Here is a 144,179-nt window from a genome sequence, read left to right as displayed (position 1 = left end):
GGTAAACGTTAACATTATACAAAGTCATTGTCTGTTATACCTTCATTGTTATCACTCTTTAATTTAATATTGTTCTTTATCAGTATGCTGCTGCTGGAGTATATGAATTAATGAAGTATCTCTCTACGTAATACAAACACCACCAAAGAGAATGAAAGACTTTATCTTTTCTATCTGTTCACAGCAAACAGCTGCCTCAAGATGTTTCTCACACAACGCTTACATTGGAGGCGCCACAATCGGCTCTGAGCTGATCTCACGTCCAATTTCGCCCACCCTTCACGGTCACAGTGGCGTCTCAGAAGGTGCACCGCGCATCCTCTCCAAATCTGCCATCAGAAGAGCGCAAATAAAGCGGCAACCACTCTGCGGATGTCCTTTTTAATGCCAACAGCGAGAAATCCGCAGCAGAGACACGGACCGCAGTACACAACACCCCAGCTGGACAAACGACTAAAACACTCGCAACGCCGTCACAAGGACCGACCCGCAACAATCAACTTCAATGGGGACACGGTGCAAATCAAATTCAGGGCCAACACTGAGGGTGCCAGAGAGCAAATGAGAACGCCATTAAGAGAGACTTGGACTTGAACCCAGAATATGCAGCCTTAAAAAGAAGAACATCTAATATAGTAAAAAAAAAATAAAATAAAATAAAAGACTATGACCAACACCCTCTGAAGCACACCTTATAAATCCACCCGCTATATAGTGCCTTAGATTCCTGAAAGTCTAATCATTTTCCGCTGATGATGACAGATGACACCTGGCAGGTTGTTGAACGCTTAGGAATAAAAATTATTTTAGGAAACACGACTCATTTTCTCCCTTTGTGGATTACTAGCTGCACACACATTTATTTATTTATATGGCGGTAGGTAGAAAATATTTTGTTAGTTGTGGTAATTACAACTCAAAGACACCTGATATCCAATATGGTGATCCACAAGGCTCTATCCTGGTCCGCTGCTCTTCTCAATCTACATGCCTCCGTTAGGTCAGATTATCTCAGGTTACAACGTGAGCTACCACAGCTATGCTGATGACACACAGCTGTACTTATCAATAGCACCTGATGACCCCGACTCTCTTGATTCACTAACACAATGTCTGACTTGTATCTCAGATTGGATGAATAGTAACTTTCTCAAGTTAAATAAAGAGAAAACTGAAATCTTAGTGATTGGCAATAATGGATTCAATGAGGTTATCAGAAATAAACTGGATACATTAGGATTAAAAGTCAAGACGGAGGTAAAAAACTTAGGAGTAACTGTTGACTGTAATCTGAATTTTAAATCGCATATTAATCAGACCACTAGGACAGCATTTTTCACTTAAGAAACATAAGTAAAGTTAGACCGACCTCTTATATCACTGAAAGATGCTGAGAAATTAGTTTACGCGTTTGTTTTCAGTCAACTAGATTACTGTGACGCACTCCTCTCAGGACTACCCAAAAAAGATATAAATCGTTTGCAACGAGTGTAGAATGCAGCTGCTAGAATCCTAACTAGGAAAAGAAAATCCGAACACATTTCTCCAGTTTTGATGTCACTACACTGGTTACCTGTGTCATTCAGGATTGACTTTAAAATTCTGCTTATGGTTTATAAAGCCTTAAATAATCTGCCCCATCTTATATATCGGAATGTCTGACACCTTATATTCCAAATCGTAACCTTAGATCTTCAAATGAGTGTCTCCTTAGAATTCCAAGAACAAAACTTAAAAGAAGTGGTGAGGCGGCCTTCTGCTGTTATGCACCTAAAATCTGGAATAGCCTGCCAATAGGAATTCGCCAGGCTGATACAGTAGAGCACTTTAAAACACGGCTGAAAACACATTACTTTAACATGGCCTTTCTATAACTTCAATTTAACTTAATAATGATACTCTATGTTCAATTCTTCAAAACAACTATTCATGGTGGCTCTAAAATCGGTACTGACCCCAACTCTCTCTTCTGTTTCTTTTTTTGGATTCTTTGTGGTGGCGGCCTGCTCCACCACCACCTACTCAAAGCATCAGGATGCTCCAACATTGATGGACTGAAAGCCAGAAGTCTACGTGACCATCATCATCAGGTCCTTCCATGAAAACCATAAATACAAAGAGGACGGTTTGATTTATGTTAGGTACAGTGGTGTGAAAAACTATTTGCCCCCTTCCTGATTTCTTATTCTTTTGCATGTTTGTCACACAAAATGTTTCTGATCATCAAACACATTTAACCATTAGTCAAATATAACACAAGTAAACACAAAATGCAGTTTTAAAATGGTTTTATTATTTAGGGAGAAAAAAAATCCAAACCTACATGGCCCTGTGTGAAAAAGTAATTGCCCCCTTGTTCAAAAATCACCTAACTGTGGTGTATCACACCTGAGTTCAATTTCCGTAGCCCCCCCAGGCCTGATTACTGCCACACCTGTTTCAATCAAAAAATCCCTTCAATAGGAGCTGCCTGACACAGAGAAGTAGACCAAAAGCTAGACATCATGCCAAGATCCAAAGAAATTCAGGAACAAATGAGAACAGAAGTCATTGAGATCTATCAGTCTGGTAAAGGTTATAAAGCCATTTCTAAAGCTTTGGGACTCCAGTGAACCACAGTGAGAGCCATTATCCACAAATGGCAAAAACATGGAACAGTGGTGAACCTTCCCAGGAGTGGCCCGACCAAAATTACCCCAAGAGCGCAGAGACGACTCATCCGAGAGGTCACAAAAGACCCCAGGACAACGTCTAAAGAACTGCAGGCCTCACTTGCCTCAATTAAGGTCAGTGTTCACGACTCCACCATAAGAAAGAGACTTGGCAAAAACGGCCTGCATGGCAGATTTCCAAGACGCAAACCACTGTTAAGCAAAAAGAACATTAGGGCTCGTCTCAATTTTGCTAAGAAACATCTCAATGATTGCCAAGACTTTTGGGAAAATACCTTGTGGACTGATGAGACAAAAGTTGAACTTTTTGGAAGGCAAATGTCCCGTTACATCTGGCGTTATATTTGACTAATGGTGAAATGTGTTTGATGATCAGAAACATTCTGTGTGACAAACATGCAAAAGAATAAGAAATCAGGAAGGGGGCAAATAGTTTTTCACACCACTGTAGATTGCCCAGAGGGGACTGGGCGGTCTCGTGGTCTGGAATCCCTTCAGATTTTATTTTTTTTCTCCAGCCTTTGGAGTTTTTTTTTTTTTTCTGTCCACCCTGGCCATCAGACCTTAATAATTCTATGTTAATTAATATTGACTTATGTTTATTTTTTATTGTGTCTTCTATTTTTCTATTCTTCATTTTGTAAAGCACTTTGAGCTACATTTTTTTGTATGAAAATGTGCTATAGAAATAAATGTTGATTGATTGACAGATATATATATCATCCATCCATCCATCATCCAACCCGCTATATCCTAACTACAGGGTCATGGGGGTCTGCTAGGGCCAATCCCAGCCAACACAGCACGCAAGGCAGGAAACAAACCCCGGGCAGGGCACCAGCCCACTGCAGTGGGGAAAAAAAAAAATTATATATATATATATATATACATACACACACCCACAATACAAGACCCCCATATTAACCACAGCCCTCTAAGATGCAACACACAAAACGACCGTTTACGTCCGGCGGGTCTGCGCCAGCTGCAGCTCTGAAAGGCGCTATATAAGCACTGTGCAGGTTCCATTCTCTCGCCCACGGTGTTTCCCTAACGCCTGTAACGGCTTGCCCCCCTGCTTCTCCTCTTCTTCCCACCTTTTTTGTCTTCCACTGAAATTAGAGCCTGCCTGCTGCTGCCCCTTCCCCCCTCCTTTCCCCACCGGGTTCAAAGGGTGCCATCTTCAAACACGTGCTAATTACAGCTCTCTCCGCGCCTCCGGCACTCTACAGTGGCTGCTGGTGCAGGAGGTTTACAGTGGGCCGGACTGGTAGTGGGGGGTGGGGGGCAGGGGTGGGGATGGTGGGTTTACCTGACTCTGTCCCACAATAAAACACCCATGCAGCCGTAAAATGGACATCGAAGCCCCAGCCCTCACCTAAGAAGCGCTCACAGGTAAGGGTGGGCTTGCCCCACCCCCACATGTGATGTGGTTTTATATTCGTTTCCCAGCTGCTGTGCAGATGTGAGACCCCCCATACAACCCACCCCCCCAGTCACTCAATCTCTTTCAAGTTAGGATGAAACACAAAGAAAAAGAGCAAACCGAGAGGCTGAGGACGGCATGTTAAGAAATAAATCCATTAAACACAAACTTAAAACGACTTGCGGTTATTTTTTTGTTTTTTTGTTTTTTTGTCTTCAAGCCCCCCCCACGCCCAGCCCCCCATTACTTCTCTCCAATTTTGAACACATGAGCACGGTCAGATGAAGCTGGGGGTCTTACGTAGCAGCAGACCCCGTGACAAAGCCAGGGGCAGGCAGTCCAGCAGCACACTGTACCCCCATGGCACCTCGCTGCTCCTCCTCGCACTCCTCACTCTTCATCAGAGCTGGAGTCCTCCTCTGCGTCAGAGAGGTCGGCGATGGGGAAGCGGAGGATGGCAGCCACGCCGCTCAGTTGGTTTAATTCTGTGGAAGAGAGATGAGGAGACGGGCTTGAATCGTGCGACAAGGGGGGCACACCGGTGGGTCGGTCAGGTGGGCGGGCAGACAGTTACTTACGCTCTCCTGACACGTGCAGGCTGGAAAATATCCTGGAAAACAGAAAGGCCGGTGGTAAGGACACTAGAGAGTGTGTGTGTGTGGCAGGTCACAAAAGGACATTGGCACTTACCTGACAGTCCCCCCGTTATCACGGACGTTGTCCACAAGCTTGACGTAACGACTTCGGGTGGCCACATCCTGGTGCCTGGACCGACAGACCAACACAGGGCTTTAGTACCTGGGAGATGCTCAGGGGTGACAAACACTCTGCTCCCTCGCCAATCACTCGGCATTCACACACCAAACCAACTGAAAGGCTGCCTTGGCGACACTGGGCACAAGCCTGAAGCCAAACCTGGACGGTCACGCCAGTCTATCACAGGGCCAACTGGCTTACAGAGTCACCCATTAACCCTAATGTTGTATGAATCTGGAATGAGGGAACACAGCTGGCACAGACGGGGATGGGACATGCCACCTCCACAATGGCAAGCAGGCACTGGCTTTGCCCCTTAGGACATTTGTGAGGCACCGCTGTGTTGGCCTGCTTACATAAAGAACCTCCATCTTCACCAAAGAGCCCACCACCTCACTACGGACTGACCAGATCCCACCTATGCCTTCCTCACTAAGGTGGCACACAGGCCCCCACTAAACTTAACGGTCACATGGCTACTACAGGAGTCTGTCGCCTCTCACTTTATTGGGGTCTGTGTGTGTGTGTGTGGTGTACACGGCCCAGTCACAACTTTCCCTCCTGTTCCTTACCAAGCAACCAGTAACACAAAACCCGGAACTCTGCTGTTCCTCACTAGGGGGCGCTGCAGACTCATCACATCAACCATACTGTTTCCCACTGGATAACTGGGGAGGGGTTTGGGGCTTGTTATTAGTCACCTCTTCCTCACCAGAGTACCCTGCAGGCACTTGAACGCGCACCCCCTACCAACATAGGGGGTATCCCCACTCCAGACTCAACCCTCTTCTTAATCTTCAAGACGGGGCGTTTTTGGCAGAGTTCCTCAAATTCAGCACCAATATCCTCCGCCAAGTAGCACACCCCCGCATAACAACCCCCCCACCGCCCGTCTCTATTACATTTTACTAAACGCAGACCCTTCTCTCTAGAGGTCTAGATTAGAGTTGGATTGGTGCTAACATTTTGACTTTCCCCATCGATATCAACTCGCTTTCAGTTCCAGGCCGAAAAAACAGAACGGGACCAAAGCAAAGAGGTGACAACTCTACACTTCGTTCCACCAGCCCACAAACACACCCGCCGCCCCCCGCAGATCTTTAACAGGAGTGCGCTCTCCCCCTTGGGGCCTCCAGTGCATTTTTATGTTAATATTCTACGCTCAGAGACCAGGCAACCCCTTGGTGATTCAACCTAAATATAAATTAAATCGAAGAATCCCCATTGGAGATCTCATCGCACTAATAAACGATGGAGCACGTGGTGGACTACTACCATCTACTAGGTTCTGAAAGGAAACAAATCCTGGTGGCATACTATTTTAAAAGTCGGGTTGGTAAACCGTGCAGCCCCAGCCTACATCCCTTATGGGTCTCGCTCTCTTCTTTCTCATTGGAGGATTCTTACTATCGAGCTTTAAACCGGGCTGAACGTTCTTTCGAGAACTTGTCACAGCGCTCTGAGCCTGCACTATGCGTACCAAACTGGACTGAACCGACTTAAACCCACTCCTTCTTACACGAGTGTGGGCCCTGTGTGCTCCTCTGGCTTGGACCACTTCTCCCGTACAAGGAGGCCTGAACACTATCCCACCACACCCTGATTCTCCTCTTCCTCCCATAGTGGGGGCTCCTATATTCCTTACAGACTTCATTCTCCTCTTCCTCTCACTGGGAATGCAAAGCCAACGCATCACACTTGATGGCTGGGACCTCCACACTCTCTGGGCCTGATGAACGTCGTCCTTACAAGACTCTCTCCATCCCTAACCCCCATCCACACCTCACGTAGTGAATAACGAAATATTAATAATGTCAGGTCTGGTCTCACAAAATGGAGGAACAACAGAAGCTATATGTTCTGCAAGTCTGTGATGGTCACTGAGGTGTGCTGGGCCAATAACATCACCCACCAAATCAACTCGCCGATTAGAAAAGCAGGCTCTGTTATGGGATGCTTCCTGGACCTGCCGGAGGTATTACCGGACTAGAGAATGAAGACAAAACTGATGGGCGATAAGGACAATGCGGCACATTCTCCTTGTGACAAACAAGCACAGAGAATTTTTTTGAGCTAACAAATTATTCAGCAACAGTGTCTCAAGGAACGGCACTGGGGATCCTTCATACCGAAGACAGTACGCCTTTATACATCCTTAATGGGACGGCTCTCATTTAGCCAAATCACAGGCGTTCTGCTTTTTGTATTTCTTGTGAGTATTGTAGAAGGGTGGCTGTTGTTGTTAGTTATAAACCACCTTCATATTTAAAAACATAAATGTCGGTGCCTCTGTTGATATTGGTTTGCCATGTCTCTGTCATTCCAACATCTGGTGCACCACAAACATTTGTAGTAATGAGTAATGCGTTTATTTACTACAAATGTTTGTGATGCACCATCGGTTGGGATGACAAATGCAATTCGTTTTATTACTGCATGCATTATAAAACACTCCAATAGATGGCACACTGCAAACGTTAGCACCGAGCACTATGTTGATTACTTAGAGTTCAGCCCACATTAGACGGGTAGCTCAGCTAGTCTTCTATATAAATGTCTACGTGTGGAAGTGTGTGCATCTGTCCGGCCTGGAAGTAAAAGGTGGAGTCGGGGTAAGGGCTCCGCCTCCGAGGAAACAGGAAACTCACTTCGCCGCTAATAACACAAGCGAGGCCAGCAAAACGAAACCTCCGAAGAAAGACAAAGTCGCTTAGCCGCTAGCATCGGTAAAACGCTATCCCTTTTAAAAACACAAGCGAGGTGAGCGCGTCAGCAAATCGAATCCTCCTAGGACAGAGACCCCCAGAGTCAATTACCTGACATCTCTATATTTCAATTTTTTTTCCCCTGATGATTTCAATAGTTTCTAGGACCCTGGGCTTTTTACAGCTTATTTATATATTTCTCAAGTTTCCGTAAAAAGAAAAAATATCCCCCTTGGGATGAATAAAGTTATGATATAGTGCCTGTATCTGTCTACCTATTGTTACATTTACAGAGTAGGGTAAAATGTTTTACTTGCACACCTGACCCCACACCATTCATCACGCTTCTTGGTATAAGAAGAGCGCCATCTTATTTACAAGAAAACACAAACTGGCCCACCCGGGCGTCCTCCTTATTCCCACTTCTGCTCTCCCATGACCCGAAATGTCACTGCATCCTGCTGCGACGGTCCGTCAATTAACTTGGCAGGACAACACAAGACCCATAGTTGCACATTGGGTCATTACATGTACAGTGCAGTGAAATCCTTACTTGCCTAAACAACTCAACACCTCGCCACTCTACAGCAGACACGATTAGCGAGTGTATTTGTAAATACATTGAGATAAATGCAACATCACTTCACGTTATAAAAGAATTAACTGGTTAAGCCAAGCCACCACCATGCTGTGGTGAGATCACGTGAAAGTCAATTGCATTTTCAATGGCTACACTGTTGGTGTAAATCCCAGTTCTGAAGACGCTCCATATGGTCACTCCATCCCTAACCCTCTTCTTCCACTCAGGGTGGGCTTTCCAATTCCCAGCCCTTTTCTTCTCTGTGTGTTGATGGCGGCCACACTTTTCAGTTCTCCCTCCCTAATTCTTCATGTTTGGCCTTCCTCCTCTAGTCTTCTAAACGTTCTACCACTTTCTTCTTCCTCATAGGGTTGAAGCAACACAAGGCCTTCTCTTCTTGACGGAGTTCCATACTCCATCCAGTGTCATTTCCCTTCATCTTCATGGGTTTGAGGGTGCAGCAGGTCGGGGACTCACTAAACACAAACCTCGTTCTTTCTTATTGTAGATGTTAGCACTAAAGGCCTGAAACTCTTCTTCACGTCATGTAGGGGACACACTGCCTGAATCCTAACCTACACTCCCTCTCTCTCTCCATTTTCTGGGATGGATAGAGACCCACTGCCATTTTTCTTCTCCGTGTGGCTTGCACTTTGGTCAGCCCTGGGCTCATAGCATTTCTCTTGCACATTTCCCACCCTTATTGGGGTGGGTGGTCTATACTCCTTCCACAATTTACTGCACATCCCCATCCTTTCTATACCTCTTTCCAGTCCTCACACTTTTCTTCCCCACTGGGGTCCACTAACACCTCTCACTAAAGGCTAAAAATGTCCGCTTCGTCTCCATGGGGCGCACACACATGGAGATCACTTGCGCAGGTAGGCAATCAGGCTTGTCCTGCAGGCCAGTCTCCCTCACACTCATCAAAGCCCTCGTCCCAAATTCCCACCCTTAGAGGTGACAAACCTGAAAAGCTCATCACTGACGAGCAAGACGTCGATGGCCATAGCTTCATTCGCTTTTTCAACGTGAGCCACACTGCAAGAGAGAGAGGACAGAGAGTTTTAGAGACAGGCCAGACCGCCCTCCCTACGCACCCTGACTCCACCAGTGGTCTATAATGTCCGGGGCACCACTTACTCCCTTCTTCTCCAACCCCAACCCGGCACTCATCCCAACCAGCAAGCAGCCAGGCAGGCAAACAAAGAGGGAGTGGCAAGCGAGCAGTGTGACTGACTAATCCCCTCGGGCTGCGAGAGCGGGGCTTTCCCTGAATTATGAAGGATTAAGAGTCAAAAAATGAACGAGACAGTCTGCAAAAACAGAGGAGGGGGGAGGAAAAGGGGCAAGCCTGTTCCACCGTCTGTTTGCACCAATATATATTCTGTAGGTTTGGTAAGCAAAGGGGACACTATTCCCCTTGATGTCCCCTCTCACTAGGTGACAGAGGTTTGCTTGTGTTCTACTTGAGAAGGTGCAGTTTAACGTGCGGCTCGATCGTTCTGTCTGTACCCTCACTATCTGGCCCGCAGCTTGCTTGACCCGTTGCCATTTTGAACTCCCGATGTGGATACACCTCGGCCTGAATAGCTCACCACGGGGGGGCACTTCATCACCAGGTGAACCGTTCTCGTCTGCCAAGCACTGACTTGAGATCTCCAAGGGGCCAGTGACCCGCTAGCTTTTATGGAAAGGCGCCCCTGTGGTTCTGTCAAGTTCTTGCCTCTCCTGCGGCTGTAAACAGATTTACTGACGAGTGGCAACAAACGATGAATTATCTCTTCAAAAACATTCAGACTCCCAAAAGGAACTGACACCCGAGTCTCCCCGGCAAACACAGAGGGATTAAGCACATAGCCTGACAGAGATGCGGCTCAGGGTAGGCTGCCAAAGCTGTGCTCAACTGTGAAAGCAGACTTCATTACCCTGTCACCACTTCAAAACGAGCCACTTAACTGCGCTCAGGTGCAATTAGCGCCTCCGCCAGACTACTACAGTAGGGAGCGACCCACCTCGACATGAACGGGAGCCTGCGTCACAAACCTGCCCCTCTCACACCTGGACTCGTCCTGCTGCACACCCGGCAGACATACCGAGGGGGCAGGCGCCCGCCAGTCGTGTGTGCGAGTGGGGGTCACTTTGACCATGCGGTGACAGCGCCCTCCGCTCAGCAGGCTCATCTGCACATCTGGACACCGCAGGGTGGTGGGGATTCTGCTTTGTGGTCACTTCAGGTACGTTGAAAGGCACACAGATCTGAGACATGGGTGCATGTTGGAGCATGTGGCCTCTGCCGCTTATTCCCGGAGATTAAAAGGATAAATTCTGAAGCTATTTAATAACTCCCCCCCACTCCAAAACACTTCAGAGTGGGGGCAGATCAGGTTTCACAAGCCAGAGGGGAGAAACTGCTAAGATTGTCTTTTTTTTTTTTTGATTTTGGTGTGTGTCCCAGAATTTCTCCTGGCAATAATTCTGAGGAGGCCGAGAAGCTGTGGGAGGATGGCGAGTACAACAACTTCCCATAAGTAACCCATCGGTGAAAGCACAACCCACATTTTTAAAAATAGAGATGGGGGGCTTTGGGGAAAACCCCAAATACGGCACCATTTTAATTCAGGGCATACTCAAGTAGAAAAAGCAGGGAGCATGCTGGTCTGGGTAGAGGGTCACACAGATGTCACAGGTCAGAGCCGGCCGAAACACAGGCAGCATAATCGACGTCAGACTGTCCCGAGGGTTAGGAGTGGGCGCAGACACACGCCCTGAGTCACTCCTGTGAAGCAGATGGGCACATCTGGCTCACCGCCTTATAGCTCTCCTCCTGAAAAGGGCGAGCGACGAGACGATTCAAAGTAAAGTTGTGGTCGGAACTGCTGGCGCCCTTAGATTTTAGGCCTGTCATGTCCAGGACCTTCAAGAATAACTGGAAATTTACCAGCTTTTGATCAGAATATTGTAATAGGGCGTCCAAAGGTGTCTGTTCAACTGGAGTGTGGGAGTTGTTGTTTCCTCCAAAGAAAAGAAAAATAAGGCGACAACTTTATTAAGACCTCACTCCCTAGCATTTGATTGGTCATGACATCCACCAAATGTCTGTCAACATCTAGAAGCTGCTATTCACTTCTCCATCAGCTCTAACTCTTGAATGTTCCTTTTCCCTCCCAACAGCGGAGTTTTGACTCCACCCCCCCCCAACCTTAAACCGGACGAAAAGAAACCGATAATTGTGTTATTTTTTTTTTTTTTGACCCGGAGCTGCTCAGTATCAAACTGCCAATCATTTTTCCAGGAGATCCTATGCATGATATAGTGCTGTGAAAAAGTATTTGCCCCCCTTCCCAATTTCGTATTTTTTTTGTACGTTTGGCACACTTGAAAATGTTTCAGATCATCAATCATGCAGCAACTAATTGTCCGAAGCTCCCCAAGTGAACCAACAGAAAATGGCACATCTCCCTGTCTACAGAAAAGATGTAAAACGTGTGCCCACATTTATAACACAGGCCGTATAGTTATACCACACTGCCGACTTGAACATCACATAAAGGGGTCATTTTCCTGCAGATCATCCAATGTGGTCTACCTAATTCTCTGCATGAAATGTCTTGACACTGCACTCTATGTGGGAGAACCTGGACAAACACTCTGGCAGAGAATGAATTTAGACAGGTGCCACATGAAGCGGGCTGCTACAGGAACATCTGTGTTGCCACGTTTAAACAGCCATGGACACTGTGAGAGGGACTTTAAAGTCACAGGGCTTATGGACAACTTCAGAACACAGCAAGAGAGAAAAGAATGGAACGTGAAAATCATGTTAAAATTTAATACATTACAACCTGGTTTGAATAGAGACATGGGTCTTATGGCCAGATATGAGGATTGCTTGCATCTCTCAGACTGACACAGACAACCGGTCTACAGATCCACATTGTATTGAAAAACTCATCACAAACTTCAAAGGACTTTGTCGGACAGTTATCTTATCCAAAGATCTTGACTATACATTGTTCTTCTCTCTCTTGTTAAGTTAATCTTACACTGAAGAATGTATTAATTTTGTACATTTAAGATTTTTCATTTAAAGATTTACCAATGTTGTTTCTTGTCCTAGTGTGTGTATATATAAACACAGGGAACTCCAGTTTCTGTATTACATCTCACCTGAAGAAGGGACCCGAGTTGCCTCATAACTTTGCATATTGTAATCTTTTTTGTTAGCCAAAAGGTGTCAGTTTGCTTGGCTTTTCTCTCAGATCATCAAACAAATTTAAATATTAGACAAAAATAACCCCAGTAAAACACAAAATGCAGTTTTTAAAGAGATGATTTTATTTATTACGGGAAAAAAAAAAAAACCTATCCAAACCTACATGGCTCTATGTGAAAAAGGAATTGCCCCCTAAACCTAATAACTGGTGGTGCCACCCTTAGCAGCAACAACTGCAATCAAGCGTTTGCGATAACTGGCAAGGAGTCTTTCACATGGCTGTGGAGGAATTTTGGCCCACTCTTCTTTGCAGAAATTTTTCAATTCAGCCACATTGGCTGGATATTCACTCGCCTTCAGGATTACATGGTAGAGAGCAGAATTCATGGTTCCATCAATCACAGCAAGTCGTTCAGGTCGTGAAGCAGCAACGCAGCACCAGGACCATTACACTACCACCACCATGTTTGACTGTTGGTATGATGTTCTTTATCTGAAATGCTGGGTTACGTTTACGCCAGATGTTAACAGGACGCACACTTTCTGAAAAGTTCAACTTTTGTTTTGTCAATCCACAGAATATTCTCCCAAAAGTCTTGGGGATCATCAAGATGTTTTTTGTGAAAAAAGTGAGACAAGCCTTTATGTTCTTTTTGGTCAGCAGTGGTCTTCCACTTCTGCCATGCATGCCATTTTTGCCCAGTCATGAACACTGACCTTAACTGAGGCAAAGGAGGCCTGCAGTTCTTTAGATGTTCTTCTGGGTTCTTTTGAGACCTCTTGGACGAGTCGTTGCTGCACTCTTGGGGTAATTTTTGTAGGCCGGCCACTCTTGTGATGGTTCACCATTGTCCCACCTTTTCTCCATTTGTGGAGAATGGCTCTCATTGTGGTTTGGAGTCCCAAAGCTTTAGAAATGGCTTTGTAACCTTTACCAGACTGATGGATGTCAGTTACTTTGTTTCTTTAGATCGCGGCATGCCGTCTTCATTTTTGGGACCTTTTGGCTTACTTCACTTTGTCTGACAGGTTCTACTTATGGTCTGGCAGTAAATCAGGTCTGGGTGTGTGGCTGGTGAGATTGAACTCAGCTTTCCAAAATATGTGATCAACTACAGTTACTTCATGATTTAACAAAGGGGGCAATTACTTTTTCACATAGAGCCATGTAGGTTTGCATACTTTTTTTTCCCTTAATAAATAAAACCACGTAAAAACTGCATTTTGTGTTTACTTGGGTTCTTTTTGTCTAAAATTTAAATGTGTTTGATGACCTGAAACATTTTCAAGTGTGACAAACATGCAAAGAAAAATATGAACTCAGGAAGGGGGCAAATACTTTTTCACAGTACTGAATATCTAAAAATGCAAAGGCATTAATAACTTTGACCCCAGCTGTGGATGAGATGTGTATTCTGAGTTGGTTAACGTTTGTTCAAACCCATAATTATCCCAAGTGCTCAAGACCCCTACACAAACTAGACACATGGGGTGTTCCATACTGACCCGTAAAATGCTCGATCAGGCTCCTGCTGCAGCATCTTATAAAAATCCTCCAGGACCTTCACCTCACCGGCAGCCTGAAGCAAGGACAGACAGAAGGAATCAGCCAGGAGCTCACTTAACTCTAAATGGCCACTTTATGTCAGCCCCCCCCCATCATTCTGCTGATACCAGCATAGGTGAGACATCCCCACCCACAATTACAGCAGCCCATGTGAACAGAGAGCTGAGGAGACTTCATGCCAGCAAAGCAGCGGGTCCACATGGAGTATCACCACGACTGCTGAAGGCCTGTGCGCTGGATCTGGGGAGTCATCTACAGCGCATCTTCAACCTGAGCCTGGAACAGGGGAGAGTCCTGGGGCTTTGGAAAACATCTTGTATCACCCCAGTTCCAAAGGTACCATGTCCTGGTGAACTGAATGACTTCCGGCCTGTCACCCTGATGTCACATGTGATGAAGACCATGGAGCGGCTGCTGCTTCACCACTAAAGGCCACAGGTCCGCCACACCCTCGACCCTCTGCAGTTCGCATACCAGGAGAAGGTGGGAGCGGAGGATGCCATCATCTACATGCTATACCGATCCCTCTCCCACTTGGACAGAGACAGTGGTGCTGTAAGAATTATATTTCTGGACTTCTCTAGCGCCTTCAACACCAGCCAACCTCTGCTCCTTAGGGACAAGCTGACTGAGATAGAAGTAGATTCATACCTGGTGCCATTGATCGTGGACTATCTTACAGAAAGACCTCAGTACGTGCGTCTCGGGAACTGCAGGTCTGTCATTGTGGTCAGCAGCACAGGACCACCACAGGGGAATGGACTTTCTCTGGTCCTGTTCAGCCAACATACATTGGACCTCCAATACAACTTGGAGTCCTGCCACGTGCAAAAGTTCGCTGATGACACTGCTATCGTGGGCTGCATCAGGAGTGGGCAGGAGGAGGAGTACAGGAACCTAATCAAGGACTTTGTTAAATGGTGCGACTCCAACCACCTACAACTGAACACCAGCAAAACCAAGGAGCTGGTGGTGGATTTTAGGAGGACCAGGCCCCTCATGGACCCCGTGGTAATCAGAGGTGATATCCCTATAAATACCTGGGAGTGCAGCTGGATGATAAACTGGACTGGACTGCCAATACTGATTCTCTGTGCAAGAGAGGACAGAGACGACTATACTTCATTAGAAGGCTGGTGTCCTTCAACATCTGTAATAAGATGCTGCAGATGTTCTATCAGACGGTTGTGGCGAGCGCCCTCTTCTACACAGTGGTGTGCTGGGGAGGCAGCATAAAGAAGAGGGACGACTCACACCTGGACAAACTGGTGAGGAAGGCAGGCTCTATTGTAGGCACACAGCTGGACAGTTTGACATCTGTGGCAGAGCGACGGGCACTGAGCAGACTCCTGTCAATCATGGAGAATCCACTGAACAGGATCATCTCCAGACAGAGGAGCAGCTTCATCAACAGGCTGCTGTCACCATCCTGCTCCACTGACAGACTGAGGAGACCCCACACTATGCGACTCTTCAATTCCACCCCCCTAAACATTAACATTATACAAAGTCATTGTCTGTTTTACCTGCATTGGTATCACTCTTTAATTTAATATTGTTATTATTAGTATGCTGCTGCTGGAGTGTGTGAATTTCCCCTTGGGATTAATAAAGTATCTATCTATCTATTAGGACCACCTGGCAGTGAAAAAGTGGCTGCAACTCAGACTTGGTCAAGAGGTTTACTGTGTTTGGTCAGACTTTGAATGGGCAAGATGTGTCATCTAAGCCAGTTTGAATGTGGGGTGATGCTTGCTGGTTTTGCGGACCCGACCCGGTGGTTTTCATGCACTTCCATCTCTGGAGTTTACAGAGAAGTCAACACAAACATTGAGTGAGGTCAGAGGTGTCAGACCACAAACCCTCAAATTACAACAGTGAGGTGCAGGAGGGCACCTACAAATTCACCCTCCACCAGATTGGCTACAGCAACACAAATATGGGCCTATAATGGTTTTTACTTTTATTAACAGTACTGGGGGCACATGAGCAGCAAAACTGACCAGTGAAGATTGGGGGGTCGGGGGGAATAATGAACCTCAATTTATGTTGTAACATGCGAATGGCTGGGTCATAATTTGGTGTAAACGGCATGAATCCATGGACTCATTCGGCCTTGCGCCAATGGTGTAAGGATGGTGGTGATTGGCTGATGCCGTGGAGAATGTTTAGATTGGGCACACATTAGGCCTCTTAATACCAACTGAGCATCATGTGAATTGCTGTGGACAATCCACATGCCTTGATGGCCACACTCTTCCATCTTTCATATGGAGAACACAATATGTCACAAAGAAAACATCTCCTCAAGCTGGTTCCACAAACATGTCGGTGCCTACAGTTTAACCCAATGTCCTACATACCCCCCAAAGATCGTAAAATCTAACAGAGCACCATTGAGAGGAGATGTCATTAGAAGTCCACGGCTGAAGAATCCACAAGAACTGTGAGGCTATCAAGTCAGCATGGACCACACAATGTTTGTGACAATGTGTTGAAATAACGACTCAAAGCTGCTTTGGGAGTAAAACAGAGTCCTACCTGGCACTAGATAGACAGACCCTTTATAAAGTGGCCATTGTGGTCTTTCTAGGGGCTTGGTGCTAAACGCCACATTCAAAGAATTTGATTTTATATGGCACCCTACAGAGTAAGCCAATTTAGAGCATAAAGCAGATTATCTTAAGGGTGGCAGCATCTTACATCTCACCTTAGTGTCTGCAAGCCGACTGGTCACCGTGGGGTCTGACAGGACTTCTGTGGAGAGATGAGAAGAGCTTTTAACCGTCGCATGAAAAATGCACTCTTGAAAAAGGAAAAAAAAAAAAGTGATGCTGCCCCCCTACTGACAGCCTGATGCCCACCTTTCAGGGAGTACTTGTGGCCCGAGGAGGAGTGCACCTGCACAAACTTGGAGCGGTTCTCCAGCAGAATCTTGTTGTCGGTCTTTACCGCTTGCCCAAACAGGTAGGTGCAAAACTGGTCCTTGACGAAGCCTGGGCTGGCGACCAGAACACACTTGACAACTTAAAAAAAAAAAAAAAAAGAAAAATAAGGAGTGAGAGGGGAGGTTCTGCGCGGAGAGCTGCCCTCTTGTGGCTCTGAAGTACACTGCAACTCACTATCGAAACTGATGTGCCGGAGGATGCCCTGCATCACTGCCTCAAAGAAGCGCTCGAGAGCCTAAAACAGAAAAGAGCAGGGAGACGTGTGGGCACACAAGTTAGCGATTTTCTGTTTCCAGCCCTTGTTAGTCAGGCCGTTATCAATCCGACATAATCAGAAAGTCTCTGGTTTGCTACAGGGCCCACGCCTCCCACTCCATAACCAGTAAGGTAGGCCCCACCTCTCACATTCAGTCAGTTGCCTGTACCTTGTCATGTTGTGTGCAGTTCCCTCGGCGCTTCCTGGGGATGGTCACTTCTACTTTGGCCCTCAGTAAGGTCATAGCCGGGGTCACCAGCACAATGTTGGCCAAGCCTTCCTGCATGATGACAGCTGCCAGATCTGCTTGTTGGGCGGGGTCACAGGCCTGTTCTGTGCAAGGTGGGAAAGGCACGTGACTTAGAGGGATGAAAGGGAATAAGACTCGCAGCGGGCACTGAAACGCGACATTGAAGTACAGTGTGCAGGACGGGCACTGGAGTGATACGAGCAAACAAACCAAGGGAGGACCTGCCAGTGTCCACCATAAATACCAAAGGCACATTTAGCTCATGTGGTGGGCTGGCGCCCTGCCCGGGGTTTGTTTCCTGCCCTGCGCCCTGTGTTGGCTTGGTTTGACTCCAGCAGGACCCCGTGACCCTGCAGTTAGGATATAGCGAGTTGGATAATGGATGGATGGATCACAGTAGCAACATGTCCACAGGTAGAAGTTTGACAGTGCCGATTTATTGGACACAAATAAGACAGACGTGCTAGTAAACAGTATAATACAACAGGTTGTAGGTTGCCATTTTAGACTGACGTCATGATCAGAAGTTAAAACAAAGTGGGCTCGACACGCCAGCCACAAGTTTCAAAGTTGGAAATCTGACTTAAAGGGGGCACTCCAGTTGGCTCCAGCAGACCCCCGTGACCTTGTAGTTTGGATAATGGATGGATGGATGGAAGTTTAGCTCTGCCAAGGGAACGCCCACAACCAACTGCATGATTGTCGTTCAGGGGTACCGAATGCTGTACAGTATGCATCCTGTCCCTTGTATCCTGGTTCAGAGCTAGGGTTTGTGTCACTCTTTTTTTTACCAACCCTTTCTTTAAAGTGCTGAAGTTTTGGAAGCGTTCGGAAACTCAGCAAATTCCAAAAAAATAAAATAAATAAAAAATGAACTGATTATCGATCAGTGGCCCTTACATCAGTTATAAGAAAATGGCTGGTTCTTGTTCACCTTACACAGGTCAGCTCCTCTTAGGATCCCTTGCAGTTTGCATACCGGCAGATCTGCTCAATCGAGGACGAGATCACGACTGTTCTTCATACACTTTTGGAGAAACCACATGCCTTTAACTCTTTTAGGGCGGATGTCGACAGGAGAGGTTGAGGGCGCATATTGACAAAAGTCGACATCCGGGGTAGAGGGCAATAGTCAGCCGTTAATGGCGACAAAACTCACTGTTACATTCAAAGGTAGGCCCTCTTTGCATGGAGGAAAGCGAGGCTCGGTGACTCGCCATCTAATCCCAGCGTTTGTACGAGTTATGCAACGTAAACTAAGGCAAGATGGCATCGACATCTCTCGAGGGAGCGAAGCGAGTGCAGAAAGCAAAATACTCCGCAGACGATGCCTTGGGCATTAATCGCCAAGTCGGACTCCGATTTTGTTGAGAGTGATTAGGAGATCGAACACGAGAGAGTGTGGAACTGGAATTAGCTGACCGGACCCCAGGAGATCGGCTGCCAGCTGAGCACATTCATGCATCTGCCGTAGTTACGGCAAGGTTCACCTGTGAGGTCTACCCAGACATCGATCTGCGCTGTGTGTTCTTTTATAAAAAATAAAAACACGAGTTTTTGGAAAAATATTCAGCCCTGGGAGAAAAGAAACAAACAAAACAAAACAAAACAAAACAAAAAAAGGCTGTAAAAGTGTTAAGACTGTTTATTGACTTCACTTCAACCTTTAACTGCTGCAGGACATTACAGGCGGACCCCCATCTCACCCTATGGATTATTGAATTTCTCCTTAAGAAGGAGCGGGTTGTTAAAGTCATATTGCTGCATTTCTACAGTAGTTCATTATATAATCGATGGGCACAGTGATTTGCCCCGATACGCCTCACCATCCCTAACAACATCCAACCCGCTATATCCTCACTACAGGGACACGGGGGTCTACTGGAGCCACTCCCAGCCAACACAGGGCGCAACGCAGGAAACAAACCCCGGGCAGGGTGCCAGCCCACCGCAGTCCATAACAACAGCTTAACTCTTTGAGGGCTGAATATTTTTCCCCAAAAAACAGTTTCTGAAAAGCAATGGTCTCACACAGAAATCAACATAAAACAACGTCTGTTGCTGCATGCAGTGGCTGCCAGGTTTGCCAAGAATGGGTGGCAGGCTTGCTGCCAGGCTGTATTTGCATGGCTGGAGCAGCAGCAGTCACGGTTGCAGTGCATTGCCATCTGGTTTCTATGTCTTATCATTGTTAAGTGGCAGTCCTCCTGGCGAACATTGCCATAGGCGTGTCAGCTCCACGATTAGCTGGGCACCAGTCAGCTGAAGCTGGAACCTCGCATTCGTTTTCGATCGCTTGTATCAAAATTGGAGTCCAGCGAGTCACAGTCCAGTTCAGAGATAATAGGCAAAACTTCATCCACGGAGTATTTTGCTTTACGCATTCGTTTTGATCTTTCGCCAATATGTCAGTGCCATTTTTGCTCGTTTGTGCCTTACTACTCACACGAGCACAGGAGATCTCGGTCAAATCAACGAAGCTAACTAACTTTCTAGCAAGAGTCGTCCAACTAAATCATAACGGTTGGTTTTGTCACACTTTACAGTCGACTACCATCGTCGACTCCTCCTTTTGAGGAAAGTCGACATCAGCCCGGTAAGAGTTAAGAGAAATCCGACAGCAACTGTTTAGCTGCCACGTTTGCAGAGGATACAGCGCCAACCAACACCTCCGACAAGGTGGCGCATTTTGAGAAAGAGGACACTCGAGGATGCAGGACCTCCAGTTAAATGCGAGGAAGACGAGAGAGCTGCTCATTGATTTTTTAGGACTAACCACTGGTTCTCAACGGCGGACACGATGGGACACTTAGTAGCTTTAAGTACCTGGGGACCGTACTGGATAACGGCATGAACGTAAATGAAAACATCGACAAAAATGCCAACACTTGCAGCCACTGTGATCGCAAGGCTAGGGAGAACGAAGATTTCAACTGGTATCCTATGGACCGCATATTGAGAGGGCAGCGACATTTCCACTTCCGGCCTGGTTTGGGGGTACTGTCTGTGTCTAATACAAAATAATCCATTTAGGGACAACGGAAATTAGGACTGGCGTAACAGAAGAGCGAAAAAGCAGAGCAGACGCGCTGCTTAAATAACGGTCTCCAAATTTTACCTTCTGGGAGGAGATACTTCCTGCTAAAATAGAAACAGAAGATGGACGGTAATTAAACTTTTAAACGGGCCAAATACAATTTTGTTGAAATAACTATTCTAAAAACCTGTTATGTATATAAATGTTACTGATTTGTAGTTTTTTTTTTTCATGCCTTATATGTTGCAATGGATCAAAGCAGACCATAAAAGCAAACTCCGCTCAAGTCAACTCTGGCACAAATCACGAACGTCCGCCCCGTGCAGACTTTGACTTTCTTGCCAGATACGACTCACGGCTGTCTCTCACCTTAAGCTTTCTCTTTTTTTTTTTTTTTATGTGGTTACTGCCAAGGGCTGAATGAATTCATTCCATCCCATGATGCAACACTACTGACAAAACGCAGCTGTCTTGCCAGTAATTTTGAAATTGTCGTGACTGATCAGATGCAAAAGTAACCCTCGGCAAAAAACCCCCTTTACATTTTAATCCAAAAAAAAAAAAAAAAGAAGCTAAGAGGCTCGTCTCCAGTTTCACTTTTAACTTCATTTTATGTGATCACATGACTTATTAACAAAAAAATTAAAAAAAAAAAAAAAAAGCAAAAGGAGGGAATTTTTCATTGTTACACATTGATAATGATAAGCGTAACCACTCTCGGCTCACCAATGCGCTCCAGGACCACGCTGTCCCAGACCTTCTTGGCCAGTGTGAACTTTCTGTTCAGCTCCAGCTCGATGGTGTGGTAGGCTCCCATCTGCAAGAGACCAGAGGGTAAGATGAGCTCGGGGTGAACAAACCTGATCAGAACACCCACAGACTCCACTTTCATTCTGTGCCGGGGTTCGCTGCCACACTGGACAGTTGGACTGAGCGGCACCCTGTGCGTTTTTCCGGCTCCTCCTGGCGAGTTCCCATTTGCTCAAATTCAGGTGTGTGAGGCATCAAGAGGCTTTGAACTTAGTGCCGTGTAAAGGGTCGAATAATTGTGTTAATGTGATACTTCGGTTTTTTCATTTTAAATACATTTGCAAAGAAATCCTGTTTTAAAATGAACTGAAATCATTTTACCACAAGGCTACAACATAAAAATTGTGAGCCCAGGACCCCACAAGAATCGCCATTGACTACTCCGTAGTCGAGAACCAAGGATTTGGACTTGACATGTGCTGCTGCGGGGAGCCAATGTGTTGGCGCGAAGAGAGCAATGACACGTGCTCGTCTCTGCCGGTTGAACTCTGGCAACGCGTGCAGGACGTCCTGCCAACAGAGAGTCGCAGCAGGCCAAAGACTTGCAGGCTGCTCTTACACACAGAGTGGATCTACAAGATCGAGAGACTGCTGCAATGTGGACAGTGGAGGGCCGCTGGTCATCGATCACCACTCCAAGGTGGTACACTGCCTTGGCAGGTGTTAGCGACAATAAACCAAGCTGAACAGAGACGGGCTGCTGAAACGACAGAAGTGGCTGGGATACCCCAAGGAGGTTCGTCTTTGCCAGGGGCACAGCTGGAGATGGTGTTCCTTCATCCAGGTCGAGATATCAGAGAGACAACCCGAGGTCCTAGCTGATGACCATGCAGTCCCCTAGAGGGAACGACAGGTCCAGCTGTGTGTCCTTGGAATATCACCGACATGAGAAATCTGGGGACAAGGGAGGAGTTTTGAGAGGAGAGGACAGGACTCATCACTGATGCTTGGGGCACCTGCAAGGTCCCCCCCCACGATGCACCCTTGATATCCCTCCACACCAGGACACATAGCAGGATCTCAAACTACCGGACGCCCATCCCCATGATGCTAGGGGGTCAGAGAGAGAGAGAGAGTGGTAACCCCACCAACACTGCCGTGCCTACCTTCACATATTCGTTCTCCTGGATATTGGTGCCTTTTACCCGCAGCTGGCACGCCTGTGTGTCAAAGTCAATGGCCTCCACGGAGATGGTGAGGGTGGTTCTCACTCGATTGCTCCCAACACTACCAGTAGACGACTCCGTCAGAACTTTCCTACGATACAAATTACACACATTAGCGCGAGAAAGAACACAAATGACATTACGACCGACACGAGAACATATCCCACCTACCTGAAGGTGGATGCCCGGAGGCTGTCGCCCACCTGCAGAAGATTGTAAGTGTGCCACATGTCTTCAGGCTCTTCGGGCATCAGGGTCACCTGACTGAGGAAACAAAAAAGAAAAAGAATTAGCATAAGCGCCCATAATTCAGGGTGTTCATTAAGAAATTAAACAACTTACTTCACGAGGTAAAAGTACATAATAAGCAAAAACAGCTGAACCAGATATCTGAAAGATTAAAATGTGTGCTTCAATTTGAACATTTAAAGTCTAGAAATATTTTGGATTGTAACTGAAATTCATCATTTAAAGCCTCCGACAGAGGTTGAGGGAGGGCTAGACCCCTAATAAAGGATCAAACAGATACCATAATCACTGACCTTGAACTAAATAGTCTAAAATGACACCTCCACGTGCCTGTGTTTGAAACTAACCTTCTGAGAGAGGCTCTTAGGGGGCTGGGACCACCAGTTAGGAATCAAATATCAAGAATATGATCATATTTGTCATCAGCAACCTTGAAATAGCAAAAACAATATGACACCCCACATGCCAAGATCACCAAACCCCATTTTTTTTGAAATTCTGTGAAAAGGAGTAACTTTGACCCCTCGTAACCCATTATGGGGGGTCTACTGATGTGGCCTGCGCAACGTCAAGTCCTCCTATTGGTTTACTCTTTGCCAAGAAGGTTTAATTTCCGGCACAAAATATGGTCCGCCCACAAATGAGGGTTTTTTGGGACAAGAAAACAGAAATATGAGAGAGCCCACAAAGCCTGACATTTTAACATTACTGGACATCGAGACGAGTCGAACGGGTTTCCTCATAGCGTCGAGTCAGGAGTAGTGCGGCATTAGAACTTAACATTCTGACTTGGGTTTCAGTGCCAGCTTTTTGGACATCAGTACTGGCACCAATTGCAAATACCGTAACACCAAAACCCCTTACCCCTCTTATTCCAGCCTCCCCGGTGTGCTGCAGGCCTTCCCCCCAACCGATGCCCAGACCGCGTTGAAGCTTTGGTTCCCCGATTGTGTCAAAGCCAGTCCCACGTTTTGTGAGAGATGGATGCTTGTCAAGGGAAGGAAGGGGAGTTTGAGAGGAAAGCTAATGTTTACTTCCATTACTGAAAATCCCAAAATGCTACAACATGCCAATGTAAAATGTGGATTTCCAAGTACCTTTCTAATACCCGTATGCCATTCATCTCTATTCGCGTTGGACTGGCACTAAAACGTTGGCACCCGCTTTCAGACCTCAGCAGCGAGACTAAACCAGCTCACATGCAAATGAATTACAGAGAATTCCAAAACTCCCTGTCTTTCTCCAGCCTCACCAAGGACGGGGGGCTGCCAGCGGCAGGTCCCCCGTGAACTGGCCAATCGTGTTGAAGCGGGTGCTTTGGTTTTAATGAAACAGATTCTCAAAACTGCAAAAGCGAGTGTCCGGGTTAAGAGGGGACTGACAGAAAAGTGAACGTTTATTTCCCGTACCCAAAGCTACCGGAATACTTGAACCATCCCGTTTTAAAAATGTGGGCTTTTCTGAGATGGTATACCACACAACCCTAGTCGGGTTTGGGGGGTAAAACTAACGAAAGTAATTCTTATGAACGTAAAAATACACAAGACACACTGGGGGTTTGAATGGCATGCACTGCTAGGGTGTAAAGCAGTGCCAGAGGCCACAATCACCTTGTCACTGCCACAGTAGTGGCTACACCTCTCCCGGCCGGGGGGGGTAAGGGCTGGGGGTTTGGCTTCTCTCCTGTTGCAGGTTTGGGTCCAGTGACGGCCTGACACCCACTCCAGGGTTTGTGCCGATTCCCTAACACTGATGGAACTCAGCGGGTTCGATTGCGTGTTGGACGGCTTTAACGAAGAGTGAGATCAGCTCTCAGCCCTTCGGTCGTACCGTTTAATGGTGTTGGATTTTCCGGCCGGTCTGTGGCTGAACTGCGAGGCTTCACTCTAACGACTTGCACTGGCGCCCTCACCTCGTCTCCAGTATCACAGTCGGCTTTCCTGCCGTTCATCACGTCACACCGGCTTCCCCTTCGTTGTTCATTTTACGTTTAGAATTCCGTTTTTACGCCCGTTTCAACAACAGATGGTATTCTTACAGCAGCCCCCCTCCTCACGCCAATGATTCGCCCCGTGTCTCTCATTATCGCGACAACTACACGTCACCGGACTTTTATTTAGTCATTCGGGCTCTCGTATTCCTTTTACCCCTGGCCTCGTGTGAGGCTGTGACACAATTCGCCGGCTTTCGGAACTAGAGAGCCCGGTAGTTTAGTCATTGCTCGTTTGTATGAGAATTCAGACACCGGCACTTACCCGCCATTGTCCTTCTCAATGGCTTTGCTGAGTAACTTCATCTTGGAAAGAAATGGTTTTCTACCGGAATATCATTGATTACTACTTAAACCATATCTGAATTACACAGTAAAGTCAAATGCCTTATCGATATCCACGGAAGCGAGCCACAGCAGCATTCCGCCGGCAGCCCACCATGCAACGAGAAGGAAATGCCGCTGACGTCACAGGAAATGCCTTACATCTTAAAGATTGGGCTCGCGCTCTGTGGGCGCCATCTTTGTTAGGGGCAGAGCGTTGTGGGCTTGTGAACTCATTTTAATGTTTATCCTTATCGTCTAGTGCAAATTATTATGTGTAATGATAACGATCAGTTAAACCTTCTTTAATGTGTTAAATAAAATAGGAATTATGATGGTGGGAAGGAGGTGGCTTTGTATGTTACCAGTTTGTGTGGGGTGTTTGGTGAGTGCCAAGACGTTTATTAAGATTGAAAAGCCAGGGAGCGCCACAAAAACACAAATAAAAAAGTAAAATGAAACATCATTTTATTGTCCCACCAGAAAGCGAAATGCAATTGTAAACTAATAGGGAAATAAAATGGAAAAGGACTTGCAAAATTAATAATATTTATAATCAGGGGTGTCCAACTCCAGTCCTAGTAAGGTTTTCATTCTAACCATCTACTTAATTAGTGAGCCGCTTTTGCTGCTGATTAACGGGTTTTGCCTTTGTTTTAATTGACGGGACTCAGAGTCCTTAATTGTTTCTTTTTCCTTAATGAGCAGCCAAACAATAACGAGACACAAAAGGAGCAGATCTCCCAAAAAATAAAGAAAGGTGAGGGTGTCAGTCAGGTAGGTGTGCTCAGGTCACCAAAACATCTTGACGGTGGTCTAAGTAAAGAACAGAAAATCAACAGAATGAGAGCAGCAACAAGTCCTGATATTCAATAACGGCTTTAATTAAAGAAACTGGTTGGAGTGAAACTGGCTGAAGTTTGATGTTCCAGTTTAGCTGGTCATCTGTTGGCTCGTCTCACATCTCATTTCTGTTTGGCTGCCATTTAATGAAGAAAAGAATAAATTCAGAGGACTGAATCCTTAAAAACGAGGCTATTTAAATGAAGGGAAAAGGAGTGAAAGCTGATTAGGAAAAAGGTGAGAATGAAAACCTGCAGCCGCTGCGACCCACCAGGACTGGAGTTGGACACCCCTGGTTTATATAAGGTGTTCCAGATCAAATTATGCAATTTTCATTACGCTATAACTTATTAAGTTTATTACATAGAAAATCACCCGGAAAATCCCGGACCATCGAGAAGTGTGTGAACTGACAACATGAAGAATTGTCTTCACGCCGAACTGGAATCGTCTCCACATAAATCAAAGTCATCCAGACGATCTGGATCTGCATAATTAGATCTGGACCACCCTGTATAGCGCTTTCCTATACTCAAAGTGCTTAGACAAGCGGGGAGACCACCTCAGCCACCCTAATGTGGATCGCCCACCTGGGTGATGTGATGGCAGCCATTAGTGCGCCAGTACACTCACCACACATGGGCTGTTAGGTGGTGAAGGGATGAGTGAGAGAGATAGCCAGTTAGAGACAGGGGGTGATTAAGGGGCCAGAATGACCAGGCCATGATGGGCAATTTAGTCAGGACATTGGGATGCCCACTACTCCTTAAAAAGAATGCCCACAAAGATTCAGGACCTTGGCTTTAAGGACGGCACCATTTTTAGGGCACACACAGACCACAGGGTAAGCGCCCCCTGCTGGCCTCACCATAACCTCTTCCAGCAGCAACCCAAGTACTGGCTGGGCGCACACATGCTTAGCTTCAGGTGGGTGACCTCTTCTGAAGCACAGGTGGCATGACTGCTGAACTAGAGGGACCCCGCGCTGATCCAAATGTTATTAGGTCTGACATCGTGGGAGATGAGATGAGCTGAGCTAAGCTTTGGGATTTTGTGACCCGATTGCATCTTGTTAATCTCCTTCAAAAATGAGCAGATCGCTCCATGCTAAGTGCTTCATTGTGACGTGACCTTAATCATGCCTGACCTGACCAGACCAGAACCCACTGATCGAAATAGGCCATTAAAAGTTACAAATCATAAAATGTCCTCTGTCGGCTTAAGTCCGTGAGTTCATTAAAAAAATAGCCTGGCACCTAACCCACTTGCTGTTTCATCTCCTGGTCTTCGTTCCTCACTGGCTCAACTCATCCCACTGCTGCCACCATTTATGATTGTCCGGGTCGGCTCCATGCTTCCTGTTCTATTCGGGAGACTCTTGAATCTGAACCATCGATAGTCCTGAACTGAGATGAGCCGGGCAAATGAGGACACACACTTCTTTATTTAAAATCTGCTCTATGCCCACAGACCACCTATTACACATGGGCACTGATGTGCCCGTTTTGATTATATTCAGATTTGGAACGATTAGACTTTGTAATGTGCAAAGAATAAAAAGGATTAATGGTTATTTCCATGCTGAAAGGGAAAGAAGGTTAAAGACACAACACTTCAGCTGTACAGCCTTCATCGGGTGTGCAAGTGAAAAGAAGAAATCAGTTAACAAATAGTAGAGAAGGAGAAGGGAACAAAGCCTGGGCAGGTGAAAGGTGAGAGGAAGAGGAGGAGGAGAAGAAGAAGATGAAAGGAGTGATTAACAAGTCAGTCGTCCATTAAGACCTGGAGAGACATGAGATCCCAGGCTCTTTGAAAAGTGTCTTTGAAGCCCTGAGAAAGAACACAAGCAGAGAGCTCAGCGTGGCGATGGCCACTTAGACATCAGTTATTCTACAGAAGGCTTTGTTAAGGTCTTTGGTTTTAACGGCTCAGACACGTCCCCTGAAACTGACCCCCTGTGTCACACTTCCTACTAGAAAAACGGTAAATGAAATTTTTAGACTGGCCTCTGATGTTTAAGATTGGATTTCCCAGAGGGACCAGAGACAAGAGGATTGTTGGTGACAGTGCCTGGAGGGGAATGTGGCTCTCCTGTGCAATGTGACCTTTCAACTTCTTTTAGCCGTAAACATGTCCCTCTACACCTGATCACATAGACGCTTGTGGTCCCAACTCTGTGGTTTGATTTGCAAAAGACACCAGCATCACACCCTGAATCACTGCAAGGACTGAAATGAGAAGAGGTGCCAGGGCAACACTCTGTCAGAACCACAAGGCTGGTCATAGACTTGAGGAAGCAGAAGGCCGCCCACAGTCCATTACTATGAAGAGAGTGAGAAGTGACCATCCCTGATGGCATGAAGTGGGCACAACCAGCCATTGACAGGTAAGGAAAGCCTGAATGTCTCCATCTTTACTGCCCGAGTTCTATAGGCGCCCTTGACTGAAGAATGTCCTGGTATGGCACCTGCTCAGTCCAGGGTTGTGTGGCACGTTAGACATTGGTATAGATTGGTGAGGTCCTGGACTGACCTTTTTGTGTAGCTTATGGCCTGTTCTCCTTTTTGCCATTGTGATTTGTTCTGCTCACAATACCTATGTCTTCACTATATATTGATTTATTTAAACTTTATCTTCACACAAAGAGCCCCAGACACATGGAATACGTTATTAAGTAATGTGGCTCTGAGGCTAGCGATCTGCACTGGCAATTGGAAGGTTGTAGGTTTGAATCCCGTAAATGCCAAAAAGGGACTCTGCTCTGTTGGGCACTTGAGTAAGGCCTTAACCTACAATTGCTGAGCACTTTGAGTAGTGAGAAATGCACTATATAAATGCAAAGAATTATTATTATAACGTGGTGGAGAGCAGAGGTGGAATGTGTGGCGCCGGCCAGTCAGAGTGTCCATGCTAACACTTGTCCACAGTTGAAAGAGCCTATAAATGGGCACCCATGTGTTGGCACTGCACTTTGGATCAATGGAAGAAGGCCGCTTGGTCCAATGAATCCTGTTTTCTGTTGCATGATGAGGATGGCCAGGTATGTAAGATGGCACCAAGATGCACTGTGGGAAGAAGGCAAGCCAGTGGAGGGAATGTGACGCTTTGGGCAATGCTGTGCTAGGAAAACTTGGTGAGGACATTAATGTGTACATTAGTCTGATGTGTGGCATCGACCTAAATGTCATTCCAGATCAGGCACAACCCTTCAGGGTAACATCATCCCCTGATGGATTGCATGATGCCACACTGCACAAATTGTTCAGGAATTGATTTGGGGAACTTAATGATGATTTTAGGGTGCTTCCTGGCCTCCAATTTCGTAGTCCAGCTAAGCATCCATGGGATGTGATGGATTGACAAGTCTGAACCACGACAGCTCCACTGCACAGCTTACAGGAGTCAGGGGATCTGCTGCTAATGACCTGGTGCCAAATACCACCGGAAACCTTCAGACGTATCATGGAGTCCACACCTCGGCAGCTCGGAGACGTTTTAGGGGAAAGAGGAGGCGCACCAGCATATTAGTCAGGCGGCCTTAAGGCTTCGTCTCTTCAGCTTAAAACGTGAGGGGAGTCCATGAGCTGGTTAAGACTCTCTGCTGCCATCTTCTGGCCACGTGGAATAATACCTGTGTATTGATATTTAACAGTGGCATTCATAATCTATCTATCTATCTATCTATTATATAGTGCCTTTCACATCTATCTATCTATTTATCCTAATCCTGCCTACTATACCAAATACTATCTATCTATCTATCTATTGTATATATGTGTGTGTATACATACGCTGTTTATGTATATAATATACAAATGAGCAAGCCCAACACCAAAAGAGCCCACATATAGCCAGACCCACCCATCCAATAGGAGACGCATTTCAGGTCATTGATGGAAATATTCCAGAAAAGGACAGACAGAAGGAAGGGAGCTCCCTGCATAACAGAGGATAGCCTCACATGGGTTGGGGTTGCCAGCCTCAAAACCCTGAAAAACAAATTGACATTTTACTCGAGACTTGCTGTGGACTTCTGTGCTTCAGACGTCACCTTCTCTACCTACTCCAGGCTCACCTGGTTGGGGGATCTTTACCCAAGGGCAGCCTGAGACCACTTCACTTCACTTCACATCCAACCAACAAGACGTTCTGGGTCGGTTGTCCTTATGTTCATGTCTACTTAGCCGCCCAAGTACCCGTTCCTCGAGCCAGAGCCTCCTTGAGGTTCCCTAGTGGTCCAGAAGATCACTGACTGGCCTCTTGACCCCCTCTGCATTGTCCAAATATCAGAGAGTCCCTTTTATTTACACTTTGTGGGTTTTTTGAGATTTTTTGCCCCTTCCAAGTGGCCTACATGGCTTCAGCTCTTCTTTTTTTAGGAGGTTTGCGGTTCCACCTTAATTTGCTATTGTAAAATTTTTGAAAGATTTTCTTGGATGCCTAGTATCAGTTCTTCCCGGTGATCCATCCATCCATTATCCAACCTGCTATATCCTAACTACAGAGTCACGGGGATATGCTGGAGCCAATCCCAGCCAACACAGGGCGCTAGCCAGGAAACAAACCCCGGGCAGGGTGCCAGCCCACCACAGGGCACACACACCCACACACCAAGCACACACTCGGGATAATTTAGGATCGCCAGTGCACCTCACCTGCATGTCTTTGGACTGTGGGACACGGGGAGACCATGCAAACTCCATGCAGGAAGGACCTGGGAAGTGAACCTGGGTCTCCTTACTGCGAGGCAGCATCGCTACTCACTGCGCCACCGTGCCGCCCTTCCCAGTTATATTAACAGCTGTTTTCCTTCTTAAACTGTTGATTTGTTTGTTTAATAATTCATTGCCTAAAGAAGCACAAGTTTTGGTTTTTTCCCTTTTTTTAATGGTATAATCATAACAAAGTTGGACTTCAGGGAGATTTTCCAGCACCTGCTCCTTGTGGCCTCACTCAGGACTGACCAGATGACCAGACTGCAGGCATGTTCTGGACAAACTGCGGTCCACAAAATAAACCAGTTCAGATCTGTTATGCTCTCCCCCTCTCCCATTCATGCCGCCTGCCATCCCACACCCTCATCTCCATAATGTTTACCATCCTCCCTTCTGATGCCAGTACAGAGGAGCACACAGAAGGCCATTGTGTTCAGATGCCAGTCACTGAGCTCCTCGGCTCGCTCACAGAAGTCCCTGTCAGGGCAGCTGCTGGACACCCCACGCTGTGCGAGTCCCCTGAAAGAAGCTGGGCACGACAGCCAGACGGCAGATGGCTTCTCCGTGCGAATGTTGAAGTCCGACACGTTTTACTGTGCCAACTGAAGTGCCAGCACAAACCCAAACTCGAAACGGTGGACGGGCTTTTCCCTTCAACGGGATTCTTGCTGCCTGTGGTGCAGATTCATCTGGAAGGAGCAGCAGCAGCCTGGGCAACAATAGCTTAATGTGGTGAGCATCTCCATTACCGCCGGCTTCGCGGACATTGCAGCTTGTTGTGTGTGACATCGGTGACACGAGGCTGTGGTCAGGTAGGGCAGGGAAAGGAAATATCTGTTCATCTCTTTAATTTGTAAAGCCGTGAATCCAGTATGTCAACCCATTGATCCACTTTGGTGTCACAGAAGGCTGGAGTTTAGCATCGAGCTATTTAGGAAACGTTATGAGCCTTTGATACCAGCAGCCTGTGCATTCATCAAAGTATCAGTCCGTCGAATTATTGAGTTTGTGCTCTTGTTTATTCGGCAATGACACTTATGATACTGATGTACTTGGGATATACCAGTTACTATTGGGTCTAGAAATCATGCCATCCAATTTAAAAGAAATGTGTAAATCAAACAGTGAAGTTCACTTTCATGGAAGATTATTCCAAACAGAATAGATAGATAGATAGAATTTGGTATAGTAGGCAGGATTAGATAGATAGATAGATAGATAGATAGATAGATGGATAGATAGATAGATAGATAGATAGATAGATAGATAGATAGATAGATAGATAAATAGATAGATAGATAGATAGATAGATAGATAGATAGATGTTGGTATAATCGGCAGGATTAGGATGGATAGATAGATAGATAGATAGATAGATAGATAGATAGATAGATAGATAGATAGATAGATAGATAGATAGATAGATAGATGTGAAAGGCATTATATGATAGATAGATAGATAGATAGATAGATAGATAGATAGATAGATAGATAGATAGATAGATGTTGGTATAATCGGCAGGATTAGGATGGATAGATAGATAGATAGATAGATAGATAGATAGATAGATAGATAGATAGATAGATAGATGCCACACACCACGTAGAATTAAGCATGTGGACACAGTGGAGCAGAACTTTCAGGTGCCATCTCAGAGTTTTTTGCCCACTATCTGGACCTTCGGCTAACACGCTGCTTTGCTTTCCCCTTTCAGAGGTCCTCACGGCTCCATCCTCCTCTGACATTTGACCCCCTGGGATCTTCAGTTCAGCCAGCAGCGCCACAGCAGACAATCTCTCGACGAGGTGGCTGAGGTCTGCCATCACTCCCAGGACTGCCAGGTGTTGTGTGCTGACTACCTGAACTCCTTTTGGACTCCTGAATTCTGCGAGGCGGGTTGTCAGTCGGCTCTCAGACCCCCCAGACTGGCTCATCCATGGACTTCCCTCTTGGGGCTCCTCAGGTTCACCCCGATATCCTTCTACAACCCTTTATGTCTGTCAGCCTCGTTCCTTCAGCTGAGTGGGATATCCCGTATTGATGGTGTTTTTAAACGTCGTACTTCATTCTTTCTTTCACCTCATTTAACTCTTTAACATCCACAGTACATTAGTCATTTTACGTTATCAACCCTGCAGCAAAAACTGAAAAGAAGGCACAAAGAAAGAAACAGCAACGTTTTGGTTGAAGACTTTAAAGAGGCGGAGGGAATTTGTAGAGAAATCCATGGGAATCACATCCTTGAAATCCCTGGGAAAAAACAATTAACTAAATCAAATAAGTGCATGCCTCCGTGTCAATCTTATCATCCTTAGTAGTTAACATTTATATATAAAATACGCAGTACGTGTGTTAGAAAAGACAAAATGACAAAAACGGTTCTGTTATTTTAAGCAAGTGAAGCTTTCTGATTTTTATTTCCTCGGAAAGGCAATTCATGGTTTTAAAGATACCATCAGTGAAATAGAATAAATAAATTAATTCTTTCTTTCTTATTATTAATTATTACAGAAAAAAGCAAATATATTCATATTGTATATTTATTATATTTATTTTAGGGAAACGTCAAATACCCTTAACATGTTTTATAATACAAAATCATATTATTATGCATAACACCATATGCTGTTTTAATTAAAACTTTTATTATATTAAAAAACTACGAGGGACACAAATAATAACAGCCTTTAATTTCTAGTGCTATTTACAAACCAGAAATAATTATTAAGTAAGAACACTTAGAGAGAAGGGGAAGGTAACTGCTTCAGTTTTGCTTCAATTTTACCTGAGGCTGAAGTTTCTGTTATGTTATATTCTAATATTAAGATTCGTTCATTTTTAACCTTAACCTTAATATTCCATTATTTATAATCCGTGTCTGCAGTAAAAGCCCCAAACGCACGCCCCGGCTGTCAATCTCCTCCCTGCTCACTGCTCTCTTTCACCTGATTGGCTGTTTGAACTGCCACTCTCAGCATGGCGGCCACTGGGCTGCAGCTCCTGGGTCTGTTCCTGTGCATCACAGGCTGGCTGGGCGGGGCCATCACTTGCGCCCTGCCCATGTGGCGAGTCACCGCCTTCATTGGCAACAACATTGTGGTAGCGCAGACCACCTGGGAGGGTCTGTGGATGAGCTGCATCGTGCAGAGCACCGGCGAGTTCCAGTGTAAGATGTACGACTCCATGCTGGCCCTGAGCCAGGGGGTGCAGGCGGCCCGGGCACTCACCGTCATCTCCGTCCTGCTCTCTATCCTGGCCCTTATGCTGGGCGTGGTGGGGGCCAAGTGCACCAACTGCATGAGAGAGGGCATCATGAAAACGCGCATCATCATGGCAGCCGGGACCCTGTATGGCATCGCCGGCTTTCTATACCTCATCCCCGTCTGCTGGACGGCGAACACGATAATCAAGGACTTCTACAATCCCGCCGTGCCCGCGGTCAAGAAGAGGGAGCTGGGGCCTGCGCTGTACTTCGGCTGGGCGGCGTCCGCGCTGCTTCTGCTTGGGGCGGTCCTGCTGTGCAGTGGCTCCACGGGGCCGTCGCCCAACTACAGCAGCCAGCACAGCAGCCCCGACACGGAGCCACGCTGCCAGCTGAGCAGGTCAAGGGCTACGTGTAGGTGACCGGCCGGTCCTCGGGGCTAGCCGAACCACCTCAGGGTCAGGGAGGATCAAATACCAATCAGGCTGGGCAGCCAACTGCCAATGGATACTGGGGTGACCAGCTCGGTCACACCACACTGGGGGCATTTTTTTCCTTTTGTTTGCAGCTGATTATGATAACGAAATATGAAACATGCTGGTGGGAGAGTCTGACCTGCTGGACACTGGGGAGTAGGCCAGGCAGACACGAGAAGAACTTCCAGCAAGGCAGGACTTCTCTCTCGGTGTCCATTTCCTTTGGGCACAATTTGAACTGACCTATGGGGGCAGCCCCCCTCCGTTGGGATTCTTACTGAACTTGCAACTAAATGAAATTCCTGAAATTAACTAACCGCTTCTAATCCATTATTATGGGGGTGGGGGTCTGATGAGACCCTGCACTGCTGGTCTGTCTGTACTCAACCTTCAATAAACACCTGAAACCTTTAAAGAACCTGAGTGCCTTCTTACTGGACTTAAAGGGTGGGGAAAAGGGGGCAAAAATTGACAATATAAAGTGATAAAGAACAACGCTAAGAGTAAAAAATAAAGACATTTAGATTACAGCAAACACACAAAAGGAAAAGTCGAGAGTCAGATAGCAAAAGAAAACGAAAAGGGAAGAAGTGAGAAAAGTAAAAAGAGACAGATGGATATGTAGGTATGAAAGGCGCTATATAAGATGTGAAGGTACATCAAGTATGAAGAAAGGTATCAAAATCAATAGAGATGGATGGAATAGACAAACAGGTGACAGATCATGGCATCTACTAACCCACTGGGGTCACACAGGGCGTTGGGGTCTATCCCAGCTCACAGAGGACTCAAAGCAGGAACAATCGCTCAACACACACACAATATGAACACACACATTAGGGCCAATTGAGCATTGCCAGTTCATATAACATGCATGTATTTGTACAGTGAGAGGAAAGCGGAGCACACGGGAGAAACTCGTACACATGGGAAGGACATGTAAACACCATGCAAGGAAAGACCCCTGGACACAATCCCAGGTCTCCACTGTACCACCATGTCTCACCCTACACAGATTACATACAACAGAAAATAACTATCTGGCAGTCCAATCCTGCCAACTATACCAAATAATATCAAGTAATTTACACTAAGATAGATAGATAGATAGATAGATAGATAGATAGATAGATAGATAGTATTTGGTATAGTAGGCAGGATTAGGATGGATAGATAGATAGATAGATAGATAGATAGATAGATAGATAGATAGATAGATAGATAGATAGATAGATAGATAGATAGATAGATAGATAGATAGATAGAGAAAGGCACTATAAAGGCTCCATTAACAGACAGCTCTTCTCGTTCTTCCCGCTAGCCAGCTTTCTTCTACAGATGCTTTTCCCTGCCTTTGTCACTGAAGCCCACGGGATTCCAGGGTGTAGAACTGAGGGGGCCTTTCACGTCCCACATGGACACCCAATGATATCATGGATGCAGAAATGCGAACCATCCGGCCCCATTAGTGAAGAACGCAATTCATTTGGCTAATGAAGCGCTAATACAGCGCCCGGCCGCCCCCTTGCACACACCAGTACCAGAGCTCACTAGTCGTCTTTCTTTCGCTTCATCCTCTGCCTGCCTTTGGCCCCCGTCCTTGTTTTCCATCGCTAAACAATATTCCGTTTATCCGAGGCTCGCCACTCCGTCACTCATCTCCTCACAAAGGCGCTCTTTCTCTGCTCTTTCAATATTTCGCTTTCATTTCTGTTGCGCTCGTTGCCTGTGCCTATCTCCCACCCTGCTCTTTATGGGGGTGATATTACACTGACTACTTTAAAGTGCCAGCTGATCTCTGCCCATATTCATGCCATACTGCAGATATAGCACTGCAGCCCCAGTTTCCAGAGTGTTGGGTTCAAATCCCGGCCTGGTCCGTGTCCGTGTGGAGTTTGCTCATTTGGTTCCTCTTCACTTACGGGTTTTCTTTGGGTGCCCTGGTACCATCCTAATGGCTTGCTTTGACCAGGTTGATTCTGGATGTGTGCGTAAATGTAGGGCCATCTTAACGCATGGGTAAGCTGGGCAGTTGCCTGGGGTCCCGAGGAGTATAGGGACCCTATGCTAATCTATCTATGTATGTTGTGACTTGCTGAGTGGTTGTGTAGGTAGGGGGCACAGTCCTCTCCTTTGCCTGGGGGCCTGTAATGCTGTTAAGGCGGCCCTGTGTAAGTGAGACCTCCATGCTTTGTGCCCGATACTTCAGAGATGCTCTGTGCCCGATGACCCTGTGGTTTTTTTAGTGGACGGGTAGGATTTCTTAGCGTGAGCACAACTGACAGCGTGGATCACAGCTTCTCCTAAAATAATAAAACAATGATTTGTGCCTCCATCCTGCAGATGCCATGCCAGGATGCTAACCATTTGGAGTTTGCACATTCTCCCCATGTGTCTGCGTGCCAATTGGCGATCCCAAGCAGTACCTTATTAAAATGTGAGTGTGTATGCGAGTACCCAGTGTTGGGTGATGCCAGTCCCTGAATTGTGCCCGGTGCTGCCGAGATTGTTTTTCACCCTATCCCTTTCCCCATGAGCCACAATTAGATTAAACAGCTCTGAAAATGTTATGCTGTGGTGTCACAATGCCAGTCCTCAGCGTGGATGCCGCATCTTCGGGGTGTACACGTTCTCTCCATATTCTTCTCAGAATCCAGTGTTCCCCTTATTCCATTTAGATTACTCTTCAACTTTGCTCCTAAAATGTGCTTTGCGCACTTAAAACCGTGTTGCTGATGCTGCAATGTCCTACGTACGTTTAAAAAAGCATCATTTGCAGTTAGGATGCGCTACGCGTGTTTGTAAACCGTATCAGTTAGCTCAAAACGTCGTACCCGCGCTTTTTCAAACGTACCGTTTACGCGCACTAAAAAAAAAAAACGTAGCCGTCGCACTCAAAATGCCCTGCGTGTCTTTTCAAAAAGTATCGCGAGCTCTCAAAACGTGGAACGCGCTTGAAAAGAACAGGTCGCTCACGCTCAGAATGTAGCGCGCGTTCACGTGGTGCTCGCCCACGGCATTCTAACAGCGCACCTTTTAAACCCTGTTAATAGAGCTGATAAACAGGTTTCGTTCGCGGTGCTGGACAGCATATCTGCATAGAAAAAGCCCCCAATTCAGAAATAAAATGATAATATTTGGCAAAGAAGGCGAAGTCAGAGCCTTTAACTCCAAACACCGACATTTAAAATGTTGAATGTTCAAACCCAATGAACCCAATTTAGAAATAAAGGGGGCCTTTTTGATAGCAGAGGCTGCAAGCTAGGAATCGCCTCCGTCCATTGGCAGGTTTGATAACACGCACGAACTGACACTCAGCAATGGCCAATTAACCTAAACGTTTGGATGTGGAAGAAAAAGAAAAACAAAGTAACCACACTACAGAGACCCCTCAGACTCCACACGCCACCTTGCTGCCCACGAGGTGCCGCGTACGAAGGAGGGAATTCCAAGTGACTCACTGCCCTCTGCCGGTGATCCTTTGTAACTGCACCGTAGCGCTCGTTGTCGTCTTAGCGCAGAGGTTCCCAAATTCTGTCCTCGGAGGCCCCAGTGGCTGCAGTTGTTTGTTCCAGCCAATTTCCATTTTTCATTGGACTCCTGGCCTAATTCACCGAGCCGTCATTTCCCAGCTTCTGTGTTTCGGAGTCAATGTTTTGGTACATTTTTATTATATTGGACTTAGCAGTCATATAGGGAATCTGTGGTTAGTTGTATATATTTTTAAGTTAAAGGTATCAGTCAGTCAGTCATTTTGAACTAAATAAAAGAACAAAATAAAACTGCTCCATATCATTCTCTCCCAATGTGCAATATAGACCTTAAGTCAATAAGTGAGATTTGTATATTTGTGAAGTACTTTTATTAATATTCGGTTTGTTATTGTTTTCTCTCTTCTTGTCTTTTTAACTCTTATACCTCACACCTTCAATTTCGTTGTTCCTTTGTAAAAGTGACAATGACAATAAAGATCTATCTATCTATCTATTATCCATCCCGCTATATCCTAACTACAGGGTCACGGGGGTCTGCTGGAACCAATCCCAGCCCACACAAGGCTCAAGGCAGAAAGGGCAGGGCGCCAGCCCATCGCAGGGCACACACACACACACCAAACACACACTAGGGACAATTTCAGATCGCCAATCCACCTAACCTGCATGTCTTTGGACTGTGGGAGGAAACCCACACAGACACGGGGAGAACAGCAAACTCCACTCAGGGTGGACCCGTGAAGCGAACCCGGGTCTCCTTACTGTGCCACCGTGCCGCCCTTGTTAACAGTATTTTCATCCTAATTTTCAATCTGTTTTTTCTAGCTGTGCTGGTTATTTAATTATTTACTAATTAGTGAGCCTGACTTTGAAGTAGTTGCAGCTGTCATCATCCCGGGCGTCTGCGCTGCTTGTTGTCGTCACTATTAGGGCTGAATAACGGGAGCAAACTACACAGGAAAAAGGGATAATAATAAGAAACCAACAGAAGAGAGTCACGCATTTGTAGCTTTAGAAAAAAAAAAAGAAATATTTCTAAAAGTCTTATAAATGTAAAAAAAAAAAACAACACATACTGCAGTGCTTTACTGAATGCGGAACAAGAGAAGAGAAATAAAGACCAGTTGTCGCATATCTCATGGGGTCAGAGCGCAGGGTGTGCTGTCATTATTGTCACCTGTACAACGGACATTGAAAGTCTTACTTGTCTCTGACTTGAATTCCTCAATTCCACAGCTCTTTGGTTTTAACTCCTGAATGATTAGCCGGGTAAGTTAAGTTGGTTGCTTGCCATGGTGGTTTGTGGCTTCTGGTAAGCACAGCAAAAAGACTCGACCTTGCTGGGTATGAATCACAAAGTGAAGTGAATCGGGAGACCAGCTTCCCCCAACCGAATTCAGGCTGCACTTTAAATCGCCCCTCGGAGAGATTTGTCACTTCAATTGACCTTTTGGACAAAGGCACAGGTGCTAAACGCCAATTCACTTGAGCCGCACACCCCCGTTATCCCATTTACACGCCACGCTGGATTTTCGTGAATTAAATCGATTGCTGCTAAGGAATTCACACGCACGTCCTAAACGGATAGATAGATAGATAGATAGATAGATAGATAGATAGATAGATAGATAGATAGATAGATAGATAGATAGATAGATCGATAGATAATAAAAGGCACTATATGATAGATAGATAGATAGATAGATAGAAAGGCACTATATAATAGATAGATAGATAGATAGATAGATAGATAGATAGATAGATAGATAGATAGATAGATAGATAGATAGATAGATAGATAGATAGAAAGGCACTATATAATAGATAGATAGATAGATAGATAGATAGATAGATAGATAGATAGATAGATAGATAGAAAGGCACTATATAATAGATAGATAGATAGATAGATAGATAGATAGATAGATACTTTATTAATTAGCGCACAACATAACAGAAAGCGGAAGGCGTTTTGTTTTAGATTTGCCATTTTTGCAGGATAATAACAAGGTGGCCCCGATGGCGGTGTGTCAGAAAACAGCAATGGGACCCTTAGAGCTGCTGGGCCCCGGTGTTCCACGTCTTTAAAGGGGAGCACTAGACCCTCCAGTCACTTTCGGATTTCAAAAGCCCCCTAGCCACGGCCATCAACAACGTCTAGTGCTAGTTTTCAATACAATGAAGTGCACGACAGGTGGTCCCATTAAGAACACAGCACGACATGTTTACAGGAAGAGACCCCTTGACATGATGAGACCTCAGAATGCCTCTACAAACTTATTTTAAAATATTTATATTATAAACATATTTTGAGACCCTTTAAAACGTGAGCTTACTTCAAGACTGACATGTTTCCATATATCTTAAATTAACTTCGAGACGTCTCTTAATTCGGCTTTGTCCTACGAGTCCATAAATTCATAGCAGGGGGGCTCAGGCGCGGAGCCCCACAGAGTCATGCCAAAGGTCGGCCGGTGGTGGCGCTCCTCGCCGGTATGATGGGCCGCGTCGGGGCTGCCACTCCTTTAACGCTTCCGTAAAGTGAAAAAGCGGAGCGCACGACGCTACCGCAACTTCTCAACTGAAAAGATAATAAAAATTCAAGAAGCATCTGCAATGCTCAACAGAGAGAGTTGACTTCTGCCGAGGCTCCACAGTCAAGTGCGCTCGAAACCTGGGGGGTGGAAACGGGGTATTGGGGGTCTGGTGTATCAGCGTGCAGCTCGTGCTTGGACCACTGGGGCTGGGACTGGGACTGCTCTTTAATCTTTACCAAAGTTAGAAGGTTTTCTTTTTTTAGGTGTATTGTGGCGAGGTGGTGGTAATTTTTTTTTTTTTTTCTATGCGGGAAAATGTTAAAGTTCGATCTAGTGATAGCGCCTTTCCGTATCTATCTATCTATCTATCAGTTATATAGTGCCTTTCATATCTATATATCTATCTATCTATCGTGTATTTCAATACGTATCTATCTTTTATATAGTGCCTTTCCTATATAGTGCCTTTCACTGTCTACCTGCATATCTATTGCATATAGTGCATTTCAATATCTATTCAGTTTTCAGTGTATCTATTTCATCAGTATCTATTCAACAGTTATATATTTAAATCCAATTCATGATCGGCACCACTACCCACTGCGCCACAGTGCTACCCAAACATGAATGCATACAAAATAAGAAAAAAATAAACAATGAATCTTGAATGATAAACAAAAAATAATAAAATAAGTAATAAAGAACCTCAATATAGTATTAATAATAACAAACAACAAATCCTGAATAGTAAAATAAATTATAGCGGTCACAGATGAAAAGGTCACTAACATGGACTGTGCATGTACAACGTCGCAAAGCCGGCGATAAAAGACATCGAGAGTGTCCATCCATTTCCCAACCTGCAGAATCCAAACACAGGGTCACGGGGATCTGCTGGAGTCAATCCCAGCCAACACAGGAACCAATCCTGGGCAGGATGCCAACCCACTACATGACACACACAAACACAGCAGGGCAGGGGTCCTCAATCCCAGTCCTGGAGAGCCGCAGTGGCTGCAGGTTTTTCTTCTGACCTGGTTGCTTAATTAGAAAGCAATTCTTGCCAATAAAGCACTAACAAGCTATGAAATTAAATTAACTCTGCTATGTCAGGTCATTCTCATATCCTAGATTTTCTTTCCCTTTCTATCATGCAAATGATTTGAAGGCTAAAATGGACGAGTAATTCTCAGTCCTTCACTTTTTTCTCTTCATTTTTCTTCCAAGTATTTCATTAAACCCAGTAGTGCAGATAAATACACACAAGTGTAAATGTAAAGAAGCTAAATGGAGAAATGCTGCTCTCCCTTGTCATTTGCATGTTATTGATAACAAGGAGCAATTCAAATAGCTGTTTAAGACAAAATTAAGCAATAAGGGCTCAAAATCACTAAAGTGAAGCACAAGTGTTACTTTAGCAATAAGTGCTCTTTATTAAGCAACTGGGTTGGAGCAAAAACCTGCAGCCACTGCGGCTCTCCAGGACCGTGATTGAGGAGCCCTGCACCAGGGCCAATTTAGAATCGCCAATCCACCTAACCTGCATGTCTTTGAACTGTGGGAGGAAACCCACGCAGACACGGGGAGAAGATGCAAACTCCACGCAGGGAGGACCCGGGAAGCGAACCTAACTGCGAGGCAGCAGCGCTACGACTGCGCCACCGTGCCGCCCATCGAGAGTGTCACTTTGTCAATTCAGGAAAACGAAATACCGCCATCTAGTGGAGAACGAGCTGTAGCGGGCTATTTGAAATACTAGGCTGACCGGCCTTTTAAGGCGAGCGACTTTTAAGTTGACCACTTCTTAAGGCAATTCAATATGTAGATCAATTTGATATTTTATACAAACTCATTACTTTGGTCATATTGCATTTGAGCGCTATTACTTTAATACTCGTAGTTTCTGTTATTTTTGTGATGAAATTTAAACTTTTTTTCTAAATTGAGGTCGCCCTTTTGAACCCCTGATATTTACTACGCGGTGAGGCATTTGAACTCCATCAACATGAATTATTTCCAGAGACATAATTTTGTCTATTTTTCCAGCGCATCGCGCACAAAAGCAAGGGAACGATGGGAGCACCAGAACTCTGCTCACATCATGTCGCTTCGTACCGCAAGCTGCAAGTAGTAAGTCTGTGATAAGCGGAATACCGCTACGCTTTCCACTCACGGGACGGAAGGACAATCCCGACCGCTTTTATATAGTAAGAAAGAAGAAGAAGATATCGCACAGTATGGAGTAGAAAATCATCTTTTCTACCTGGAAAAACGAAACTACAAATCCCATCGTGCATTGCAAAATGGACGGGGTGTGTGTGAAATTCCGCGCCTGCGTAGCACTCACGGGACGGAAGGACAATCCCGACCGCTTTTATATAGAAGGATTGGGATCTGGCGTCCTGGGATCTGAAACAAACTGCAGAGACATACTATTGACTTGTGACTGATAACATTTTAATTATTTGGATACGAAGTCGACTATCAATCTAGTAATCTTGGTAGGGATTTTCTTGTTTGTCATGATTTATGGATGCTGCACCCGGGGACAGATGTCCCCCCTTGCACCCCACCCTTAGCTACGCCACTGCCTGAACCCAAGCAGAACAACAGAAGAATCTCCAAATCAGGTGTGCAAAGCTTGTTGTGCCAGACCCCAAGAAGACTCGCTGTTGGAATGGCTGACAACGGGGCTTCAATATACTGTATACTCATACCTGTGTCAATGGCTATTTCAGGTTTTCATTTTTAATAAGTCTACAAAAAAAAATAAAAAATCTAATTTCGTTTTGTCATTCCGGAGTATTGAGTGTTGCATGATGAGGGTACAAGAAAAAAAAACGGAAATGATTTGAGCACAAGGCTTTAAGAAAGCAAAATGTGAAAAAGACTTTCTGAAGGAGCTTTATTAGTCGAGTCACGTTTTGGGGGGTGCGGGTTTCACTTCTTCCACGAGGACAGGGCGACATTTGCGGAGATGCTAAGCACGCTGGTCAAACTCAGTTCCTTTGGGTAACGAGGGGTCGACAGAGCGCCCTGGTGAGGTACGCGACAGGTGACATTTTTTTTTTCGCCCATCGTCTCATCTTGGGCTTTCTTTGCCCCCCGTCCTTATCTGACGTTCAGTCCGTCGTCACTCCTCTCCACACAAAGACCCCTATTCTCTGCTCCTCTGGTCCTCCCCCTCTCTTTTACATGGAGATTTATCTACATTTCATCAGGTTGGGGGGCTGCGGGTCTTATCGCGCGACTCTTTGCATGAAGTTCATTTGCAGTTTTGCACGAACAAACACAAAAAGGATGACGTCATAAATTAGGGCCGCTCCAGGCTTATTGCATTTTTCCGGCCCAGAATTCCTGCGTTTGCTCGTTTAAATGCCGATCCAGACGGACTGTGTGCGCGGGGATCACTTAAAATTGCGAGCTCACTGAGAAGTCCGCAATAAAGCGCCTTGCATGACATTTAATTCCGCCTGAGAGAGACGGACATCATTCATCTGGTTCTCCCAGTTTAATTGAACACCTTAGCTTACACCATCATACATTTTCTAAATCCGCTTATCAGGACCGCGCTGGGAAGCTGGAGCCCCTCGGAGGAAGTATCGGGTGCGAGGCAGGAACAATACCTGAACGGGACGACTAAAATACGAGCTAAATTCACGGACTTTGGGGTCGGGCGTTCATTTTAGCACAGTGGGGGCGCGAAGTAGCAAAAAAGGGGGGCGCGAAGATGTGAAGAAAAGAAAACACGAATGAAAAATATGAAAAATCCATCTATTGAAACCAAAACAAATTAACTTAAACTACATTCTGATACTAGAAAAATAAATATAGAGTTAGATAAATGTCGATAAAAGTTAAGTAGGTACAATAAAATATGCATCTATGATATATCATTAATTAAGAAAGAACAAATTGGTAGTGGGGTCCTGTAAAAAAAAAACGTTTTGCGCAATTAAAACTGTTATGAAAACTCGGGTCGCAGATACTTAAAAGTTGAGAAACGATGTTTTAGCAGTAATTGGAAATCTGGGCAGTTTCACTTGCAGACAAGCCCGAAAACTTTCGAAAAATGTAGCGGGGTGGGACAATGGCATCGTCGGTGCAGGGGGCGCTCTGATCCTCGAGATGACAGCCCCCTTACCTCATACCATTGAACCTTCTAACATGCTTGGAGGACTGGCAAGAAACTCCAAGGGGGGGGCGGGGGGCACCGACCCCAATGTATGACCACCGGCATTAACGGGGGGTTTGGGTGGGCATGCCAAGTACTAAAACGCTAAAATCCCCGTGAGATAAAATAATGCATGTTACTAATATAACATAACATCTAAGTGTGTTTTGGAGGTTTGGGGGTGTTAGCATTCAGGCTCTGATTTTCGAGAACATGTTGCCCACCCCGCCCCTGTTCTCCGAGATGGCAGCCCCCGCAGGCGCCAACTTTCCAATCTGCAAGACCGACTGCTGCGAAATTCGAAAGGGGACGCTCAGGCGCACTTTATTAATCTTTACTGGTGTCGTATGGCCCTTCAGAGCCACTGCGTGACAGCAGTGGGACGGGATCTTGGTCCTCTGAGAAAAGTGGAACTTGTAGAAAACTGAACTTTGATTGTAGGCAGCTTAGCCGGACACAAACAAATTAAGAAAATGCGGACCTGCCTGAGGGGTCACCCGCTGCACGACTGCACTCGGATCTCAGTCCAATGATTTGTCGTGGGGTGGGCGCAGGGACGCGCTGTAATCCATGCAAGCTGACAACATACGTAGTGAGAGTCCTTTAAAAAAAAAAAAAAAGACCCAGGAGACATCAGGGTTTCTGAAGTGTATTCTACTGAATTTATGAAGCCTGTTACAGTTCTAAATCAACTTGCATTCTGCAACTTTCACATCGCGTCCTTCTGAGAGCCAAAAAAATGGTTTCAAAGGCAGGCGCTTTGGGTTAAGATTGGTGGATAAAACCCCATTCTTTCATTGCGGAAAAGATTTGTAACTAAAACTGGGTTTAGAAGGAACTACACAGGCAGGTAAAGTGCAATTACTGAAACAGTCATTAAGTATGCGACACGCAATTAGACAGAAAAAAAAAACACACTCCATAAAAACGACTCAAGTAACTAATCTGCATTAAATTCTAATTTATTTGCACTTTATGTTGTTACACTGAGGACCCTGAGCTTCGCAATTTCGTCTTAATATATATACTTGTAATGGTCGAAATGACAATGTTCGCTTTGACATAGATATATATATATATATATATATAGACGCCGCATGACCAGCAGCATAGTACGTCAACGTTGCCGCCATATTGCGAGTGGCACTGCTGTGGAGTGAAGTAATGGATAAGATGCCTCACATGTGTGCTGCTTGGGATTGTACGAACCGCTGGACGCTCTAAACCAGATCCCGGGGGATTACATTTCATAGGTAAGGCTGAACAATTGTTTCGGTTATATTTGGCCATTAGAAAATCCCGTTTTATAATCTTAGCATTCAAGGTCACCATATAATAAAATGAAACATCAGTAAAACGAGAGAATGATAAATCAAAAAGCAATAATTAGCAAACAAAGATAACTGGCAGTAACAGTGCAAAATTCACAATCGGTATGCCAGTTTGAAAAGATAAGTTTTGAGGGCAGTTTTAAAATGTGTTATTGAATCAAGCTGACGGATATGAGAGGGAAGAGAATCCCAGCGCTGAGGAGCACCAGGAGAGACGTTTGAGCTCCCATAGCGCGGAGTCTGATGTGCGGCACAGAAAGCCGAGCTGCAGAGGAGGATCCGAGTGAGTGAGAGGAGTGCCAGTCTGGAGGAGATCAGTGAGGTTGTGGAGAGCTTTACATGTTCAGAGCGGGACTGTGTATTGTATTGGGAGCCAGTGAAGTTGAGAGAGAATTGGTGTAATATGTGCAGTGGATTTAGAACAGCAGGTTATTATACTGGGAGCAGAATTTTGAAGAAGTTGTAAGCGATGGATTCATTTCGTGGGATGCCAAATAGAACAGCATTACAGTAATCTATATGTGAAGTTACTCGGGCATTTCTTTTTATTATTAATTTTATTGCACTCCATACAAAGCAATCAAGTTTTTACAAAAAGAAAAATGGAGTCAAGAACAGATCGATCCCCCCACCCTCGAGAGAGAGAGAGACTAAGAAAAACGGCATAAACATTTCACAGCTTGTAAACATACCTAAATTAATAAATTCTCTGTGCTTCATGAACTTATTTTAAAATATTACTGATTAGATCCTGCCATGTTTTCAAAAAGGTCTGTACGGATCCTCTGAGTATTTGATTTTTTCCAATTTTAAATAGTATAACACATCGGTTTCCCACTGACTTAAAAGAGGAGAGTTTGGGTTCTTCCAGTTTATCAGAATAAGTCTGCGTGCCAAGAGTGTTGTGAATGCCATAACAGTTTGTCTTACTCCACTTTAAGCCCCTCTGGAAGAACCCCAAACACAGCTGTTAATGGGTTAGGAGGGATTGTGAGTCCAAGGCTGTCTGAGAGGTAATTAAAAATTTTGTCCAGAATAATGTTAATTTGGTGCACGCGGCCCAGAACATGTGACCCAGTGAGGCTGGGGCTTGGTTGCAACGGTCGCAGGTTGGCTCTCGCCCTGGAAACATTTGAGAGTTGTAGTCGAGACAGATGTGCTCGATATATAATTGTGTTGTATAATTGTATGCTTTGCGCATATGGAGCTCGAGTGATGTTAGAGTTAATCTTTTATATTAAGTGTTCCCCGTCCCAGTTTTTAATCTCTATGTGCTTCTTAAACAGACTTCCTTTTGCACTGAGAGGCGCAGACAGTGATCGCCGCACATTAACTTCATGATATTCCTGCTCTAAGAACATTCAGAATACAAAGATAAATACTTGATATCTTTTTCACGATTAAATGCATTAAAGAATGTATTAAACATGGGTGGCGGGGCCCGAAAATGTTTAATTAAGCCATCCATTCAAGCTTTGCGTGCGAGGCAGGAGTAAATCCTGAACTGGGTGCCAGCACATCGCAGGGTGAAAACGAGCAACACAGACAGTAGCAGGGTCAATAATACATAATAAAGCCCCACATCCTACAGGACTTTGAAAGAAAACTGAAACACGCCGAGTAGACCCACCAGAAAAACATGCAAATTCAAGGCAGAAAACACCCGGGACCCCATTGCTGCGAGCAAGCACTGCAACCACCACACCCCCACATGCTTTAATACATTTAAAGTTCTGAAAACTGAGGTCTAAGTTTGTTTTAATTTCATAAAGACGTTTATCGTGTGGTGATTGGTTGTAGAGAAAGGATAGGAGCTGGAAATTTTTCAGAGAAGATACGCATGCAATAAAGCCCGCTCAGAAGAAAATCCATTAAATTCTGTCTCCGATCGCGACACCATTTACATATTTCAGTTAAACCAGTGCGATACCCATTCCTATATCCAGTTTTTTGGAGCCTCGTCACACCTGCCATAAAATTTCTCTACACTGAACGTACACCCCTTAATGCAAGGGAGCAGCACTACAGCCACGCCATCGTGCCCCATGTTTAATGCATTTCATCGTGAAAAAGTTCTTCGTATTCCGAGTGTTCAGAGCAGGAATATCATGAAGTTAATGTGCGGTGATCGCTGCCGGCGCCTGCAGTGCAAGAGGAAATCTGATCAAGAAGCGCGTAGAGATTAACTGGGGCGGGGAATACTTGATATAAAACATTTAATGTGCTACATTAAACTTGACGATTTGAGATTCTAGTAAATTAAAACTCATTTTAAGATGTTTAGTTTGCGACACTCACGAAATACGGGGAAATGTCGACATTTAATATCCAACCCCGCTTATGTACCAAGCACTTCTAGGAATAAATTTCTCTTTAACAGTATTTTCATCTCGATTCTTTACTTTAAAAGGTTCTAATTGTTTAATCCATTCTAATTAGTGGGTCGGACTCTAATAGTTGCAGCCTAGTTATTTGCCTGGGTGTCTGATCTGCTCGTTTTCAATGCAAATCTGGACGGAGAAGGCGACGTTCTAACTGCACAGAGAAAGTATGAAAACCGTTAAGCATTTCTCTAGCAAAAGTAGAAAATAAATGTAAAAACCCTGCCGCTAAGCTGTGTCCCCAAAAAAAGCTTCTTAAATGAGCTCAGTGTTATCAGGCGTTGCCACCGATTAGGAATGTGGTTGGAACAAAAACCTGCAGTCACAGGGCCCCCCCAGGACCGAGTTTGGGAAACACTGGTTTAGCGATTGAAGGTCTCCAACTACCAAATCTTCCGTCTCATCGGTTAAACACCCGAACCATCGCTTCTTTAGAACATCAAAAGCCTCCGCTTAAAAGCATTTTAACCGTTTCGCTTGCAATTTACAAGAAGCGACCACTGCAGTACTGCACCCCCGTGTAACAAACCCAGCTGATCAGGTAAACCAATTGCAATACAAACCTTACTCCGAGAGTTGCATCGCCATTTAAAAATAAACCACCGTTACACTTAAATATCAGAAAAAGAAAACAAATTTTATTAACAGTATAAAAATACAATCCCAAATTCTGGGTAAAGAATTTAAAATGTCCAGCAGCGCCGCGCCTTCGCGCCCAGCAGTTAAAACGACGCCTCTCAGTCCCAAGTTTCAGACCTCAGACGTAGTTCTTGTTCGGGTATTCCGAACGCGGATGGGAAGCTGCTGCGGTGTACCGGGCGGAGTATTGCTCCCGTTTGGCAGGGCAGGAACAGCAGAGCAGACCCCCACCGAGTACCAGCAGAGCCGCAGCAGCCCAGCCGATGTAGAGTGCCGCCCCCAGCTCGCGTTTCTGTGCTTCGGTCACCAGTGGGTTGTAAAAGTCACGGATGATGGTGTTGGCCGACCAGCAGACTGGAATGAGGAAGAGGATACCAGCAATGATGAAGATCACGCCCGACACCAGGCTGATGCGCGCCTTGACGGTTTCGTCCTCCACGCAGTTGGTGCACTTGCCCCCCACGATGCCGGCGAAGATGGCGAGGATGGTGACCAGAACAGAGATGACCGTGAGCGCCCGAGCTGCCTGCAGATCCTGACTCAAGGCCAGCATGGAGTCGTAGACCTTGCATTGCATCTGCCCGGTGCTCTGGACGATGCAGTTCATCCACAAGCCCTCCCAGATGGTCTGCGCTGTAACGATGTTACTGCCGATGAACGCGGTGACCCGCCACATTGGGAGGGCGCAGGAGATGATGGCCGCGATCCAGCCCACTATGGCCAGAGCCATTCCCATTAGCTGAATGCCAGTCGAAGGCATCTTCTGGAACTCTAAAGAGGAAAAGTGGAAATTAGGTTATTGGGGGGGCTTAAATTGCGCTCTCATTTAACAAGGAAAAAAAAAAACCACTGGAGTGGGGTGCTGAGGACTATGCAACCCCCATTTTATAAAACCTGGTACTTTCAATGAAAATAAGCAACCACCCTCCCTCGCCTTTACGGCGTTTAAATGGATCTCGGAGACAATAAGCACAGCCGGAGGCCATCAAAAACAATCACTTCAGAGGAACAAGTGCATCGAGCACTCCTGCGGCGACAGTTCGCTCAATGGGGGGGCGCTTTAAAAAAAAAATCCGACCACCAAGTACTCCCAGAGGGGTCAAAGACAGTTATTGATTTGCGCCAAACAAGGTTAATGGTTAACCCGCAGCTTCAAGTTTTTCAGAGAGATCGACCAGAAAGTTGCGCCGGGGTCAGACCTGGGCGCCAAAAAACAAATACTGTATAGGCCATTAAAAAATAAAAAAAGGAAAAGCCTCATGCAAGGGGGTCGGACACCCTGTGTCCGCAGGTAGGCGATCAGTGAAGCACGCAAGTAACCCAAAAAATGATAGCGGACCACAAACAAAAGTTAACACTCACCAACAGAGAGGAGCCTTTAGATAACAAAATTCCAGGAAAGCGAGGGAGTCCTCTGGGGGGCTTCTGCAGCGGTGACTGCTCCTCCGAACAAAAAAAACACAAAAGCTGGCCGTGACACCCTGAAACTAACAAGGCGGGCTGGTGTATATATATCATTGTGAGAGTCCCGCCCATTGCTTCTACCAGCCAATCCGAAGTGCACTGCCGAACCGGTAACTCCACCCCTGTAATCAGAATGAAGGCCGCTGCAGGTGAGACGCATTGTTTACCTGAACAATGGGGGCACAGACCCCACCTCAGCCTTCAACCCCCCCCCCACCCCACCCCACCCCATATAGCAGACGAACTGGAATGAGCCAGATTTCCTAAACCCTTCAATCCAGACCCCCTTTTTCGCTTGTAAAGCATTTCAAAGGGTGGCCGGCAGAAACTCCGACCGAAACCGACTGCCTTCCGTCCGATTGGGGGAGTTTGGGGGTGGGAGGAGAGAAGATTTGGATATTAACCTTACTGCAGCTATCGCCTATGATACCCATTGTAGTTTATTTTTATTTTATATTGCATTGACGGAATCAGCGCGGAGATTTTTTTTTTTTTCAGATTTAAACATAACCAAACAGAGAAAGGCGCTTTAAATACAAGCGAACGACTGAATTAGAAGCAGCACTTCAGCCACAGCGGCAGGGTTATCGCAGAGAGATTTTTAATTTATTTCGAGTAATTAAAATACACTGGCGTGCTGTAATGGCGCGTATTAAATTCAAATCCCGGATGCCTGCGCGCAGAGCAGTCAGAGGGTCCGCACCTGTAGATATGGGCCCCCTCTGCGTGCTATAAACTCTCACTCCGGACTATTTTGATGTAATAATAGTTATATATTTTACTTATATATTCTGGCTGACGAAACGAGCAGCGCAGCCCTTTTGGAAGCTCGGACTCATACGGTGGACAAGCGTTTGAAGAGCCTCCTGTTTGAATTTCCAAGCGATAGCTCTTTAGTTTTCTATTTACTGTACGTATTTGGCTGACTCCTTTATCCAAGATGACTTACAACACACTTGGTTACATTTCATGTGTTTTTCCAATCAGGGCACAGGCAGGTCAAGTGCCACCTTCATGGTCACACAGTGTCCGTAGCGGATTTGAACCTCAGGGTTTGAAGTCCAGAGCCTCAACCACTTTGCCACACTGTGAATCTGAGACTTGCTTATATTTTGTTTTGAGCTTTGCACGTATGGCGACCAATTTTGTCCCCTTGTCCTGTCACACTTGTTTCCCAAACAGCCTCCCATGCAGGCTGATGTTACTCGATTATGTAGATTTCTTTTGTAAGTCGCTTTGGATAAGAGCGTCTGTTATAAGCAAATAAATGGAAATGTCGGATATTTTGTCGTTGGAATGTATGCCAGAAGGGTCCGACGCAGGGGGCACAAACAGTTTCGTGGGACGAGGAAAAAAAACAAAAAAACGACAAAGGACAGATGACGCATTCCCCATTCTAAATAAAGGTGCGATGTCATAATGAGCCATTTACATGGAGATGACGGAAATCACTTTTCTTTATTGAGATGCAGATCCGCAAATGACCAGGACCAGATGATGACACGTTTGTGAACTTCCAGTGGACTCTCAACTGTATGAAGCCACCCAGGCGGAGTTCAGGTTTTCAGGATCACTCAGCATCCAAGAGTTCTGTGCTGTCCGCACGCTTTTTAATGGTCTACACAGGGTGCCCTAAGCAGAAATTTACCTTTGTGCCCCCTCCCCAAATATTACGGAAGTAAAAATAAAATAATAAAAAAAAACACCTACTATAGGGGCCAAAATAGAACTTTATTCAAATAAAAGTAAATACATGAGGGCGCGCGCGTCATCACGTGTGCTTAGCCTACTCTGCGTTCACCGTAAAATGCAATATATACGTTTATATTTTTGTTTATTTGTACATGTATATTATTAACATTAATTTATTATTATAATATATAAAAACGATTTTTTTGAGCAGCTGGGATGGTGCCCCCCGGGAGTTGGTGCCCCACACAGACTGCGTACTCTGCGTATAGGGAGCGGCGGTACTGGTCTACTCTCCCTTATCTTCGACCCTTTAAGTCTCTTTGCAATTCCTTTATTTTGTGTTGTACAGCTTTGGTGATTTTGCTGTTCTTAACGCTTATGACACCCCGTACTCCGTTTTTTAAAGTCAGTTCCTCACTGTTATCATCCATCCATGTTCTTAAACCCGCTTATTCGACTCCCGCCGTCCGCAGGCACAAAGGCAGGAAAGACAGCCGGACCGGGCGGTGGTCCATCACACATGGGCAAATCTAGCCATGCCGGTCCTCTTGGACTGTGGGAGACGATGAGCACAAGGATGGAGCAGCACACGGGACGTCAACCCCGACCTCCTTTACTGCCAGTGCCACCATGCTTCTCCATGTGAATTTCACCTTAGGGATTAATAAAGTGTATATCTATCTATCTATCATTGTCATCATTTCCACCATTGTTCGTTTTTTTGTGCTTCTACCTCTTGATACAACTTTTCCACACCCACGTTTGACACCATTGTGGATAACAAAATGCTGCCTTGAGGATTTCATCCTGGATCAGATCACATAAGAACATACGCGAGACCACCACTCAGTCCATCAGGCTCGTTTGTTTAGCTCAGACTGTAGCTAAGCTGCCCGAACATCTCATCCAAATCCTTCTTAAATGTTGTGTGAACTTTAAACACTTTTAAAATTCCCAAACCCAAATTTGTTTTCAGGGAGTTTCGCTATTGCAAAATCGCACGTGAACCATGATGACGTATTCGAAAGGAAGCTCCACAGTTTTCTCCCTACTATATTGTGACGTTATGTTTGACGTCATCTGCGAATCACCTGCTCCACCCAGTTTGCTGAAGTCGAATTTGACTGACAGTCATCCAGCCTTTAGCTCCACCCATGTCGTCTCCGGTCTCGCTCCACACAGCACTTGGAACAACGAGGGGACAGCCCAGTAGGCCGTGCTGACAACCAGCGATAAGCAAGTGACGCCTCACCTGAACTCGAGCACTGCAACTTTCTGCTTTTTGTTGAGTTTTGTTTTGCTATTTATGGTACCATGGAAAGAGCTCCTCACTCGGGTCCTGCTCTTCATTTGACTGCGATCATCTCCAGTTAGCAAAAGTAAACAGTGATACTGAAGGCAGTTAAAGATAAAAGATGTTAACATCCCGAAATCGTAAGGACTTGCCAGCTGTGTATTGCTTCTCAGCATTATCAATGAATGGCGCAGTCCCTGACGAACAAAACGTGACAGTCAATCGAGCATTACTTAAAAATCACAGACAGACCTACACAAGCTTAATAATTACAGACCCACTTCAAATTTAACTTCTTCTTTCTCTCTCTCTCTCTCTCTAAAATACTAAAAAGTCGTCGCTACGCAGCTTCAGACTCACCTTACGCATCACAATTTATTAGAGAAGTTCCAGGCTGACTTCCACATCAGCGACAGGACAGAAACGGCACTAACCTGTGCTGTAAGTGACATTCTAGTATCCTCTAATGAAAGGAATGTCACAGTAATTATGCTGTTAGATTTACTGTATATACTCGTGGATAAGTCGGGACTCGACTCTACCGTTTAGTGTCCGGTATTTTATAACGTTAAGACGGGAAACTCACACTATTGGTCCAAGAGGTGTATTAACGTAAGCACGAAGCCTTTAGTTCTATGTATTGTGCCTAAATAACCACACGGTAATATCCAAACTATTCCAACGCAACGTTTGCACGGTTTTCTGTGCCTCGCACACCTTTATCTTAAGACCTCATCTACGGTGGAGCATTATATCAGAAGAAAACATGAAGCTGGTTTTAAATTAAACGTCACTGAAATAGCGAAAAAAATTGGTAACTGCGCGGCTGCAACAAAATTCGATGTGTCTGAGAAACTGGTGCGCGATTGGAGGAGGCAAGAAGATGGGGGAAAAAAAAATTTAAGTGTCGAATTTTTGAACGGGGGCAGCACGGTGGCGCAGTGGTAGCGCTGCTGCCTCGCAGTTAGGGGACCCGGGTTCACTTCCCGGGTCCTCCCTGTGTGGAGTTTGCATGTTCTCCCCGTGTCTACGTGGGTTTCCTCCGGGTGCTCCGGTTTCCTCCCACAGTCCAAAATGACACGCAGGTTAGGTGTATTGGCGATTCTAAATTGTCCCCAGTGTGTGTGTGCACCTTGCCCTGGGTTTGTTTCCTGCCTTGCGCCCTGGGATTGTCTCAGACCCCCGTGACCCTGTAGTTAGGATATAGCGGGTTGGACAATGGATGGATTTTTGAATGGTCGTATAAGTCGGGGTCTGATTTTATGATCGATTTGTACGTGAGTATATACGGTAAGTGCAGCATTTTGATACCATTGACCATTCTATTTTACTACATGGGCTGGAAAATGACGTTGGGCTCTCGGGCACTGCGCTTGTCCAATTTAGCTCTTATTTATCAAATCAATTCCAATGCGTACAGAAATATGCTGACAGGGCTGTTAATATATTCAGAAGTTAAATATGGTGTCCTGCAGGGCTTAGCGCCGAGTGTTATGACCGTGCTTCCAAAAATCCCATCAAAAACCCCAGCTAGAAACAAAAAGGGCCTCGTAGAGTCTTTATACAATAAAAACGTAATTTCACAAAAAAAAAAAAAAAATGCTGCTCAGTAACAAAGAAGCTCTGTAGAACACAAAGGATTTGCCAGTTAGCCAAAGTCAAAAAAAAAAAAAAAAAATCCAGACAATCAAACCAAGCACATAGTTAGAAACACAAAGCTAAGAACACACACATCAAGTCCCTAGTGCATTCAGATGAGCCGCCAGGAACCGTGGTAAGCACTGTGGTCAGACCTCTTAGGGAATCGGATCATGAAAAGGCAGGCATAGCAAGTACGGCATATTAACTGCTATTGCCTACAGTCTGTGAATTGTGGCCAATCTGCAGAACGCTGCTACTAAACCGGGAAGCGATTGGCTCTTCTGTCAATTGTTGTCTATTATTGTTGTATTATTTTCTATTCTTAATTGATTACTCCACTCAAAGCCCCATGGAGGACTGTTGCTATTCAATTTAACGTTAATCAATCGAGCCGTGCAACACTCCACTAAGAACACCCCAGGTTCTTGAACTAAAAATGGGCCTGTCCATAAGTTTAAAAAAACAAAAAAACACTAAATTAAATGATCTTCACCGTAAAATTATAAAAAAAAACAAGCAAGGAAAACAAAAAGGTTTAGATATGAATGAAGTACCCGCAGGTGTGACTAATTTCATACTACGGAGGTGACCACAGATGACATAGTGACAGCGGCAGTCCCAGTTTCAGGCTATGAGTCCCGATAAACAAATAAAAGATTTCATGGGGCCGTACTTGAATTTTCCACAGTATACGTATTGTATGCCCAGACACATTTTTGGAGAGTATGGGAGGGTTGCCTTCATTTCAGCCTCCGCCAGGCACTTCTGGCAGTACAGATGGGTACTTGAAATTGCCAGGGAAAGTCAAGCTGACAATGAAGGTCAATCATTACAGTACAAAATAATTAGGACAACAAAATGAACTTTCTCAAAAGATGCTTCACGTTTATTTTGGAAAGAGACCAAAAGAAAGGAAAAAAAAAACAAAAATAAAAAAAAAAACAAAACAAAAAAACAGAAAAAAACCCTAACATGACAAAAAGAAAAAAAAAAACCAAAAACAGTCTGTTTGAAACCATTCGAAGGAACAGCAGAATTAGACTTGCAGGTGGAGCAAGAGGGCGACGAACCAACAGGGGGAAGTAATAAAAAGAAATGACATACAAGTAATGCAAAGTCGGCATCAGAATGCAAATTGTACATCTGTAACGAAGGAACAGCATGAGGCCCCAATAATTAAAAAAACAAAAAAAAAAATGAGAAGAGACCCCCAGCATGTCCTCCTCTTAGCCACAACAAAAAAAGAGCGACATTCACACGCTGTTCCCCACCTGCCCAACACCCCAGCCCTGTCCCCGCCCGTGATCTTAGTTGTTGGTCAGTTCCTCTGTCCCTTTACAGATCTGACATATTGTCTCATTTTGCGCCTTGGAGAAAGTCAGCTTTGGCGCACTGACTGCCCATTACCTGGAAATCTCATCACATGCCAGCCGGGCTCACTAAACAGTCAGATAATTCTAACACCAAATTTGATTCACATTCTCTCTCTCTCAAACTTCCCACCCCATAACCTTTGTTAAAGTTGTTACATCTCTGTGATGTAAGGTGAGGACAAAACAAAAAAGAAAAAAGAAAGCAACATGCTTATGACCCGATATTTTTATGTGAGGGACCAAACCCACACAGAGGGCACAATTTGGGAGAATCCAGAAAATTAGATGCACCCACCCCCAGCCCCTGTGCTCCCCCACCAAAAAAAAAACCAACCTGCAATAAATTAACCTGCCTTGAAACCCGACAAATTGCAGTGTTCATTATACAGCGTATGCCAAGTAAAGATGGCCTGGCTTTGGCAAATTATTATTTTCCTATATGATCTTGATTGCCAGCTCCTTGACAATTTTTTGCCAGTTCATAATAGAATTAAAGGAAAAAAAGTTCACATTTTTATCAAAAACACAAGAATTCCCATAAAATAAGTTTAACTGTTCTGTTTTCAATCTGTCCATCAGTGTGCCTGGCAGATTCACAGCAGTCTTTTTTTTTTTTGTTTTTTCTTCTCTGGCAGAGCTGGCGACCATCGAGGGAGGTGTGGGTAAGTGGGCGGGGCTTACGAAAATCTGAGAAGATGGACACTTTGAGGTCAGACTTCTTTAGGGAGACCTGCAGAAAAAGCAAATAGGGGGAAAAAAAAAAATTAAATACAACATCAATTGGTCTTCATCTTCTCCCACAACTTCATACATTCTGGAGTAAAGCTGCATGCATAACTAGATACATTATTAGAACCTAACCTGCAACGATGGGAAAGCAAAACAAAATGATGCACATCACTTACATATAAAGGTGAAGTCTAAACTTATTAGGGCTAAGAAAGATAAAAGTGGGGCCACATAGCCTTTAAAATCCAAACCTGGTCATTTAGCAGTAGTAACCTCAATCAGCAAGAATACAGAACCTTTACAATGAGGGACTTGCAATATACAAGTCATTCCAAATGAAACAAAAAAAAAGAAACCAGCTGCATAAATTCAGGTTTTTTTGGTACAATGGTGAAGTGAGTTTCTGAATCCTGTTCAAATCCCGTTGCTCTTTAATTGGCAGAATTTGACCACCATAAAACTCATTCAACTCCTGTGCGACACTAAAGACATACATTTTTTCCTACCACTTGTCGAAATTTAAAAAATATGGAGACGACAACACAGTAGACAATTTGCTCATCCTTTTGTATAAAGGCATCACAAAAATGGAAATGTCAAACACGTGTTTTATAAGAGGAGGAAGGAAAAAAAAAGGAGAATAGAAATACCCTTGAACAAGAAAAAAAAAAAAAAAAAATGAAGACCACAACGAAGAAAGCGTCCCTATTAAAAGTACAGAGCAACAGGAATAGTTTGATGAAGCTGAACGAGACAACAGCAAACATACCAGGAGGCGGTGTAGATGGGAGAGAGACAAGGTGTGTTTCTTATGTCCAGTGTGCGTCCATTTATTTATACTGCTGGGTCTGGCTATAGTCTCAATGAAATGTGTGTGCATCAGAATAAATCTGAACTTGACTGTTAACTGGCAGGAGGCAGGGGAGTGGGCAACCTCTTCTCATAGTGAAGCTCTCCAAGTAGGGGCATGTGCAGGGCTAGTTATAGTCTACTGCTCTTTAAGCATGGACTCTACAGTAAATGACTGCTGCAACAAATCCTACAGTACATTACTCATAAAAAATACAATATCTTACTTGTCAGCGTCAATACAAAAAGAAAAACATCCATCCACTTTCCAACCCGCTAAATCCGAACACAGGGTCATGGGGGTCTGCTGGAGCCAATCCTAGCCATGTCTTTGGACTGTGGGAGGAAACCGGAGCGCCCGGAGGAAACCCACACAGACACGGGGAGAACATGCAAACTCCACGCAGGGAGGACCCGGGAAACGAACCTGGGTCTCCTAACTGCGAGGCGGCAGCGCTACCACTGCGCCACCAAAGAAAAACAATATTTGACTATTTAGTTATTCACATGTGACAGATACAAACACTGCAAAAGATCAACAGATTCATGCATGAGGTGTACAACATGGATGTAGAGATGCATGGAGGGAATTCCCGTATATACTCGCGGGTAAGTTCTCCCGTGGATAAGTCGGGACTTGATTTTATAATGTTGGTCGTACAAGTTGAATACAGAAAACTCATGCTATTGGTCCAAGAGATTATGATATGCTAACGTCCACCTAAGAGAGTAACCACGGAGCACACTGCCTTTTCTTTCTATGTGGGTGCGGCAATGTGCTGTATCATCGTGTGCTCCTAACACCCCCCCCCATTGTGCATACGTGACCACATGGTAATACCCAAACTATTCCAAAGCAACGTTTGCACCGATTTCTGTTTTTTCTATCGTAAGAGCATCCCTTATCTATGATGGAGCATTCGATCAGAAGAAAATATAAAGCTGGTTTTAAACTTGAACGTTGTTGAAATAGCGAAAGAAATTGGTAACTGCGCTGCTGCAACAAAGTTCGATGTGTCTGAGAAACTGATGTGAGATTGGAGGCGGCAAGAAGTTGGAAAAAAAAAAACTAAGTGTTGGCGTATAAGTCGGGGTCTGATTTTATGATTGATTTTTCGGGTTTCAAGACCTGACTTATACGCGAGTATATATGGTAGTGGACACAATTAAATGAATATTTCCAGCAAACAAGTAGGTGGACTCCAGATTATGAACAGGACCGGAGTAGAAACTGTTTTTCAAAAAGAGAGAGATGATTAGATGAAAACAACTGATACACAAGGAGAATTCTGATATGTAGACATGAAGCAGTGAACTGGACTAAGTTTCCATGAATTGGTAACACAGTAAAGGAGCAAGGTCACAACTAATTTCTGTACCTTTGCCTCCTGTCCATATGCCTGCGTTCTGAGGAGTCTCTCCGCCTCTTCCTGCTGGGAGAGTGGCTTGGTGACCTCAGATCTCTGCAGAAAAAAACACATTACAAAAAAGGTAGGCTTTTAAAATTGCTCTTCAGTGACCCTCTCCATTAAGCCACTGTTCTACAAGAATAAGATTTTTACAAAAGCCATTCAGTATAAGGTATGTATTTCCACACTTATATGGGCCATGGATATTATTCCAAGCACCATTAAGAGTACCACCTGAAACCTACAGCATTTAACTTTTGCTCAGGGACACTACAGGTATGAACAAATACAGATTTAATGGTTTACGGCTGGCAGTCTTATATTTGGTGATCATGGTCATCCACCACTGAAGAGAAAAATGAAGCGTTTCTTACCTGACCGGTGCTGTAACAGGTATAGGCCGTTTTCGATGCGAAGGTGGAGAGTAGCTAAGAGACCGTGAATCTCGTAAAGAATCTGCAGGTTTCCTTGGGCTTCTAAAAGATTCAAGGGACAAAATTAGCATGACTGCTGCAGAAGGAAACTTTGTTTCTAATGTGTTCGCTGGATTTTCATACTTTTTTCGGCTTTCATTAGCCGGAGGCACGGTGGGTTCTTCACTCTCAGAAGATGAGGAAGAGGACGAGGAGGAGGAGGAAGAGGAGGACGAGGAGGAAGAATCTGAAGATGATGATGAGGATGAGCTCTTTCTTCCCTCTTCCTTCTGTTGGGTGGCTGCCACTGTAGTCTGTGGACTGAAATGAAGTAAAGTTTGTGAAACATACATGTCATCTAATCAGAAGGTGTTCTAGGATGTCAAACACCAAGGGATAAGCAGTGATAATCCTCACAGTTCTGCTCTTGGAAAAGGCATTGATAAAAGTCCCAACCGGTCACACATAATAGTTCAATTTCAACACTTAAAAATGGAGAAGTCAGTATATTCTCTCAGATGCACACTCCCCTGCCCGTACTTCTCATATTCAACTTCATTCAAGGCAAGGAAACTAAAACTTAATGGGTCAAAGACGCACAGCTAATTATTAACCAAACACTGAAAGTCCAATACCTGTTCTTGCTGGTGCTGGAATCAGAACTTGAGGAGGAGGAGGAAGAGGATGACGACGAAGATGACGACTCGCTGCGTTTCCTCTGGGTCTTGGTTAGCTGGTTGTCATCTTTGTGTGTGCCAACTTTTGACTCGAGCTCCTTTTCATGCACAACGTTCCTGGAACGTGATGCTGATCGAGAGCGGGTCTGTGGTGGAGTTTTTCCACTGCTAGGTGACAAGCAGGGACTTGGACTAATTTTGGAACCACGCTGTTTGCTGCTTTCACTCCTCTCAGGAGATTTAGAATGGCTAAAGTCTCTAGGAGATCTAGATCCCAAGTTCTGGTTCTGAGAGGGCGGTCTACAACTTGTCTCACTTTTAGAGGCTTTTTTAGGGGATGTGAAATGCAACTGAGCCTGGTCTCCTCTTTCTAAGCCCCGCTGAACTTGGCCTGATCGTGGAGTGACTGATCTGGAGCTGGAAGCTCTCTTATCAGGTGATCGTGAGTGGCTATGTGGTACCATTTGTGAAACACTGGGGGTCTTTGATGTAGAACGAGAAGAACTGCTGTGAGCTGGAGAGGAGGGTACTGCAGTCTGCCCTCTAAATCTGGTGGGAGTTCTTGAATGTGATCTAGAGGGTGAGGGAGAAAGGGGCGGACTGCTCCTCTTTTGCCTGGTGCTCCTAGGACTTCGAGAATCCAGCTGTTTTGCCTCTGGCAAGTTTGACATAGCAGTCTGTTTGGCTGTGCCTTTGTGAGTCTTGGATGTTGACTGCACCTCCCTTGGCATACTTCTGGATCTGGAACGAGATCTGTTGTCGCCTCTCTTGGCTGCAGAACGTGTCGGAGAACAGGAGGTTTGTACCTTTCTGCTCTCTGCTTGTGAAGGTGTAGATCTGGACCTGCTTCTTTGGGTAACCTTTGGTTTGGGAGACCCGCTTTCAACAGCTATGCGTTTTGGAGAAGGGGAACCTGCAGATGATGATGATGAACTACTAGAAGATGATGAAGAGGAGGAGGAAGAGGAGGAGGAAGAGGATGAAGAGGACGATGATGAAGATCGTGACTTCCGCGCCAAGGGTCGTCCAACTCTTGCTGCCTGTACAGGAGAGGTGGTTAACTTTTCCGCAGGCTTCTTCGGTGATGCCGCTCGCTCTCTGCTCCTGTTCCGCCTCCAAGATGGTGCATCTTTCTCAACAGCTCTCTCGGGGGATCTTCTGCTCTGGTCTTGTGTAGGTCTGGTCTGGTTCCTAGACTGTGAGTGGCTTCTCTTTGAAGCTGAGCTTCTTGAAGAGGAGGTGGTCCTTTGATGGCTGGAAAACAGGAGGACAAATCTTTAAACAGGCCAATGCTTAAAATGGGTGCATCCCTTTGAAGAATAGTTAACTACACTCTCAGCATTCTTTTTGAAACAAAGAATTTTTTGATGCTCACCCAATTTGTTACGCATAATGTTTATGGTTGCCTATATATATTATTGTTTATATATAATATTTACATATACATATAAAAAGACAAGAAGCACATTGCCGCACCCACATAGAAAGAGCAGAAGATTAAACAAGACTGACCATTTCCACAGATTTATAGTGTCTCATAATGTGGACAGCGACCAAAGAGAAACTATGGTTTTACTCTGTTAGGCAGATGGCCTGAATGGATTACTCCAAGTGAAAAACATTACCCCCCACACTAATGGCCACCACTTTGAGCATACCTGTTGGCTGGGCTTCTGCCTCTAGGTGACATAGGTTGCCTTCTTGAAGCAATTGGAGATTGAGATCTAGACCTCGAAAGTGAAGGACTCCTCCTGCGTGCAACTCTAGGTGGAGGTGAATCACGCCTCCTTTCTCGATCACCTCTCCGAGTATACGAGGAAGGGGAGTAGTTCCGATTGCCACCGCTTCTGTCCCTCCGTATTATAGGGGACTCTGCCTGCCTCCTGGAGTAGACTGGAGAAGCAGGAGACCGGCTCCTCTTGCGCAGCCTCTGTGGAGAAGGCTGTCTGGCTCTTCTGGAGGGTGAGGACTCATACTGTTTCCGCCTAGATGGTGACAACTTGGATGGTACTGAATCCCTCCTTGAGGAGGAAGATGAATAATAGCTATGAGTCCTAGGTGAGGCACGATTCCTTTCCCTAACAGGGGACTGAGAGAAAGACCGTGACCTCCTGCTTCTTTTAAATGGTGAAGGCTCCCTACGTCTTCCACTTGCTGGAGGGGAACATTCCCTCCTGATTGCAGAAGAGTTGCTGGGTTTGTACTGGATTGGAGGAGACCTAGTCCTCTCTCTATCTGGTGATGGAGACGAAGTAGCACGCCTTCTGGAAAAGGATTCAGACACTCCCGGGAGTGGTGATCGTTCCCTTCGAATTGCAGTACTGTAGCTTCTGGGTGGGTCAGGGTATGCCTCATCAGAGTGGCATGGCGGTTTCCTGCTCTGCCCTTTCACAGGTGACTTGTCCCTGTATGTTGCAGGAGACAGTGTTGATCTGGTTCTCCTTGGTGATGAGGAACGATCCTCCGGTCTCCTAGAATGAGAAACTTCATACTTTCGAAGAGGCGATCTCTCCCTTCTTCCATCCAGGTCATTATCTGCAGATTTCCATCGACCTTCACCTCGAGCAGGAGAAGATGGGTGAAAAGAATCTCTTCCCGTTGCTACTGGAGAGTACCGACTACTGGTTCTACGAGAGCTAGGAGAGTCAACTGGGGACCTCCTGATGGGCTGTAATTTGGAAGTTGGAGGCGTTAGACTTTTCCCACGTTCTGGTGACGGTGAGGGAGAGTCAGCATTCCTGGCATCAGCCAAGTAACGGCCTTTTGACTTGGTATGTACATTCAAGGGTGACTTTCTATTCCTCAATGCTCCAGAAGAGTTCTTTGTCATCTCTCTAGCAGGAGAAGGAGAGGAGGAAGAGGAGCTACTACACTCAGACGCGGGAGAGTATCGCTGGGTTTCCTTAGTTCTCGGTGGGGTATCCTCTCTGCGGATGGCAGGCTGCTTCTGGGGTGATTTGCTCCTTCCTCTGGTTGCTGTGCTTAAAGTGGAGACTCTCACAGGAGAGGAATCATGATGTCTTGATGAACGAGAAGTTCGAGTTGCAGATGAGACTCTCTTTTCTTCATTGCCATGCAAACTGGTAGTTTTATGCCAGTCTCGAACTGGTGAAGCAGAAGAATCACTATCCCTCATGGTTGGTGAATACCTCTCACTTGGTCTAAAACCTGTTTTAGGAGACTCCCTTCCTCGGGGATTTGCTGTGCTTCTGTCTTGGCTGTCTGAAGAGTGATGGCCCTTCTCTCTCACAGGAGACCGTGAAACAGCTCTTTGCTTAGTTGGAGAGCGCCTTTCATTAGTTTTGCGAATGCCTTTAGGGGACGGTCTTCTTCTGGTAGTTGCAGAACCTCTGCTATAGCTTTCTGGGGATGAATGCCTTCTTTCTGGAGTAGGGGACGAATCACTGTCTCTTCTAGTTGGAGAGTACTTTTCACTTTGCCTTATTATGTTCTTTGTGGTATGCTTTCCTTGGGACCCTGCACTACTCCTGTCATACTTCTCCACTGGGAGACTGCCTTTATCTCTAATAGGAGAAGGTGAGGAATCACTGTCCCTTGCAGTTGGAGAGTATTTTTCACTAGGTCTTGAGGCTGCTTTTTGGGGCTGCCTTCCATGATCACTTGGCATGAACCTTTCCCATTTGCCTGAAGATGGCTGATTCCTCTCTCTGGGAGGAGAGACAGAGGGAGAAGCAGCAGCCTTTCTCTTTTGAGCGGGGGAGTGCCTTTCAGTTGATCTTGGATAGGATTTTGGAGACTGCCTTCCTCGAATATTCACTGTGCTCCTGTCTGAAGATGTGCGACTTCTTTCTCCAGCTGGGGACCGAGATGAAGCGGACCGATGTCTATTTGGCGACTGCCTTTCGCTTGGTCTTAGGTATGATGTAGGGGACTGTCTACCTTTGGTGCTAATTGTACTTCGGTCTGAGGATGTATGGCTTCGCTCCCTTACAGGTGACCGGCAGAAGGAAGTACTCGCCTCCCTACTTGGGGAATACTGCTCATTTGGCCTCATGGCTACCTTTGGGGACTGGTTTGCTCGAGCACTCAATGTGCTCCTGTCTGAAGATGGATGGCTCCTCTCTCTAACAGGAGACCGAGAGGAAGACGTGCCAGTTGGCTTAGCTGGGGAGTACCTCTCACTTACTCTGGGCACCGACTTTGGAGACTGCCTTCCACGGCCCAAAGGAGGCTGGCCTCGCTCTCTCAAAGGAGAATGGGTGGTAATGCTTTGCTTAGCTGGTGAGAACCTGTCACTTGCCCTTGGAATCTGCTTTGGAGACTGCCTTCCTTGTGTTCCAGCATTGCTCCAGTTATGTTTTGCTGCTGATATCTGGCTTCTCTCTCTCACTGGTGAGGGTGAAGAATCACTGTCTTCCCTCATTGTTGGAGAGTACTTTTCATTGGATCTTGGAACCGTTTTAGGGGACTGTTTCCCCCTGCTACTAAGGGAGCTTCTGCTATGGTTGTCTGAAGGAACCAGGCTCCTTTCCCTCAAGGGAGATGGAAAGGAGGAGGAGGAGGAGGAAGAGGTGGTACTGTGCTGAGTGGGGGAGTATCGTTCACCAGATCTGGAAGCAGATGTAGCCTTTTGAATACTAGCTGAACTATCCCATCTTGTATCAAGCACATTTCTATCTTTTGTGAGAGACTCACTCCTGTCTGCAGCTGGAGGAGATGATGAGGAATCTGATCTTGAAGGAGAATATCTTGTGCTCGGTCTAGAAGCACCCTCTCTTTGTCCACCAGCAATGCTCTCCAATGGTAGGCAGTTGGTTTCTTCATCAGAGGAGTATGCTGAACTCCTGGGAGAAGGAGCTTTTTGCTTTGGGGATACAGAATTAGACACATTTGGTAATGTCTTCTCAAGCTCTGTAGGTAAGGTCTTACTCATTCTCTCTGGATCTAATGGGGAACTCTTACTCACTAAACACTGATCTTTATCAGTTCTTACTGACTGTGAAACAGTCTGAACATGAGAAGTACCAATGGCCACACCATCATCTTTGCTCCGTGTTGGGTCAACTGCAGCAGGTAGAGACACCTCACATTTTTGTGCCAAGACACTGGTAGAATCAACAAGAGTCTCATCTGATGCTTTAACATCCTGTTCTACATTGGGATGCACTACCTTGCTCTGCTCCTCATCTTTTGTTTGTACTGTTTTGTATGCATCTGCTTGGTCCGTAGACGTAAGCAGTAAACCTTTTTTGTCACCAGCTGAATCACTACTGTTTTTTTTCTTTGCTACCTTCTTTTTCTTCTCTGTAGCAGAGGATGAAGAGGAGGAGGAGGAGGAAGATGAGGATGAGGAGTCACCTTCAGAATCGGACGAAGAGGAGGAGTCATCATCAGAGGACGAGTTTGATGAGGAACTACTGCTCCCACTAGAAGAATCAGAGGAAGAGGAGGAACTGCCACTGGAACTTGAGGAGCTCCCACTGGAGCTGGAGGATAAGCTGCCACTTTTCTTCTTGGTGCGGTTCACCTCCACTTTAGCAGCTTTTTCTGAATCTCTATCCTGCATGTGTGCCAGGCTGCCATTTTCAACCATTACATCTGCAGCATGTTTAGCTGCCATTTCAGTTGCTGCGTTCACAGTGCTTTGGGCCTCTGGGCTCTTGGAATTACTCCATTTGGAAACACTGCTGAAGGTGTCACCATTTTCTTTACCATCTGCTGTTGACTGACAAGCATTCTCCTGGTTTTCTTGCTTGTGGCCATCCAGGTCTGGAGTAGCACCAAGAGGCTTTCCAAGTCCAGCTGTAGTGCTTGTTGGCTCTTCTTGCTCCATCTCTTCATCTGCCCCAATCTCTCCCTCTTCTAATGGTTCAGAGTTTCTGGAAGCAGTACTTGAAATTTCTGGAAGTGAATAGGAACTAATTTCTTCAGAAGGGGTGTTATTCTCTGCCACTTGTTCATCTTTCTCTTTAACAAGAACTGAACTTGCAATATCTACAATTGGTGATCTGTCACTTGTTTTAGGTGATTGAGATGAAGGAGAAGAAACAGAAGACCGTCTTTTCTCTTGATCCAAACATTTGTCTGATAAGTGAGGAGAGCCATCATATCTACTACACTTTCTGTCAGTCCTCTCCAAAGAGGATTTCTTCACATCTCTATCAGGCATGCCCAGTCTCTCTTTCACCCCTGATTTCCCTGGCGAAACCCTATCGCCTCTCTCCCGTTCAGTTGAGCTCCTCTTTTCACTTCTTGTTGCTCTGTTGGACCTGTCTAGAGAGCTGATCCGGTCAGATCTTCCAGGTGAGTCTTGTCTGTTTGCTCTGCGAGTTTTTTCTGGAGAACTTTTTCTATCACTGTCATGTGAACCACTTCGATCTCTTCTATATGTTCTCTCCTGCGAGCTCCTCCTTTCACCCCGGGTGGACCTTTCTGGGGAGCCCCGCCTGTCGCCGCGGGGTGAGCTCCTCCTGTTTCCCCGAGTGGACCTCTCCGGGGAACCTCTCCTATCGCCCCGAGTGGACCTCTCCGGGGAGCCTCTCCTATCGCCCCGGGTGGACCTCTCCGGAGCCTCTCCGGGCGCGTGGACCTCTCCGGGGAGCCTCTCCTGTCGCCCCGGGTGGACCTCTCCGGGGAGCCTCTCCTGTCGCCCCGGGTGGACCTCTCCGGGGATGCCCTTCTTGCAGACCTCTCTGGGGACCCTCTCCTATCTCCTCGAGTAGACCTTTCTGCTGAGCGACGACTGGACCTTACTGGAGAGCCCCTTCTGTTACGAGGGGATCTTTCTCTTTTCTCGGTAGAATTTCCTCTCCTGTATCTTGGTGAGCTGCCTCTATCATGTCTCAGTGAACTCTTTTCAGAATAACCACCTCGGGATGCTCTTGAATCTCGCTCTGGGGTGCCTCTCCTGTGATTTGGAGACCCAGCTCTTTGGTCTCCTCTTTCATTTCTGCCACTTCTTATTGAGGGAGACCCAGTTTTATGTTTTGCATTATCCTTGGTGCCTCTGCGATCTCTCCTGTCTGGAGAAGCCTAGTGAGAGAGGAATCTGAAATTACTACACAGTGGAACCTCGGTTCGCGAACGTCCCGGTACATGTACAACTCGGTTTATGACCACAAAGTTCGCCAAACTTTTGCCTCGGTTCACGACCACACACTCGGTATACGAACAAGCCAGTTTCCCTTTCGGTTTGTACATGTTCAGTCTCTCCCCATGCATTTCCTGTGCAGCGAGCGAGAGAGAGAGACAGCAAGAGTGAGAGCGCGAGAGAGCGCAACACACACACAGGCAGCGCGAGAGGCGCGTGCGCACACACAGGCAGCGCGAGAGAGGCCCGAAAACACACAGGCAGCGCAGAGAAGTGCGCACACACACGCACACACACACACACACACACACACAGGTGCACACACACAGAGGCAGCACCAGAGAGAGATGGAGAGAGATTGCGAGACACACACACACACACAGAGAGGCAGCCCGAGATGCAGGCACACAGGCAGCACGAGAGAGAGCTGAACGCATTAAGGTAGGAAGGCAGTTAAAGAATGCACTGGGCTTGATTTTGTTTTCACTTCTGTTTCCAGCGATCTGTTCGTAGCGTGCATTGTTGCAATGTTATTTTTCTTGGTGGTTTATTAAATTATGGATTTTTTCAAATGTTAATTTTTTTCCCTGTGCTTAAAACTCATTTAAAAAGTGCTTTTAGCCGGCGGTTGGTAGTAGTATAGCGCAAACTATTGCAGTGTGAGTTTTCTCTGTTGTTCAAGGTTTTCTCAGTGTTATTCAATGTTTTTACATTTAGTTTACTATTATACTGTGCATTCTATGGTTTAATTAACTATATATTTGTGCTTAGAAACTTAAAAAATATATATATTTGCATATAGTTCGTATGGTCTGGAACGGATTAATTGTATTTACATACAGTCCTATGGGGGAAGTTGCTTCGGGTCACAACCAAATCGGGTTTACGACCAGAGTTTTGGAACGAATTATGGTCGTGAACCGAGGTCCTACTTTAGAAAACTGGCTAGCAAAGTATTTATGTAATATTTGCTACATGTACTCAACACTATTTTTGTCAAAAGAAAAAACTAATTTAAAAACTTTACACTTGTGTCTTTTTTTTTTTAAACCTTAAGCAACCATGCATCCTTATTTTGTTGCAATGAATCATATCATCATAGCTCAAGTAGATGTAATCTTCATCTACCCTTCCCTTACCTCCCTGCTGTCTGAAGCAGCAGGACTTCCATTCTCTTGGTTCCTCGCCTTTCTGCCTCGCTGGGGTGAAACTGATTGCCGGCTTCTCTTTTCTTCTAACCTTGCCGGAGACTTGCTGCAATACATAGGGGATATCGTTTCAGTCTTTCCACAAGAAAATGTAGGGCACAACATTAACTTTAGCTCTTTTCCCTTACCACAGGTGTATTTTATCATTTTTAAGTAACTTTACCCAAGAGATCAAGAAAAGGTATTTAATAATTTTAAAATGACTACTGGTCATAAAAATAAAGCCATTGTTAACTTGCATATCCTATTTAATAACACAAAACACCTGTGCTTAGAAGCCAAATTCACACATTGTCATATGTAGTTGTACTATGTGATTAACATAAACTCAAAAAGAAAACACTCATGCCCTGACACCACAATCATTAAAAACAACAAATGTAAGCAATTAAAAAAAAAAAAAACAAACAAAAAAAAAAAAGTGTTTACCAATAAGAACTTAATTGGAAAAATGTATTATGTAACTTTTTGAACTTCCTTTATTAAAATTACTGCACAGATTCTACTATGATCTGCCAAGAGCATCACCCTATTTCAGTGCTCATCTATCAAAAAGGGCTGTGTGCTTCACTAAAACAAGTGTCTTGTTTTAAAAAGCTCGATGTCCATTTTAATCTGCACCTTATTTTACCATTACACTGCACATATAAGGTGACAAAATTAAAATAACTTAAAGCCACAAGATTTGGAAAATAGGAAAGGATATGTATATGATAATGCCAGGAAGGAAAATACTGTACAGGGATCATGGCCATTTACACCTTTGTACTGCATTTCAAATCACATTGTGCTTTTTGCACTTGGGGCAAATGACAGCAGGCCATCATTGTGAAAAAATAGTTAAAACTGTCTTGTAAGAAACCTATACTACTTATATCAACATAGCCAGCCATAACAAGTAACAAGGACTCATTAGCAGCCAATACATTATATTTTATATACTACAACTGTAAATAATGCTTGGATTCTTACTACATTTTTTGATAAATCAAACCCCCGCAAGAGGTAAAACTAAATATGCTTTTAGATGTACACTTTAAACTTATTCCTAGACAAAAAGAAATGGGAAGTTAAACTGATGCTAAAACTGAACACATTACAACATGGTTAAAATAGAGACAACAGTTTAATGACCAGATGTGAGAATTATACACATCTCTCTGACTGATCCACATTGTACGGATAACTCATTCAAAACTTCAAAAGATTCTGCTGGACAGTTTACTTATCAAAAGATCTCAACTATACATAGGTCTCCTCTCCTGCTAAATAAATTTTAGAATGGAGAGGTCTGTTAGTGTTTTACATTGGAAATGATCCACTTAAAGGTTTTCCAATGTCTATATAAAGACAGGGAATTCCACTTTCTGTATTACTTCTAGCCTGAAGAAGGGGCCTTAGCTGCCCTGAAAGCTTGCACATTGTAATCTGTTCAGTTAGCCAATAAAAGGCATTGTTTTGCTTGGCTTCTCATTGCATCCATAATGGCTAGCACAGTAAAGCACCCTACTTTCTGCTACAAAATACAAGCTTAGTGCAGTTTCTTAAAGTGTTGAGCTTTTTGCCCATTTAGTAGAAAGGATATGCACAGCACTACATTGCCCCGGCTTCCCTTATTCATGTGGCTGCATAAATATACTGTGCCTACTCGAGTAGATGAAGGCCTCCAACAAGTGCTTTATAAAACAACTAATCATGCATTTCAAACAGATACTGTAGGTGAGAGATACAGGATCTGAAGAGAGAGTACATTTTGGGCAAATTCTTAATGAATGCAACACATTTCTTCCTGGAATAGTTATTCCATTTGAAAAGTAAGAAAAAAAAAAAAAAAAAGATAAATACAGCCCTTAATTAAAAACACTACATTTGTGAATCATTTCTTAGGGTTCTCTGAGAAGTTCCAGGTGCAGATCTAGTGGCTGGGCATCACAACTGCTCATAACTACACAAGAATAGCACAGCACACTGTCCACATCACAGATGGACCTGATGTATAAAGTCGAGGCTACAACATTAGAAAAGAAAAGCTTGTGTGGTTGAGCCCCTTGTTGCAATTAAGCTTAGACTTCCGAGATGAATGTACTGCCTGCCCTGAAACAAATCTTCTATTGTAGTTATTTTGTTTGACTCCATGCTAATAATGTTTCTGGTGCAGGACATAACTTCATTGGCTTATAGAGATTTTCACCGATTTCCCATAATTAGTAACAATCTTATATTTATGCAGTATTTTTATCAATAATACTTTTTTGTTTTAAATTTGTTGATATTAGTTTATTCCAATGGCATGTGAAAGCCATTTGTAAATCAACTGAAAAAGAATCAAAAACCATTTGGAAAATTGTTTGATAATGCTTACTTAAAACAGAGCCCTAGTGCACTCAATACAAGTAGCATTTATCAAGTTATGCTCCTGCAAAATATTGCTATTTCTTCATTCTTTAGACATACTCAAATCCACCAATAGGACAATAGAAAATTACAACCCATAAGTTGTAATTTACACACACAACTGTGTTTCAAGGCTTACCTGTGATGGGAAGAAGACGACGAGGAAGAAGAAGAAGAGGAGGATGAGGAGGAGGAAGAGGAACTACTTGAGGAGGAGCTGCTCCTCCTCTTCCTCCTTCTGTGTTGCTTGGATGATGCTGGTGACTCACTACGTCCTCTATAAAAGAAGGACGAGGCAAAAGGGAAAAAAAAAATATTAACGGGAGGAAAAAAGGCTAAGTAATCTGAAAAACCTCTTCCTGAAAAACTTGACTCACCTCTTTCTTTTCTCTTTCTCATCTTTTGATCGTTTCTTGGTACTCTGGCTGCGAGACCTTTTCCGACAGATAAAAGGATTTTTAAATATGATAAAAAAGGAGAAAAAAAAAACCCAACATCATCTGACAGCACCACCTCTTACAGACAACAGTCTTCAGTCAGCTGTCATGTGGCAGTATGGCCAAAATGCATTCTTAAACAGTGACAAAAAGTATCACAGCAGTTTCAACTAAATGGATCTAAGCCCAACAGTCCCGGTCACTTCTAGCATTTCAATTCTTTTTACACAGATAATCACAATTCCACAAATATACAGGCTACCTGTACTCTGCCAAAACGCCATGTTATACAGCCTCTCTTAATCTCAGCTCCTAGAAACATACTAATAGGCATGACTGGCATAATAAAACTTTATCCACATGCTCCTTACCTTTGTACAAAGTTTAACATCTGGGGTTTTGGGCTTGGATATATGCCTATAAGAAAATGTCCCCTCTAACCACCATGTACAGGGCAGCTTGTATACATGCTACATTAAAATGCTCCAATCACACACACTGCTGATCCGAATACCGAACTGGGCAAAGCAAATCAAAGCTGTTTTCACACACAGAGCCTGGCAGAATTCCAGGAGTAACCATCCCAGGAACTAATTGGAAGTTACCTGATCAAAATTAGTCTTAAACATACCTGGAATTTGTATTCTGGCTAAGGGGCATTGTAAATTGTGCAAAATGTATGTAGCATTTAATGTCACAGCACTAAAGGTAGAGATTTACTTAGCTTGGATGGTGCATGGTTCTTATTATTTCAAAATGTATTTAATTTTCTGACAGTTTTCATTAAACAACCTTTAATTAAGCTTTTTTTTTTTTAAATAAAAGTATGCAAACAGATGTAGTACATAATCAGCTTGCTTTTGTTACTTAGCCTGCAACATGCCGTCACTCTCCTGTGCCACGATAACGTATTCAAATACATATTTTCATTGTAATTACTGTAGTACTAGGGTGTTGTACCAGGTTTGCCATGGATGTAATGAGAAGTCAAAACAAAATGACCCCTTTTATTGGCTAACTAAAAAGATTACAATATGCAAGCTTTCGAGACAACTCATGGAGGTCTGAGGCGACGTAAGAACATGCTGTTGCATGCTTGCATCCCGACTTAGATTTTTCCCATTCACTACTAAAGTGCAAATGTATTCAAAACATTTAGGATTTTACAATTAAAGAGTGCGATTCTTTGGATATCAAACTGTCCATAATGTATGATAACAATTCATTTTAACTTTAAATACGGATACTTTCACAGAATTACAAACTCACTCATTTTTATCACTTTCAGTGTCAGTAAGTCATATAAACTCAACATTAAAAAGATTGATTAGCCCCGCATTACTTTTAAACAATACACTATAATACCTAAACTGTTTGAAAGAATGACTAATAGTTTACAGCTACATAAAAACCACAGATAGTACTTTATTTTTAAATGTGCAAATATTATTATTCTACTTATTTAAGGCCACTCTAAGTTCTACAACACTCATGCAGTGCTGAAATGTCAAGTTTCTTCTTTTCTTTTTTTTATTATCCAAAGAAGCAGTGTGCTGTGTTTGCAAAGATATCAATAAACTGAATCTGCATCCTGCTAGGACTTGTGAAGTGATGAAGCTTTGATCAGGTAGCTTGCTTGTAATTATGGGCTGATTGAAGCCATACTTTTACTTGTTATTTATTTGACATGTTATTGTCCCACACTACTCAGTTAGGTGAATGGTGTCATATTTTAATAAATGAGTAAATAAACTTAAAGAAATCCTTACTATTTACCCTGTGCAAAATGTAAGCAAAGAGCAGAATACTTGCCTTGCATATAAAATAAAGGCAGGCAGCTTAAGGGAATTCCAGGGTTCAAACCTCTTAGATTTCCTGAAAACTGTCCACGCGAGGTGGCCAGTCCAATCCCATTTTGAAAGCAATGAGATCAAATAGATTAACTCAATTTGAGTTACTACACGGGTGGCACGGCGGCGCAGTGGTAGCGCAGCTGCCTCGCAGTTAGGAGACGCGGGTTTGCTTCGAGGGTCCTCCCTGTGTGGAGTTTGCATGTTCTCCCCGTGTCTGCGTGGGTTTTCTCCGGGTGCTCCGGTTTCCTCCCACAGTCCAAAGACATGCAGGTTAGGTGGATTGGCGATTCTAAATTGGCCCTAGTGTGTGGGTGTGTTTGTGTGTGTCCTGCGGTGGATTGGTTCCTGCCTTGTGCCCTGTGTTGGCTGGGATTGGCTCCAGCAGACCCCCGTGACCCTGTGTTCGGATTCAGCGGGTTGGAAAATGGATGGATGGAGTTACTATATAATACTGCAAACTGGTAACGACCGTAAAAAGATACAAATGTGCGTTTTTTAAATAACAAAAATGTAACACAAAATGAATAACATCTGTTTCTGCAAGCAGGACTATCGACAGTAATGGTTACTCCATTGACCTTTTCAGTATACAGGAACACAGTGCGCAGTGACGTTAGCTATCCTTACTCTTTATGATATCATGGTCAATGTGACAAAATAAAACCCGAGTACAAGTTAATTTGAAAGTAAAGACCACAAAGAAATGATATTCTTTTTCACTAGAAATGTAGAAGCAAAAAAACATAACTTTAAATATACCAGTTAAAATCTGATAATCTTCAAGCCCATATAAATTTTTACGAATAAAAGGATGAAAAGGAATAAACTGTTAATGAATTAATTTAGGAATACTATGCAAATGACAGAAATGTCATATTTACAGAATATGGATGACTCCTAGGACAGCAGGAACTTAAAATTATGGACATACATCTTTGTATAAACTGCTTGATTTTTCTCTGCTTACAAATCAAAATAATGTTCCATTTATATGCTCTATTTTAATGCTATATTTGAAATTATTCAATAATGCACTAAGCACATAAGCGGAATTGTATTTATTACAAATAAACTAAACCAAATACAAGAACTGGAGAGTCCAATTATTCCAATCCCATCCAGCTTACCTGTGCTTCTTGTGCTTGTGCTCAGAACTTGATCTGCAACAGACAAAACTTGATTAATCTTTTTTTTCTTTTTAATATAAAGGTAACACCTTTATCTCTTTCTAGCAACATGCATAAGACAGGATACCTTTGTTTCTTTTTTTTCCTGGATGTCTTTTTTGACTTCCTGGGGGACGGAGAGCGGCTCTCGGAGCTGTAGAAATCACAAGATATTCTATTCAGTTACAGACTTTCCCCAGCACCATCCCAAAAAATACGGGGACCTGATCAAGTAATACACATTTCAGCATCATCTGCACACACCTGTCTTTGCCCTTCCTCTCGCCAGACCCCTTCTTTTTCTTGGAGCGTTCAGGTGACGGAGAACTCTCCGACTCTTCTGGGATAATGCTATAGAGAATACAGACTGAGAATTTATTCCAGGTCTCTAATCCACTCATCATCCTCATGTCATGCACACCACTTTACTTCCTCCTGTGGTATTCTGTGGTCAGTCCTTCACACTCACCTATACTGCTTGCTCTTCTCCTCTTCCCTCTTCTCTCGTTCCCGTGCGCGGCGAGCAGGATCAAATGAGCTCCCATCCACATAGTCCTGCCCAATTCCGAAGGCCTCTCGCAGACGGTCATTCTTCACTTGGTTGGCTGCTGCCATCTGATGGGTTTCAGTTGCCCTAAAATACAGAAAAGGCAAATGTTCAGAAGCTGTCATTAGCATACTCAGTTGGTGTGTCTGTTTTCGGGACAGTGATTCATGTCTCTCAATGAATATAGTGGCATGTGAAAGTTCTCTCATCTTTGCTCGTTTCTCACATTATGCTGCCAAGAAACTCTACGTTTAAAAACGTCCTGATCGGCAAAACATGCTTTAGCTTTCAACATGACGAAAAAGTGCAAACCTTTCAAAACATTTAAGAATATAAAAGCAACAAGTCATCATTGCTCAAGTCTTCATACCCTTTAGCCCCTTTCACACTAGTAACCAATCAATTTGGGTATCTACCAATCACTTTCAACCTAGCGGTTTTCGGCGTAATTTAAACAATGAGAACACAATGCAAACACTTTAAAAGAAGCACAAGCCAAAGAATGTGTGTATTAAATAGGGCATATCGGAGTTAAAAAGAAGAACTCACCGAAAGCTGTCAATGCAATGTCAGTAGGTTTTTGATCCATATGCCGTCAGTAATTTTTGTTTCATCCCCTGCAAACTAAATCACGCGATAAACTGTAAACAAAAATTTGGTTGGCTGAGGATGCTAATCACTAGTGTTCTCTGCAGTTTTGTGTACCACATGAGCTTCTTTGTATGTACCCATAGTCTGCTGCATGCCAGCACCTCCGATTATCACACAACCTGGGTTGCATTTCTTCCAATCCTGGAAGGTAACCTCAGGTACAAAAAAAAAAAAAAAAAAACAGTACGTTACTAATGAGTCTGACTGCTAATGTGAAAGGGGCTTTTGTCAGAGCAAACTCACATGACCTCAAGGAGGGCCAACTGTCTTAATTTGGAACATAATGACTTAAAAAGCTCCCACCTGTGTCCATTTCATCAGTTCCATTGTTTCCCATACTTCAGGACGAAGAATCAAGGTGTTTCTGTTGTATGAAGTGAATATGAAGCAAAGGTCAAAACACTGCTGGAGAAGAAGATGCAGAAAGTACTCTGGGATAAAGTTAAAGGTACAGACTGGAGTTAGGAAGCCAGCTAGAAGGCCTTTCTGTTGTCTGAATCTCTGTAAGCTATGCAAATAAGTGGAAATAGTTTGTCACTGTCCTCATCTGGCCCTTACTCCACATGTAGTAACCATGGGTTACAGTCACTTTGAGGTGAAATGTTAACCGTAAACTCTCGAAAGACTCGGGGATTATACTGGAAGAAACTATGAACTGGGGGAGCGGTGGGCAGAAATGAAGCTACTGTGGAGAGATGGTTGGGGAGAAGAGAAAAGAAAAAGCCATGAAGTGTGGTGCTATCAGGGCCCAGCATGCATACTGGGCAAAGACTGCGATCACATGCAAGATTTATTTATTATATCCCCCCCACCCCCACCTCAAGGCAAAGTGATCCATTCCTAAACTAAAGTGGCATTGTAGTTTGGGGCTACTTAAATGCGTCAGGAAGGCTCATGAAAATCAAGGATAAAGGATGTCAAGTACAGGCAGCTCCTAAAGAAAATTGTTGTCCGTCTGCCAAGTACTTGTGACAAGAAAAATGATTCAAATTTCAGAAGGGCAATAGTCATAAACAAGAGACACTGTCCTCAAGTGGTCAAATCAAAACACAACCCATAATCTAAGAGCAAAAGCAAGACCAAGACCACCATACAGTCAAAAAGACAGGGTGCTTGAGCTGCTATTACAAGGATAGCAAGTGCAAAAGAGTGCCACCACACTGGACAAAGTTAGAATGATGGCATTAACTTGGATTTTAACAGTACTAACTCAAAGGCTATGAAGACTTATGCAAATATTTGTTTTAAAACAGAAGATTTATTTAAATTTAAAAAACTATTGACTCATTATGGACCCAAACCCAATCTGATGAATTCCACGATGCAACTGTGGGCAGCAGAATGTGAAAAACGCACAAAGTGATGAAGACTTTCATAAAGCACTGGATGGTGGCAGAACACAACTACCTGTGTTCGTAACATGACAAAGGATGCATGCAAGTGATCAGAAGTACACTTACGTTGGTCTCTCTCCGGGTGCTGGCTCTTCCACCAGTGGTTCCTCCTTTTCCTGAAGCATGAGGCGGAAGGTGGCAACCTTCTCTTCAATCTCTTCAGGCGAGTACCTGACACAGAGGGTAAACAGCTGTTCATAACCAAGATTAATAAGCTACACACCTCTTGCACATCAGTAAAGTAGTGCCCTACCCCTGCTCCTCCATCATGTCCTGAAGTTCTGCACATTTCAATTCCACCTTCCTCTTCCGCTCATGCTCCAGAATGTCCCGGTTGGGAGCACGGATGAGCAGCGATTCCAGCTTCTCCAGGTCCTCGCTGGCACGTGTGTCCTGGCGGCTACGTTTAGGCCGCAGAGATGACAAGTTGCGCTGGACATAGCCATTTGTCCCGCTACCACGCGGGGTGGCCAGTCCAATCCCATTGTACATCGTCCTGATAAAAAAGACAGAGCAAAAGAGGTCAAATGAGCCTGGAAAGGCAGTTCACACGTAGTAAAACTCCTGCTTGGGACTGCCAATGTATAGGAAAACACCAGCAAGGTAAACAAAACTACTTGTAAAATAAAACAGATAATTCAGCTTAAACGTTAACTTCACGGGCTGGCTTTAAACACTGCCGAGAATCCAACCATTTTCATAAAACCACCTCATCTCAGTCAGGGTGAACCAGAGGCATGGCTATATGAACTAATCCACATACGATCAACTCATCCCGTTTAGTGCTGCAGAGTGCAGGTTCCTATCAAGGCAGCACTGGGCACAAGGGAGGAAACAACACTTGATAGTGTGCCACACCATTACAAGCACTGGGGTGACTTAGAGCTTTTTCTGCTATTTCTAGTTTTCCTCCCATACATGTTAGACATTGTGAATAATGTGAAATGTTCTTCAAATAATACTGGATCATACATGTGACACACTTTTACCAATGCGAAAAAAAAAGAAAAGAAAATGATAAATAAATCATATGTTCATGGTAAATGCTGAGCCAACCATGTTTGGGGTGCATTTAGTTTTTCAATTTATGATGACCTATCACCAATAGCCTTGCAACTTTTGACACTGACATGTGGACACAGTTCGTAATTACTCGTAGTTTGGTTCCACAACCAGAATGCCCCTAGTCTGAATTCTTTCATTTTAAACTTCCAAAGACCCCAAAAACTGATTTGTGCTCTTGTTCTTGACAGGAGAAAGGATCTGCAAAGACTGTTAATGGACTCCAAGGTTATACATTTATAAAATGCAAACTGCATTCGATTCACATGAAATCTCTAAGGTCAGTCTGGACAAAACAGGATACAGATCTTGTAATTATAGCCACCCAATAATAATGAATACAAGGAAATGTGTATGTTTAGGAAATAAAAATCAGCATCTCTAGTCTAAGCTTAGCACCAGACGGAGATGCGTTTAACTTGCAGAGCCTGAAGTGTCGTTTTACTGAGTATGCGCCCAGTTTAGGAAGGTTGTCTTTGACACAATGTATTCTTTACACTGACCAAACCCTTCAAAGCCCATTTTATTTCCAGCTGAGAAACAAAGAAATTGGGTCTGTCCCTTATAACACAGTAACGGAGGGATACAATGAATAGTCAACACGGCTGCCTCTCCAGCTCGGTGGGTCTCAATGTTCCACTGGGTTGTGTGAACCAAGTCTCCACGTTCTCACCATCCTCAAATACAAGTGTTAGGTTAGGTGGTGAGCTTAAGTACATTCCCTTAAAGCTCAGATTTCCCTTACGGTTCTCTCAATACAGAATTTTCAACTTTTTCGACGTGTAGAGCATTCTATAATCTCTGGCTCAAGTCATACAAGGAGGCACAGTTGCAAATTTCAAAACCAATTCCACTCTTTATTAAAGCATCTAGGAATTCTGTGATATGTAACATGCATATAAGTGCGCCCTAAGACATACATCCTAAAGAAGGGTGTAAGCAAGTAGTGGTCATTTTGAAACCACTACTCACGTTTGAAGGGATTATAAGTGATTACACTAAACAACACTCCCAAAGGGCCAAGGACTACGAGGGAGTTGTACCTCAAATAATTCATACACGAAGACGATAATCCTGTGGCTAGCAAAGCCAAGGATCAAAACTACAAGGAGGTCAAACCTACAAATAGGTAACATGATCAACAATACATGGTCCCTGGAGGCTTGTGTAGAGCGGAGCATCAGAATTAGTTTTTCACTGCACAAGATGTGTATTTAAAAAAAAAAAAAAAATAATGGTGTCCCCTCGACTTTCTCATATCCTCAGATAGGAGATGGATATTTGAGGAGTAACCGCAAGACGATGACTTCCGGTTAATGGAAATAGCCCAAAAGTTGACAGCGATCTACGTTTTGTACCTAATAGTTGTATGCAAAATTTGGTTGACCTAAGTGAAAGCGCACTCAAGGTGTCGTGTTCACATACACACACAATTCCAAAAATGGTATTTTCTGACTCAGAGGTCTAAAACATCGAGATTCATCAAAATCTCAACATTGAATCTCAGGACGAGTACAATACTCTCTCTATACTTTGTATACGAGAAAGTAAAAATTCTCCAGTGCCTGTCAAAGCACACAAAATAAATAAAATTAGGGAACAACTCTGAACAAAACGACATCTCCTGAGCGGACAAGACTTTTTTTTTTTTTTTTTACTTTTAGAATATAAATACTTTATTCTATGACAGTGGTTCCCAACCTCTGGTACGTACGCAGCAGACCGGTTAGGGGTAAATAAAAATAACGGTGGAAAACACCAAAAAAAAAAAAAAGGGACAAATGACAAAATGGAGTCTATGATCAGAAAATTTAATTTTTGGGAATCGTGTATCAAAAAAGACCCATGTGAAGTTTTTGAAACACTTCAGTTTCTTATCTCAGAACGAGCTGAAATTGTCAAAAGTAGTAAAAAGTAGTATAATAGCTCACTTAAAAGGACTTAGAGTCGTTCAGACAGTATTTTCTCAAGCGAAACAGTGAAGATAACTGGATTTTAAATCCATTAAAACGCATTTTTTTCCTCCCCAACAAGCCGAAAAAACTATCAGTTTCTGAAAAAGAAAAATTGATTGAACTTTCGACTGATTCTTCTTTACAGTCTGATTTCAAAAAAGAAATGTCATTGGCTTCTGTGCAGCAGTGAAAGAAGAGTACCAAGAACTCGGTGATAAAGCAATGAAATACTAATTACCTTTCATGAACACAGAGCTTGTTGAAAGAGCATTCTCGTCTTAAATATCGTAATAAGCTTGACGCAGCTCCTGATTTGAGTTTCTCTCGGTCTTCATTTGAACCCGATTTTAAAAAACTCGGATGCAAGAAACAAGCTCAAGGATTGCATTAAAATTAAGAGCCACGTTGAAAGATGTGAGAGAATTGTTATGTACTTTCATCATAAGTTAATGGGGGTAAAAATGATTTAAATGCTGTTTTTATTTGATCTTATGTTAGGCTGCTATTATAAAAAGTTGAAATAAACTGTAAAATCAAAAATAAAAGCCTATAAATGTCACTAGGTTAATTTGAGTCATTTGATTATTTAAGTATCTTAAGAAAATTAAAACAAAAAACAAACTTTTTGAGGGATGGGTGGGCGTAATGGAGAGGGGGTACTCATAAATGAAAAGTCTAATCAAAGGGTGCGGGAGAGAAAAAACGATTGGGACCCGCTGTTCTATGACATTACCAATTAAGAGAAATTTAAACAAAAGTGCTGAATGAAGCAAACAAACTCCAACTTTTTATTGTGAAACGGGCTTGCTTGGCGCACACATGGCACAGCAGGCTCCTTCACTGTTCTCACTCTACCTGAACATACATTTTATCTACGTGAAGATGTATACAAAGAGAGAATACACCTTCATCGATTTTCTGCACTGGCCTAACTCCATTTAAGATTTGTGAAAAGCAAGAGTCTATACAAGTAATATTAAGACATAAAGTAGCACCAACAGCTGCTGTGTCAATATGCATGTTATTTTACAAAGCGTGGCATTTTTAACAGATCAATTTTCTTAGAGTAAGGTAAAAGAACACACAAAGTGGCGTCCGTGTGTGCCACAAACTACACAGGGTTCAAGCAGTTATGGTAACAGTTAACTATAAAGGTACAAAAGTAACCGAGACGCTTCTTTGAGATCTTTACTCACTAATATTCAGCTCAATTCAGTTCTGTTTAGTTTGGAGTGCAGGTTCAGAATGGTAATATCAATGCCAGTTGAAACACTGGGCCCACTGCTGGGTGAACTCGCCCGAAACCTTCACAGTCACAGCAAGGCAGATCCATCACAGGTGATATTCAAGGTCAGAATTTAAAGGGAGCAGAGCACCTGCGGCAAACACAGCTCTGGCTGCACATAATAACCCTTTACATTGCACTGGCAATTCACAGTGTATTGGGAGCAGGCAGGGGGGGAAAACTCAAAGATTGGCTGGAGGGCACTCCCTTTGAGTGTTCTGAAGAGGCATGTGACAAATACAGGTGATTACATACAGGTACAGTGTTGTCATGTTAGTAGTACTGTAGAATAATTGTGTTCTTGCTTGTGTGTGTTAATCAACATTCGCCATATCAGCTCTCTCCAGTGTCATGATAAGTAAGCGTATTAAAATACAGGAACTTCACTGTAATTAGCAGAGAACACAAACCAGCACACCTAATTAAACCTTACTCCAGTTTCTGTGCTCCTATTACCTGAAACCTTGTGGGAAAACCCCAGCTCTTTTTATATACCTGCTAGTAGAAATACCAAGTAGAAAAGATCACCAGGGCAACACTGGCAGAATGGACCAAAATGTTAAAGCAGGAGGAAAGCAGACGAGAGAAGTCGGGTAAGAAGCATTTTCCATTCAACCTCAGACTACTCAAAACCAAGGAGGTTTATGACGTGAACTGCTAAACAGATAGCGGGTTAGGACTGGCTGGAACAACATGCTAGAGAATTGTTTATTTCAACTGAGAGATGAATGAGATATCAGAATCAGAAATCTAGGCAATTATCTTCACTAAAGTTAAAAAAAAAACAAAACAAAATAGCTTAAATTAAAACAAACAAACCAACCCATCAAGCTCAAAAAGCAATACTGAGGAGACAAGCCACAGTTTCAAACCAGTATTTTAATTGCACTTCAGTACCACATAAAGCGCCTTGACAAGTTTTTCAGGTCAGAGATATGGAATTTTTAACTGCATTATATTCAGACACCAATACTACACTTGTGGGAGACTTTTTAAAACTTTTTGATGTATTGATGGAAGTTTAATTTCAAGCCTGTACCAGGGAAGGTGAAGCTTTAGAGTTTGTGTGACACTCATTTCCTCTCCGAGTTTCACACCAGCAGCAGAAAAGGTGAGTGGACGTATCGGCAGAAATCTTTTTTCCATTTCTGTTTTTCCGATTGTGCATGCTGTTTAGTGATAAACACTATGCTTGCAAAGTGTAAGTTTAGTATTTCCCAACATCTGGTTACATTTCAACTTCGTATTATCAGAGTAAACACTTCCTGAAGAGCACTTTGGCATAAAAGCCACCATTATGACTTCACAATTTGTCAATACTGTGAACTTAAACCATATGATGGTTTGCCTTCTGTATCTTACCTTTTCCTTCATAATTCATTTATATTTCTTTTAGCAATTTACATGCGCAGCACTTTAGGGTATAATCTTGCTTAACTGGCCATGCCACACTTTTTACACTAAAGATGCATACCGCTGCTGTTGTATCTGTGGGTACATCAGATTACATTTAAACTCAATGGCAGCAGCAAAAACAAAATGAATTGTGAACATGGGAAGGCAAGGATACACTGCAGGAAAGAGCAATGCAAATTAAATAAATAAATAAAAAAGCAATACTTGCTACCAGCAAATCTTTATTTTACACTGCACCTGACACAGAAAGTTCAATCTAATGGCTCTCTTTCAAAGGATATTTTTCACTGTGCTAAAGTCAACCTCTGGGCAAATACACATCATTATTGCACAGACACACAACACACCATTACTGTACAATTTACGTAGCGTGTACCTTGCAGCGGAGATGCGAGTCCCACAGACGGCTGTATATCACCAATGCTTCTCAGTGATAAGGAACGTATGGTCATGGAGACTTTGGAGAAGTGTGTGATGTTTGTGGGCTCATTCTCTTTTTCTAGTAAGCCAAGGTGAATGCATTCTTAAACCTTGCAGTTTTCTTGCTCTGACTTGAGCTCTATATATTGTATAAAAATATATAAACAAACAAATACAGTATTGTCCCCAGGATCCGAGCACCCCAGAACTCAATTGAAAAATTCAAGCAAATTTTGCCCTGGAATCCGAACGCCCAGTATGTTGTTCGTGTGTACGTTTCCCCAGCGCTCGGGCCACCCATACGCTTTGTCGTTCAGTTCGTTGTCGGAAGCTGTAGTGAAAGCATCGTGTGTGATTTTTGCTGCTAATTTTTTGCTTTTGTGCCCATTTTGTGTTATTTTTTTTTACAGAATAACAACTTAGTGTATTCGCCATGGGTCCTAAAAAGTGTAGTGAGGAAAGCTGTTTGAGCTACAATCGAAGTTAAGAAAGATCTTATCGCTAAGCATGAAAGCGGTATACATGTGTGGCTGATCTCGCTACTACGTTTGGGATGCCTAAATCCACTGTTTGTATGATTTTAAAAAATAAAGAAGCTATCAAAGCAGCTGATGTGGCGAAAGGGGAGATCGAAAAGTTTTTAATTTTTAATTTTATTAATTTACAGTTTTATTCAAATATTTGTTAATATGTTACCTTAAAATCCAGTGTATTTATTAATAAAATCATTTTGAAAATTAGATTTAGTGGGACCCAGGAATGGATTAATCAAGATTGTTTTAAGGAGGAAAAATTGACTCGGAACTCGAACGGGGTTCTGGAACAGATTGAAGTTCGGATTCCGAGGTATCTCTGTATAAGCATTCAACTACATAAACACCAGTACCAAGGCCCAATTTAGACCATGAAAACATTTATAGACATTGTTATTATAACCTGTAGTTTAGTGTACACTTACACGATAAAGAAAATAAAATGAAAGACTGAAATTTGTTCGCACATATACTAGAATTGAAAACTGAAATACTGGACTCAAAAAAAAAAACTGGACCACCGGACAGGCACTGGTAGAATATGCAGACTGAATGGCGTTTCCACCCACATGTCAAAGGTGTGCATTTTAGACTAAATTGTGACTCTAAATTGGTTTGCAATTCAAACAACATTGGTTATGTGGGAGAAGTACACAAGGCAATGGTTGCTGCCCATACATGCTGGCTCACCACTGGCTTACATGGGTCCAGGAATGTTTTTTTTCCACTAATAACTTCCTTGGTGTAGAATTATCAACTCTAGCATATGTCGGCTCTTCTGAAATGTCTCAAATTTTCCTGGGTATTTTCCACATGTCCGGATGTATTGTGAAATATATAGTAGCTTGTGCTGCTCTGTCCTGCATTATTGTATACTCTGAAAATTACCCTGGATATGTGGTCTCAGTGAAAGATTAAATTGATAATTACAAACTACGGAACAAAGTAAAAATGTGGTATGCATGGAAACTATGGCTAAAACTAAATAGCAATTACGCCAGTTAAAAACAAAAGTGATAATGCAAGTGAAACAAACACAGTTTTAAGATGGAGAAGTGAAGAGAAGTTGCAAGACATCATATTTATGCAACAAGATGGGCATTTCTTCTAAACTCTTGTCAATGTATGATGGTGCTCTAAGGACACACAACACTGGGGGAGGCCAGTATGGGGTCCTTGAGCGCTGCAGTGTTTTGAAGAAACTATTTATCAGTCTTAAACTAATAACTCTACTTACAGCACGCAGCACAATTAGACAGTATGCTCATTGTTTCGGTTACGGTATTTCTGTGCAAAGTCAGAAAATTTTATCTGGCAAAAAAATGTACATTTTTTTTTTTTTTTTAACACTGAAAAAGATGCATTCTTCCCCATCCCACACCTCGACCCTCCCAAACAGCATTATTTAAAAAGCTACATGATAATACTAATCCAGGCGAAACTAGCAGTAAGTGCACTGGAATGCTGCTTATCGCAGACAGCTTGCAGAGTACTGAAAAAAAAGACTAAATAAACTTTTAGAAACTGAAAATTAATTAAAATGGGGAAGAATATTTGCCCAATAAATCACAAACCATTCCTCACAATCCGGTCACCCTTGCTGGTAGCACTCCTATGGTCCATGGTTCACGTTTACAAATAACCAAACCAACATCCCCTGCACATCACGCACACGGCTGCCAATTTAGACTCGCGGGCATCAGACCTTCCTGTCCTCAGTCACTCACCTTCTGTGACCACATGTTTTGTTGACACCTCCCAGGGTAAAAACAGTATTTACTTACTGAGTGGCCTTGAATTCACTATTAACTGTCTGCCCTCCAATATCCTTATTTTGGCTAACGCCAGATGGACTACGACAGCAGAGCGATTGTTTTTAGAAAGCTCACCCATTCTGATATCAAACTGCTATACCAGACTTCTGTTCATAGACAACAGCACAACACTGGTTGTCAGCTTTTACAGAATGACAATATCAAAAGTTCTCAATTTAGGACTTTGCACCACCCTCAGCATGCGAGGATTGGCAACATACCATTCCTCAGCACAGGCACTCCTGCTAGGACTGTGTGGCCAGACACAGCTTCATCACAAAATTTGCTGATGACACCATCATAGCAGGACTGATCTCTAACAATGACGAGATGGCTTACTCCTGACACAGTGGTACCAAGACATCATATGGGCCCCCAAGGAGCTGGTCAGAGACTTCAGAAAGCAGAGGGCAGACCACACTATTCTGTGGAGAGGGCGAGTGAGCTTTAAGCTTCTTGGAGTGACCATCATTGATGGACTTAAGTGGGCACAATACATTTCGGATCTTATCAAAAAGGCTCACCAGCACCTCTACTTCCTCAGATATCAGAGGGCTGCTTACATTCTCACTACTTTCGACATGAGCACAGTAGAGTCAATCCTGACATGCTGGTATGGCACCTGCTCAGCTCAAGAGCGTATAGCCCTCTAGAGGGTGGTTAAGGTGAAACAGACAGCACCCAGCTTCCCTCCGTAAGGAGAATGTAGAACCGCAGCTGATGCATTGCCTCCACCGTTGCGGCTGCTGGATAAGGATGTGTGCTGTCATGGAGCAGAAAGCGTTTTGGGTTGCAAACTCCAGTCACGTTTGCTTGTGTGGGTCAGTCAGTTTGGGTACCCACTTTGTGCAAACTTTATGGTGACCCAAGTCATCATGTCCTATGGTCTCAAACTCCAGTCCTGGGGGGCCCCAGTGGCTGCAGGTTTTCATTCTAACCATTTTCTTAATTAGTGACCTGTTTTTGCTGCTAATTAACTTCTTTTCAATTCATTATAATTGACTTGCTCTAAAGGACTCGCACCCCTTGTTTCGTTTTCCTTAATTAGTTGCCAAACAATAATGAGATATAAAATGAACCAAAACATGACCAGCAAACTGTGTCCATCATACAATATCTGAAAATAATGAAAGGTGAAGGTTTCAGTAATGCCGATCTACTCAGATCCCCAAAACATTTCACCACTGTTCTTAGAAAAGAGAAAAATCAACAATTTCAGAAATGTTACGCTATTCCACAATGACAGCAGAAACAAGCCGGGAGATTAAGGAACGGGTTTAATTAACAACAAGAACCAGCACCTAATTAAGCAACTGGTTGGAGTTTGAGGGTCTTTTGTTGGCTCACTCACTTCACGTTTCATTTCTGTTTGGGTGCCATTTAAGGAGAGAAATGAAGCAAGTCAGAGGAACAATAAAGACATTTGGGGAACAAAAAAAAAAAAAAAAGTCAATTAAAATCAAAGGAAAAGGAGTTAATTAGCAGTAATATTGGTCACCAATTAAAAAAGGGGTAGAATGAAAGCCTGAAGCCACTGCGGCCCTCCAGGACCAGAGTTTGAGACCACTGAACTATGACACGTGTGGATTCACAGCCAGTATACGAATGTGCAGCAGAAGCAGACAATAAACCGTGTGTTTCATTATCTAAACATTTTTTCCTTATTATTAAATGGCAGATGTTTTAGCATATATGAGAAATTCTGCAAGAGAAAGAAAAACAAACAGCTGCTTTATGTGAATGCAACACAAGCACTTCATCTTGTTAAGTTTTATTCCAAACACTATTAATCATATGATGAGTGTTAGTAGTGGTAATATTGTCAATTACACAGAGTACAGTGCAATTCTTCAGTATCTCACTTTAGTTCAGCTCCTTACGTCTGCTCTCTTTACACAGCCTCATATGTATTCTTCATTCTACCCGTTTTCTTATCCTAAACTACGGGGGTCGTGTATTTTGCACTGAAGGGTCACAGTGGCTGTTGGGTTTTCCAGCTCAGTTTCTTTGCCAACAACAGAACTGGGTTTTATTTAGGCACATCAAGTTAGCACATTTTCTTTTCCAAAATAGCATTCAAACAATTTGCGGACCAAAGCAGATCAGTAATTCTAATTCCCCTTTTTTTCTCTCTTCTATCCTTTGCACTTGTTTTGTTCAAACAGACACTTCATGATACACACAGCCAGGTGTAAATGTGGTTGAGGTAGTGAGCAGCTTCACCTTTGTCATTTGCATCTCATTGATAAGTGGCAGCTGGTTAAGGCAACAAGAAGCAGTTACAAATAATGATTGGCAACTGCTCACATCCAAAAAAAAATTAAGGACTTGGAATCTTAATAAATGAGGTAACTGAAATGATGCACAAAAATACTGCTTAAGTAAGAGCTGGATTCAAACCAATTAAAGGGGCTGGAACAAAAAATATGCAGTCACTGCTGAACTTCAGGAGCCGATGCCTATGCTGTGGTGTGCTGGACCGATAACATCACTTCAAGAGAGGCTCACCCAGTCAACAAGCCAATTAAGGTCAGCAGGTTCAGCTATATAATGTGAGATGGCAGTGGAAGAGATAGCGAAGACAAAACGGATGGCCATTATGAGCAATGCTGCACATCCTCACTATGAGACGCTAGCATTGAGGACTATTCAACACAAGTGTATCGCCCTTCAAACTTACAGCAATATGCCTTCACAATGCTTCAGTGGGGGGACTCGAGATCGTATCGTATTAACAGAAGATCAGGAACAGACCATGTAGTAGGTTACTAAAATGAGATGATCCTCGGGTCTAAGTGCTGTCTCAGTTAACAGTGGTTACAAAATCAGTCCCAAGTTTAACTAATCCTCAAGTAGTGTTGTTTTGGCCAATTTGTTCTCTTTGGTTTGGTCAGCTGGCTGTACGATTGCCTGTTAAAGGCCACGCACCAGAAAAAAAAAAACTTCAAATAACGATGTGCTACACTCAATTTAAAATGGATAGAGAAAAAGGGAAAAAGAACATCTCAAAAATGTATAAAAAAAAAAACTGCAGTCAATCTAAATTGGGTCAAAATGAGTATCACGGTTATTGTAAACATTAATCGCTTCAAGCACACAAAAACTAAGGAAAGTACATTACATAGAAAATAATACATTTACAAGTTAGTATAATAGTATTGGAAACATAATATTCTTTCTGCTACCGATTTCCCCAATAACAGTTGCTCTGTGTCATTCATTATGCACCCAGCTTCTCCCAATAACTGAATTAATCCAACAGTCACCAACTGTATGAAATTCCTAGTCAGAGGACAACATTCATAAAGAATGTCTCATCTTAGAGCTTGTGTTTTACTGGGAAGTTTGAGCTATCTGCAGTATATAAAATGACAACATGCCTGGCATCCAGCATCTGCGCCCGGGCATAATATCATCATCCGCTGTTACACAATAGGGCTGCAATGCCAGACGAACAGAGTTAAGAAGATGCACAAAGAAATAGGGGGCATAAGGACTTGGGAGAATGAGGTAAATAGTTTCCTACTTGCACAATGTGACTGAAACAGTCAGACTTCTCTTTGTACCACTGTGACATGGGTGCTTTGGCTATGCTAGTATAATGTGAGAGATCTTCTGTCAGATTTAGAGAACAGTCTGCAAAATCCAGAATTTTAACGAGTGTTTGCAGAGTTGTAAATATTAAAAAAAATAAAATAAACTGTGCTTCTGTAACTAAGCATTTCACTATAATCTGTACTACACGTATAACTGTATTTGACACCTCCAAGACACTCTGAAGGAATACAGCATGGAAGGTGCTGGCAGTATCTGTAAATAAACACTTTCAGAACCAGTGACTGAGTAATTTCTTAATTACGGGCAAAAATGCCCCATGTACTAAAGATTAATGGTATATTGACCTGCCATGTTCTATTTCTTATATTACACAATATAAATACTTCCACGCATCAACTGCATTTTTCTATGAACTCTGAGTTACATACAGTGCATTCGGAAAGTATTCACAGCGCTTCATCACTTTTTCCACATTTTGTTGTTATGTTACAGCCTTATTCCAAAATGGATTAAATTAATTTTTTTTTCTCAGAATTCTACACACAACGCCCCATAATGACAACGTGAATAAAGTTTACTTGAGATTTTTGCAAATTTATTAAAAATAAAAAAATTGAGAAAGCACATGTACATAAGTATTCACAGCCTTTGCCATGAAGCTCCAAATTGAGCTCAGGTGCATCCTGTGTCCCCTGATCATCCTTGAGATGTTTAATTGGAGTCCACCTGTGGTCAATTCAGTTGATGTGACCCGATTTGGAAAGGCACACACCTGTCTATAGAAGGTCCCACAGTTGACAGTTCATGTCAGAGCACAAACCAAGAATAAAGTCCAAGGAATTGTCTGTAGACCTCCGAGACAGGATTGTCTCGAGGCACAAATCTGGGGAAGGTTACAGAAAAAGTTCTGCTGCTTTGAAGGTCCCAATGAGCACAGTGGCCTCCATCATCCGTAAGTGGAAGAAGTTCGAAACCACCAGGACTCTTCCTAGAGCTGGCTGGCCATCTAAAACTGAGCGATTGGGAGAGAAGGGCCTTAGTCAGGGAGGTGACCAAGAACCCAATGGTCACTCTGTCAGAGCTCCAGAGGTCCTCTGTGGAGAGAGGAGAACCTTCCAGAAGGACAACCATCTCTGCAGCAACTTACCAATCAGGCCTGTAGGGTAGAGTGGCCAGACGGAAGCCACTCCTTAGTAAAAGGCACATGGCAGCCTGCCTGGAGTTTGTCAAAAGGCACCTGAAGGACTCTCAGAACATGAGAAACAAAATTCTCTGGTCTGATGAGACAAAGATTGAACTCTTTGGTGTGAATGCCAGGCGTCACGTTTGGAGGAAATCAGGCACCGCTCATCACCAGGCCAATACCATCCCAACAGTGAAGCATGGTGGTGGCAGCATCAGGAACTGGGAGACTAGTCAGGATAAAGGGAAAGATGACTGCAGCAATGTACAGAGACATCCTGGATGAAAACCTGCTCCAGAGCACTCTTGACCTCAGACTGGGGCGACGGTTCATCTTTCAGCAGGACAACGACCCTAAGCACACAGCCAAGATATCAAAGGAGTGGCTTCAGGACAACTCTGTGAATGTCCTTGAGTGGCCCAGCCAGAGCCCAGACTTGAACCTGATTGAACATCTCTGGAGAGATCTTAAAATGGCTGTGCACCGACACTTCCCATCCAACCTGATGGAGCTTGAGAGGTGCTGCAAAGAGGAATGGGCAAAACTGGCCAAGGATAGGTGTGCCAAGCTTGTGGCATCATATTCAAAAAGACTTGAGGCTGGAATTGCTGCCAAAGGAGCATCGACAAAGTATTGAGCAAAGGCTGTGAATACTTATGTACATGAGATCTCTCAGTTTTTTTATTTTTAATAAATTCGGAAAAAACTCAAGTAAACTTGTTTCATGTTGTCATTATGGGGTGTTGTGTGTAGAATTCTGAGGAAAAAAATGAATTTAATCCATTTTGGAATAAGGCTGTAACATAAGAAAATGTGGAAAAAGTGATGCACTGTGAATACTTTCTGGATGCACTGTATATTTCATTAAGTATGATGCTATACTTCAGTCCAAATATAAAATAAGGTTTCCACACGTTGTAATGGCATCTAAGTGCTTTTTCATGCCCACAAGTCTACCGGAGGTGGACAGAGAATTGAGTCAGTAGCATTACCCACCGACAACCTTCTCAGGATGGAGTCTAAGTTAGTATGCAACTTCCTCCCCCTTTTCGACTCCAAGACGCCCACTGCTACTGCACTTGGTCTTAGATGTCTGCTGCTCTGGGACGCAGTACAATGATGCTAAACCCGAACGTTAGTCTTGTTACTGTAAATATGAAATAAGACAAGATCAGCACAGGATCATCCATAGCTCAGAGCTCACTATGACTGCTCTCTTATTTTTAACCAAGTTAAAAGTATTCTTGTATTCATTTTTTTTTTAGTGCTTTTGTGGGGGACTACTGTTGTTGTTTCTAATATTTGTTAAGCTTTACTCTTGGGACAAATCAGTCAGCACCTCAGTACTGGAAGTGCATCCTTCATGAAATATTTATTTTAACATTTATGCATTCATTTATTGAGCTGATGCTTAAATCCAACAAAAGGGTAACATCACAGGTGAACAACAGTCTAGTCAGGATTTTTAATATAAAGTAAACCCGCCCAAGGGTAAGGCCTGTACTAGCTACCTCGACCTTTACACTCGTATGCCTTGATAACTAAGGAGCCAAGCATAACACTTGCATTTCACATGTAAGTTATGGTTGCAAAGGAACACAAGGTCCACTCCAGTTTACATGTTCTCCAGCTATTTGTGTAGCTGTTTCAAGGATACTCTCCCATTCCTAGTGTGTGCGTATTACGTTAACGGGTATTCTAAATTGAGCTCTTCTCATCAAGGGAGCCCTGCTGTGCTGGACTAATTTCTCACTAAGCCACAAATCTGATAAGACAGACAACAATTCTGTGCAGTGCTATAATGAAACAAGTCGAGGATGGACTTATCTTTCTGCTGTAATTATTCAAAGCATTTTACACAGTTTTCCCATACTCCTACAGCACGAGCAAAGGCCAATGAAGTTTCTCCCTCGTGGCCACAAAGGCTTCCACCTACCACACTGCAATGAACATGCAGGCCTACTGTGAAGTTGACAACAAGCTGACACCAAATGCGATTCTCTAGTCATAACCCAAATGCTATGGCCCCCATCTGTACTGGTCAAGTTAAATCCGAGCAAAAGTCAAAATTTCCTCCTCACTTATTTGTGTGTTCTTTAACATAACGTATGATAGTGCAGGTGTGTGAGCGCATACAAATTATACACACACTTGCACTCGCACATCTTCTTTATAATTGTACTAGACCAGGGGTGTCCAACACCGGTCCTGGTGGGCCGCAGGTTTTCATTCTAACCCTTTTCCTAATTAGTGAGCAGTTTTCACTGCTAATTAACTCCTCTTCCCTTCATTTTAATAGCCCCGTTTTTAAAGGATTCGGTCCTCTGAATTGATTAATTTCTTCTTTAAATGGCAGCCACCCAAAAATGAGATACGAGACGAACCAACAGATGACCAGCTTAGTTGGAACGTCAGACTCCAGGCAATTTAACTCTAATCACTTTCTTAATGAGAAGCCAATTCTTGCTGTTAATTAAAAGGACTTGCTGCTGCTCTCATTCTGCCACAGCAGACTGTTGATTTTCTGTTTTTTTCCCCTAAGACCACCGTCAAGAAGTTTTGGTGACCTGAACGAGACCTTCACCTTTCTTTATTTTCGAGTTATTTTCAGGATAGCTGGTCAAGTGGCGGCTTGTTTTAGGTCTTATTATCGTTTGGCTTTTCATTAAGGAAAAAGAAAAAACTTACGGGGTCCGAGTCATGTCAATTAATACTAAGGTAAAACAAGTTAATCGGCAGCAGAAACGGCTCATTAAGATGGTTAGAATGAAAACCTGCAGCCACTGCGGCCCACAGTTGGACACCCCTGTACTAGACAGATGGAAATTTGGCCTTTCACAGAAGCTAAATACTTAGACAGATACACACCAGAATGACTAAAACGAAAGAGAGCCTTCTGACTTGGCAGCCATTGTCCCAGTGAGGTCCTATACAGACATAGGAGTCCCAGTTGTGTTTCTCAACACACTTCTGGTGGATCTCCATATTAGTGTGTCAGATAGAAGATGTGCAGCATTTTTCATAATCAAACCCAGTTTTGTTTTCAGTCTCTCTTCTTCTACTACCTCCAGGGGGTCCAGGCTGTGTCCCATAAATGAGCCAGACCTCCATCATCATCATCATCTTGTTGATTCGGTGTGGCTCTCTTAAAAGTGATATTATTATTGAGCAAGTGTTTGTGGGGCTGACAAGTCACTGTACAGGAGGGAGGTGGCTAGCCTTGTGAAGAGGTGTCAGGACAGTAATTCCTCTCTTAATACCAACAGAACGGAGGAGATGATTATTGACACATGGAACAAGGGAGGACAGCACCCACCACTGCACACTGAGATGGAGAAAGTGGCCGCATTTAAAATTCTTGGCAAGTGAGGATCTAACTTGGACCTACAACAACATCACAGACCTGGTGGGAAAAGTCCAGCATCGATTTTGTAGTTTCTGAGAAGGCTGAAGAGGTTTGGCATGCCAAGCACTATCCCCAGGAGCTTAACTTACGAGCATCTCCATCACAGTCTGGTCTGGGAACAGTACAGCATGGGACCACAAGGCTCTACAACGGGTGGTAAAATCGGTGCAAAATATCATTGGAACAGAACACCTTGCACTAGAGGACATCCACAACAGTGGAGCTCTCAGGAGGGCCCATAACATTATTAAGGACACAACATGAACATTTCCTAACGCTATAAGAGCACAGCAGTGTGAACTACAAGGCCAAAAGACAGTCTTCTCCCTTAGGCAATCAGGCTTGTAAATAAAACCCATCCACTGTCCCTCCCATCAGCAGTGCTGGCTAGCTCATGTCTGGAGGATGGAAGGCCTTCTTCACACCACATACCCGCAGAGCTTACACAGAAATCGTTTATTTGCATGTGCACTCTTACTTCTGTTTTGTGTTTTTTGCATTCTTTTGCACCCGAGGTGTTTTGATGACTGTTGTGTATTCTTGTTTATTGAAGGAGAACTCGCAGAATATGATGTACATTGTACCGAGTACATATGACAATAAAGTTTATAATGTATGTTACTTATCTTAATTTATGTGGTGATGTGTTCTGTCCTAAGCAGCTCCACCACTATGAAGTCAAATATTAAGTATTGGGGAATAAAAAGGATTCCTGTTCTGAGCACTAGGGTCCTGTGCAACCACCTGATTGATAACAAGTGGCTGCCCAAACCACCATAGAAACTGCCGACCTACCAGCATGTGGTGTGGCCACTGGGGAGTTTTTGAAATCCTAATAACAGCTACTTTGAATTACAACGAGTACTACTTGTTCAAGTCCACGTAGGTTTTTGTTTCCTCCATGGCTAATCTATCGCGAATACTCTGCCCCAGTTGGTAAGTCAAATTAACAAGACGGCCCTACTAAAAAATTTAAAACCACTACCCACTGATGCTACTTGTTGTGAGCAAGATGACTTTCAAGCCGACGGGAAAGTGTGTACCAAACTCACTACGGACCTGAAGCACCACGCAAGTAACACAACGTTAAAAGAGAAAGGCCAAGCAGGGAGTTGACATCTGCCGACAGCGCCGCCTCAGCGCACTCTTCCGGCGACAATTTCTCGAAACTGCCCAAACGAAAAGCCAAACTTGTAATTGGCGAACAACACCACGCGGTGCTGCCACCGGGTTCAATGTTCTTCGCAGTGGGCCACTCTTCAACTCAAGAACCAGGATGATATACTGGAGGCCCCTTGGATTTTTTTTATTTCGTGGGTGGTAAAGGCTGGCAGGTGAATCGCCGTCTGTGTAACACGCGATTGTCGTGAACCCACGAGTGGCTAAAACATGGTTCTGGCACCTTGACCTCTCGGGCCTGTTCGTCTGCGCCAATTCTCGAGGCCCGGCTCTCACATCGCGGCCTCGTCGCCGTACGCCATACGCAATGCCCCCCCGCCTTTCGCTAACCACCCTCGAGCGTACTCACCTCCGCTTCCGCGGTCTCTATTCACTCCTGTCCGTTCAACTGAGAAAGTGCACAAACTTGCAGAAAAAAGCAAAAAAAGGTAAATCAGCGAATCCGACTGGAAACGCCACTGAGCGCCGAATTTGGCTACGCGCAGTTTACACACCGTCCCAGAGTGCACTGCGCCAAACTACAATTCCCATCAGGCGCCGGATTAACCCGCGCCACCCAACATTCACTATGACGCGAGAGCTGAGTGTATCGAGCAGAAGCAAAATCGGCGATGGACTACATTTCCCGACGTAATGAATTGAACAGAATGAGTCGCTTTTACGCAGCTTAATATTCAGATACCTTATGGGGCGTGGCTTGCATTGGAAGTGCGTAGTGCGACGTCTGACTAATTGCTTCTGGAGTGGGACTTTTTCTGTTTACTAATTAGTTCAGTTTATTGCCAGGTCACCCTCGAGAATAAATATAAACAATCATAAAAACTCGAGTAAAGTGCTAATCGTTTCATCGTTTTTTTATTTTATTTATTGATCGAAAGTACGCCATCCGTGAATTATAAAGTACCAATCGGCTCTGATATCAGTGCCTCAAATGTAAAGTTTTACTTTGTGTTTCACATTTTCGTTTTCCTGCTTAGCAGACGCGCTTGTCCAAAGCGACTTACACAGTCAAGGTCAACACAATCGAGTAAAAATCAGTGTTGGGGACAGTGCTACAGGACAAGGTGACAAAACTGATCACTACAAAATGAAGAGATAGCAGCCTAAGAGCTAATAAGCCTACCAGTCAGACAGAAATTAACAGAACAAGAGAGTTTTCCAGCGCCTCTTAAACACATTAAGGGACTCAGAACTTTAAATGGAGGTTAGCAGCTCATTCCACCAGCCAGGAGCTACATATGAAACGAGTCTGGATTGAGATTTGATACTGAGCAGAGGTGGCATCACCAAATGCTGTTCATCGGTAGACCCCAGTGGATGAGCAGGAGCAGAGGACCTCACAAGTTAACTGGCAGGAGACAGAGAACAGATAAGAGGAGAATGCTCAATGTGGAGTGAGGTGATCAGTGTGGTCCTTCAGGGGTGTTTGTATATTTAAAAAAAAAAAACTAAGAGATTCAAGTTCTTCACAAGGCTAGTTTTATTTTTTTATCATATCTATAACAAACACACAACATTTTAATGTAAATAAACATGGGGGTTTGGTAGTTTTTATGGGCTCTGAATTGAACAGCAGACAACTGGTCCACACTTGTAGGTCTGCAGCATCTGCTCTTGTCTTTGATAAAGTTGGAAGATTCTTGCAATGGTTTGCCACAAATCAAAGACTCGACAGTTCTGATTCCTTTTCCTTTGTCAATATCTCATTTTTGTTCTTTTCGATGAGACTTAGTCCTCTTTCACCTACATTGTACACTACAGTCAAGCAGGTTCAAAATTTCACAAAATCTGTCTACTTTTCTGGTGTTTTTTATTTGGACTTTTATTTGCCCTTTTTCCATATGGACCTCTGAGAAGGTTGTTGTTCTTCCTGTTCCCAGATCCTTCAACTCCAGCTGTTCAGATTCATTCGCCAGCTTAAGGCATCATAGAATGGATTGTATGGTGAAAGTGACCACTGCTGGCATTGCACCATCATTTCCTTTGTATCTGGTGAGACTCTGTCATCTAAAATGGGTAAAACGGAAACATCTGCTTAGTACTAGAATGTTCTTGAAACCATCCATCCATTTTCTAACCCGCTGAATCCGAATACAGGGTCACGGGGGTCTGCTGGAGCCAATCCCAGCCAACACAGGGCACAAGGCAGGAACCAATCCTGGGCAGGGTGCCAACCTACCGCAGGACACACACAAACACACACCCACACACCAAGCGCACACACTAGGGCCAATTTAGAATTGCCAATCCACCTAACCTGCAAACCCCTACTTAATATTAGAATATTCTCAAAATTAACTGGAATGTTCTTAGAACTCCACCTTAGTGCCAGAGTGTTCTCTGATTTTTTTTAAACATTTTTTATGTATTATTTTATTTATTAACTCTTTGAACTGATTTGTGGACCACCCTGCGTAGATTAGAGTTGTTGTGACCCGCACACATCCGGTCTTGTACACGTGTGGATGTTTTTAAGTTGCAATGTACCTGGAATTAGGTAATAACATAGATAAAGTTATCCCCACAGTGCTAGTGAGCACACACTCAAGAAAGACATATCGGCACAGCCATCTTTATTTATACGGTTGCCATTTCCCATTCGACTACATATCCCATCGTGCCTGAAACTTCAAGACCCAGCATGCTCTGCGGCTTGTGACCTCATAAGCAAGCGCAGGTTTTAGTGGCTGCGGCATTTCTTCCCCTATTTCTTTTGATTATTAATCAAGCGACTAGCCGTTGTTGTGTGCCGGTTTAATTGTGACAGTGGTAGTCTGAGCTGAAGTGAGGACGAAGAGACGATGGGGCCGGTGGAGGTAAGAGGCTGATAAGCGGAGCGCGTGCGCAGGAAAAGTCCGGTCGCGAGTTGTTTGTGCGGGCGTCGTGTCGGTTTCGTCTTTTTGTAGTTTCATGCGAGGGATGTTAAAATAATGTCCATTTAAATTACAAGCCAATCACCAGTAACCTACAGAGACAAGTTAATGCTTGGCTGATTAGTGGTTTAGTAACTGCTGAATCCTGCTTCGTGAAGCAGAGGGGCGATCGAGAGCATCAGATGTCTTGTCATCATTATGAGCTCCACTCTCTGTTACTGTGGAACTTAATACGATTCTTTTTATACTCCGATCGAAGAACAAGCCTCTTAAAATAAGAAAAGGACGTGTTTAAAAAAATAGGATATCAGACGGAGAACTTAATGTCATTAACTTTTGTCTATACTTGACAGGAAGTGTAATCAAACATTATAAGGTCCTGACTGTCTAGCGACATTTCAATAGTCAACTCAACAAAGAAAAAAAATAGCACTCGGTCAGGACATTTTTTTTAAAGTTTTTTTTTTGTCAGTATTTTTTTAATCAATAACAAAATCAAAGTGTTGTTGTTTAAAATAAAGCACAAATACTACCCGGCTAGCTCATTGATGTAAGCGATGCTTGAATGCTCTGTTAAGGGGCCACACAATCTACTGAACCCTCGTTTTTTTCATCTTGTGTTTGTCAGCTGTTTTTGGTGAGATCTTTTCTTAGATTTATACAAAACTCTTGGTCGAGTAGTACTTCCTTTATCTTCGATGAATACTATATAATTAATTATTACACTAGCTAAATTTTATAGATAAGACGAGGCTCGCTTCTCGGGTCCACCCTGCGTGGAGTTTGCATGTTTTCCACGTGTCTGTCTGCGAGGGTTTCCTCCCACAGTCCAAAGACATGCTGGCGCCCTGCCCGGGGTTTGTTTCCTGCCTTGCGTGCTGTGTTGGCTGGGATTGACTCCAGCAGACCCCCGTGACCCTGTAATTGGGATATAGCGGGTTGGATAATCGATGGATGTTTAATAAGCACTGCTGACCCCTTATGGCCAGTGATGAGCAGCGTAGCTTTTCAGCCTGCAGTGCTTTTGTCTTTCTTGCCTCGCAGATGATTGTGTGTGTGTGTGTGTGTGTGTGTGTGTGTGTGCTTGCGGTGGGCTGGCGCCCTGCCCGGGGTTTGTTTCCTGCCTTGCGTGCTGTGTTGGCTGGGATTGGCTCCAGCAGACCCCCGTGACCCTGTAGTTAGGATATAGCGGGTTGGATAATGGATGGAAGATGAGGCACTCCAAAGGCAGGGTTGCCAGATGTGCAGTTTTTGCTCCAAAGTGGGCTATTTTTGAAAGTGTTGTGCAGGGAAAAAAATCTTAATTTAAAAATATGCATTTTTTGGTCCTATTTTGAAAGTTTAAATGCAGACACCCAAATGGCAAAGTCCAAAGGTGGGTCCAGGGAGTCCCCTGACCCTCACATCAATTACCAAACATTAATGGCTGCAAAACTTCAAGGGGAAAAATGTCAAGTGGTTCAATGGAACCCAACCCAGAGGTCTACAGCATCCACAACTCCCCCTGGTCGTCAACAACGTCATTCATTGGGCAGACCCACGGCACCATTAGCAGGATTAAACAGTTGTTTTTGAACTGGAAATATTTCCAGGAATCTGGCCAAAAGGATCAGGCACAACGTGGGGGCAAATCCTGGATGGGGTTGGGGGCGAGGAGGTGGTTGGCACAGATCACAAGAACTGTAGGTCTTAGTTAATATAAAAGGGAAAAAAAAAAACTTGTGCCAGGTAGATGAAGCACGTGGAGCCGCCTCATTTGATACGTTTTCAGACCAGGGCACCAGTAGTGAAAGAATAATGCAAGTTTAAACTAAACAGGAATCGTTCCTCCTCTTACCCTGTACCCCGTGCCCTAACCTGCTGACCCTCTTCTTTCTTTTTTTCTTTGCAGTTTGACCCAGAGCGCCCGCTTCAAGTTCTCCACATGACCATTTTCTCTCAGAGCTTCTCCCCTTGTGGCCGTTTCTTGGCTGCAGGTAACAACTATGGGGAAATTGCAATTTTCAGGTAACTAAGGTGGGGTAGCATGTATGCATTGCTTTGGTGGGCTTTTCTTTTCTTTTCAGATCTTTAATTTTTTTTTTTTTAATGCCTTGCTCTCCACTAATATGGAGGAGTCATACAGGCTGTTTAACTTTCCTGTGGTCTTCAACACTATTGACCACAGCACCATTGTCTAGCGATGGCTAAAGAACTCTGCCAGGTCCATTGGAATGGGATGTTTCTAGGTGTTTGTTTTTGACAATGATGAACAGAGACAACATGGTGGCCATTATAAACAATGCTGCACATCCTCTCTCTGACACACCAGTATTGTAGTTATTAACCGAAGTGTGTCAAGAAATGCGACTGACTCTCCTTCATATCTATGGCAATAGGCCTTTATAGTGCTTCACTGGGACTGCTTTACTATTCTTAGTGTGGAACGAGCCCCGGACACAGACAGACGGACATCGTTTTAGCACCCATTTATTTTACAAATATTTACAATTAAAGTGAACACGCACACTCCAAAGTCCAGGCCTCTTTCTTCAGTGCCTCTCTTCGCCGCCTCCACTCCTCTGCTCCAAGACTCTTGTCCACTTCCGCCCGACTCCAGTCATAGAATGGAGGGAGGCAGCTCCTTATATATATATGCCCGGATGGGCTCCAGGTGCTACCCGATACTCCCCTTTGTGGCGTAAGTGCCGGCTGCACACCCGGAAGCACTCTGGGTGTCCCCGTTCTTCTTCCCCTAGCACTTCCGGGTGTGGCGGAAGTGCTGAGGTCCAGGGCTCTCCAGGCACCGGGGCGGCCCTTGGCGGTGAGGGTTGAGGTTCAAAGCTCTGCACCCGTGGTCCCCACCGCAACTTGGGTGGTCGCCCCCTTGTGGTCTGGAGGAGGCGCAAGCTCTCCTTTGGTCCTCTTGAGCGTGCCACCTTAGCCAAGTCACCAAAGATTTTTGTACATTATACTTGTATATTCTTGTTTGTTGAGCTTTTGTTAAAGTTGCCCTTGGGATCTGTCTATCTATCTAATCCTGCATACTATACTAATGATCTATCTTCTATACTAATTATCATCTATCTTCTATATAATACCTTTTTGCTGTCTTTTTATAGTATGTGTGTATCTCAACTGTATTGCCAAAAGTATTGGGACGTCTGCCTTTACACACACATGAATTTTAATGACACCCCGCTCTTAACACATAGGCTTTAATATGGAGTTGCCCCGTCCCCATTGCAGCTCTAACAACTTCACCTCTTGTGGGAAGGTGTTCCAGAAGGTGTAGGAGTGTATTTATGGGAATTTTTGACCCCTCTTCCAAGAGAGCATTTGCGAGGTCAGGCACTGATGTTGTACGAGAAGGCCTGGCTCGCTCGCAGTCTCGGCCTAAATTCGTCCCAAAGGTGTTCTGTCGGGTTGGCTCTGTGCAGGCCACTCCAGTTCCTCTACACCAAACTCGCTCATCCATTTCTTCATAGACCTTGCTTTGTGCACACGTGTGCGCGCAGTCATGTTGCCATCCCCAAAGTGTTCCCATAAAGTTGTCCAAAATGACTTTGTATGCCGAATCATTAAGAGTTCCTTTCACTGGAACTAAAGGGCAAAGCCAAACCCCAAACCCCCACCAAACTTTACACTTGGCACAATGCAGTCAGGCAAGTCCTGTTCTCCTGGCCAGACTCGTCCATCATATTCCATGATTCATCACTCCAGAGGACTCGTCTGCACTGCTCTAGAGTCCAGTGGAGGGTGGTGGGCTTTACAGCACTGCATCTGACGCTTTGCATTGCACTTGGTGACCTCAGGCTTGGCTTCAGCTGCTCGGCCATGGAAACCCATTCCATGAAGCTGTCTCTCTATGCTGCACTCTTCTCAAGCGTTTGGAGGTCTGTAGCTATTGACTCTGCAGAAAGTGGGTGACTTCTGCACACCTCAACATGTGATGTCTCCGCTCTGTGATTTTATCTGGCCCCCCACGTTGTGGCTGATTTGTTGTTCCCAATTGCTTCTACTTTGTTATAATACCACTGACAGTTGACTGTGGAAATGTCACGAATGGACTTCTTGCACAGGTGGCATCTTATCACGGTGCCAGCCTTGAATTCACTGAGCTCCTGAGAGCGACCCATTCTGTCACACATGTTTGTAGAAGCCGTCAGTTTGCATGCCGAGGTGCTCGATGTTATACATTTATGGTCATTGAAGTGATTGGAACAACTGAATGCAATGATTTGGGGCGTCCCAATACTTTTGGCAATATATCTGTTATATAGCTTTTCACATCTATTTCTCTGTAACTGCCGTATATTCTCACATGTTCAGAGTACTGTGAAATTCTTACATGCATGTCCAGCCAACCCCCCAGTGACCCTATACACTTCATTTTATCGAATAGAAAACAGAAATCAGCTTACCTGATGTTCAGTTATATTTATTAAACTGTAAAGCAGAGGCTAAGGTGAGGTTTCGAACTTACAGAAGTGAGAGTTCAGGGAGCTTTGTGTCTCAGAATTGGCTCAGACACAGGAGATAAAGGGCCATGGTGAGGGAAAGTTAAAAATGGTGTCCAGCAGGGGTCAGTACTGGGGCTGCTGTGCTTTTTAAAATAAATTAAAGGAACACTCTGCCAAAAATGGACAATTTTTATGTTACCTCATGTAGTTTGTAGTGATGGCTGGGAAATTTTTTTAATTGTTTTTTTTGTGGAGAGCAGAAGTAACATACACTCACCTAAAGGATTATTAGGAGCACCTGTTCAATTTCTCATTAATGTAATTATCTAATCAACCAATCACACGGCAGTTGCTTCAATGCATTTAGGGGTGTGGTCCTGGTCAAGACAATCTCCTGAACTCCAAACTGAATGTCAGAATGGGAAAGAAAGGTGATTTAAGCAATTCTGAGCGTGGCATGGTTGTTGGTGCCAGACGGGCGGTCTGAGTATTTCACAATCTGCTCAGTTACTGGGATTTTCACGCACAACCATTTCTAGGGTTTACAAAGAATGGCGTGAAAAGGGAAAAACATCCAGTATGCGGCAGTCCTGTGGGCGAAAATGCCTTGTTGATGCTAGAGGTCAGAGGAGAAAGGGCCAACTGATTCAAGCTGATAGAAGAGCAACTTTGACTGAAATGACCACTCGTTACAACTGAGGTATGCAGCAAAGCATTTGTGAAGCCACAACACGCACAACCTTGAGGCGGATGGGCTACAACAGCAGAAGACCCCACCGGGTACCACTCATCTCCACTACAAATAGGAAAAAGAGGCTACAATTTGCACGAGCTCACCAAAATTGGACAGTTGAAGACTGGAAAAATGTTGCCTGGTCTGATGAGTCTCGATTTCTGTTGAGACATTCAAATGGTAGAGTCAGAATTTGGCGTAAACAGAATGAGAACATGGATCCATCATGCCTTGTTACCACTGTGCTGGCTGGTGGTGGTGGTGTAATGGTGTGGGGGATGTTTTCTTGACACACTTTAGGCCCCTTAGTGCCAATTGGGCATCGTTTAAATGCCACGGGATACCTGAGCATTGTTTCTGACCATGTCCATCCCTTCATGACCACCATGTACCCATCCTCTGATGGCTACTTCCAGCAGGATAATGCACCATGTCACAAAGCTTGAATCATTTCAAACTGGTTTCTTGAACGTGTCAATGAGTTCACTGTACTAAAATGGCCCCCACAGTCACCAGATCTCAACCCAATAGAGCATCTTTGGGATGTGGTGGAACGGGAGCTTCGTGCCCTGGATGTGCATCCCACAAATCTCCATCAACTGCAAGATGCTATCCTATCAATATGGGCCAACATTTGTAAAGAATGCTTTCAGCACCTTGTTGAATCAATGCCACGTAGAATTAAGGCAGTTCTGAAGGCGAAAGGGGGTCAAACACCGTATTAGTATGGTGGTCCTAATAATCCTTTAGGTGAGTGTACGTTCTGATAGAACAGGGAATTGCAGAGGAGACCATCACTCTGGAGCACAGCAAGCAATATTTTAATGTCCATGGGAAAAAAAAAATCGGTTTACTTGTCTCTCATAATCAACACTTCAGGTCATTAAGTTGTATACACACATCGGCCAAAATGCATGCATAATATTTTTAAATAAATGCTTCCAAAAAAAAAAAAAAATCAGAGCAATGCATGCAGAGGAAATGTGTTCCTATGGGGTTGAGCATTTGAATTGAAGACTTCCCATCATTCATTGGTCACAAGTCCTGTCTTCAATTCATAATTTATGAGAGGGATTTGGGCGCCATAGTGGACTGGTCACTACCTACGTCTAGACAGTATGCTGAAACAAGGCTATAAAGATGTTGGGTTTAGAGCAGGGATGGGCCGATTCACTCCTGGAGGGCCGCAGAGGCTGCAGGTTTTTGTTCCAACCCAGTTGCTTAATAAGAAGCCCTTATTGCTCAAGTAACACTTCTTCTTCACTTTAGTTGTGCCGCTCGTTAAGATTTTGAATCCTTATGGCTTATTTTAGTCTTAAACAGCTGTAGTCTTGGTTTTTAATTGCTCCTTATTAACAATAAGATGCAAATGACAAAAGAAACCAGTACTGTATTTCTCCATTTAGCTTGTTACCATTTACACCTGTGTGTATTCATTGGGTTTAATTAAATACTTGTAAGCAAAGTGAAGAGAAAAAAGTGAAGCACTGAGAATAATTTGTCTGCTTTAGACTCCAAATTATTTGGATGATATCCCTAGAAAGGAAAAAAAATCTAGGATATGAGAATGACTTGACATGGCAGAGTTAAATCACTGGCAAGCCATCACATGAAATAATTGACAAGGATTGGTTTTTAATTAAGCAACTGGGTTGGAACAAAAACTTGCAACCACTGCGGCCCTCCAGGACTGAATCTGCCCACCCCTGGTTTAGAGCATACTGATGTGTGGAGTAGAAAACAAGGGAGGCCATGTTTAATTATATAACGCACTGGTGAGGCCTCACCTGGAGTACTGGGTACAGTTTTGGTCTCAATGTTACTGTTAGAAAAAGGCGAGAGACGAGCAGCTACGCTGATTAAAGGACTAAGAGGCATGAGATATGAGGGGAGACTGAAGGAGCTGAACCTTTTCAATTTAAGCAAATGGAGATTTAAAGTGGACATAACAGAAGAGTATAAAATTATGAAAGGAACTGGCATCATACAAACCGGATTCCAAAAAAGTTGGGACACTATACAAATCGTGAATAAAAACTGAAGGTGCCAACTTCTAATATTTTATTCAGAATAGAACATAAATCACGGAACAAAAGTTTAAAAACTGAGAAAATGTATCATTTTAAGGGAAAAATATGTTGATTCAGAATTTCATGGTGTCAACAAATCCCAAAAAAGTTGGGACAAGGCCATTTTCCCCACTGTGTGGCATCTCCCCTTCTTCTTACAACACTCAACAGATGTCTGGGGACCGAGGAGACCAGTTTCTCAAGTTTAGAAATAGGAATGCTCTCCCATTCTTGTCTAATACAGGCCTCTAACTGTTCAATCGTCTTGGGCCTTCTTTGTCGCACCTTCCTCTTTATGATGCGCCAAATGTTCTCTATAGGTAAAGATCTGGACTGCAGACTGGCCATTTCAGTACCCGGATCCTTCTCCTATGCAGCCATGATGTTGTGATTGATGCAGAATGTGGTCTGGCATTATCTTGTTGAAAAATGCAGGGTCTTCCCTGAAAGAGATGACGTCTGGATGGGAGCATATGTTGTTCTAGAACCTGAATATATTTTTCTGCATTGATGGTGCCTTTCCAGACATGCAAGCTGCCCATGCCACACGCACTCATGCAACCCCATACCATCAGAGATGCAGGCTTCTGAACTGGCGTTGATAACAACTTGGGTTGAACTTGTCCTCTTTGGTCCGGATGACATGGCGTCCCAGATTTCCAAAAGAACTTGAATCGTGACTCGTCTGACCACAGAACAGTCTTCCATTTTGCCACACTCCATTTTAAATGATCCCTGGCCCAGTGACAACGCCTGAGCTTGTGGATCTTGCTTAGAAATGGCTTCTTCTTTGCACTGTAGAGTTTCAGCTGGCAGCGGATGGCACGGTGGATTGTGTTCACTGACAATGGTTTCTGGAAGTATTCCTGAGCCCATTCTGTGATTTCCTTTACAGTAGCATTCCTGTTTGTGGTGCAGTGTCGTTTAAGGGCCCGGAGATCACGGGCATCCAGTATGGTTTTACGGCCTTGACCCTTACGCACAGAGATTGTTCCAGATTCTCTGAATCTTCGGATGATGTTATGCACAGTTGATGATGATAGATGCAAAGTCTTTGCAATTTTTCGCTGGGTAACACCTTTCTGATATTGCTCCACTATCTTTCTGCACAACATTGTGGGAATTGGTGATCCTCTACCCATCTTGGCTTCTGAGAGACACTGCCACTCTGAGAAGCTCTTTTTATACCCAATCATGTTGCCAATTGACCTAATTAGTGTTTATTGGTCTTCCAGCTCTTCGTTATGCTCAAATTTCCTTTTTCCTGCCTCTTATTGCTACTTGTCCCAACTTTTTTGGGATTTGTTGACACCGTGAAATTTTGAATCAACATATTTTTCCTTTAAAATGATACATTTACTCGGATTAAACGTTTGATCTGTCATCTACGTTCTATTACAAATAAAATATTGACATTTGCCATCTCCACATCATTGCATTCAGTTCTTATTCACAATTTGTTTAGTGTCCCAACTTTTTTGGAATCCGGTTTGTACATCTCTATGTGATTCTTTTCTTTCTTTCACTAATTTGTTTGCTTCCATCCCAAACTAGCCTGTGTGCTGCTCTCAGTGCAGATGCCACAGAAAACAGTCAGAAGCCCATTGTGACTTTTAAAGGTGAGTTCAGATCTGTTTTATCGTGTAACTTATTTTTCATTGACTTATCGATCAATTGATTGATTGGCTGTATTATTTGTCCTGTGCGCCTGTACCCTTGTTTTAATGTTTCTGCTGCTCTATGCATCTAAATTTCTCCTAGGAATGGATAAAATGTATCTAATCTAATCCTAAAGGTGTTTTATGTAGTGGACATGATGAAACTGTACACACGTAGACTAAGTAACATTTGCTTTTGGGACAGATTGCCTTTTTTGTGCCCTCAAGAATAATTGTGGTGGATCACTGTGGCCTAAATGATCTTGTTGTTGGTGTTTTTTAATTTCTCCTATGTGCTCCTCTCAGCTCATGATGGTCCCATCTTCAGTCTGCTGTCAACTGACACACAACTCCTGAGTTCAGGAAACGGCGAGGTACGAGCCTGGAATTGGGCCGAGCTCGTCAAGAAGGTGAGGCCTCTCAGTTTGCAACTTCTACCGACCGGGAAAACGTTTTTTGTAAAAAGTGATGACCAACAAGTTGAACCGTTCAGATTATTCGTGATATTTCACTTTGTTTGTAATGCTGTGAATGATTTCATGTTTGGAATAAGGCGGCACATCTTAATCACGGCCTTCTTTTCACTTTTTACCCTCAGGGCTGTAAAGCCGTTTGGTGCAACAAACCTCCGTACAGGTGAGCATGTCTGTCTACTCTGGGTGTCCATGGCTTGATGGCGATGTCTTCTTCAATCTATCTGTTACTTTTAAATAACAGACTTTATATTTCAAATCAAATTCACGCTGCCACTCTCTGCTTCTCTCTGTAGCACGAGTCTGGAGATGCCCGAGATCAACAGTATGCTGCTCAACCCAAAGGTTAGTGGTGCTGTGAGGCAGAAGAGTTAAAAACAATTATTATAGCACTAATACATTTTTTCATTGGGGTTTTGAGTATCGGTGCCAAACTGTGTAAACCCTTTTGATTCAGAATGCCAGTCACCCAGACCACCACACGTCGTCCTCCATGTTGGTGTCACCAACTTGACGGCGTTCAAACACCCTGCGTGATGAAGCAAAGCTTTCAAATTTGGATTCATCAGTCCATAAGACTTTTTTTCCAGTCTGTTATTTTGTGCTTTAAGAAATTGGCTTTCTTCCTGCCACTCTGCAGCCCAAAGTCTCCTCTTCGCAGTACAGACTGGCACTTGCTTTTCTTGGCCTTCACTGTTAAGCTGTTGTGCTGTGAGGTGCCTGTGATCACGCAAGCTGGTGACCCTCAGAAACTTAATGCTTGGCTGGTGACTTTGGCTCTGCCAGATCTCTCCCTGTCAGAGTTTCTTCCCGTTGCCATTTGTCTTTTTATTGTGTAAGGCGCCACCTGTACTCGATGACACGTTCATATTTTTTTGCACAATTTCTCTAAATGAAAAGCCTACACTTCTAAGGGTAACAATGATCTCTCTCATTTCATTTATTAATGGCCATTTTCTTGCCTTTGTACAGTGTAATGTTGTCCAAGTAGTATTTCACAGGGAGTGTTTTCCAACTCTGCTTTGAGACAGACAGATGGGTTTTTTTTAAGTAATCAGCTGAAGCTGGGACACCCGTGCAAATTGTTTGCTTCAACTTGCAAGGCTTCATTTACTTTTAATGGCTGCAGAACATCTTGGTTGTAACCTATTAATTATTTCCTGAAGAAGGCCCATTTGTTATATATTGAAATTTCCCTTTTTTACTTCAGTTTTTGCTAACCTAAACTTTAAATTTAAATCTCTGGAAGTTTTGCCGCCTACCTTTTCACCATTTTTGGTCATTCATGGCATTTCAGCTGGTTAAATTTGAGGAAAAACTGAGCTGTGCTAAAGAAAACTTGACCAGTAGTGTCGGCAGCAGATTTAGTAGCTCCAAGTTATTTCGGGCTGGATACATCTCATGGCCCATTTCTGTTCACCACCCAACACCCTGGCAGTACAAGTGAGAGTTCGCCCGATTAGTTGACAATCCTGAGCAAGTTGGCTGCTTCATAGAATTCCTTTTGCTTTGTAAAGAACTTTGAAATGAACAATATTCAATATCAATGTACGTATTTGGCTCTTGCTGTAAGCTGTGTTCTGAAAATTCTCAGGTAAGGAAGGCAGAAGTTTCCCACTATTTACCCATTAAACGTGGTGCCACAGAATGGTAAAGTGTGGCTTACTGAATAACACCTGCAAGTAAGAATTTCTGTGTACTCTGTTTCAGGCATGATAAGGACCCTTTCTATTTAGATAGATAGATAGATACTTTATTAATCCCAAAGGGAAATGCACATACTCCAGCAGCAGCATACTGATAAAGAACAATATTAAATTAAAGAGTGATAACAATGCAGATATAACAGACAATAACTTTGTATAATGTTAACGTTTACCCCCCCGGGTGGAATTGAAGAGTCGCATAGTGTGGGGTCTCCTCAGTCTGTCAGTGGAGCAGGACGGTGACAGCAGTCTGTCGCTGAAGCTGCTCCTCGGTCTGGAGATGATCCTGTTCAGTGGATGCAGTGGATTCTCCATGATTGACAGGAGTCTGCTCAGCGCCCGTCACTCTGCCACGGATGTCAAACTGTCCAGCTCCGTGCCTACAATAGAGCCTGCCTTCCTCACCAGTTTGTCCAGGCATGCGGCACAAGAGGGCGCTCGCCAAAACCGTCTGATAGAACATCTGCAGCATCTTATTGGAGATGTTGAAGGACGCCAGCCTTCTAAGGAAGTATAGTCGGCTCTGTCCTCTCTTACATAGAGCATCAGTATTGGCAGTATATATCTATGATATTGTTTGTTGTGTTAGGGTCCTGCGGTGACGTTATTCATCTTTATACTCTTTGCTATGTAGACCTTAAAAGAGTGCCTCAGATCCAACGGTGTCAGTTGCTGTAGTTCAGTGCCTCCGCTGCCAACTCGATACAGCAACAGAACAGGCAGGTGAGAAACATTAAACACGTATTACAGATAATATGCCAAAAATCATAAACATCATGATATAAGTATGACAAAAATACCATTACAATACATTACTTAAGGAGCAGTTCATCTCGTGAACCTGTTCTTACTACCAGGTGGCTGTCCATCATGTGCTGACTTATGCCTTGGTCCAGCTCGGTCTTTAGTAGTGTAGGCAGAAATGCCAGGCTTATGCCAATCCTTTGCTTTCTTGTTCTACGTTATGGACCAATGGGGCATCGTGGTACAGAGTGACTCTCCTGATTCTGTGACCAATCCTAAACAGCCATACAGTCACCCATAAAATGATACCTGCGTTGAACAAGAGTCATTTTTTTTAAGCATGCAATCTTCTGCTTTACTCCACCAGGATGGATCTCTGCTGCTGGGATGCGGTGACAACAATATTCACATTATGGACTTGGAATCAGGGATGTTTAAGGTGAGTTGTGGAGATCATCGATAATTGATGTATGCTGATATGTCGACCTCATTCAGAGATTTACTTACCTCGGCGGTGACATTCATGTCTCTGGTGACTCTTCCTATGAAGTCAGTAGGTGGATTGGGAGAGCATGAGGGGTCATGGGGTTGCTGGAAAGGGATGTGTGGCGCTCCCGATATATCTGTAAATGGACGAAGGTCCAAGTCCTTAAAGTCCTGGGGCCTCATGTATAAACGGTGCGTACGCACAGAAATGTTGCGTATGAACTTTTCCACATTCAAATCGCGATGTATAAAACCTACACTTGGCGTAAAGCCACGCACTTTTCCACGGTACCTCATGCCTTGTCGTACGCAAGTTCTCCGCTCGGTTTTGCAGACTGGCGGCACCCAGCGTCAAAGCAGTGCTACTGTTCTTGTGTGATTACTCATTATTTTCATGACGCGGCTTTATAAATACACTGAAACTAACCGCATATTGTTTATTAGTGTAACGCATCTGATTGTAATTAACTTGTAACAATATAATGGTCCAGGGAACAGCCATAGTATTCCATATACCAGAACTGCTTTAGCGTTGTTACTCTCACTGCACCTTCCTCTTCTTCTTATTTTTCTTCTTCTTCTTTCAGCTCCTCCCGTTAGGAGTTGCCACAGCGGATCATCTTTTTCCATATTACTCTCACTGCACGACTCGGAGTATTTATATCACTGTATCTGAGTGTGAATCACAGCAGCAGCTGATCGGAAAGAGAATTATCGGTATACAGCATCAGGCACACGCTACCTCAGCCACGGCAAAACGTTTCAAAGCCTTTCCTGACCTCGCGGTTCAGAAACAGTTTCATCCCAAGAACTATAAACGCACTCAATCAATCGCTCCTTGTATAACTGTTAGGACTTATAAGTACAATCACCTCACTGTAAACTTACACTACAGTTATAATATCGCACAACCTGAGCCACTTTACAAAGGGCGTATTTACATATGATGATGATATCATTTTTAAGGTGAAATGCAGCAAAATATGTTTATTATATTATACAGATAAAACTTTAACTTCATTTAAATAATCTATATTCTTCACTGGGACTGTCGTGAAGGATAGAATAATTAAAGATGTACTACGAAGATATTTCAATGTTCCTTAAACGTTTTGAAGAATCGGTGCTCAAAGCTTACAGATGGCTTAACTTCTATTACAGAGCTGATTGTATGGCGATCGGTTACTTGGGGAAAGAAAAGCACTGACTGCAGTGACGGCTACGCCAATATATATTGAATATAAAACAGAGAAAATAACGCAGCTAAAAATACAACGACAAATTTCAGCAAAAGTTAAATGCTTGTGTCATGAGTACGAGGCGGCTAGTGTCTGCAACGGACAAGGCCATCCACCGTGATAAGCTACTTTACTGACATTGGCAGGCGAAGGAGCCACCGATTCTTCCTCTGTCCAGGGCCACCACAAGCCTAGAGCTGCCCATGAGTACTGCTGCAATAAATGATTTCATCGAAGGTCGCACACAATCACTGCGCCGTGAAACTCATGTTTAATAACGTGCTTTAACTCCTATCATCATGAAAATGACATCACGTATACATCTCAGTATTTTAGTTATTCAGAGAGCTGTAATATCACAAATGTAATGGACTCTGTGTCCAGTTGGAGGAAGAGAGCCAGTTTAAGAAACAAGTAGTGAGTCACACACATATGAGTAGAAGATCAAATACAAAACAAAGCATTTAACGTGCTACTTTAATTACGATGTGATTTGAGAAACTAGTTAATTAAAAGATTTTAAGATGTTTATGATCTACTTTAATGACAAAATAAGCTACGTGATTAAAGTGGAAATGTCGAGATTGAAGTTGACATTTCGTGCTTTTTCCTCACTGTGTGCCTTTTTTTTCTCTGTACTCTAATAAGCTTTCATATGACACTCAGACAGTGGACTACAACTCGCATTTTCACGGCGACTTTGATATGTGACATCTTTTTTATTTCTGGCACTGTGCGATTTTGTTAATGTGAGCTTTCATGTTTCTCCAACACGCTATGTCACTCGATCAACTTCCTTTTGTTGATTATCCCACGGTTTATTTGAACAAATAGTATGTTTTTCCTTTACCTCCACTTGGTATTCGCTGAAATTCTTATATTTTCCCGTGCTTTTCCCATTGTCTTTTCACAGAAGGCTGCGCTTAAGGGCGATTTATATTGATTTGCATATTCAAAGAGGCGTAATTCTAGGAGGAGTTGGGGCGTTACATAAAACGCGTGCACGAGCGTTAGTTTTCACGCTGATCGGGATTTATGTAGCGGAAGAACGTGGAAGTTGGAGTAGCACAGATTCCTGCATCTGGATTTTTCTGTGCGTAAGCACATTTCGGCTTTTGTGCTTACGCCATGTTATGGTGCGAGTTCTACGCACAGCGTTATACATGAGGCCCCTGGTGTTTCCTGTTTGTGAGACAAACGCTATCCAGTGACCTGAGACGAAGACTGGACTCCTTCATGTGCGTCTCTTTGGAGAATCCTTGGGTACCGCTGGTTTGACTTTGTGTTTCTCACGGAGTCCCCAATGAGGCAACTTGCAACTTGCATTGTGAGGGAGCGTCAGTTGCGGCACTACGGCTATGTGGAGTGGTTACTTGATGGTGATCCTCATTGTTGAGGACCCGAGCAGCTGAACCAGGCCAAGGGGATGCCCACGTAACACCTGGCAGATAGAGGTTCATTTCCGGAGTGTGGGACTGGAACGCGTGTCTGTTTCGCCGTGTGGTGGGTGCGGAAACGGGCTGTACCACTGCATGCTCCCCAGCCTGACCTGACCTGATATCAAACACAACACTAAAGTGGGCAAGTGGAAGCAAACCCAGTGTGTTCCTCTGTCTGTTGTCATAATAATAAGCTTTATCAATAAAAAGCCTTGTAAGCAGGATACACCAAGTACTTCCCAATTCCAAATTACAGGAACAGATAAAACATATTTAAAAAGAATAAGGCCGCTTCTCATCTCCTCTCATCTCACACCATTTTTTTTTTTTTTTTCTGGTGTGGGTTAAAGCGACAGCAGCCAAGCAGGTCAGCCCATACTTCCCTGTCCCCAGCCACAGATTCCAGCTCTTCCTGGGGAATTCCCAGTTGTTCCCAAGCCAACTGAGAGATGCAATCCCTCCAGCGTCTTCCGAGTCTACTGCAGGATCTCCAACCATATAAAATAAAAACCAGGAGTGGTCTCCCCTTGACTTTCTCGTATACTTGGATATGGGAAGGAATTTTGAGAAGACAAGGATTATATTTTTATATTTTGGACATTAACAGGTTGAGACATTCCTGTAAATTTATCTTGCACATAAGAAGTATGTTTTATGAATAAATTAACATCATTTTGACTTGCCCTGTATATTGAACAATTATTATAAAAGTAAAGTTGAATATATCGGACACTGCGGCTGCACGGATAAAAGTACCACATCCGGTTAGCGGAAAGAGCCCAAAAGTTGATAGAAATCTACATTTTATACCTGACACATGTATGTAAAATTTAGTTGACCTAAGTGAAAGCGTATTCAAGTGATCGTGTTTACATACACACACACACACACACACACACAGATATAATTCCAAAAATGGTATTTTCAGACTCGGGCAAGTCTAAAATGTTGAGATTCATCAAAATCTCGACATTGAATCTTTTGATGATTACAATAATTTTCCTATAAATCATATACGAGTGCAAATATTTATATATTTGTAATACTGAAAGAAAGTTTATAACCTTAAGAAATGATTGAAAGCTTGAAACTGAAACAGTCACGCTTGCACTAAAATGAAGGCCATTCCAAGGTCTCGCAGCCTATCACGCTTGACTTGAACTTTAACTAAAAGCTGCACTTTAAGTCAAGCACCTGCATGCTTAGCTGTCTCATTGGCCATCTTGTCTTCTCGGCTCCTCATTGGTTGGCTGATTTTTTTAAAAATTTTTTTTCCCAGGGTGTGCTCAAGGGACACAAGGACTATGTTCACTGCCTGGCGCTGAGAGACTCGGCCGGAGAGTGTCTATCTGGTGGTGAAGATGGAGCTGTCCGGATTTGGGGTGAGGTGCATTCCTTGTGGGGTGGGGGGTACGGGTGTGAATGTCAAAAGCGTCTGGGTGGATTCTGTCTGGGCTTTTGTTCACTGGGTGTGTAAATAGTCACTGGCCAATAGTCAGTGGCTGGCAGATTTGTGACCTTCATGCCCTCTTTTGCTGTCTTTCAGACTTGAAGACGTGCTCTCTGGTGCAGGCCATCGAAGTCTTCAAATACCCGGTATGTGTCTGCCTGGTTTTCCCTCACTGCTGAATATCCAACTGCTTTGGGTCAAATTCACAACCCTTTTTTTTTTTCCCCTTTTCAGGAATGTGCAAGGCCTCAGTATGGGAAGTGGATCAGTTGCCTAGCAACAGATTCCGACTGGATGGTACGTTTTATTTTCCTCCACACCCATTGGTGTCCATTGGTGTTACCCTCCCACTAATGCTTTGTGCCTTGTGGCTCTCCCATCAGCTCTGTGGCGGGGGTCCTTCCATGTCTCTCTGGCACCTTCGCTCTGTCACACCCACCACCATCTTCCCTGTGCCAGGTTGTCAGCGGGAAGCTCTCTTCTACCAGGACCTGGTGGGTACACTCACTTCTGGGCCAGTGGGGGGTCAACATTTATGTATTCCAGCATGTCTGACTTTGTCTCTCGCGCAGATCCTGTCCATTGGGGACAGCCCATTTGTGTCCCACTGCCAACTCAATGGAGACATCCGGGCACGCATTCCCTGCACCCCACCCAACTTGTACAGTCTTCAGCTAAATGAGAATTCGCCGGAGCACCGGGTGAGCAACTTTATATGGCAACTAGTAGTGGTAGTCGTATCGCCCTGTGGACAGAGTCCTGTGAAACTCTTATGTGTTTGTCTGATTGGCGTGCAACATGTCACCACTCTCTGGTGCCAGGGTGAGCAAGAATGAATTTAAATGTCTGTTAGCTCAGATCTGTATGTGCAGCAAAAGTCAATTTGATGTCAGCGTCCCAAAAAAGGACCGTTTTCAATTGTTTGGGCCTCCATTTTGGAAATGTGTTTTTGTTGTACATTTCAGTCCTGCTATCTAAAATAACAGTCCCCTCCAAAATGTTTGGGACAAAGACCCTCTTTCCTTGATTTCCCCCTCTACTCCATAGCTTAAAATTACAAATCAGACAATTCAACCACAACGACATTTATTTCTAGAGCGCGTTTACATACAAATGATGGAGCGCAAAGTGCTTAACAAGATGAAGAACGAAAAATATCTAAAAAATAAAATTAGGCAATACAAATTAACAAAGAATAAAGTAAGGTCTGATGGCCAGGAGGACAGAAAAAAAAAAAAACCCAGACTGCTGGAGAAAAACAACAAAATCTGCAGGGTTCCCAAGGCCATGAGACCACCCAGACCCCCACTAGCCTAACATTAATGATCTCAATCAGTCCTCCTGGTTGTCAGGCTTCATGTAGAATGATTAGACGACGGTCATGTGGACCTCCGAGCCATCAGTGGAGGGGCTGCATGGTGCTTTGATCAGGTGGTGGAGGCGCAGGTCGCCAACACAGAAAACCAGAAGGACAGTAGAGAAAGCAGGGGTAAGTACGGATTGTGGAGTAATGAAAATTCAATGTGTGTACAGAATACCAGGGTTACACTAAAATGTTGCTATTAGAGAGCCATGTTACAATAACGAGGTTTTCAGCAGTTTTTTAAAGTGCTCCACCGTATTAGCTTGACAAATTTCAATCAGTAAACTCGCATTCTGGATTTGAGGTGCAAAACCGCAGAAGGCCTCCCGCTGCACCACTTCTTTCAAGTTTAGGTCTTGGAATTCTAAGCAGACATTCATTTGAAGATCTAAGGTTATGATTTGGAGTGTTAGGTGACAGGCATTCTGACCAATAGGATGGAGTGAGATGATTGAAGGCTTTCAGACATGGTGTTCAAATTGCACATTGCACTCTTTGCAGACATTTTGGTCACTCCGCATTTTTTCTACATGTCACCCCATTTCAGGGGCAGCACGGTGGTGCGGTGGTAGCACTGCTGCCTCGCAGTAAGGAGACCTGGGTTCGCTTCCTGGGTCCTCCCTACGTGGAGTTTGCATGTTCTCCTCATGTCTGCATGGGTTTCCTCTCACAGTCCAAAGACATGCAGGTTAGGTGCACTGGCTGTCCTAAATTGTCCCCAGTGTGTGTGCCCTGTGGTGGGCTGGCACCCTGCCCAGAATTTGTTCCTACCTTGTGCCCTGTGTTACCTGGGATTGGCTCCAGCAGTTGTGATATAGCGGGTTGGAAAATGACTGACTGAATGACTGACCCCATTTCAGAGCCTGAGCCAATGGCCGTCACGTGTTTGAGATTCCTCAGGTTTGTTTCGTGAGACACCTCGGCTGGTTTGTCACCTTTTGGAGTCTGTAGTCACCATTGTTCATCACGAGGTGTGCCAATGAAACTCAAAGAAGCCATTGTAATGTAGAAACACCAGAATAAAACCATTGGAGACATCGACAAAATCTTAGTGTGGCCTAAAATCAACTGTCTGGAATGTCATGAAGAAGAAAGAACACACTGGTGGGCTCAGTAGTCACAAAGGGACTAGTAGGCCAAGAAGAGGACAGAAGAGTCCTCACTATGCTCAAGAAAAAGCCCCCAACGCCTGTCTGCCTGATCAGAAACAGTCTTCAGGGGGCCGATGTGGATGACTATCAGCAGAAGACTTCATGAACAGAACCATAGAAGACATACTGCAAGATGTTTACTACAAAAGTAGGATGGGCAGATTATAGTTTTTGGGGAAAAAAGGAATCCAGAGAGCCTGTGGAATTCTGGGTAAACGTCTTGTTTAAATGTGAACCTCATAAGAGTGATGGCGAGAGCAAAGTGTGGAGATGAGAAGATCCAAAGCAGAGCACCTCATCTGTTAAACATGGCGGCGCTTGGGTTGTGATGGCTTGTTCATGTATGGCTGCCTCAGGTCCTGGTTACTTTTCTTCATGGATGATGGAACTGCTGACTGCAGCCGCACAGTGAATTCTGAGTTCTCCAAACTCAGTGGAAGGCACTTCATCCTACAACAAGATAAAGAGCAAAAAACACTGTTGAGGTGACACAAAGTTTAAAAAATGGAGAATTCTGGAATGGCCAAAACAGTCACCTGATTTCAGTCCAGTTGATCAGACCTTCCATATGCTGAAGAGGAAACTTAAGGGGACAAGCCCCCCAGAAACAAGCTGGAGAGGCCTGGCAGAGCATTGCGAGAGAAGACCCTCGGCACCTGCTGCTGTCATTGAATCACAGACTTCAAGCAGCCATTGCATGCTGGGATACGTGACAAAGAACTAAATATGACAACGACTTTAATATACCTACCCTTATGGTGCCCTGAAATTGGGGGGTGAGGGCATGTAGAAAAAGTGTTTTGTGACCCAAATGTCTGCAGATCCCCTTAAATGAAAGTCTGTAATGTGCACTTGAATTGAGGGGCAAATCAAGGAATGAATGTGCCCTCGTCCCAAACATTCTGGAGGGCCCCTCCTGGTACAGTGGCCATGTTGAACACGTTGTGACATCACGGAACGCACTTCTTTTTTTGTTTTACTGCCATCACCCCGTCTGCCTAAAGTGCGCGTGTGTGAGTGTGTGTGTGTGTGTCTGCCTCACTCCTTTCGTCTGCTCTTCTTGTTTGCAGGTGCTGGCCGTGTCGGGCAGCAGCTCAAAGATTGACGTCTTTACCAATTTTGGCTACCGGGCCTTCTCTCTCAGCTTTACCTGAAGCCTGACGCTGGCGACCTGTCAAGACAGATTGGGGGGTTTGGTGGGGTGATGCTAATAAAATGTGCTTTTCTACTTTTGATGAAGTGTGCGCTCATCTGCTTGACAGAGAGAGTCAATAAAGTGCGAGTGCAGTGGTCAGCGTCTGTGCCCCCTGGCACAGCAATAGAGATTGACCTGCTCTACCATTATTTATTATTATTTTTTTTTTCGGACGTTATTTCCTGCAGCGACACATTAGGGCCGTGAGACTGAATGTCTCTGCTCTCATATGATTCAAATGTACTTAAGGACGAAAAGGTGACATGAATGTAGAAGGACGGTCGCGCGGTTTCCCCTCGCACTGATGTCGACATCGTGTTACGGGGCCGCAGTGTGACATTTTACAGCACGCCACTACCAGGTTCAGCCCATTGACTTTTACTGACGCTGTTTAAGCAAAGAGGTCAACATAGTCGCGTAAACATCACTCTGGGGGTCTGTTTGGGAACAAGGGTGACAGGACGAGGGTATAAAATTGATCACCACATGTGTGAGGAGCTTACCCGCCCAACGGAACACAAGACTGGAAACAAGGAGCGATCAGAGCCGTTGGCACCTCACAGAACATTAGGGGGCTTGAGGGAATCGCTAACCCCAGGTGGAGGTGGGCAACGGCTTCAAGAGAGTCTGGATTGAGATTTGATGCCACGCAAAGGTGTTAGCAACTTGATGCTTGATCATCGGCAGACCTGAGGGGGCGAGGAGGAGCAATAAGGACCTACAAGTGTCCCCATGTACGGCTGTGGCCAAACGTCGTGAGAATGATTTTCATCCAGTCTGCTCCTTCAGTGTTTTTAGATCTTCTTGTCAGATGTTTCTGTGGTGTACTGAAGTAGAATGACAAGCAGTTCAGAAGTTTCAAAGGCTTTTATTGACAGTGACGTGGATTTTATGCAAGGACAGTGTTGGCCCTTCTTTCTTTTTCAAGACCCCTCTCTGCAATTCACCCTGGCAGGCTGGCAATCAACTTCTGGGCCAAATCCTGACTGATGGCAGCTGCCCATTCTTGCAGAATCAGAATTGGTGGGATTTTGTTTGTCCGCCCGCCATCTTGAGGATTGACCACAAGTTCTCAATGGGATTAAAGGTCTGGGGACCCCAAATGTTGATGTTTTGTTCCCCAAGTCACTTAGTTGTCACTTTTGCCTTATGGCCCCAGTGCTCCATCATGTTGGTCACCAAACTGTTCTTGGATGGTCGGGAGAAGTTGGTCTCCGTGGATGTTTTGGTCCCATTCTTTATTCCTGGCTGAGGATCGAGGGGGCACCACCAGGGCAGAGCTGGCTCAGGAATGGCAGCAGGCAGGTGTGATTGATATGAAGACTTTTGGAGGATGGCCTGGTGGGGGTCAAGAAGGGCAGCAAATGGACTGATATTCTGGGATTGGACTGCTGGGGTCAAGTCATTGTATCTGATGAATCCTCTTTCTGATGGTTTGGGGCATCCAGAAAAGAAAAGGTGAGCGGCACTACCATCAGTCTTGTGTCACGGCAACAGTAAAGCATCCTGAGACCATTCATGTCATGTGGGGTTGCTTCTCACTCACAATCTGGCCTAAGAACACAGCCCTGAATAAAGAATGAGATCAAAACAAGAGCAACTTCTCCCAAACATCCAAGAACAGTTTGGTGACCCAACAATGATGGAGCACCGGGCCACAAGGCAAAAGTGACAACTAAGTGGCTCGGGGAACAAGGGGTCCATGGCCAGGAAACTCCCCAGACCTTTAATCCCGTTGAGAGCTTGTGGTCAATCCTCAAGATGGCGGACAGACAAACAAAAACCCACCAATTCTGACAAACTCCAAGCATTGATTATGCAAGAATGGGCTGCCATCCGAAGCGGATGGATGGACAGACAGCCTGCCAGGGTGAATTGCAGAGGTCTTGAAAAAGAAAGATGGGCCAACACTGCAGATATGGACTTCATGTCATTGTCAATCAAAGCCTTTGAAACTTATGAACTTCTACTTCAGTGTACCAGGAGATCTAAAAACACTGAAGCAGCAGAGTCTGTGAAAACCGATACGAGCCTGGGAAAGGCGCTATATAAATAAAAAGTAGTATTGTTATTATTATTCTCAACACTTTGGGCGACGGCTGCGGACCCACTGACCACTCTGTAGGCAAGAATTTGAAATGAATCGGGAGCTGGTCAAGTAAGCTGGGACGCTCTGCTGCGTTTCGGCCCATCTGTGGTGGCTTCATCCCACAGACAGGTGCCCCCCACGCCACAGGACCCTGCCCTGCGGACTCTTGTCAGACATGGCCTGATCTTGCAGGTGTTGTAAAGTGCGGTCACTGAAAGCCAGTTGGCCATCGATCAGGTGTTTGTGAACACGACCCGACCTCCCTCACATTTCTGCCGTTGATTCATATCGGCATTGGGAGCAGAGCTGGTGAGTGGTGGCTTATGGGCCAGTGAGCAGATATATGGGGTGACGCTGACGCTGGAAAGGGGACAACAACTTTATAAAGTGATGCAGTGACGTAGGATGACACAAGGCTAACAGGTGTCCTCTGCTGAGAGAGAGAGAAGAACCTGGCAGAAAGGAGACCATTTCAGTCAGTCCCTCAGTCAGGTGTGTATGGTGGAGGGGCTTTCTGGATTACAAAGTCAAGGACTCCATTTAAAGGACTCGGACAGAGATTGCGTGGTCTAATGAGACAGGAATTGAACTCGGGGTGCACTGTGGCTGGCACAGACCAGGCACTGCCCATCACCTGCCAACTACCATCCCTCTTGTGAAGTACGGTGGTGGCAACATCTTATGATGGGGGTGCAGGGACGGGGAGACGGGTCAGAACGGGGGGAAAGATGAATGCAGCCAAATCCAGAGGGGTCCTTGAAGAAAACCCGCTTTAGAGTGCCCACCACCTCAGACTGGGGTGACGGTTCAACTTTCAACCCGAAGGGTGCATCCAAGACAACACTGCAGTGGCTTAAGGACACGCCCCTGAGCGGCCCACTCAAAGCCCACCCTTAAACCCCACAGAACATGTGTGAAGAGAAAAGGAGACGGCCCACCCAGTCTAACGGAGCTTGAGAGGATCTGCAAGGAAGGCTGGAATAAACGGCCCAAATCCAGGAGTGCCAAGCTTGTAGAGAATTACCAAGAAGACTCAAACCTGGAATTGCTGCCAAAGGGGCTCCTACAAAGTACCAAATGAAGGGTCTGAAAACTTCTATGAATAAGAGAGTTTAGTTTTTGATTTTTAATAGATTTGCAGACCTTTCTGAAAATGTGCTCACTTTGTCATTATGGATTAGTGAATGTAGATTTAGGGGCAAAAATGGCCTCAAAAATGTTTCAAATTAAATCTATAGAACAATAAAGTGTGTAGAAACTGAAGGGGTCTGAATACTTTGTGAGTCCACCGTCTATACAGTATAGACCTTCATACCGTAAGCTAACCTGCAGAACCCTGGCACTCCTGACCCCCTGCCAGCTCCACACTTAAGAAAACGCAGAGACGTCTCACAGCCGAGCCACCCCTGCGTCTAAAGGTGGGCGGCGAGTCCTAGCGGTCCTGTCAGGGGCCAATGGATGGTGACAAGCAATGAGTTGTTTCTGTCAGACTAAGGCCTGGAGCCAGCAGTGTACTGACACTTCATCACTAAATTGTACGAGGGATGCACTGATTGTGAAATGGGTTGGAATAAAAACCTGCAGCCACTGCGAGGGGCATGGGACTCGTTTTGAAAACCAGGGGTCTGTACTCACTGAGTTCACCTCCCACTACAGTCACTTCTCCATCCTGCCCTCCTCTACACCTTCTTTTAAACCCACAGCCTCTCATCATCTCAACGCCTGAACCTCTTGTTCTGCTCACTTCCTGAATTCAAACAGAATGACGGAAGGAGCCCTGAATAAGAAGTTCTTGTTGTGACGATCCAGAAAAGAATCTGCGCGCCGGACCACCTGGGGCTGTTATCCTTGAGCCCTGCCTTGTGGCCTCCTTTTGTAACTGCTGATCTACGCCACAGCTCTCCTTCCAAACGTCAGACAAACTCCAGGTAGCCTGCTTACCACAACACAGAGCAGGACACGGGAACCGTGGAGCGGGGCGGACTGGAGAAATGAACAGCTCCATTTGAGCTTTGAGAGCATGCATTACCGCCCTCTAGTGGTGTTACATCCGCAACACAGCGGAAAAAAGTGCGGTTCAAGTTCTCCACAGAAGCAACAGTTTATTTTTAATTCCATCAGTGCTGTTTATTTTCTTCTAAATTGTTCACTTCGGTAAAGCAACAGGTTTTTACATTTTTATATTCATTATCTCTTGTTATTGTGTTTATCTTTACCATCAATTTAGTTTTTTCTCTTCCCATTATATCAACCTTCATCATTGATTTAGAATTCTGTCTTTTTCTTATTTTTGAGTTTTTTTCTTTCTTATTATTTCATTTATCTTTACCGTTACTATTAATTTGTTTGCTCCGTTTTTTTATGATTGATTATTTTTTCATTTGTATTATTGGTTTGTTTTTCTTTCTTATTATGTTATTTATATTTATTATTGATTTAGAACTAATTCTTTCTTTTGTATTTAATCTTTATTTAGTATTGATTTATGGATTTTTCTTCTAAATATTTAACTGAAGTTTATTTTTTATTGATGTAGTTTCCATGAGGGGTTGAAATCTAAGTAATGAACATAGACCTCAGATTTAATGTCTGTAGTACACCATGCCATGCATATGTATTTAATTATTATATGTTTGTGATGCGCCATCTGTTGAAATAACATGCCATGCACATATCTCTGTGATATGCCATTTGGTATGGGATTTACAAAAGCAGTGCTAATGTTTATGATGTGCCATCTGTTGAAATGATAAATACAATGCATTTAATTAGTACAAATGTTTGTGATGTGCCATCTGTTGAAATAACATGCCATGCATATGTCTCTGTGATATGCCATTTGGTATGGGATTTGTAAAAGCAGTGCTAATGTTTGTGATGCGCCATCTGTTGGAATGACAAATGCAATGCATTTTATTACTAACAAACGTTCGGGATGCGGCATCTTTTGGAATGACAGAGACAGCAAATGGATGGAAACACAGACAGTTACCCTTTTAAGGTGGATTATAGGTTTTTGGTTATTTTATTTCTCATTAAAACTTTCCTTAGTATTGATTTAAAATTTTTCTTCTTAATATATTATTTATTTTTCTTTATTATTGACGTAGTCATTTCTTTTTATAGTATGTTTTATTTACTTGTATTGCTAATTTTGGACACTTGAAGGTTTCTAAATATTTGGTTTATTTTTCTATATTATTGATGAAGGGTTTTCTTTTTTCTTAAAATGTTATTTATCAGTAGTTTTGTTTTATGATTCTTTCTTCTTTACTTATGTATCATTATTATAATTGATGTAAGATTCTTTAATTCTAATTTAATCTTTATTTGATTTTTAGTGCTTTCTTTCGCCTATATTTTTATTTAATTTCATTTACTATTGATGTGGGATTCTTTCTTTGTCCCCAATATGTTCCTTATATTAATGTATTATTATTTTTGCTTTCTTTCTTTGTTGTCTTGTTTTTTTATACTTATTAACGTTGTAGGGTGGTTTCTTTCTTTAAATTAACGTCTCATTTTATTTATCATTCATTTTTGGATTCCGGCTTTCGTCGTTATGTTTTATCGTTTAGCGCCTCGCGTGTCTGCATGTTGTCCCCACATCGTCCCCCGACCCCAGGCCGTCGCGTTAACCGAGTTTTCCAAGCTGGCCAGGTCTACACGAATGTTCCCCACCCCAGTTAGATTTCTACCCTGCGCTCGATGCTGCGGCTTTAACCTCCGCAATCCACAAGTGGATTAAATTGGCTCGTAAATGGGGACAATGCTGTGTTTTAGACTTGATGCCCATCTGCCGGTGTCCGACCATCTGCACTAGCACTTTCCTTTTCTTCCCTTCGCGTCAGTGTTTGTTTTCATGGCCGCACTTTCCTTTTCTCTTCTGTCTTTCTGCCTCCTTTTCCTTCGCGGTCTTTTGTTTTATTCTTTTATATCGCAGGGAGAGGCACGGCGGTGTGGGCGGAGTCTGGAATGAGCGTCTTGTGACGCGCGGTGACGTATGCGCCAGCGCGGGCGGGGCTCGGCTCTGTCTGCCGTGTTCGTTCTCCTGCTCGCCCGATATTCCGCTCTAATCCGCTCTCTCGCTGGCTGTTTGCTGTCATCTCCTTCGTCTGTTACTGCCAGTCGTCACGGCCTGCCATCGTCCGGAGCTTCTATCGCATAACGAAAGCAAGCGGTGCGGGTGGGCGGTATGTAATCTCCTTGTGGCTGCTCCTCCTTTAACTCGCAGCTGGGACGAGTGCGCGTCTTCCCCCGCGTCGCAGAAATCATGTGAGGAGCAGTAGCGGCGGAGCTGAGGAGGACCGACGGCAGGGAGGTGAGTGAAAGCGGCCTGCTCGGGAGTTGCGGGAGGAACCAGGCCTGTAAACTGACCCGGGACAAGGCAAGATTTGGGAAGAGGAAATCCAGTTGGTTACGGATGGGGGGGTCCATAAAGTCACACGCAGCCGAAATGGAGGAGCCGCTGGAGTCCTCGAAAGGGAGGGAAGTGGAGAGAAGAAGCTGGCGAGTTTGTAACTGAACAGGATGTCAGTCCGGAATACCGGAGCTTTGGAACTGGGAGTGGGCCACAAAAGTGGTGTCCACATGGAGATAAACCAGAGTTGTCACGAAGTAAGAGAGGGGAATTCGGAAAGTGAAAGTGGCCTGTCGAGTGTGCGATGAGGGAACTGCGAGATGTTTGAATCCGAGAGGCCAAAGGGGGAGTCCGCTAACTGGAAAAGTGGCCGCGTAAGGCAATTGACTGGTCACAAAGGGGGATGTGGTGAGCGCGGCTCTGTGCAGAGAAGCACCCGGGGGGCTGATAGAAAACAAATTAGTGGTTGCCACTTAGAGAGTTGAGGCCCACTGCGCAGCATTTAGTGGTCAGTGGGCCACTCCGAAGGTGCAGGGTGTTGGAGCTTTACGGGGATAATGGAGAGAAAGGCGGCTCGTTTATCGTGAAGATCCTGGTGCTGCAGATAAGGCATCTGGGCCAATCCACATGACACCCGAAGATGAAAGGGACAATGGAGCAGGTATCAGGTGAATGAGGAAGGGCAGGGCAGCAGATGACTGTGTGGAAGACAATAGAAGGAGATAGCGGAAAAGAGGAAGTTTTAAAAGGCGGGGGTCTCATCAGGGCAGCCATGCCTCAAGTAAGGGGAAAGGGACCCCAGCAGACGACGTACAACACAGCAGAGGGGACCTTCTACCATGACATGCAGTCGAAACAAAAACATTCATAAAGTTGAAAAAGTATGTGGATGAGATACTGGGACGGTTCAGCTATTAGCTAAACAAACCTCCTCGTTTGTAAAATTACTCAAAGTCCGCCTTTGCTCTTAGGCTTTAAATTACAGCAGGCCACCCGTTTACTATCTTGAAAGAATCTCTGTGGGTGCCATGCAGTGGTGGTGGTCTGGCATTGTGTGCTGAAGTTACTTGGCATATGTTGCCTTTTGACCGTTGGGGATGGCCCCTTCTCCCTGGAACCCTCAGATGTTGCTTGAGGCTTCTGTCTCCAAGATTGCAAAAAAAAAAAAAGAAAGGGAGTTGTGACATTTTATTCTGGTAAAGCATCTAAAATACCACAGATTTGGGGTTTTGAAGATGAAAGCTGTTAAGAATGCAGCTGAACGTGGAAATTGGAAACTGAACTTAAACCACCATGTATGTCTATTTACGTCTGAGTGGCTTTAGAGAGTATTCTCAGCCTGTCGCTTTCTGCACACTTTGTCGTGCTGTAGATTTCATGTGAAATTAATCATTGTGCTGTTTTGCAGATTTTAGTTTTCTGTCCTCCCTGGCCATCGGACCTTATTCTTATTCTATGTTAATCAGTGTTGTCTTATTCTAATTCTTACTTTGTCTTTTTTTCTCTTTTCTTCATCATGTAAAGCACTTTGAGCTACATTATTTGTATGAAAATGTGCTATGTCAATAAATGTTGTTGTAGTATATTTTAAACACGTGTTTTAGTCCTTCATGCATCCTCAACCTGAGCCCCCAAAGATTCAACGTATGGAGACGGGCTGCCGCGTCACCCGATCACACGGTTTCAAAATGTGTGCGGCAAATTGCTGGGTGAAAGCTAAACTGGCCTTTTTATTTTTAGATTTCCGTTACTGGATTGCATGCAGCGCATTCTTTTCTGCTTGGCCCTGCGATTGAGTTCCGCAGATACGTGCGCTTCTTGCCTTGCATCCGGTACTGCTGGATTAATAATATTTATTTTAACTTCAAAAGGGTTAGTACTGAGTTAGATTACTTGTTACAGTGGTACCTTGGTAGACGTCCTGTTTGGTGTACGACTAGAACACCGCACGCTAGCCTTGTTTACCTCTCTCGAGACAAAGCCACGACTGCCCACGAGCGTCAGTACGCCAGTTGCTGGCATTCGGTGAACTACCCGCGCTATAACTTTCTGTGAATTTTCTTGTCATTTTGTGTTTCCATCCATCCATCCATTATCCAACCCGCTATACCCTAATAAAGGGTCATGGGGGTGTGCTAGAGCCAATCCCAGCCAACACCGGGTGCAAGGCAGGAAACAAACCCTGGGCGCACACACCGACACACTGGGGACAATTTCGATTTTTCGCGTAAATTTAGGTGGCATGCGTATCCGGGACTTGGCTTCTGCATACTGTATGCTGAGAACGATGGTGTCTGCGATTGTGAAAGACAAAGACGTTATTAAAAAGTAAGGTGAGGTTACATTCATTTATTTCATCTAATTGCTTTTGTGTTTATGTATTTTAGTATTAAGCTGTGTTTAAATTTATTTTATACGACCCCATCAATGTATAATATGACAATAACAATAGGATTTTTTTTTTCCCCCGTGGGAACGGATTAATCATTTTCCCTTTATTTCTTTTGGGAAAAATTTGTTTGGTATACGTCAAAGGATCTGGAACGGATTACGGACATATACCGAGGTACCACTGTATTTAAAAATGTTAACGTGCGTTACTTTTAACACGTTGCCCATCTGCAGCTGAGCTTATCACTGTAGGTTCAGTTGATCAACATAAAATAGTGACACAGAGTATTTCAACCAGGAGAAGGAATGATGCGATTGTCTGAGCGTTTGCCTCAGGAATGTGGTCTTATGGACGCTTCTATGCCGAAAGAGTGTGTGAAGTTGACAGAGCGCAACAGACATGCATAGACTACAAAATGTAACCCAGTTAAGGGTTTACATGGCCAAATAGCCAGATTACTGGCAGAGAGAACTTCTCCGAGACTGATAACCAGGTTCCTCTAACCGGAATGAGCGTTTACATGGCAATGTTTTGAAACCAGATTTCTGTGACTAACCGGGTTATTAAAGCGCACGTAAACGCAGCGTTTGTGGTTTCGAAGCCATTCCTGTGTAGCTCTGGCTTGCTGTCTTGTTACCAAGGTGCAGGTTTCTTGCAGACTCTAAGGATCGGAGCTCGCCAATGGACGGATTATCCGCATGTCGGTTACCATCTGAATTAAACTTGGCTAACGTTTTTGTATCTGAAGTCAGTAAAGGTAAGATGGGTGAAGAAATGAGATTATTAGGAGATTCCCGTCCTGAGGGATGAAGCCATTTCTTTTATTATTCTCCTCGTTCCTTCATCATAATCTGCTAGCTTCAGACGACGATGAGGAGCATACAAGTCTTCAGGTAGAATTTGTCTGGCTAAATATCAGGTCTTCCTCTCGAGGTTCCCCCGTAATTTTTGCTGCATTCGTTTGACACTCGCAACACCTTCCGAGGCCTCCTGCAATGAAGTATCCACACGGCCTGAGGCTGCCGTGGGTTTGTGATACGGTGCATGTGAAACGTGGCGTTTAGTCTGGGGGGGGCACAAAAAACGGTCAACTGCACCTCCTTCCAGCCGACTGTCTCTCGTGTTCCTTCTGCCGAGATGTCCTGTGTGTGTTTTTTTTGTTTTTTTACTTTCTCGTATACGAAGTGTAGGGAGAGTATTGGAATCGTCCAAAAACTCCATTTCGAGATTTTGATGAAAGTCGACGTTTTAGACCTCCTCCCAGAGTCTGAAAATCAGATTTTTTGGAATTATGTCTGTGTGTGTAAACACGATAACTTCAGTACGCTCTCACTTAAGCCACTTTTCCACTGCATAGTACGGCACGACACGGTTCAGTACAGCTCACTTTTGCGGGGCTTTCCACTGGGAACAGTACCTGGTACCTGGTCCTTTTTTTAGTACCACCTCAGCCGAGGTTCCAAATGTGCCGAACCGTTACCAAAATGTGACGTGTAAACTCTGCTGGTCACTGATTGGCCGGAGAAAATCGTCATTACTGCGTCACTGGCTATTCTTTTCTTTAAAGGTACAGGCACGCGGAAGTTTCGAAAGTTCTCCAGCCACTGAGTGTTTGTAAAACCGGGAACAATCACATCCCACCACTCTGAAGCACGGTTAAATGTCCAAACAGATGGTCTGTTGCGGCGACTTTTTGCAAAATGTGGAAGATCTGTAATATACAGAATCAGCATTTTAATGTTACACTGGCAGTTAAGTTCATTTTATGCTTTGCAACAGTGATAAAAGTTAGCTAGTGACGTGCTTTTTTTTAGATGCTTACCCTTGCGCGTCGTCGAGCTAAAGTGTTGTCGTTGTCTGCGTGTTGTTGTAAAAGTTCCACGGTGTCACGGCGGTAGAGGCGGTGCAACTATTAACGACACGTGAATAATCCCGCCCACTCTAAAGCGGTACTAAACTGCAGTCGAAACGCAAACCGAGCTGAACTGAGCCGAACCAAGGTGAGCTGTACTGAACCGTGTCGTGCCATACTATGCAGTGGAAAAGCGCCTTTAGGTTAAGCAAATTTTGCCGGTACAAAACATAGATTTTTGATCAACTTTAGAGCTGTTTCCGCTAACCTGAAGTGGTACTTTTTCCTTTTTTATTCACACAGCTAGAGAGTCCTGCTTATTCGCCTTTACTTTTATAATCATTGTTCCATATATTATTATTAATTTGATTTGACCTGCTGTTGATGGTATCTTTAATGTACGTAATATAAAAATACAATCCTTGTCTTGCGGTTTACTCCTCAAATATCCATCCCCATATCTGAGTATATGAGAAAGTCGAGGGGAGACCACTCCCGATATACACCCCCCAATCACACATCACACAGCACTCAATACCCCGGAATGACAAAGTGTAAACGGGATTTGAGGAATTTTTACAAAATGTATTTCAAACGTAGCTTTTCCTAACTGCTGTACAGTATATTTGAGCAGCCTTTCCCATTTAACTTTCATCTTACCTGATCTCCCTACACATGGCCAGTCCACCTTTTCTCTCTCGTTGTCCATTTCCATGATTCTTCCCCAACATCGGGATCTTCTCTTCTGTACCACTTTCCGATATTTTCTTTGGTACCTCTGGTTTTCTCATTCCCACTCTTCTCAAACCTGGTTACTCCACCACTAAATGTTTTCACCACCTCCTGACATCGAGTTGTTTGTCGTGTTGGTCGGGCCACCATGCTTAATACAAACTGGACCTTCCTGATATGATCGATGGAAACGGGTGGCCTCCACTGATCTTTGGACGAGATTTCTCAAGAGCCTCATTTCCGCAGTTTCCTTTCATTCGCCTTATAATTGCCCAGGTTGCTGGTCTGACGCTTCACTCGTGCTCAGGTTCTTAGGTCACGCAACACGGATACCTTTTTTCCCCCCCGTCTTTTCCAACCTGATTGCGTTCTCTGGTTGATTTCTAAACCTTGCTATCCCATCCTGTTATCATTGATCTTTGATATGTGAACTTGTCCTCCGCTTTTTAAGCCTGTGTCTCTGGAGGAGATTATGGATTTTCATTATTTATATCATTTTGTAGAAGCAGCGGTGGAGACTTTTGAAGTGGTGGCCTGTCACTAAGTTTGCTGCGTTTGTGGGGAAGCGGTGCACTTGAATGTTCGCTTGTCACAGTCCCCTGACTTGCAGTTGTTTGTTGTGTTCTTTCGACTTCGTTGTGTAGGTTAGGCCATACTTGCTTACCACAAACCGGATCTTCCAGATACAATCAATGGAAAGCCCTGTGGCGGTGCGGATCCCGCTCCATGCACCCTTTTCCAGCTTTGGGGGCTTCTTGAACCCAACGCCATCAGTAATGTAACCGAACGAGCTGGCGGATGATCACAAATCACACGTGGAGCAAGTGGAAGGTGTAAAATGTGCAAGTGCTATTTTATTAAAACAAGCCAAAAGTAAAGAGTGTCCAAAGTGCAGTGCTTCAAAGATTCATAAATAAATAATCCATTAAAGGGTCAAAATCCAAGCGTTTAAAACCAGGCTAAAACGAGAATTAAAAAAATAAAATAAAAGCGGCAACAGTCATTATGCCAAGCGAGCCGAGCACAACTCCTTCCAGGTCTCCTCAGCTCAACTGGAGAGACTTCAGCAGCCGCAGTCCCCTCACCCCTGACCCCCTGTCTTGGCTCCCTCCATCGGGGTCGGTTGTCCTTCCGCGCAGTCATCCCTCGGATTCCAGGAGAGGACTCCACCTTCCCACTCCTCGGCACCATCAGTGGGCACGATCAGTCCCTAGTGTGTGCCGGGACCCCTGGCCGTGCTGACCCAAACACTCTCTTATCAGCCGGCTGGCTCGCCCTTGTTGACCGACCCAATGCTGCACTCTCGCTCTGCCCACCTTTTCTTCCTCTTTTGTTTCTTTTCTTTCCCTCCATTTCGGTGCTGGCCCGTACTTAACCGGCTCTGTGGGCGCAGCATCTCAATCACGCGCCGTGGGAAGCCGACAAAGCAATTGGGAAAGATCGCACCCTCGCGTGCACCCACGGAGAATGACACAACCAATGCATTATTTAAATCCCGGCCATTCTTTCGGAGCCGCAGACCCGCTATACGACAGCCCCACACAGGTGACCACTTTTAATAATCATTATAATTTTTTACATTTATTTAGCACTATTCTCACTACTTGGTGTGCTTTACGTAGAGAGTGGGGAACCACTTTAACCATCAGTAACGTGTAGCATCCACCTGGATGATGTGACGGCAGCCATTTTGCGCCAGTACACTTGCCGCACATTAGCTATTAGATGGTGTGACACTAGAGGGCGCTGTCACTCCTCAAACCCGATACACAAATGCCCAAGATACCAGGTAAAAGCAGCAAAAAGATCTTTTATTCATTCTCGTCTAATAATGGTGCCTTGAAGCACCTCCGCCACCATACATAGAGAATAATAACACAATACTTCTCTTCCTCTCCTCCCAGCAGCTCTGTCACACTCCCTCCGAACTACGGCACTCCTGCTGGGTCTCCACTAGTCCTTTATATAGTCCTTGACCAGGAAGTGCTTCTGTCCCTCTGACCACCTGACTGGCTGGCACTTCCGGGTCTAATACAGAACAGGGATTTTCTTCAGCCTGCAAGTACTTCAGGGCTTCCGTCCTTGTGATTACCTCAAACTTTCATACTGAAAGAATATGTCCTCAGGTCCTTTGACTGCTCCTCCTGGTGGCACCCACGGCACCCAGCACGGCTGTTTATTTGAACCCCATGTCCCATAGTGCCCTGTGAATCCGGGGTACCACTGCACTCCAGGGAAGCTGCCATCTAGTGTCTTGGGGGAAGCAGTGTTGCCATGTAGCTGCCTTCCCACATCCTTCTATTCCAAGGGCGTTCCAGCCGGGTTGAGCTGCCGGCCGTCTATCGCAATGGTTAAGGGGTGAGGGTGAGAGAAAGCCAACTGGAGATGGGGGATGATTTGGGGGCCAGAATGACTAGGCCATGGAGGGCAATTTAGCCTGGAGATCAGGATGCCACCTGCTGTTTATGACGGATGCCCTAGGATCTTTAATGACCACAGGGTGTTGAGACGTGGGTTTTACATGCCACTGAAGGACAACAGTGCCATTTCTATGCCACAGTGTCCTCCTCTTTGCACTGGGGAGTTGGGATTCACACACAGACCAGGGGTTGTCAAATCTGTTGGAGGGCAAGCCTTTGTAAATTCATGCAAGAACTTTGACTGTTCTAATGTTTTATTTTAATCTTTGGGAGGCCAGGTGGAGCAATGCTTAGCACTGCTGACTCACAGCTTGGGTCACATATTTGGCCCCAATAAATCGGTCCAACATGGTTGGTAGATGTTTCCCTAGCCCTCAGGGACACCTAAAAGACCACTGCACCATTACAATGTAGAATAAACTGGTTCAGGTTCTCCTTCCCATTTGTATTTCAGCCGAGTTTGGTAAAGCCTCCTTCTGCAGTTTCAGTGAAATCGAGGTGAAGTAAATTTATTGGAGTTCTCTCATCACTAGTAATTCATTTAGACCCCTTTGCGGAGGTGCTGGGCTTGTTGAATTGGTTAGCCACCATTGGCGTTTCTGATACTCCTTTTAGATGGTTTACTTCATACCTGTCTAATTGTACTTGGTTTGTTCATCTAGAAAACTCTCGATCACAATCCCTCCCAGTCACTAGTGGAGCTCCCCAGGGATGGGTGCTCAGCCCCTCACTGTTTTTAATAGATCTACTCCCTTTACCTGGCATTTTTATGAAATTTGGAGTTGAATTTCATTGTGATGTGAAGATACTCAGCTCTGTGTATCTACAAAATCCAAGCTCTCTGTCCTTCCTCCTTTCTGCCTCAATGACTGTCTATTTGACGTACAATCTTGGTTTTCTTCTAATTTCCTCCAACTCAATAGCCATAAAATGGAGGTTCTCCTCATTGGCTCCAATAATAATTTTTCACTTAATATTAATGGTACATCAATCTGTCCGTCCCCTCAGGTTAAGAGTTTGAGGATTATCTTTTATCTTTTGAATCCTATATCAATAATGTGACACAGTCATCTGTTTTTTCATCTCCGTAGCATTGCACACCTGCGACGCTCCCTCACACTAAACGGCACCGCCATCCTTACTCACGCGTTGGGTCACGTCCCACAGTGATTATTGTAATTCTGTTCTCTTTGGTCTCCCACATAAGTTTCTCCATAAACCCCCAGCTTGTTCAGAATTCGGCTGCCCGTATTATAACGCAGACCTCTTCCATGCAACACATTAGCCCATCTCTTAAACAGCCTCATTGGCGTCCTGTAAAAATTTGCATTGATTTTAAAGTTCTTCTACTTCCCTTCGAAGCCCTTCGTAAACGTGGCTCCATTCTACCTCTCTGACCTCATCTGTGTTTATACATCCAACTGCACTCTTAGGTCCTCTACGTCTGATCTTCTCATCAACTTCCTGGCACGCCTGATCACTGTGGGCTCCTGAGCATTTAGTCGTAGTGCCCCTCGTCTCTGGAACTCGCTACCACAAAACATTCGGGACACGGAATCCCTACCGATGTTCAAATCTCGTCTTAAGACTTATGTGTTTAGATTCGCTTACACTACAGGACTTTAGGCTGTATTCTTGTTACTATATTTTCAGTTCCATAGATATAGATATACTAGCCGTAAAAGCCCAGGGTCCTAGAAACTATCGGAATCCTCCGAAAAAAAATTGAAATGTAGAGATGTCGGGTAATTGAAAGGAACTACTCTGGGTGTCCCTCTCCTAGGAGGTTTCGTTTTGTCAATGTGCTCACACTTCGCTTGTGTATTAGCGACTAAGCGACTTTGTCTTTCTTCGGAGGTTTCGTTTTGCCAACGTGCTCGCCTTACTTGTGTATTAGTGGCGGGAGGAAAAGTAAAAGGGATAACGTTTTGCTGCTGATTGCGACTAATCGACTTTGTCTTTCTTCGGAGGTTTTGTTTTGCCAATGTGTTCGCCACGCTTCTGTATTCGCGGCTAAGTGAGTTTGTTTGTTTCCTCGGAGGCGGAGCCCTTACCCTGACTCCACCTCTCACTTCTGGGACAGACGGACAGACACACTTCCATGCGTAGACGATTATAGATAAGATGTACATGTGTGTTTTTGTTGTTTTTATGATTTTATTATCTGTACGATATCCTTGAGTGTTTAGAAAGGTGCCTTGAAATAAAATGTTGCTATTATTATTATTGTCATCATCAGAATTCACTTTGACATTCAAGAGACTTTTCCAGTTGCTCAGTGTGACAAAGCCAAACTAAATCCTCTGGGATTTGATGTTCTATAACAAGAACATGTGAAAACTAACAAGAGGGTAAATACTTCAATACACACTATAATAACACGCACATTATATGTTCAGATATACTTCTGTGTGTAGTTATGACTGGGTTTCTGTTTGTATTGTGTTTATTTCAACCAGTGTGTGTTCTCTTACACTAGTTTTGGGGGATTTTTTGAAGTCGTCGATTTCTTTTCTGACATTTATTTTTTTTTAATTCTATCGTGTTCTTTATCAGTTGTTTAATTATTTGGTGCGTTTTTGCCCACCATCTTGTATTTTAACGATCGCCTCTGTTTTGGACAGCTGTTGTTAGGCGAGAGTTCCTCGTGTTTCCGGTGGCATCTCCTCAGAGGTTGTGACCCACCCACAGTGAACTGACACAACGGGGTAAAAAAAGGTCTGCTGCCAGTCATTCCCTCAGCTGAGTCGTGGGTTCAAAACCTTTTAAAACATTTCTCGTTTAGATTTTTTATTTGTGGTTCTGACCTTCTTGGTAACGTTTTTTGACTTTTGATTTTTCTCTCGCATCATGGCTTGGCGATCGTGTGTTTTACCCTCCTGGTTCTGACGCAATTCTGTCCCATGTCTGCCCCCTGGTGCTCACGGAAACTGACAGAATGTGTGCGTCGGTTACCCAGAATGCAGAGGCATGTTAGAAAATGTCCACGTGGCGTAACATTTAGGGACATTCAGAGACTTTTACATTTCTTTTACCCAAAGTGACTTACACATGAGGTAAACCTAACCGAGTAACACCGGGCTGTGGCCTGTTGGTTCAGCACAGGTAAAGCTGAATACTTGATCACCTTCTACCACGGTGCCATTTTGTTTTTTTTTTTTTGCAGGCACTGCCACTCTTGAGAATATTTGGAAACCCGCCTTGGAATTCTCCAAGACGTGCTTGTTAGTGACGTCAAATGATCGACGGTATAAAGGTCACTCCCTTCAATTTCAGTGGTGTCTCTGAAGCTAGGGGTAATCAGAAGGTTGCCTGTTCGAATCCCGTAAACACCAGAAGTGACTCTACTCTGTTTGGGTCCCTTGAGCAAGGCCCTTACCCTGCCATTGCTCCATCCTGGGTGTGACGTTAATCTGCATCCAGCCCTGCAAGTAGGCCCTCCAACCTGCAGGGGAAAACCTGGGGGTTGGTGGCAGAGTTGGCACTCCAGCCACCATAAAAAAAAACCCTCACATTGGTTCCACTCCATCTGAAGTAGTGTGGTGCTGAGGTGTCACCTGTCGTATGGCTGCACTCGAGTCCTAATCTGGGATCCTGAGTTGGTTTGCCATGTGGTGGGTGCGGTGACGCGCCGTATCAGTGTGTGCTCCTGACCTCCTCTCTCCTCAATTTCAGGATATCCGAACTTGTTGGATAACAAACCTGTTCTTTGTGAAAGTCTCCATTTCCCTTCTGAAATCCTGGTTACGATCCCTTGCTATTGTGTTTTGACTCTGAATTTTTGATCTGTGTTGTGGGTGTTGGCGAGAGGTCTGTCTGATTCCCAGTTTTTTGACCTTGGCCCGTTTCTTAACTGCTACGCTTTCTGGTCCCTTTTTTTTTTTTTTTGGTCCTCTCTCTTTATACCGAATGTCTAGGCTAAAAGGTTGGACTCGGGACATAAAACTGTCTTTTTCCCAAAGTTTGATGTTTTGGACCCTCTGGTCACAATTTTCCAAACAGGCAAGAAAATCTGATCTTCTGCCCAGCCCTGCCCAGGGCCAGAACGAAGTTAAAGTTAAAAGGTTACAAGGAGACAATCAAGATAAAGAGACTGGCTTGTGCCAATGTACACGGCAGAAGCCAAATGTGAGATTGTTGGTGCCATGACTCCATGAGAGGTGGATGGAGTTTGCATGTGTCAACCCTGGGAGAGAAGGTAGAAATTTGTAGGGATCACCAGCCCGATGGTCATTTGTCGATCATTACGGTTTTCTGATTTTTGTAGAGCATCTTTTATGATCAACTCCACCGTCCCATCAAATTATAACAAACGCGGTGCATTAAAGACGAAGAATGCAATACAATACATTGACGTGTGACCTGCTGTGTCTACACATTGAGCCTAGGAAGTGCTTTGTGTTTTGATTTTACTGCTTTACACTATGACGTTATGAACTGCTGTCTGACTGGAACAGGTGAGTTTTTCCTTTGGGGACCAGTAAAGTTCAGGCTATCCATCTATTAAATTTAGTAATCTGGTTAGCTACATAAAACTGCTCAAGCTGTCTTTCTCTCTTATCTAATTAATTAATCCCACTAGCTATATTAAAATGCGTTAGACAGCTAAAGCTTCATCCAAGCCTAAACAGACATCAAGTTCAAGATCAAAGTACGGCCTGCCAGAGACTGACCTGGAACAGATGGGCGAAAGCACAGAATTCCCGCGACCTGACACTATTGTGTCGGCACAATCCGGGAGCGAATGTGCAAGTGATTCGGACCAGGAGAACTCCTTGATTCCAGAAGAGTCATTGAAACGGAAAGTGGCTTTACCTTTTGCGTTGTCAGCTACCCCTTGTGAGCCAGTGACATCGACTCCAGCTGGATTTTCTACTTCACCCGTGGAGCACGGAGAAGCCCGAAATGATCTGTCCGAGCTGAAGGTAATGATCACTGCTCTCAGGATCATAAAAAGAGCTCAAAGATAATATGAAGGACATCAATAATGTAAGGAATAAAATGCGTAGGCTGTCTGTCTCTCCGTCTAATTCAGTTATCTTGCCAACTATACCAAAATGCGTTAGCTGTCCGTGTCTCTACCCGAGTTAGTAATCCTGTCAACTACACTAAAACTGATTTAGTTGTCCGTCTCTCCCTCTAATTTTGTAATCCTGCCAACTACACTAAAATGCGTTAGCTGTCTTTCTCTCTCTACCCGAGTTAGTAATCCTGCTAACGCATTTTAGCGTAGTTGGCAGGATTATTAAATTACAGGGAGAGACAGACAGCTAAATCAGTTTTAGTGTGGTTGGCAGGATTACTAACTCGGGTAGAGAGAGAGAGAGACAGCTAACGCATTTTAGTGTAGTTGGCAGGATTACAAAATTAGAGGGAGAGACGGACAACTAAATCAGTTTTAGGTAGTTAGCCGTCTCTCTCTCTCTACCCGAGTTAGTAATCCTGCCAGCTACACTAAAACTGATTTAGCTGTCTGTCTCTCCCTCTAATTTAGTAGTTAGTAAACCGTCTCTGCCAGCTACACTAAAACTGATTTAGCTGTCTGTCTCTCCCTGTACACTAAAATGCGTTAGCAGGATTACTAACTCGGGTAGAGAAAGAGACGGCTAACGCATTTTAGTGTACAGGGAGAGACAGACAGCTAAATCAGTTTTAGTGTAGTTGGCAGGATTACTAACTCGGGTAGAGAGAGAGAGAGAGACAGCTAACTACCTAAAACTGATTTAGTTGTCTGTCTCTCCCTCTAATTTAGTAATCCTGCCAACTATATTAAAGTGCGTTAGCTGTCCGTCTCTCTACCCGAGTTAGTAATCCTCCCAACTACACTAAAACTGATTTAGTTGTCTGTCTCTCCCTCTAATTTAGTAATCCTGCCAACTACACTAAAATACGTTAGCTGTCTGTCTCTCTACCCGAATTAGTAATCCTCCCAACTTCACTAAAACTCATTTAGCTGTCTGTCTCTCCCTCTAATTGAATCTTTCCAACCCCACTAAAAATGTTACCCCTCACTTTGTCCCTCCAACGAATTTGCTGGTCCGTCTAGCTACTGTGAAATGCTTAAGCTCTCCGTCTGCCTTTCCATATTCATGTCGGCTTTTGTGATCCCACCAGGCAGACTAAATCTGCTACATCTACATGTGTGACTGTCCATTGTCATTTAATAATCCTATCATCTACACATTAAACATTGAGGAGAGGAAAATATGAACAAAGACAAAGAAGAAGAAGAATACGAAGATTGTGTCCCCTTGTCATTCTGTTTTAGTATTCCTGTGAACGATGCTAAAAATACCATTTCTCTCTGCCCGACTCTCCCATTTATTTTAGTTCTCTGGCCTACTATTATAACGTTCTCTCTGTGCAGTCATTGAACTTTGTAAGCCTGTCCTGTATACTAAAATAATGTTTGTCCTTCTATCTGTCCATTCTGTTGACTACTCCAATACTAAAAATACTCGCTGTCCGTCTCGCTCGCTGTCTATCAACTATGCCAGAATACCACGTCTGTCCGTCTATCGACAGTTGTAATCTAGTCTAAAAAGATCTTCCCCATGTTATTTAATAATCTTGCCAACTACGCTATAACCGCTATACTGTCCTGTTGGGCCAATTTTTTTTTTTTTTTTTTAACATTTTATTAAAATCAAATAACATTCCATACAAGCAAGTCACGTTTTAACAAAACTAGGTTCAGTTCAGGCTAATTTAATAAGCCAACTATCTATAACACAAAACATCAAATTCTGTTGGGAGTAAAGGACGACAATCCTAGCCACATATTGTGAGAAGCTTGTGTAAGATGACCCTAAGCGTTTGAGGCAATGCCGCCAAATACTATCAAAGTAAAAATGTAAACTTTGCACCACTGAAAGTCTGCTCTGGCAAACAAATAGAATTTTATTTGTCCCCGGGGGGATATTTGGCTTTTTACAGAAGCTCTTTAAATAAATAGATTCAGAAACAACCAAAATAGTGAATGAAGGCTGACATGAGTGTGTCTCTTAGCGACTATTGTGTGACATGACAACTTATGGGACAAAAGCAGAGACCCTAATTGTCTTAAGAACGGAGGGTAAACTGATCTGTGTGGAGCTGTGAAGCATGGAGTTTGAAATTCTTTAGCCAAGGTGGGCAGAAACCTCCGGCCTCAACTGTTTATAGTGCCTTTCTTATTTGTCCGTCTGTCTAGTTAAGCTGTCTGACAGGGTCAACTGGGATTTCACCGTGGGAGAGCCAGGGTCGGATTGCGTCCTCTGTGTCCTGGGCATGGTGACGCACTGGAGGCCAACATCACGCCTGCTGTCCAAATACAGCTGTTTGTTTAGAAGGTGGGAGTGCGGCGAGCGAGAGTGTCGTGTACACACTAAACTTGGTCTTGTCAGTGTGTGTGTGTGTGTGTGTGTGTGTGTGTGTGTGTGTGCACGCCCTTAGCCTTACTTTGCACGACACACTCGGCCCAGTCCGCTTTTCTCTTCCGACTCTTCACACACCCTGGTTTCGCCTCCTTAGGGTTTCCTGTCTTGTGTTTCAGCCGGTGCCACTTATCAGGTCAAGCTTTCCTGAATATTTTTTTTTTTTTGTGTGTTCCTTATAGACGTCATGCCACAGGAATGCAAGCAGTTTTCTTTTCCTGTTCTGGAGTTGGGTGGTGGGGGGGGGATTGGGGGTTATTTGACAACCAGCCAAATTGAAAGAGAAAATGGCCCCCGTGGGCACTTTCTGCTGCCGTTAGCCGAAGACATGGCAGCGCATGGTGCAGAGGAGGCACTCAGACCCAGCTTTGTTTCACTGGGCTGCCTGTCAGAAGTGCAGGCGGCAGTCTGGAATGTTCCGGAGAGGAAGAGAGAGAGAAATGTCAGGGAACGACTCGTTAAAGTCACTTCCCAGTATTTACAGTCCAGTTAATGCCACTGCACTGGGAGCATTGGAACAGCTGGCAAAGAGACGGTATGTGCACGTCTGTCACAACTTGAGGGCACGGTGGCTTGTGCACGGAGGTTAGCTCAGCACTGTTTAGAGGTCTTTGATGCTCACAGTGCCTTGCAGAAGTATACAGACCCCCTTTTTTTCATTTTTTTGATGTGTGGCACCTTCATGCTAAAATTGCTTCACTTTTTTCCCCCTCTTCATCAGGCAACACTCAATACTTCCAGAATGACAAAGTGAGAACGGGATTTTAGAAACTTAAAAAAATAAATGACTAAAATATTACATTGACACAAGTATTCGGACCCCTTTCTACTGAATGTCACTTGAAATGTGGCTCAGGTGCAGCTGATTTTATGGATCATCGCTGAGAGGTCAGAAGTCTTATAAGTTGACGGGACGGATTAGGAAAGACGCACAGCTGACTGTAGAAGGTCCCAGAGGTGAGAAGAAACAAGCCGTGAGGTTGAGGGTGGGATGGGTGTTAGGGTGGGTAGGGTCCACGTGAAGCCCGCATTACAAACCGCATATACTCGCGTTTAAGTTCTCCCACGGATAAGTCAGGCTTGATTTTACCGTATAGTTTTATAATGGCGGTCATGTAAGTCGAATGCGGAAAACTCCTGTTCTTGGTCCAAGAGATTACGATATGCTAACGTCCACCTGAGAGAAACCACGGAGCACACGGCCTTTTTACTTCTCTTTATTGTGCTTACGTGACTGCACAGTAATAACTGAACTGTTTTGTGTTTTTGTTTGTATCTCACACCCTCGTACACCTTTAGTGTTAGTGATCGTATCCCTTATCTACGGTGGAGCGTTTGATCAGAAGCTGGTTTTAAATTAAACGTCATTGAAGTCGCAAAAGAAATTGGTAAGTGCGCTGCTGCAATGAAATTCGATGAGTCTGAGAAACTGAGGGTTTGGAGGAGGCAAGAAGATGTGGAAAAAAAAAAAAATTAAGTGTCGTATTTTTTGAACGGGCGTGTAAGTCGAGGGTCTGATTTTCATGATCGATTTTTCGGGTTTAAAGACCCGACTTCTACGCGAGTATATACGGTAGATGAAGTAAGGGGTCATGTTGTAGGGTGTAGGCTTGGTTTGTGAAGTCTACGAAACTTTTACAGGCGTGGAAAAATGTGAGTGTCGAGGGAGGTGGAGGGGATGGCAAAGGATGGAGAGGAACAAACGGTGACATTTACTTCTGGTACGAAAATCCTGAAATGCTGGTGCCGTACCGTTTTAAATTTGGGTTTTTCGGTACTTTTCTGGTAGCGGTATTCTGCACAGCCCTAGTCTACGGGGAAGAAACTCTTTTTCTGAACAAGTCGATCAGCGTCGAAAAACAGGGTGGCCATTGTCTCTTGAATGTCAGCCATGATGGCTTGGTGATAAAATAAAATCGCCCAAGTCACCTGCACGATTGTAGCGTAAACACTACAGCAGGATAATGCAATCCGTCCGCTCCGTGTGATGCCACAGGGTGGACTAAATAACCAGAATGTAGGCAGCCCGTATACCTAGCACAGTGATTCCTAACCGTTATGGTGTCACGACCTGCTTTTTCAAATTGTGACTGTGAATTTAGTGCGATTGTCTGAGTGGGGTTGCATCCCTCGATTAATCTAGCGAGATCGTCTTAAGGGGTGGGGTGGTTCAAACCATCAGTGAATCAAGCGCGATTGTTAAAAACGGGGTGGTGGAGGTGTGCATTAGATGAATCATGAGTGATTATCAGCGCTTTTCTGCATGACCGTCAGAGCAGGGGGGTTGGGGGGTATAGTGGGTCCACAGCTTCAAAAATATGGTCAGTTTTAAATCCAGACTGCCATGTCAGTCTCCATGGGCACGATTGCACGACCCTGGGGAGTTAGTAGGGTAGTTGGGGTGAGTTGCACGTGCTGGTGCGATCATTTTCAATTGTTTCATCGGCTTCCTGCCGTGTGTGATTAAGGTGCTGCGCCCACGGAGCCGTATAAGTACAGGCCGGCACAGGGGGAGAAGAGATCGAGGGATAAAAAGGAAACTTCATGACGGCGGTTAAGACGAGTGAAGAGCAGTCTTGGGAGGACGATCTGGCCACCTAGATTGGGAAGGCAGCACGAGCTGGGGCTCCGCGAAGGAGTGTAGGTATTGGCGCTCTGGGGCTGGTTCACCCCACTTAATAATCGAGTAGAGTGGTGTGAGCAGGATGGGAGACCTCCCTATGGATCCGAGGGGCAACTGAGTGAGCGCGAAGAGAGACGGGAGGAGAGCCAACCTCAGACGGGGTCTGGCTGCACAGTTTTGTAGACGGCCAAGACGGGGGTCGGAAGAATGGAGTTTGTGGCTGCTGAGTCTCCACCGGAGATCGGGAGGATTTAGAGACCAAATGTTAACCTCTGATTTTAATGAATTTATTGTGATTTTTATCCTCCCACGTTTATGGCTTTATTTATGTACTGTTTTTCAGAAGCCAGCACCGTGGACACTTTTGGTTTTGTTTTTGATAAACGCACCTGAGCACTTTCCACCATCCCCTGGCTTCTTTGGAGGTTTGTCCTCATTTGTCAGCTCATCTCATTCATAACTATCGACGGTGTTGGCTTCTACAACAACAACATACAAACGGTGGAGCTCAAAGTGCTTTACGTGATGAAGAAAGAGAAAAAAGACAGAAAATAAATTAGGGAACACTAATTAACATAGAATAAAAGTAAGGTACGATGGCCAGGGAGGACAGAAAAAAACAAAAAACAAAAAAACTCCAGACAGTTGGAGAAAACAAAATAAAATCTGCAGGGGTTCAGAGGCCACGAGACCACCCGGCCCCTCGAGGCATTCTACCGAACATCAATGACCTCAATCAGTCCTCGTGCTATTCAGGGTTCACATGGAAGAACTTGATGATGAAGGTCATGTGGACTTCTGGCCTTTAATCCATCGATGTAAGGACATCACGGTGCTTTGATCAGGTGGTGGTGGCGGCGCAGGTCGCCACCACAGAAAACTGGAAAAAGAGAAAGTAGGGGTTAGTATGGATTTTGGAGCCACCATGATAATTAATTGAATATACAGAGCATCAGGATTAAACTAAAATGAAGTTATGAGAAAGCCATGTTAAAGTAATGAGTTTTTAGCAGGCTTTTCTAAAGTGCTCCACTGTATTAGCCTGGTGAATTCCTGTTGGCAGGCTATTCCAGATTTGAGGTGCATAACAGCAGATGGCCGCCCACCTCACCACTTCTTTTAAGTTTAGCTCTTGGAATTCTAAGGAGACACTCATTTGAAGATCTAAGGTTAAGATTTGGAGTGTAAGGTGTCAGACATTCCGAAATATAAGATGGAGCAGATTATTTAAGGCTTTGTAAACCATAAGCAGGATTTTAAAGTCAATTCTAAATGACACCGGTAACCAGTGTAGTGACATCAGAACTGGGGTGATGTGCTCGGATTTTCGTTTCCAAGTTAAGATTCCAGCAGCTCCATTCTGCGAGTCGTCGTAATCGATTGAGGTCTTTTGGGTATTCCTGAGAGGAATGCGTTTCAGTAATCTAGCCAACTGAAAACAAAAGTGTGAACTAATTTTTCATCTTGCAGTGTTATAAGAGATCTAAGTTTTGCTCTGTTAAGTGAAAAAATGTCCTAGTGATCTGATTAATATGCAATTTAAAATTCAGGTCAGAGTCAATAGTTACCCCTAAATTCTTTACCTCCATCTTGACTTTTAAGCCTAATGGATCAAGTTTATTTGTAATAACCTCATTGTATCCATTATTGCCAATCACCAAAATTTCTGTTTTCTCTTTGTTTAGTTTGAGAAAATGACTACTCATCCGTTTGGTAACACAAGTAAGACATTGTGTCAGTGAATCAAGAGAGTCTGGGTCATCAGGCGCTATTGATAAATACAGTTGTGTGTCGTCAGCATAGCTGTGGTAGTTCACGTTATGCCCCGAGATAATCTGACCTAACGGAAGCATGTAAATCGAAAAGAGCAGCGGACCCAGGATAGAGCCTTGTGGACCACCATATAAAATATCAGGGGTCTTTGAAATATAATTACCACAACTAACAAAGAAGTTTCTACCTGCCAGGCAGGATTCAAACCAATTTAAGAGACTGCCAGAGAGGCCCACCCATTGACTAAGGCGATTTCTAAGAATATTGTGATCAATTGTATCAAATGCGGCACTCAGAACTAAGAAGATGAGAACAGATAAACCGCTTCTGTCTGCATTGACCCTCAAGTCGTTTACTACTTTAACGAGTGCAGTTTCTGTACTGTCTGTATGTATGCAGTCTCCCATATGTGAAGAGGGAGTCTGGAGGGGACCGGCATCGTCACAGTCGGCCGTGATTCAAGTGCGATCGTCACAGTGGTTGGTGAGGTTTTGTCGGGGGTTGTATGATGTGGTTGTTGGGAATTAATTGTCAAAGGAGTGGGATGTGGGAGCTGGGTTGGAGTTTGTCGAGTGTTTGGATGTTTTGTCTGGGTCCTAAAATGCTGCCACGGCCCTCTAGTGCGCTGGGAAAAGCCGAGGGTAGCGGAATATTCGACAGCTACACCCTACTCCTGTGCTATTAACCAATTCCAAGAATTTTTGG

The 144,179-nt window shown here is 44.1% G+C and overlaps 5 protein-coding genes, 1 long non-coding RNA gene and 1 pseudogene across 7 annotated transcripts in view; 4 read left to right on the top strand and 3 right to left on the bottom strand.

Moving 5' to 3' along the window:
- Positions 1-368, top strand: part of LOC120536604 — a 39,606-nt gene extending 39,238 nt beyond the window's left edge. The window contains exon 5 of the long non-coding RNA XR_005635156.1: positions 185-368. This is a non-coding gene — a long non-coding RNA (uncharacterized LOC120536604). The remainder of the gene's footprint in view (positions 1-184) is intronic.
- A 3,852-nt stretch (positions 369-4,220) lies between these two features.
- On the bottom strand, positions 4,221-25,092 carry pelo (pelota mRNA surveillance and ribosome rescue factor). Its single transcript, XM_039765004.1, has 13 exons — positions 24,894-25,092; positions 22,561-22,653; positions 22,330-22,480; positions 21,140-21,230; positions 17,296-17,459; positions 17,045-17,105; positions 16,787-16,948; positions 16,633-16,679; positions 13,862-13,935; positions 9,109-9,180; positions 4,789-4,863; positions 4,677-4,708; positions 4,221-4,583 (listed from the first exon to the last, which is right to left on the bottom strand). Exons 1-13 carry the CDS (start codon positions 24,932-24,934, stop codon positions 4,489-4,491), a joined length of 1,158 nt encoding a protein of 385 aa, XP_039620938.1. The 5' UTR covers positions 24,935-25,092; the 3' UTR covers positions 4,221-4,488.
- Positions 25,093-30,968: 5,876 nt separating this feature from the next.
- LOC120536599 lies at positions 30,969-34,604 on the top strand (annotated as a pseudogene).
- A 14,118-nt stretch (positions 34,605-48,722) lies between these two features.
- On the bottom strand, positions 48,723-50,233 carry cldni (claudin i). Its single transcript, XM_039765003.1, has 2 exons — positions 50,108-50,233; positions 48,723-49,516 (listed from the first exon to the last, which is right to left on the bottom strand). Exon 2 carries the CDS (start codon positions 49,503-49,505, stop codon positions 48,864-48,866), a length of 642 nt encoding a protein of 213 aa, XP_039620937.1. The 5' UTR covers positions 49,506-49,516; positions 50,108-50,233; the 3' UTR covers positions 48,723-48,863.
- Positions 50,234-56,813: 6,580 nt separating this feature from the next.
- On the bottom strand, positions 56,814-95,321 carry srrm2 (serine/arginine repetitive matrix 2). Its single transcript, XM_039764681.1, has 17 exons — positions 95,148-95,321; positions 77,241-77,483; positions 77,054-77,158; positions 74,865-75,029; positions 74,660-74,746; positions 74,484-74,549; positions 74,357-74,389; positions 71,317-71,373; positions 71,079-71,216; positions 68,477-68,591; positions 66,839-67,279; positions 61,945-66,806; positions 60,245-61,540; positions 59,754-59,930; positions 59,571-59,672; positions 59,167-59,250; positions 56,814-56,939 (listed from the first exon to the last, which is right to left on the bottom strand). The coding sequence occupies exons 2-17, from the start codon at positions 77,477-77,479 to the stop codon at positions 56,930-56,932; spliced, it is 7,977 nt and encodes a 2,658-aa protein (XP_039620615.1). The 5' UTR covers positions 77,480-77,483; positions 95,148-95,321; the 3' UTR covers positions 56,814-56,929.
- A 2,122-nt stretch (positions 95,322-97,443) lies between these two features.
- thoc6 (THO complex 6) lies at positions 97,444-117,856 on the top strand. Of its 2 annotated transcripts, none has more exons than XM_039765000.1 (13): positions 97,444-97,614; positions 99,563-99,678; positions 106,470-106,534; positions 106,880-106,983; positions 107,172-107,209; positions 107,343-107,391; positions 109,864-109,935; positions 113,939-114,041; positions 114,206-114,255; positions 114,344-114,406; positions 114,493-114,603; positions 114,682-114,810; positions 117,694-117,856. In XM_039765000.1, exons 1-13 carry the CDS (start codon positions 97,600-97,602, stop codon positions 117,775-117,777), a joined length of 999 nt encoding a protein of 332 aa, XP_039620934.1. In that variant the 5' UTR covers positions 97,444-97,599; the 3' UTR covers positions 117,778-117,856. The 2 variants fall into 2 exon arrangements, with proteins under 2 accessions (XP_039620934.1, XP_039620935.1); XM_039765001.1 differs by lacking the exon at positions 97,444-97,614 and adding an exon at positions 98,163-98,308.
- A 6,059-nt stretch (positions 117,857-123,915) lies between these two features.
- si:dkey-16l2.16 (ras-related protein Rab-35) overlaps positions 123,916-144,179 on the top strand; it is a 34,846-nt gene continuing 14,582 nt past the window's right edge. Inside the window, exon 1 of the mRNA XM_039765002.1 lies at positions 123,916-124,228. The gene's annotated coding sequence lies outside the window, so the exon portion shown is untranslated. The remainder of the gene's footprint in view (positions 124,229-144,179) is intronic.

This window comes from Polypterus senegalus, chromosome 10, assembly GCF_016835505.1.
Source record: "Polypterus senegalus isolate Bchr_013 chromosome 10, ASM1683550v1, whole genome shotgun sequence".
Classification (NCBI taxonomy): Eukaryota; Metazoa; Chordata; class Cladistia; order Polypteriformes; family Polypteridae; genus Polypterus; species Polypterus senegalus.
Note: the sequence above shows the minus strand (reverse complement) of the source record. Positions and strands in the feature narration are given on the sequence as shown.

Bases quoted from the DNA above. Each gene is read 5' to 3' on its own strand.
- pelo (XM_039765004.1), bottom strand. From the start codon at position 24,934: ATGAAGTTACTCAGCAAAGCCATTGAGAAGGACAATGGCGG. The intron at 22,481-22,560 runs GTAGGTGGGATA...TTTGTATCGTAG, and splicing joins CTCCGGGCATCCACCTTCAG to GAAAGTTCTGACGGAGTCGT. The intron at 4,709-4,788 runs GTAAGTGCCAAT...TCTGTTTTCCAG, and splicing joins GATAACGGGGGGACTGTCAG to GATATTTTCCAGCCTGCACG.
- cldni (XM_039765003.1), bottom strand. From the start codon at position 49,505: ATGCCTTCGACTGGCATTCAGCTAATGGGAATGGCTCTGGCCATAGTG.
- thoc6 (XM_039765000.1), top strand. The intron at 106,984-107,171 runs GTGAGGCCTCTC...TTTTACCCTCAG, and splicing joins GGGCCGAGCTCGTCAAGAAG to GGCTGTAAAGCCGTTTGGTG. The intron at 114,604-114,681 runs GTGGGTACACTC...TCTCTCGCGCAG, and splicing joins CTCTCTTCTACCAGGACCTG to ATCCTGTCCATTGGGGACAG.
- srrm2 (XM_039764681.1), bottom strand. From the start codon at position 77,479: ATGTACAATGGGATTGGACTGGCCACCCCGCGTGGTAGCGGGACAAAT. The intron at 67,280-68,476 runs GTAAGGGAAGGG...CTCTCTCACTAG, and splicing joins CTGCTTCAGACAGCAGGGAG to GCTTCTCCAGACAGGAGAGA. The intron at 59,931-60,244 runs GTATTGGACTTT...ACTTCATTTCAG, and splicing joins TCCAGCACCAGCAAGAACAG to TCCACAGACTACAGTGGCAG.